The sequence below is a fragment of the Mesocricetus auratus genome, unplaced genomic scaffold (genome assembly GCF_017639785.1).
Source record: "Mesocricetus auratus isolate SY011 unplaced genomic scaffold, BCM_Maur_2.0 Super-Scaffold_100004, whole genome shotgun sequence".
NCBI classification, from domain to species: Eukaryota; Metazoa; Chordata; class Mammalia; order Rodentia; family Cricetidae; genus Mesocricetus; species Mesocricetus auratus.
In genome coordinates, this window is record NW_024429189.1 from 63,034,976 (window position 1) to 63,179,154 (window position 144,179).

The 144,179-nt window shown below is 37.7% G+C and overlaps 1 pseudogene; it reads right to left on the reverse strand.

Annotated features, from left to right (window-relative positions):
* Positions 1 to 5,070: 5,070 nt before the first annotated feature.
* LOC101839952 lies at positions 5,071 to 111,162 on the reverse strand (annotated as a pseudogene).
* Positions 111,163 to 144,179: the final 33,017 nt, after the last annotated feature.

Here is a 144,179-nt window from a genome sequence, read left to right on the forward strand (position 1 = left end):
GGCTGAAAGAGAAATCAGAGAAACATCACCCTTTACAATTGCCACAAACAACATAAAATACCTTGGGGTAACGCTAACCAAACAAGTGAAAGACCTGTATCATAAGAACTTTGAATCTTTAAAGAAAGAAATTAAAGAAGCCCTCAGAAAATGGAAAGATCTCCCATGCTCTTGGATAGGTAAGATCAATGTAGTAAAAATGGCAATCCTGCCAAAAGCAATCTACAGATTCAATGCAATCCCCATTAAAATCCCAGCACAGTTCTTCACAGACCTTGAAAGAACAATAATCAATTTTGTATGGAAAACAAAAGACCCAGGATAGCCAAAACAGCCCTGTTGAACAAGGCAACGTCCGGAGGCATCACCATCCCTGACCTCAAGCTCTATTATAGAGCTATAGTCCTGAAAACAGCTTGGTATTGGCACAAAAATAGACAGGTAGACCAATGGAATTGAATTGAAAATCCGGGTATTAACCCACACACGTACGAACATCTGATCTTTGACAAAGAAGCTAAAAATATACAATGGAATAAAGAAAGCATCTTCAACAAATGGTGCTGCCATAATTGGAGACTCCCATGTAGAAGAATGCAGATCGATCCATGTCTATCGCCATGCACAAAACTTAAGTCCAAATGGATCAAAGACCTCAACATAAATCCAGCCACACTGAACCTCTTAGAAGAGAAAGTGGGTGGTACCCTTGAACGAATTGGTACAGGAGACAGCTTCCTGAACATAACACCAGTAGCACAGGCAGTAAGATCAACAATTAATAAATGGGACCTACTGAAACTGAGAAGCTTCTGTAAGGCAAAGGACACAGTCAGCAAGACAAAAAGGCAGCCCACAGAATGGGAAAAAATATTCACTAATCCCACATCTGACAGAGGGTTGATCTCCAAAATTTACAAAGAACTCAAGAAGCAAGTCTCCAAAACACCAAAGGACCCTATTAAAAAGTGGGCTGCAGAACTAAATAGAGACTTTTCAATAGAGGAGTCTAAAATGGCTGAGAGGCACTTGAGAAAGTGCTCAACATCCTTAGCCATCCGGGAAATGCAAACCAAAACAACTCTGAGATACCATCTCACCCCTGTCAGAATGGCTAAAATCAAAAACACCAATGACAATTTATGCTGGAGAGGATGTGGTGAAAGGGGGACACTCCTCCATTGCTGGTGGGAGTGCCAACTGGTTCAGCCACTTTGGAAATCAGTGTGGAGATTCGTCAGAAAAATGGGAATAAACCTACCACAAGACCCAGCAACTCCACTCTTAGGCATATATCCAAAAGATGCCCATTCATACAACAAAGATGTCTGTTCCACTATGTTCATAGCAGCTTTATTTGTAATTGCCAGAACGTGGAAGCAACCTAGATGTCCTTCACCTGAAGAGTGGATAGAGAAAATGTGGTACATCTACACAATGGAGTACTATTCAGCAGAAAAAAATAATGGAATCATGAGTTTCGCAGGCAAATGGATGACACTAGAAGAAACCATCCTGAGTGAGGTAACCCAGTCACAAAAAGAGAAACATGGCATGTACTCTCTCATATATGGATTTTAGACATAGATCTGGGGAGTGCCAGCCTACAATCCTATGGCCAGAGAGTCTGGGAAACAGAAACTTTATTTAGTGGCTGATCGAAGAAGAGGCAGACTCCCTTGTTTAAGTACTGAGCTGAACTCAAGAAAGCCAGTAACAGAGAGGGAGGACTGATGATCAAAGGGATTAAGACTGGGCTGGTTTAACCCCCAGAAACAGCTGACCAGACAAAGGTTAACTCTTGAATCCCAGGCATTAGCCTGGGAAGCCAGCATGGGACTGATCAAGACCCCCTGAATCTGGGTGTCAGTGAAGAGGCCTAGGGAATCTACTGAGCCTTGGGCAGCAGATCAGTACCCATCCCAAGTATACACACGGACTTTGGACTCCCATAGAACAATGTGAGGTGCACTCTCACCCTGAACTCTTGGGGAAGGGTCTAGGCCCTGCCCTATATGAAATGACACACTATGCACACCCCCATGGAGGGCCTCACCCTCCCTGGAGAAATGAGGGGATAACGGGGTTGTGGGGGAGGGCACGGGAGGAAGGGAGGGAATGGGAGAGGGACCTGGAACTGACTTGTGAAGCAACCTTGTTTCTTATCTAAATTTAAACTGGAAAATAAAATTAAAAAAAATATACTGTAAAGACATACAGGTACCACCTTTATAAAGGCTTAAAACAGTTCTTATACATACTAGTCAATCTTTGTGAGAGGTACTTGTTATAACAGAGAAATCCTAGTCCCAATATCTGACTCCCTGACTATCCAGAACTCTCTTCTTTCCACCATTTTGATAATTTTGATTCCATGATCCATGAGGCTCTGACTGAACCCAGCAGGTGCTAGCACCATGCCCTTGGACTAGGTTTGTTTGTTTTTGGCTTTTTTGGAAAGTTTTTATTAAACAATATAGGCTGTCCTCAAAAAAAAAAAAAAGAAAGAAAGAGGGACAGTAGAAATAAACTAGCCTAGGTATCCTAAGAATGCCTTAACTTTTAAATGGAACTTTAAAAAAATGCATTGCTTTGGAGAAGAGGCTTTGCTTTTATCTCCACAAGAAAGGAGAGACTGTGGGTTCCTTCCTGGTTGGTATGAATCAGGTTTGATTAGGAAAGACCTCCTGGATCTTGGCAAGTGATATACATCAACCAAGGTTATAGCTGGTCTTCCTCAGACTTGGCCATTATCTCAATTTTCTCAGGGACCCTAAAGTTGCTTTCATTCACAGACAACAGGAAGCAGTCTAGTGAAAATGATGCCCTCATTTCCAATAGATGGTATATTTAAGCAGAAAAAAATTATTTTCAAGCACTTTGAAGACCTACAGAATATTGCATTTAAAGTGTTTAATAACTTAAGGATTTTCCTGAAAATGAGACACATCTCCTCCTGGCAGCACCAATTAACTTCATAAAAGGATAATGGACATTGAAGAAACTCCATAAAGAGTTTGCTTTCATTGTGGCAATAGCTAGCCGTTTGGACAAGAAACTACTCTTGGCTGGCAGTATGCTCTAGAAACTGGACAATCAGAGCACAAAGGAAAAAGACTGTCGAAAAAATGGTCTGATGAAAGAAGACTTTTAAAAATTGGTGAAAAGTATTCACATATGTCATAAAATGTGAAATGTAACTAACGTAGAGTCCACCAAAATTATCCTCATTGTAGATGGTAGAACTGGGAGGGCTACAGTAAATTGTTACCTTGATGAAATCTAAACTTTCCTGGAAGTTAGATCTCATATATGATTGGCCTGAGCACATTCATCTGGATTAAGGGAAGCATTACTCCATAGCAAGGGACACTTGGACTGTACAAGGAAAAGGAGGTTGAGAATTCATTTGTTCTGTTTTCTAATATGGATGTGATGTTTCTAGCTGTGTCTGTTGCCATGACTCCCCCATAACAACAGACTGTGCATTCAACTGGGAGATAAAATGAACCCTTTAACCCTTGCTTTTGGCAGAGAATTTTATCGTAACAATAGAAAAAATAAGTGAGACAGGAATCAACTCCATCAATCTTGAGAAAATGTGAACCAAATGGCAGAGGGTTTGTTATTCAAGGTCCAGTGAATTTTATGAGGATGTCTGCTTTAAAATGAATCCCATGGAAACAAAAGTAGCAATAAGTCAGATTAGCTTAAAAGTGCACACTTGACACATGAATTCTTAAAATTTTAAGTGTTTTAAAACTGTAAGTACAATAAATAAATGCACAATACAGAGTTTAGCAAAATCTTACTTCTTCATGTTAATGACATGCATCTCTTTAATTTATTGTCAGTTCTGCTTACTATGTTATGAAATCTCTAAAGGTTCTCTTGCTGGATGCAAACAACAGTGATATGAAAATTTGTACATGCAGTACTATTTGATTGTATGTGAAACCAAGGTGCAATGCAATGAAGCCACCTGGCCAAATTCACATTGCAAGAGAAATAAAATCCTTATTATTTATACCCATGAAGCTAGGATCTCTGACCAACTTCCATCTACTTTTGGTTCTATGTCCACCAGGGCAGATGCAATAAGTTTTGTCAGTAGTATTAGGATTGTTCAGACTGTGTCTAAAGTGAAAAATTAAGGCAGAAGATTAGGGGGCACTTTGAACATGCATGTCATTCAAAATCAACCAAACTTAGCTGCCCAGTGTGATTCTTTTACTGCCTTATTTTGTGCATGCTGTCACTTGATTTGTAGGGTCTTAGCCTACATAATCAACAAACCAGATTTTACAATGCCTATGTGGCACCAGTTTAGGTGGATTAAGCAAGACATTGAGCAAAACATTACAAGTGAAAGTGTCTTGCATAATGTAGTCACTGCTTGACTCCTGCTTTTGTGACTTCAATGAGGTTTAATCCATTGCAAAATGTATTGTAAGGCATTTATTATGAAATTGCCCAATAGGATATGCTGGAAAAATTTGTTTATTTTTTTATAATTTAATAATCTGCAATACTCACTTCCCAGAAGTATGCATCTTTTCCAGTGTTGTTTCTCTACCTGCAACGTTCACTTACTGGTCAATATTATGCCTTGCTATTATCTAATTAATATCTGGATGTGAGAAGTGGGCAGGTACAATTGTTTAAAGATGAGAAAACTATGACGAAGATAGTCTAAGTTACTAATGTAGAGAAAGATCTGGGGCCAAGGTCAAAATATAGCCCTGAAAACTGGAGCTACACTGAAAGACTGGAATTATAAAATGTGAGAGTTGGGGAAAACAGAAGAACATGAACAGTAGAACTCCAAAAGGTGTAGAGTTCTAGGCAATGAAAGGTGATGACAACACACGTTAGTGGAGCACAAGGATTTATGTAATGATGTCTGATAGAGGATGGAAGAATTATACTTAGTGTGACTTTAAGTAAGTTTCACCTAATGCTACCAATGGGACTATACTGAATGATACCTAAAAGGTTAGTAAAGATGACCTCTTAGTGTGTCTACAAGAGTATTTCCACGCAACTAACTTGGTGAGGTGAGGACACAACCTAAATGTGGATGAGAGCATCCAATGGGCTAGAGACCTGAATGGAACAGAAGAGGAAAAAAGATAATTTACTATCATAGGCATTCTGTCTTCCTCTGTCTCACTGCTAGGAGGTGAGCATCTCAAACATACTCCTGGCACCATGGCATTCTGTCTCACTGTAGCCCAGAAACACAGTGGCAGCTGATTTTGAACTGAAAGTCTGAAACCATGAGCCCAAATAAATACTTACTTTCTTTAATTATGTCTCTGGTATTTGTCACAGTGACAGAACACTGACTAATACACTTACCTTGATCCATTGCTGATAGCAATATTTGAACCGTCGAAGAGAAGAAACCTTAAAGTAGCAACAGCAAAGGTGTAGCTGTATGTGTTTCCCAGGATAGGCTTGACTTCCCAACTGCCCTCAACAGCTACCTACAGGCTGCCAACTACATTGAATATAGGGGCCAGCTCTTAGACATTCTGAGTGTACCTGAATCCTTAAGCAGCAATTTGGTAAAACTTGGATCCTGCCCAGAGTATTGCAGCTGCTTTAATTTTTGGTAAAAAGACTTAGGATCTCAGAAATTTTTCCATCTGCTCAGCTATTTTCAAGCTGAGAACCTTCAAAACTGATTCTTGACTAACTAAACACATCTTCCCAAATCCACCAGAATGTCTGAGTAGCCTGGAATGTGAATGGCTCTCTTACTTTTATTATGTTCATTAGAAGGTGGTATGTGTCACTGGGGCATCCAAATTAGGTTTTAATGATTAATAACAATAACTAAATGAAAAGGAGTTGGTGGAAGGAGAAATGGAATGTAACCAGGGAGTCCTGACTGACATGTCCAGATAGTTAGTATTTATTACTCTGTGAAGAAAAGAGGTTATTCAAATGGAGGATGGATGGATAATGGTTATACCTTACCTTGGGAGCACACACATGCAATCAGAAAGATTTGATTTGCATCCTTGTGCACAAGCTATAAAACCCTGGGCCAGTATTTAACTTTTTTGACTCTTTCTTTAGGCAAAAAAGTATTATTTGCAATTTTGTAGAATTTTTGAAACAATCTCTATCATTTAATGTGACCCTCAATGAACTTGGCTTATTTTTGTATTCCTGATTTTTGTTTTAAATTTCCTTATTTCTTATTCACATAAATTCATCTAATTGATCCTCACTTTCTCTAATTAACTTCCCTACTGCAAGCACTGTAAAGTGACAAGAAGGCACTGGATTCTTCTCCATCCTAAGATAACTTCAGTACAATAGGATAAATCAGCACATTGATATAGGTATAAATATTAACTACTAATTCATCAGGTTGATCAATCTCATATTTTGGGACAATGTATGAGGCCAGGAAGTTGGACTTGTATCCATAAAGGCAGTCCATGGCTTTTAACAGTACAAATAATTTGTATGTATCATGCCAGAGACATAATCCTCATTCCTGGAGCTGAATGGATGTTTGGTGATACCCTTTCTCTCTAAAGACCCTCTTTTCAGGGAAAGGAAGGCAAAAAAAGTTAATTAATTTTATCTTCCTTTTTCTTTTATTTTTGAGATTACAATATAATTACATTTTTCCCTTTCTTTTCCTTCATCCAAACCTTCCAATATTCTCCTCTCCTGTTTTCTTCAAATTTATGGCCTCTTTTTTTTCACTGATTGCTATTGCATATATATATATATATATATATACATATATATAATTCCTAAATATAACCTATTCAGTCCATATCCTGTTAATCACATGTATTTTTGTTTTCATTTCATATATTTATTATTTTTTAAGCTTTTCATTGATTCTTTGTGGACTTTACGTCATGCATACCAATCTTATTCATCCTTCTGACCCCTAGATTCTGCCCTCTGCCCTGGCAACCTCCACCTCCAAACAAAATAAATTTAAAAATAAAGACAAAAGCTAGCAAACAAACAAAAATATCTCTGCATAGAAGGTATAACGTGGCCCAGCGAGTCCCACACCATATCCTTTATTCCATACTTCTGTACTTGTAAGCGTTCATTGCAATAAGACATTAGTCTGGTTGGAGGCCTTTTGCTTCTATCACCCTATGAATACTGGGCCTTCACTGCGACTCCTCTTAGAGACCCTATTGTTCTGTTGTCGAGATCCTGTAGCTTTGGATCTGTAAGTCTGGCTCTTTTATATACTCTAGCAGTTCATAGATGAGTTGGATCAGAGGCATAAGTATGGATGAGCTGGCCCTGTCCCCGACTAACTACAGCAATTAGGACAGTAGACCTTAGCCTGGGAAAAAAAAACAGTAGAGCTGGCCACGGTGGTATGATTGTAAGTGAACTGGACCCCAGGGTATGAGAGCAGTCTTGTTCCATGCTGTCCGATGCACTGGGTGAGCTAGCTGGGGCATTACTGGAGAACTTGCCTAGGTGGCAAAGATGAGGGAAAGCCGCAGGCCATCCAACCCAGCTACTGTGAAGAACTGGAACCAGGGCTAAGCATTAGTCCACCTCAATATCCAACTCATCTATTTCATTATTTTTAACATTGCCTTTTGGTCTTCATGAGATTAAATGTGAAAAAGGTAGAGGACATTTTCACAGTTTCCCTCATGATGCAAATAATCTTGTTCATCCTCTTTTCTCTAGTCTTGAAGGAAGAATTTTGGTCTTTGAAGTCATAGAGAAGTAGGTTCTGGTCTGACTACTTAGCTGCCATGGGGTCTGGTACAATTTGTACAAAGCATTATGTGCAAAGTCTTATGTTCATTTATCACCATGAAACAGGTGTGCTGAAAGAGAAGGACCCAGCATGGAACACAATGGTTTTCAATGTCACATAAGCCTACATACTTGCATTTTTAAAATGCAAGCATTTCTAAAATGTGAGCAGCTAGTTCTTTATTTACCCAGGATTAGGAAACCATTTTAGATATAAGTGATACTAGTTCATTTTGTGTTAGCTACATGTGAGGCAATTGAGTCACAATCATATTCCATTCTCATTCGGTATTATTATATTGCATCCAGTCATACTATATTAATATGCCTTAAAAGTTATACGTCATCCTTCTATATACATGATTTGTGATTATGACTTCCCGGCATGTAGTTGCACATGTCTGTTCTGCTTAAATTATTTTTTATTTGCCTCTGCTTTGTAATTTGCTCAGAGCTCTTTTGGGCTATAAGAATAAAGTTATGTCTTATTTCATAGGCTCGCTTTGTATATATGAAGATGGAGATATTGCTCCCTTGAGTTGTTTCTTTACTAAGTCAAAAGCAATTTCCAAACTGGTTGATTGTAAGACCTTTGGGGAATTGTGAAATTCACAGTGCTCCCTCTTTCAGCTGACTTAGAGTCACTCCAGGGAACCTCAGGAGTCAGTACTTTCAAGTTCTCCTGATGATTCTGCTAGTAGAGTAGACTGCTTTTCAGTGGCCCTCAGCAGGAGGCCATTTTGCCCTAAAAGAAAAATTGAAGTTCTTGGTTGTATTTTTGGGTGTGACTACTATAGGAAAGTGCTGCTGGCATCTGGTCCATGGAATTCAGGGTGCTGACAAACATTTAAAATATGCACTTAACACTTTAAAACAATTAGCCAGTAATGTCAGAACGGTGAAGGTGGAAAACAGTAAGCTCCATTATGTGTGATGTTGCTTTGTGTGCCATTCATATTATGTTTCATCACTTGACTGTGGAAATGCCTCCTCAATGATACAAACAGAAAGGATGGAACACGAAAATACCTGGCAGCTTTTATAAAGAAGAAGAGAAGTGCAGACCATTATGGGATGTTTCTTTATTTGCAGTGTTTCAAGTGCTCTTAAAAAGTATGTTGGGAGTCAGTATGCCCCCAGGTGCCTTTAGGTACCACATTATGGCCTTTTAGCAAACATGTCCCATCTTCAGGATGCTCAATGAAACTAGAAGAGATCTTGAATCATCTTGGAAAAAAGTATTTATTTTAGTTTCTCTTCCCTCTCCTCTTCTTCATCGTCTTCCTTCTCTGCCTTCTTCTCATTTTCCCTTTCCTCTTCCTCACCTCTTTTTCTGTATCCTCCTGTTCCTTCTCACTCTGGTCCTGCTTCTTTTCCTTCTCCTCTTCTTCATCCCCCTTCTTCACCATTTTCCTTCTCCTGTTGCACTGTTCTCCTCTTTCACCTTCTCCTGCCTTCCTTATTTTTTCTTTCTTCTTTCCCCACATGGAATAATCTTTGAAACAATATTTCACCAAGAGTCATTCTTAGAAGGGCAGGTATCACAGCTTGAAGATATCAGCCCATGTCTGGCTGGGACAGAGAGTTAAGGAGCAGTCTATTCTGTGACTTGACAGTTACGGGTTTATGATACTTAACTCTTCTATGCTCTCTTTCATATACAATATGTTGAATGTAATCACATAATATGAAGCTTCCTGCTATCAACCCAAGGACTTACACAGTCTAATCTTTCTACTGTGGGGTTGCTCTGGGGATCCACTCTCAAAGTGTTTCTCTAGCTGTTCTCTGCCATCACTCTCATATTAGTTCTCTCTCTCTCTCTCTCTCTCTCTCTCTCTCTCTCTCTCTCTCTCTCTCTCTCTGTTTCTCTCTATCCCAGACTCCCCATCTCCCTTATTCTCACTTTTATTTCAAGGTTTGATAATTTATTTGTTATTCTTAAATACCTTTTTTATTAGACTCAGACATAGAAGTAGAAGATCTCAGCGGGAACAGCCTACGTCTTTTGGCAATCTGTTCCTGGATATTTTTTCTTTGGCTGTCTTCATTCTCTTGGCCAAACATTTAGCACATTTTGCAGCCTCCTGCAGCTTCTTAGTATGTTTTTCTGTCAGAGCAATATATCTCCATTTGTGTTACGGGACAGGTGAAGTAACAAGATGCTGAATCTTTGGTCCTGGGCTTCTTACCTTCTGTTTAAGGCTTTCTGACAACATATAGGCTGGCAATTCTTTAGAGAGGTTGAAAAGTTAGGGGATTGTTCTACCTCTTTAGGTCCCTAGACACCAAGGCAAAGTAGTATATGTCATCCTTTCCTCCCTGTAAGGATTGTGCACTGAGTCATTTTCAGTATATTCTGTCTCCCATCCCAGGGCTCTTTCCAGAGGGAATCATGCATTGGATTGCTTTTTCACGTTGACCATTGCTGCTTTACTATATCTATTCTGTTATTGTATTTAACAAATTTGAGGATTTTTTCATCTGTGTAACTTAGGACTTACATCTACTCTGAGAGGAGCTCATGGGATTAAACATCATGTTTCATTCTCTCTTTAAAAAATAACACTCTGCACATTGTTATCTCTCTGTGGGATTAAAAAATAATAAATTTAAAAACCAATGTTCAGCAATTGTTTTCAATGTTACCCACTAAATCCATGTTCTTTTTGAAACACTGAAGCCATTAACAAGAAATGAAAACCACAGTAGTGGGATACCGAATGTGTAAATGGATTATTTCAAAAGTGTGCATAAAAATAGAATTAAGACCCATAATCTTGGCCCATTTCTTACTTAGCACTAATCCGAAAAGGTTCAACATGCACCTTTAATCCATGCTGTGCACAGCTCCCCCAGGCCAGCAGTTTCAGTGAGGTGTTTCATTCCACACACTATTTTCACAGTTGCCTGTATGTCTTCGAGTGTCTGTCAAGCAAATAATGGGTGCTGCCTTGTGTTGAATCTCTTTCAGTTTGGTTTTGTCTGCACCCATATGGCTTTACTATTGTAAACACCATTCTTTTCCATTTTCTGATTTATCCTTCATCATAATAGAGTTAGATAACACTATAATAAATAGATGGGTTAAGAAGTTTAGTTACTGGGAAAACTACTTTGAATATTATAGTGAATATAGTTGCCTGAATTTGAACCCAGAAATATGACCTTTTCCACTCCCCTTATGTCTGCATCACCCATTTAATTTTTATCCCTAACATCCTTTTGGTGCCATGCTGTATTTTATACTTACTAGTAATATTGAGGCTTTATGTGACTTCACTATCTAAACAATTCTCATCATGCTCTCTTTATTATAGTCTATGCTTACTTTTGGCAACATACTACAGAAATCTTAATATTGGCTGTCTCCTAGAAAAATTGGGATAGAGGTATTTTCTTTAGATGAAAAAAATGAATTTACACATACACACACAGGTACACACATGCATATCAAGATGTGTGTGTGTGTGTGTGTGTGTGCGTGTGTGTTGTCTGCAACGTGGAATAAGAAAGCTTGGCTTGCTCAGTGAAACCTATCCAGCTGTCTGAAGTGATGGCATAAGCTATGCAGAATGCATATATCATGATTTTACTTCAATCTCTCTCCACCCAGCACACTTTTGTTGAGCTAATTTTCCTGTCACATTAAAATTCCAAAATGAAATATGCAACTGGGAAGCTTGTGATGTGACAGAGAACAAATGAGAAGAATCAAGTGTCGCAATGGAAAGATAGAGACCATGGCAGACAGCAGCCAGAGTGATTCAAAGTGCAAGTCAAAATTAAACATTGTCCAGGAATTTCAGGGAAGTGGGCAAAGGGGCACAGGGAGGTGGAAAAGACTTAAAGAGAATGACCCCAAGCTGAAAGTCTTGAGAGGACGTTTTCATCTTCTGTCGTGATGTGTAAATAGATCTTGCTGGGCAAGAGATGGGAAACTCAGAACTTTCTGAAAGAGTAGTTGTCCCTCAGCCCATCAGGTGCCTGAAGGTGCTACCTAAACTCATTACAATGTAGCAACCTTGCCTTTTAAGATGTTTTTCAGTGCTGATGGCTAAACTTGACCTTTTATATAAGTGAAAGGGAAATTGCCAGGACTCTGCTGTTGGTGACTAAAGGAACAACAGAGATATGATTAAAAATAGATGTACCTTTAATCATTTTTGCATTTTACAAGCCCACACAATAAAACCTGTGATCAATATTCAGTGAAAGCATACCATGGAAAGAAGGACTGTATTAAGACTGAATATCACTGATTTTATGGGGCTCAGCTCCTGTCACAGCCCAGTTCTTGATTCAGTCTGAAAGATGAGACATCGCAACGTCCCAGCTAGTTAACGTCTGCAGAAGAAACTCAGCTGCTTGACAGAATTCAGATGCTATGACACTGTAGGGAGGACATTTTCTTTCATACAGAATCTGTAGAGCTGTGTTGGGAAGTCACCTTCATGGCATTTAAAACGGAATTTCAAAAGGCAGGGACTGCCTTACTACTGAAGGACCAATCTCTGACCCCAGCTCCATTTTTCTTACCTTTTAGTGAATAAGTATGTCAAGACTTGTATCTCCATAGAAATATTATAGAGGTGAAGTCTAATCCAGGAGAACATTTTGAGATCAGTGAAAGATCTGAACATCCCAAATACCCATTTTCAAATACAACATTGAAAAGAATCAACTTTAAAGTAATTGAACAAATCATGTTGTTTGGTACTGGCAAGAAATGCCAATTATTTAATGGCAAATGCCTTGTTAATTTATTTTTAATTTAACATTTTACACTTTTTACTCTCAGTTCCTATTCCCTTCCCTCCTACCCCGGGCCCCTAATCCTCCCAACGACCCACCCCACTCCATCCCCCCTCTGATCCCCAAGGAGGATAAGGGCTTTCATGAGGACTTTTCAGAGTCTGTCATATCATCATGGACACGGCCTAGGTTCTCCCGGCCCCCCCCCCCCGTGTGCAGGCTGAGAAACATCCCTCCATGTGGTATGAGCTCTCACAGTCTATTTATATGCCAGGAATTAATACTGATCTACTCTCCAAGGTCCCACGGATCACCGAGGCCTCTTCTCTGACACCCAGGTTTGAGGGGTAAGGGGGTGTCTGGATCAGTCTCATGCGGGCCTTTCAGTCATCAGTCTGGGGTCCATGCATTCCCCCTTGTTTAGCTCAGCTGTTTCTGTGGGTTTTGCCAGTCTGGTCTTGATTCCTTTGCTCATCGTTCCTCTTTGCAACTGGGTTCCAGGAGTTCAGTTTTTATCTGTGGGTGTCTGCCTCTGCTTCTGTCAGCCACTGGATGTGGGTTCAAGGATGGCATATCATGAGAGGGCATTTAAGGTAGCCTTAATGCCAGTTGGTGTCATTCTTGTAGATCTGTGAAGACCTCACTGGTGCCAGATCGCTCCTCCAACTTATAATGGCTCATTCTATTATGGTATCTCTCATTCTTCTCTCATCTATTCTTATACTGGCTCAAACTTCCTGATGCTTCGTGTCTTCCTCTCCCATCCTCTTTTCCCTTTCTCTTTATCCCATCTCCTTCTCCCCCCTCCTCCCTCCTCCCAATCCAATTAGGAGATCTCATCCCATAACCCTTCTCCAGGTTATCATGCATATCTCTCTTAGGGTCCTCCCTGATTTCCAGACTCTCTGGCAGTGGGATTGTAGACTGACAATGCCCTGCTCCATGTCTAAAATCCATGTTTGTCTTTTTGTGACTGGGTAACCTCACTCAGGATGATTTCTTCTAGTGCCATCAATTTGCCTGCAAATTTCAAGATTCCATTTTTTTCTGCTGAGTAGTACTCCATTGTGTAAATGTACCACATTTTCTCTATTTCCTCTTCATTTGAGGGGCATTTAGGTTGCTTCCAGGTTCTGACTATTACAAATAATGCTGCTATGAATATAATTAAACAGATGTCCTTATTGCATGAATATATATCTTTTGGATATATACTGGATCTTGAGGAATCCTGAGGAATCTCTATACTGATCTCCAAAGTGGCTGCAAAGTTGGCTTTCCCACCAGCAGGGGAGGAGTAGTCCTCTTTCTCCACATCTGATCCAGCATAAACTGTCATTAATGTTTACAATTTTAGCCATTCTGATGGAAGTGAGATGGTATCTCAGAGTTGTTTTGATTTGCATTTACCGGATGGCTAAGGATGTTGAGCACTTTCTCAAGTGTCTCTCAGCCATTTTAGACTCCTCTATTGAAATTTCTCTATTTAGTTCTGTACCCCACCCTTTTTTTTTTGGTTTGTTTTTTGAGACAGGGTTTCTCTGTATTGTTTTGGAGGCTGTCCTGGAACTTGCTCTGTAGACCAGGCTGGCCTTGAACTCACAGAGATCTGCCTGCCTCTGCCTCATGAGTGTTTGTACCCCACTTTTTAATTGGATCATTTGGTGTTTTGGAGGCTTGCTTCTTGAGTTCTTTGTGAATTTTGGAGATCAGTCCTCTGTCATATGTGGGCTTTGTGAATATCTTTTCCCATTCTGAGGGCAGTCGTTTTGTCTTGTTGGCTGTCCTTTGCCTTGCAGAAGCTTCTCAGTTTCAGAAAGTTCCATTTATTAATTGCCTATCTCAGTTTCTGTGCTACTGGTGTTATGCTCAGGAAGCAGTCTCCTGTACCAATTAATTCAAGGGTACCACCCACTTTCTCTTCTAACAGGTTCAGTGTGGCTGGAATGATGTTGCGATCTTTGATCCATTTGGATTTAAGTTTTGTGCATACTGATATGATGGGGGAAGTCCTGTACATTTGTTAATAAAGCACTGTTGAGCCAATAGGAATCTAGATAGGTGGGACTAGGAGTCCAGGAGGATTCTGGGAAGGAGAAACACAGAAAGTCGAGATGTAACGCCATGGGGTAGGAAGCCTGGAACTTCTCCAGTAAGAGACATACTTAGATTAACAATTATGGGGTAATTACTTAAGTCAGAGCTAGCCAGTAAGAAACAAGCAAGGCCAACAGCTTCATAATTAATACAGCATCTTGTGTATTATTTGGGGACTACAATGCAGCAGAGCCCAGGCGACTGGCGGGTGATAAACCAAAGCGGCTAGCAAAGAAATAGCTTCTCTTAACAAAATGGTTGTCAGAAGCAGGATTGAATTTCCACATAGAATGACAAAAGCTTTAAAGGAATTTTAGAAACAGAAGAATGGAGAGAAGCACAGATTTTTGGTAGCAGGATTTTCTCAGGCGGGCTCTGTTTTGTTAGCAGCAAGCAGAGACTCATGGCTGGCTTAAGTTAGTCTTCCTGACTCAGCATTAAAAGAAAAAAAAAACACCAAGGTTCTTTTAAGAGACTCTGCTAACGATTAAAAGATGTGTACGTACAGCTGGAAGTGGCAGCTTTTGCGGGATGTCAGCATGGACTGGGGCGGTAAGCTGGAATCATGCTTACGCCCGCCATCTTAGAAAATACGACAGTTTAAACAGCTGCGGTTTTACAGATAAGACACGTGGCCAGAAAAACGTAAAGATTTACAGTAAAGTTAGACTTGGATGAACAAAACCTCTAAAGGTTTACAGTGTGTTTAAAAATATACGTGAGATTGAGAGAGAAAATGAAACGGCAAAGTGGTATATAAATACAAAAGCCGGAGTTTTGGTGGCACACACCAGTAGGATTTACTCCAGAGGCAGAGGCAGAGGCAGGCAGATTTCCAAAGAGAAACCCTGTCTCAAAGAAAAATAAATAAAAAAATAAATAAAGTAATAATAGATAAATAAATAAGCCACGTAAAGATGGAAAATACACAGAGAGTCTGGATACTGTATGCTATTATGTTTTTCAGTTTTTTAATTGCTAAGGAAGGAAATGCTGCTGAATTAATTCAACTTATATCTTTTGAAAATGCCTTAACTTCAAAATTTAACTATAATGGTATGTTACTTGGGAAAGGAGATTTTACTTATGTTTCTACAGAAAATGAAAAGCTGAGGATTCCTTCCAGGCTTCTATGGTTTGATGAACCAAGACCCCCAGAAGCAGTGGGCCAGGTGTTCCAACAATTGAGACAGCAAAGATGATGGAGCTTCACAGACCCTAAAAATAAGGACTTATACAGGTTTCTGAGTTTTGTCATGATCCCCATGGTATAAACAGCACCCCCTTCCAGCATGAACCAGTTGGAATGAGCGACGTCCTAATTCCCATCTTGTTTATAAATCTTTGTTTTCATTTAAATGGGATTGTTTATAATTGGTTAATGATCACAACCAATCTCCTTTTAATGGTAAAAAGGGGAATTATGGTATGGGTATGGTTTTTCATTTATTGATACAAATTCAAGGTCAATTTTGTGATGCTTATATTTCTCCTCTTGATTAAGTATTGTGCTTATACTGTTCTCTTAAAATGTAATGCATAATTAAATTCAGACTATAGATAGTTACTTATAATAGTTAGAACTTGTAGTTAGGTAAGTTATGTTTTCTACATATACAGAAATATATTTGAGATAGATAGACAATCTTCAAACCTTTCAAAGGCCTTCAGAAAATGGCATTTAAAATGGTTTAGGGTTTTTCTTGACAATGAGAAATGTCTGCTCCTGGCAGCACCAATTATGTCTGAGAGGAAGATGGGCATCGAAGAAACTCGTTATGGAGTTTACTTTCAACATGGCAAGATTAGCCATTTGGGCAAGAAACTGCTCTTGCCTAGACTGTTTGACTGTTGCTGTATAAACTGGACATGCAGGACCCACAGGAAAGTGAATGCTGAACTCAGTCTTACAGGGTTCCTGCTTCATGGAAGAGTCTACCAGACTTTCTGCAAGACACAGAAAAATGACTGACAGACTGCCAATGCAGATGGACAGTTTGAAATTTCCTGCTTTGCTGAGAAGTGTTCCAGACACATTGTGGCCTATGGGCTGAAGATGGATGCCCCAGCATTACAGAGGAACTTCGGGTGACTGTCCAGGCAGTAAGATATCTCTGTCAATCCTAGTGTTTATATATTATCCTTCTGTGGTCTTTGATGGAGTTGAAGACAGATAGTTATAGTTACAGTTTTCCTTAGTTATGATAAAAGATAAGCTACATAGAACTTTAGACTCACAAGGATGGGATGGATGATATTGTCTTTAAATCTTGCTAGAATATTGTAACTATGTTCTTACTTGATAACTGCTCCGTTATATATAATTTGACTATGTTGAAGTTAAGACCTTTCTTTTTATTTAAACAGAAAAGAGGAGATGATGGGGGAAGTCCTGTACATTTGCTAATAAAGCACTGTTGAGCCAATAGGAATCTAGATAGGTGGGATTAGGAGTCCAGGAGGATTCTGGGAAGGAGAAACACAGAGTGTCAAGATGTAACGCCATGGGGTAGGAAGCCCGGAACTTCTCCGGTAGGAGACATACTTAGATTAATAATTATGGGGTAATTACTTAAGTCAGAGCTAGCCAGTAAGAAACAAGCAAGGCCAACAGCTTCATAATTAATATAGCCTCCTGTGTGTTTATTTGGTACTGATGCGGCTCTAGAACCAGGCTGGCGGGAAGGCTTCTCTCAAGGAAAAAGCTTCTCTTTACACTGATAGATATGGATCTATCTTCTGTCTTTTACATGCCAGCATCTAGTTCCTCCAGCACCATTTGTTGAAGATGCTTTCTTTTTTCATTGTACAGTTTTAGCTTCTTTTTCAAAGATCAGGTTCTCTAAGGTGTGTCGGTTGATATCAGGGTTTTCGATTCAATTCCATTGGTCTACCTGTCTGTTTTTTTGTGCCAATACCAAGCTGTTTTTAAGACTATATCTCTATAACAGAGCTTGAAGTCAGGGATCACAATGCCTCCTGAGGTTCCTTTATTGTACAGGGTTGTTTTGGCTATTCTGGGTCTTTTGGTTTTCCATATAAAGTTGAGGATTGTCCTTTCGAGGTCTGTGAATAATTTTGTTGGTATTTTGATAGGGATTGCATTGAATCTGTAGATTGCTTTTGGTAAGATTGCCATTTTTACTATGTTGTTCCTACCTATTCAAAAACATGTGATATCTTCCCATTTTCTGGTATCTTCTTTATGTTCTTTCTTTAAAGACTCAAAGTTCTTGCTATACAGGTCTTTCACATGTTTGGTTAGAGTTACCCTACAATATTTTATAGTATTTGTGGCTATTGTAAAGGGTGGTGTTTCTCTGATTTCTTTCTCATTGTTAATTTTTAAATTGGTAAATTCGTGAGAATTTTAGTAAATCAGCATTTAAGAACATTTCACACTGTGTTCTGCACTATTATATTAGAATATTGTACACTGCATAATTTATAGAGATTATCAACTCATTTTCTTAGGTTTGAAGCTTGACTTCAAGATATAATCACCAGCATCTGACCAGGGTCTTATCCTCCCACAAAGAAATTTGGAGGAGTATGAATACAAAGTCACTTTGCCAATCCTTTTTAATACTGGCATGTATCCATTCACTAATGCTCCTCAATTATTACCTAGACACTTCCTATTAGGCCCCATAACCCAACAGTAATGCATTGATCATTAATTTCCAATGAGAACTTTCAGACCATTGGTACAACACTTAAGTTCTAAATACACTCAACTCCCATTAATCACAGTCTACTTAGCTCATCATGTTTATTCTTGAGATTTCACAAAAGATTTACAGATGTATACATAGAAAACTGCTTTGAGGAGTGGACATCTAACTTCATAATAGAGCAATTGCTTGGATGGTATGAAGTCCTGTGTTCAATTCTTAGTACTAAACCAAATGAAAGAAAGGAAGGAAAGAAACAAAAAAGGAAGCAAACCAAACAAAATTTTTAAAAATTTGAAAGCAGAGATGTAAAGGAATATAGAAAAAATATTTGTGTCAGTTAGATATGTATTAGTATAAGCTACATTGTGACTACTCTTTTCTCTCTCCACATCAATTTCTGAGAGGCATATATTTCCAAATATGACCATGCATTCTTTATATTTTTTAGTTTCTATCAATTTTTCTCAATGTGTTTAGAAAACGTATTATTAGTACCTTACTGCTCCTTAACTACTGTGAGCTTGTATTTATTGAACATGAATTTTAATGTTTATAAGTAACTCCATATTAATTCATTTACCTACTATTTTGCTTTAAAATATATACAACACTGGGCTGGTTTAGCCCACAGAAACAGCTGGTCTGAACAAGGGGAAGCTCTTGGACCCCAGACTGCTGGCTCGAGGACAGCATGGGATTCATCCAGACCACCTGAATGTAGGTGTCAGTGAGGAAGCCTAGGCAATCTATGGAGCCTTGGGTAATATTTGTCCCTGGCATACAAATGGACTTTGGGTGTCTATCCCACAATGAGGGATGCACTCTCACACTGGACTCTAGAGGGAGGGCCTAGGCCTTGCCCTGGATGAAATGACAGACTCTGGATATCCCCCATGGAGGGTTTTACCCTCCCCAGGGAATGGAGTGGGTATTGGGAGAGGGCCTGGGGGGGCTGGTAGAGGAGGCAGGGGAGGAGGGGGAGGGAAAGGGAACTGGGATTGGCATGTGAAGCAAGCTTGTTTCTAATTTAAATAAAAATGAATAGGTACACTCTCACCCTGAACTCTTGGGGAAGGATCTAGGCCCTGCCCTATATGAAGTGACAGACTATGGACACCCCCATGGAGGGCCTCACCCTCCCTGGGGGAATGAGGGGATAATGGGGGGGGTTGGGGGGAGGGTACGGGAGGAGGGGAGGGAAAGGGAGAGGGACGTGGAACTGACTTGTGAAGCAACCTTGTTTCTTATCTAAATTTAAACTGGAAAATAAAAGAAAAAACTGAATATATATATACATATATACATATGTATGTATATATCAAAACAACAGAAGTACAGGGGTGGCTGTGTTAGGCAACAACTACAAAATTGAAAGAGTAAAAGGGAAAATTATAGGATCAAATGTAAATCTCTAAATAATTATGTTTGAGACCGTTTAGAATAAAGGTTCCTGGCAAAATTTTGTGTCAAATCCACAGGGAAGACAGGAAGTATGGGTAACAAAATATTTATCATCTTCAGGTTGCTCTTTGTAAGATAAAAAGATTTTCTTGTCCTAGATCAAGTGAAAGATTTTATTGATATAGCTTGTTAACTTCATCATCACAATGAAAGAAAGTAAAGAGATTTTTGATTGACTTCTCCTGGAGTACCACATATGAAAGGAAAATCATAAAATTTTAAAGAAAAATGTTTGTATTAAAAGAAGAATGAGAAATGTAAAAAGTCCCAACTGATAGACTGCTGTAACTCATAAACATAGCTTACCTACCCACAATGATATTTTTACTCAGTAAATCGTACAGAATTCATAAGAAGTAGGGTTTAGGAAGGATAGCTTTGAAACTGTCTTCTAGACATAACAGATCCATTGCACTTAGAAGCTCACAGGAACTGTGTTTGCATGCCTACGACCTGAATGAGACCAAGTCAGTCAAAATTCTATGTACACCTGAACTGTGAGACACTCATGAAGCCCACTTTCTAGCTGAGATGCTATTATAGTTAATAGCTTCTGGTCAAGGGGAAGACAGTTTTCTTCAGGAATGTAGAGTTTGGTGGGTTGATCAAGCTCCAACGGATGCCCCAAAAACCATCTACAGGAGGGACCGTACTAAATGGATTCAAGGCATTATAAAAAGAGGACCTGAAGTTGGAGGAGGGTTTTTATTTAGGGAAGGTTTCCTAAGAGTTGGAAGAAGAGAGTGCGTGAGGCATATAATCAATACATTGCATAGACGTATGAAATTCTCCAAGAATAAGTAAAAAGTTATTTAAAGTAATCTCAACTATAAATTCTAGCTTCCCTTGGTAAAAATAGTAAGAGTAGTAAGGACGAATATTTTTAAATTTTCCATAGATATCTATTTGCATTTGAAGTCACTTCATGTTAACTTTAGATTGTGTATAAGTCCTAAGCATGGTGGCAGATTAAATATGGATACAAATTCATGCTTCATTTTCTATTTGAAGTTGAGTTACTATCCCTTTGGCACTTGTCTGTAGGGCTCGGTTTGCCTAATCAACCTCTTTTCCCAACACAATATCTAAAGAGATATCATAGAGCTTCTGAAGTCAGGTCTAGCATACGTATGGTTTTTAGTCATACAGATCACTTGCTCACAAAGCTTCCATGTGAGAAATTTTTCTTCACTTTCTGCATCCTGCACAGTTTGATCCTGAAAACATGATTGGGTTGCAAAGGAAAGGAAGATGGACCGGAGTCAAAAAAGCTGAGATCAGATTGACTATGCACACTCTGACAGAGTGGCATCAACTGTACAAAACCTACCCAGAACTTGTACAGTACCTGATAACTTCTTACAGGGTGGGTAGTAAACTAGTATCAGTAAGAGGTGTCTGTAGAAGCCGGGCGTTAGTGGTGCATGCCTTTAATACCAGCACTCAGGAGGCAGAGGCAGGTGGATCTCTGTGAGTTTGAGGGCAGCCTGGTCTACAGAGCGAGTTCCAGGATAGCCTCCAAAACAATACAGAGAAACCTTGTCTCAAAAAACAAAAAACAAACAAAAAAAGAAGTGGGCAGTCTCAGGATGTAACTTGATGGCAAGAGGAAGCCATGGTTGCTAGTTTTGCACAGACCAACATTTCACTCAGGCCAGAGGAAGACTTTGCCATCCCCTTGAATTTGGTCTCTATTGGGATAGCTTTCCTATTCCCATAGATCTGAAGCTTCAGACCCTTAACATGTCCCCCTCATGTCAGCAATACACTTTCACTAGGGAGTTCATCAGTTTTCTGCACATTCACTCTAGGCTCCCTCAGCTCCCCACATATAGTAAGGCCAGACCCCAAGAAGCCTGAAGAAAGCATATAGACTATGAGGGTCAAGACAAGATGACTCCCAGCAAGAGGCCACTGCGTGCCTAACACAGGCTTCTAGTTACACTCTTTGGACTGGTGCCTACTGGTACTCAGACACACCCACAGCTAAGCTGTTCCTAAGATCCTTACTCAAAAGCAGAAAAATGATTTGTTCTTTAAACTAATAAACTGTGGAGTAGCTCTGTTCATGACAATAAGTAAACAAAACAAGCACCCAAAAGTTAAGAAAGTATCTGTGCAAGAAAAACTTAAAAATATCAACACATTCAACTCTTAAACCAAGGAGGCTAAATCTTCCAGAAAAAAAAAATGACAACATATTGTGAGTATCTTTATTTTGAGTTCTTGGATCTACAGGATTTTCAAAATTACTTATGGTTATAATAGAACTGAACGAGTGAATGAATAAATACCAAAGGAGGAAAATTTTCCTGCAGCATTTTATCACAGAGATAGAAGTAATAGCCTAGGGTTGAGGGACAGGTTGCCTCAAGATGAGTTTTTACTTCCCCAATGTGGAGAAGCATAATGCAAAGTGCTAATTGAAATAAAAACAAGACAAAACAGAAATTATTTTATATTCAAAGGATGTTTGTTCTCTTTCTAATGATGAATTTCTTCTGAGAAGTGAAAAATAAACTCTACTCCTTAGATCCTGTAAATTAAAGCTTTGCCTGGCCTTCAAACTGGAAGCAATACCTATACAGCTCTGTAGCTACCACTGAATTCAAGTTTAGCTGATAACACAGCTAAAAGTTAAAAGTTAAAATTTATTAAAACAGTAAATAGGAATTACCAGTATACCACCCTCCAAATGAGATACCAACAAATGCTTTGCTCCAAATTGTGGTAACATACAGAGGCTATATATATATGCTCTTTATTAGGCCTTTCAAATGGGACATTTTGAAATAAACAAACAGCCATTGTAAGATTGTGGAGAGAAATTACCATCTTGCTTGAAAGAAATGCCAATTAACAGCGATGACAATGTGATTTATACTAATTGAGATTAAGTCAGACAAAGCGGCAACATTAGTAATCATTTGAAGTGCTGTATTACACATTATCCTGCGCTTGGTAAACATCTCTCTCAAAATTAAGAAGTAATTAGTAGCATTTTAGTCATTTAATTCAGTCTAATTAGGATTTTCAAAAAATCTACAGACCTGCTGGTGAAAGCCTTTTCTCATTTTTGAATCGAGAAAATGCATTTCTTTTCTTTTTTTTCAAATCAACTTTGAGCTACTAACGCTTGCTTTCTTGATCACTCTCTCCATTAAAAAGCAGAAGAAAATGGCATAATTAGAAGCAATAAGTAGAAATTTACTCGAATTGAGCTAAATTAAAAACTTCAATCCATCGTCATTCAAGAAAGGTGCATTTTAATGTAATTTTCTCTTGCTGTCTTTTTGGGAGGGTTTAGAAGTGTAAAACACTTTTCTTGTTAATTACTAAAAGGAAGGACATATTTACTTTATGGGTTTAGACTATCAACATCTTCAGCATGTATTTCTAAAGAAACACAAAGTTCTACACCTGTAGATGTTATTTAGATGGTACTTTGGAATATAGAATATTAAGTTAATTGCAGGGATATCATGACTAGCAATAACATTTTCTCTTAATGGTGTAAGTCCGAACTTTGCTTTTTATTGGATGGTACCTTATAGTTTCAAGTTCTGTGAGGATCAGAGGAGACCTGGCACTTATTCTTCTGAACATTGTTGCAATTGTAACTATGGGGAGACTTAAAGTTGGTCTTGAACTATAAGGCAGAATAAATTCTTCCTCCTATAAACTACATGTTGTGAAGTAATTGACCATCACAATAAGAAGAATCACTGGTTCATAAAACTAAAGAGAGAGCTTCTAATCAAATACTAGATAGCATAAAGCAACACAAATTTATTACCTTATAGCTCTAACAGTCATAAGTTCTACATAGGTCTTAACCATGTTAAAAATTAAAGAGTAAACACAGCTGTGTTCTGTGAGATCTCTAATGGAAATTCAGTTCTCTTGTCTTACCTGGCCCATAGAAATTTCTGGAATTCCTTGGCTTTGTCAAAGAGACTTATTATATCAACCCGATGTCCTCTTCCATTGCCATGTCTCCTCTTAGCCTTTTAATTACCAATGTTGCATGTATACATAGATATAAATATAACTTGTTGAGTTCACTTAGTGTTACTTATATGTGTATGGTTTTGAGGCTGACCTCTTGGATAACAAATTAGTGGGATTGTCCACGGGGAAGACTTATTCTTCTTCTCCTGGCAATTATTGATTGCTGCAGCTCTTCATCTAGGCTTAATGCCTTGGGAGATTTCCCCTTACCCACATTAGCATGCAAATTAGTGTGGTCATAGTTCAGGGCTTTAGGCAACCATTTCATTAAGATTTAATAAATGCAGCTTCTCTGTCCTATAGAGAAGTTACAGTCTTAAAGCAAATGCCCTGGTCCTCTGACTCTTTCAGCTTTTATCCCTGTTCTTTTTTGGTGTTCCCTGAACCTGAGGTACAGGCTTTGTGTTGTAGATTTGTCAGCTGGGACTGGGCATTCCACAGTCAATTGTTCTCAGAAGTTTAGATAATTGTGAGTTTCTGTAATGGTCTCTCCTGGATAAAGAATCTTATTTGATAAGAGGTGAGAGTTACACTTATTGGTGGATGTAAGAATAATTATTTAGCATGCAATTAGAAATGATATTGGTTTAAGAAATTGGCAGTAGTAGTAGGTTTTGAGTCTTCCCAACTGAAGCTGTAAACAATGTGTAAAAAAGATAAGAGTTTCTTTGTGCATGTACACTCTCCAAAATTCCTATATTCACAATCTGTGAGCATAATAAAATTATTCACTAATTTGGGATATCAAAGCAGAAATAGAAATGGTCAGATATAAATGAGAATGACTACTATCTTCTCCAATGTTCACTATAAATTATATAAATTATCTTCTTCAAGCTAAAAATGAATATATAGCACAAATGTGAAGTTCTACACATATAGAGTCCCCAAATAAATTAAAGCTAATATATTGGCTTCAGTTAGTGAATGGTATTAGTGAGAGTCAGAGCAGAGTTACAGAGAATTAATAGGGACGCAATAACACAAAAATGGAGAGGCATAAAATCAAGTTAACCTAGTGGAAGTGAACTTTAAAGACTGTCAATGGAGAGCCTAGGAGGTAGGCTATCAAGAAATTTGGTTACTGTGAATGAAGAACATAGACATTCAAAATGTAGCTAGTTTTAATTACATTGAAGGAAAGGAACCTGATGTGCAACCCTATGGTTGAGTAGTGAGCATGAAACATGCAAGTGAAAGCTCTTTTGGTGCCTATCTGGATTTCCTTGACCATCGTTACCATGGTTTACATTACAAAAAATCATATTTTAATGAATTCCTGTTTGGTTGCAACACTTTAGAAGGCAGGGATATTTCAGATCTGTTTCTATTGTATTTCAAGAGCTTATTTAATGATTGAATAAAATGTATAATAGCAATAAAAATAAACAGAAAAAGCTAGTACACAAATAGGAAAGACATATATAGATGGTAAAAAGTACATATGGAGAGATACTGCCTAGAGGTGAGAAAACTCAGTTAACTCTCACCATGAGTTATACTAATTTTATGTTAAAATCAGTCACAGTTACCTATGAGTCGGCCTTCAGCTCTGAACAACTGGGAGATTCAAATGGATCAGGAAGACTAGGTAATTTGGTGGCACCTTCTGCTCAGTTGCAACTGATTTTAAACCTTTTTATAAGTATTTGGCAGTACTTAACATTCTCATTTGCATTGCAGGTGTGCAGTGCTAGGTTGACATTGTGATTTTGAAAAGGATATTTGTGCCTGGAAAGCAGAGGAATGCCAAGAATTTTCAGTGTCCTGGCCAGTAAACATTGAAACTAGCCTCTCCTTGGTTGTTTACAGTATTCCTTTATCATATGTTATGTTGTTGAATTAGCCCATTAAATAAAAGTCAAGTGACAAAAAAAACTAGAAAAATATAACAAAATGTTATAACATCTTCATAGTAAATTTTCATTGTTAATTTCCAGACTGCAAAAGTAATTCTGATATTCATGTTATTTTACACATCACATTATGCTCACAAATTATAATCTTATTTAATTTTGTTTTATATCATTCATCATGTTTCTCTAAACTTACATGCTTCTAATAAAAATTTCAAACCAAAATAACTCTGGAAATGGAAAATAATAATTCTGCTGTGATTTGTGTCAATGTAAACATTTTCTCTCTCTCTCATACATACACACATACACACACACACGCACGTGTACACACGGATATGTGAAATATACTCAGGAACATACATGTGAATATTTAAAGTAGTAAATTTATATTATTTTTTGAGACTATTATACATACATACAATGTATTTTGACCATATTCCCTCACTCCTCCTCCCAAGCCCTCTCATATCTACTCTTCACCTCCATCTCACTCCTAAATTCATGTACTCATTTTATTGTAATCCACTAAGTCTAATTTGTACTGTCCATATACTCATGGGTACAGGGATATCCACTGGATCATAGTTGACCCATAAGAGCACATACCCTTAAACAAAACTGACTCTCCCTCCCAGCAGCCATCAATAGTCAATAGCCCCCAGTGGAAATGTTTACTGGATTGATAGAGTTTTAAATATAAGATAATCTAGTAGATTTCAATTTGTTTTATTCACATTTCTAGTATTTCATTTATTTCTAGTATTTCTGTATTGTCTGTAATGTTATTATAAATTTTTCAGTTTTTCTTTGACCTATTAAAGGATTTAACAAGTACTAAGATTTTGTGTGTATATTACTTTTATTCAATGTGTATATTTACATACATGGTTCTGTGTTGCACAGGGACTTTTTTAGGTATACATCTTATATTGTTCAGAAGGCAGTATAAAGCAGCTATTGGGTACTTTGTCTGGCTGTTGATTTACATCCCCTGACCTTCCTCAGGCAGTTCAGGGATCACGGTCCAGAGTTTCCTTATCAAGATGGAATGAAATGAGATTGTGGCCTTGGTCTGGTGAAGAGCATAGCTAAGTGGGATTCCTTGTATTCAACAGGGACCATTGATAGAAACAGTAATAGTCTCAGGGGGGAAAGAGAGTATTACCTATGTGGAGAAATTTGGATTAAGAGTTAATGTATTTTAGTTTTTAGAATAACGCTTTATTATAGTATAAATTTTTTCAGAGAACCACTTGAATATGTACTGATACTTTCCTTTTCATTTGAACTAGTTGAAACCGCCCTTCATTTTAGAGGTGGCAGTTTCTTCATGCATGCTTGCAAGGAAGTGGGACAGAAGCTTAAGTGAGTTCTTTCTGGAGCCAGACCCTATCCCTGTCCATTTTGCTGGCTTTCCCCAGTTGTGATTTTCTGTACACTTTTCAGCATCTGAACTGATATTTGTCCCCCTGATCTGCTCAGTAGACTAAGCCTTTAGTGCTTTCTATCTCAAAATCTCATTTGAATCAGTGTCAAGGGCCTTTTATACTCTTGATAGAACCTTGGATGTAGATCGCTAGAGGCACTGAGGAATCAATGACTGTTTTAGCAGTGACTGCTTCATCTCAGTTGCTACTGAATGATTCTTACTTGTGCTTCAAGTTTGCAAACCACTTCAAGATCCCTCTGGGCTGAGAAGGGTTAGTGTAATGTAAAATATCACTGACAATAGTAATAACCTTTTATTTATCAAACACCTTGCTTCCAGGGAGCTCGAAGTACCTTATAGATGTTATCTCATGAATCCTCTTGCTAGCCCTGTGAGGAAAGGAACAAATAGTCTGCCATGCTGGAGATCCAGACAGAGAAAACAGTTTGGAGGGAACAAAGAATACCCAGCAGTCTCCGATGAAGGATGAATGCAATGCATGTTGACATAACAATATGTGAAAGTTCACTTCCTAGCAGCATCATTTCCAGTGATGATGATGGCCAATGGTAAGTGATTGATGAGCAAGTGTTAATTACCATTTTTAGGCACCGTGATTATGTTAACAAATTGAATCTTCGCAACATGCCAATTAGGGTTGCTATCATTTTTATGGCCATTTTATGAATGAGGGATTTTATGTAAGGTCACAGTACTAGGAAGCTGTGAACTAATCACTAATCCAAGGTGGTTTAGCTCTAAATCAGAAGTTTTAGTTGCTCATTATAGTGTGAAAATTTTTCTACTTTCAGATATACAATGCATAGTTCTATGCTGTATGAATCACTAGCTACATGTCTTCTTTCAAAATGTAGGCTAATGACAGTTCATAGGGATTTCTAGTAAGCACAGATCTTTCTAATAAAACCTTGTTCTCCTTTTGAAACCCAAATAGAAGAAAAAATGCCTATAATTTTGATTATCTTCCACATCAATTGGCAGCACAATATTTACAAAATGTTTTCAAGATGGGAACTGTCTTAGTTTCATTCTGTTGTTCTGATAAAAACACTCTGAGGAATGAGACTTGGGAACTAAGGGGTTTATTTGGTTTGTACTTCCATGTTATAGTACAGCCCTGACTGAAATCAAGGAAGGTGCTCAAGTCAGTGACCAGGGAACAGGAGCCATGAAAAACCACTGCTCACTGGCTTGCTTTTTAGGTTCATTCAGACTCATAATCAGCTAGCTTCCTTATGTATAAATACCACCAACTTGGAAAACAGTAAACAGTCCACAGTGTGCTGAGCTGTCCTATCTGAAGTGTCAATCAAGACAACACCTTACAGACATACCTACAGAAAAATCTAATAAGGAAAGTTACTTAATTGAGCCTCGTTTTTTCAAGTAATTATAGGTTGTATAAAGTTGTCAGCTAATGAAATTAACATAGGTATGGACAGGAGAGGAAGCAAACTTATTGAATGTTGGAAGCACAGCCACTGCATGTGAATTTTTCTCTTTGAATGTTGAGGATAAGTTTTAGAGTTAGGTAGTCATGCTGATTTTACTCAAGAAGCAATTAGACCAAAGAAGATTATGTAGTTAAGGTCACACAATGAATCCAGGACTTCCTGTTTCCTTTTTACCAACTTACATGTCACACAAAGAAGAAGAGTATGCAGAAGCAAGGTCAAGGTCAACACTAGGAGAAAAAGGCCAAAGAAGAACTGTGGATGGAGCTTTTGTCAAGATGCAAAGCCCTACAATGTAGAGGTGAGCCCACAAAACTATCCACACCCAAAAGGGCAGGGATAGGGAGATTAGCACAGGTGTTATATTTAAGGAAAAGAAAAGTCTCGCTCTCTCTTTGGAAGCCTGCCATACTTCTGACCTTTCAGCTTGTGTGTAAGTTCATTCTCTGGTAAATTAATATATTATATTCCCTATTGCATTGACCTTCCTCTTCACTACAATGTGTAAGAAAATTTCGGAGGAATATCCATAAGACTAAGGAATGATCTTATTGCCGGTAAGTTGTTATTATGTCCTTAAATAAGTGGAATGGTAGGAAGAAAATCAAAATGAAATAGAGTTTACATAGAACAGAGAGATAAATCCATTCAAGATAAATTATTAAGTTGGAAACCATCGTGTTAAGTAATTCTCAGAATGTCAGAATATCAACTATCACATTTTTTTCTCATATGTGAAATCTAGATTTTAAAAATACATTAAAATAGAAAGGAGTCACTTAGGAAAAGGAAGGGGACTAGTGTGGGAAGTGGGCTGTAAGAAAACAGTGAACACCGAGGAAGGGGATGAATATAGTAAATGTACATCAAACAACAAAAATAACATAATGAAAACAATTCTTTTGTGCAATTAATATGTGCTAATTAAAAAATAAAATAATTGAACCAGTTGTGTTTCTTGACTTTTCTGCTATCTTCACAAGGAATAATCAGTCATTTTCATCATGATCAACAGTGTGAAGAGGCAGAAGTGGAATACATGTATCCTTCATCAAAGCAAGCCTTTGCTGAAAAAATTTCAACTTATAAATGTTTATGCCTACTTAGTGTCACAGACATTTGCAGCCTATAATGAACTAAGATTTTGTTCATAGTTTCAGTTTTTGTGTTTGGTGATTTGCTTTACAATATTAAACTTCGTTAGTTGAGGCTATTAATGAAGGAGGAATTTGTCTTGGGGGGGGTGAACACTAAATCCACCCTTCAACGAGCAGAAAGTGATTGGTTGATTGCAAAGCCTTGCTGACTCTATTATTGGGCATATATTCCATTGGTAGATTTGCCATCCATTTGCACACATTTATCCTTCCTGCTGGTGCTTCAACATTTATCTCAAATGTTTCCATTGACTGTCATTGGCCTCTTGGAAGACTTTTAGCCATAACAAGAAATTCTGTACTCAATAATACTTAACTATAATTATAGTAACACACACACACACACACACACACACACACACACACACACACACACACGTGTGGGGGGGAAGGGGGAAGTAGAAGCAGGAGGATCAGAAGTTTAAGGCCAGACACAATTACGTGGTGAATTCAAAGTTAGCTTGGCTTGCCTGAGATCCTGTCTGGAAAAGTCATTGATAAAAAGTGCACAACAAAAAAGCAGAACAGAGCAGACCCCAGTATAAATCAAGACTCAAAAGAAAAAAGATTACTCTGATGAATAGGAGAGATGCTCACCTCATATTAAGTGTACTATTGAAAATGATTTATTCGCAAAGGAGTAGTCCTTAAGCAGTTTTGATAGTCAATGGAAAATGCATATTTAATGTGCCTGTTTAAAAACAAAAAACAAAAAACTATGCTTGGCAGGAGAATGAACCATAGATCCCAGTTTAGAGACTGGAAAGAAACACTACATTCTGAATAGAAAAAAAGGAATCAAAGAAAAGAGGGGACAAACACAAGTGCATGTATGTAAGCGTGCTTGTACGCCTAGTTACATGTGGTGAGAAATGCTAAGCTTTGTGAGACATTAACTCAGGTGCTGCAATCCCTCTCCTGGTTTTAGTTTTTCCATGCCTTTTTTAAACTAGCTTATTATTTAAAACATGTTTTTTTTCTAGTACCTAGCCACCTCTCCAGAAGATTTTATCACTTTTGTCTTAAATGTATTTGCTGTCTTCTTGGAGTCACTGGTGAAGAGATCTTTGAGGCCATAATAACTTCTAAGTTTTAGCTTGATTTAGATGATATCTATTTTAGTAAAATGCTTTTATACTCATAATTTTAGCTGACGCTCACAGCATTCCTCGCAGGCAGCTAGTGTATTGCACCATTGTGCATTTATCATTCTGAAGTATTGCATATCACCTACTCAAACCACTGTACTGGAGTATTCTCTCAGATATTATTTATTTTCATGCTCAAGTAATTTTCCATTGTTATTTCCTACATCTAAAATCCTTTCTTCCATAAAATGCCTGAACTTTCAGGTCTCAGCAAAGGTTTATTAACCATAAATGCGTGTCTTCACCATTATATTCATTTCTTTTCTTAAATGTATGTTTTGTAAGTCAAGATGGGAATGAATTCTTCTGGGTTTTAACTACTGAATCCCCATTTCTGATATTGAACATATAAAGATATTCTATTATTATTTGTCATATGAGTCTATAACAATTCTTTATCTATAGTTATTATAGATAGAGAAAAATAGGTTCATATAGGAAAAGTAGTTTCTCTGGCTTAATCAATGTTCAGGAAAGGATCTACAGCTTTTGAAAGTCGAGCATACTCACATTCATGTATGAATGCCTCACATGTCAAATACGCATTCATTTCCAAACGTTGTTATTGACACTATGATATAATGACAAGCAGGAATAAAGGGAAGTGGCAAATGCCCCACATCTCCCTTATGATCTATTGCTATAGTCTGATAAGTCATAGTCAAGAAAAAAAATTAATATATACAATCATACTAAGTACTGAAATCAATTGGAATACTATGCAAAAGAATAGTTAGGGAATTGAACTATTCTGCAGAGGGGGAACACATAAAACAACAACAGCAGTGACAACAGCAACAGTTTCCTAGGAAAGGAAAGACGGTGAGCAATTTAAGGTTTACACAGAAAAATAAAGGCATAGCATTCATGGGGGGGGGGGGAAGAGAAGGTGGAAGAGATAATGTTTAAAGCCCAGAGGAATTAGCACAAGGTAAGGGACATCATTGAACACAATAACATAAGCTAAGGTTAGCAAGGTTAATTAGGAGCTGGTTATACACAGTCAGGTAAGTCTCATTAAGAAATAACAGGTAGGGTGGATCTGGGAGATACTGGGAAATGGGAGAGCATGATCAAAATGTAAGGACTCTAATGAAAGGTTTTCAGAAAAGAGATTAGGATGAGTGTCTAAAATAATAGAACATTCTGGCAGCAGAAGACCTGACTGGCAGGTGGCAAGGGTATCCATCTGGACAGCAGCTGGAGCTTAGTGTAACATGATAGTAATTTTGAGTACTGAAAGCAGATAACTCTAAACTTCTGCATCCAAACTGACAAGTGTTTCTGTTTCTTTATACTTCAATTGTACAAATGGGTGTGCTGTTGCTGCTGCTGTTGTCATGACTCCCAATAAATGCATACCTGTCATACCTTCAAAGAAAAGTGGTTCTATTCTTTCTAGGTTTAGTGCCTACAACAATGGCTTTCAAAGTGTATCCTAGGGAACCTGGAATCCCTGCAAGATTTCTGAATGGTAGGAACAAAAGTCCAGAAAATTTGCAAAATATTCAGGCTGTAATTGCCCTTGTTTGCTCGTTCATACACAGGCACACGTGAATTGTTTACAGGACAACGCAATATGTGTTATGGCAACAGAATGCATGGAGGCAAATATGAAACCTGGATTGATGTCAGTGGACCCAGACATTATAAGAGTTTGGAAAATTAAAAAGCACGCCATCATCTTTTCTTTATTTCTTAAATATATTATTTATACTAACTTGCAAATGAACATTATTGATATTTTAATGAATTTATAAATAAATACCTCTACAATTTTCCATGTTTATTTTTTATATATTGATAGATAAAATACAAACAACTGCCTAAGCAATAGTGGAGAGACTACCCTAAATGCCCATTCCTGAATATGAACTTGATGATTAACTTATATGCCTTCCTAGAACCTTCATTCAGTAACTGATGAAAGCAGAGGCAAACACCCACAGCTAAACACTGAACTGAACCCCTGGAATCCAGTAACAGAGAGAATGGAGTGATGAGCAAATGGACAAAGAAAGGGAGGGCAAAGAATGGGCTGGCAAAGCCAGCAGGGATGGTTGACCTGAACAAGGGGGAGCTTTTGGATCCTGGACCGACAGCTGGGAGGCCAGCATGGTACTGATCCGGACCCCCCTGAGTGTGAGAGTGGGTGGGGAGGCTTGGGTAACCTGTGGGTCCTGGGCAGTGGATCAGTGTTTGTCATACAGATGGACTTCGTGTGTCCATGGCACAGGGAGGGATGCTCTCTCAGCCTGGCCCTTGGGGGAGGGCCTGGATCCTGCTCTGAGCAAGGTGACAGACTCTGGATATCCCCTGTGTGGAGGGAGGTGGGAATGGGGTGGGAGGCTGGGGGGGGGATGATGAGAGGTGCAGGAGGAGGGGAGGCGGAGGGAGCTGGGATTGACATGTGAAGCAAGCTCTTTTCTAAAAAAGTGTAATAAAAATTTTGTTTCTTGAAAACAAAATCCAAACAACTAGAAGAGTACTTGTAAAGAACATTAGACTTTCTTAAGAATATGAAGGAGCCTTATTACCACAAAACTTGAAACCTACAGACATAAAATAACCACCTTAGCCGGGCGTTGGTGGCACACGCCTTTAATACCAGCACTCGGGAGGCAGAGGCAGGCAGATCTCTGTGAGTTCCAGGCCAGTCTGGTCTACAGAGCGAGTTCCAGGACAGCCTCCAAAACAATACAGAGAAACCTTGTCTCGAAAAAAAAAATTTCCACCCTGACACAAGACCATGTGCAATGTCAATTTTATGTAGTAATTTAGCTGACAACTAGAATAATGACTATAGTATACAGATTTCTAACACTAAAAACAAATTAAACTATTTATTTGATCAGTGGTTGTGTTCTTGCCAAATTGACCATTTCAGGAACAAATAATACACAACAGACATTAAATAAATATGTTTACTACTTAAAAAGTAAACTGGAGATAACATTGCAGTTTAGGTATATGGAATCATCATGTCAAAGGGTAAATTAATGGCTTGTACGTAAAATGTTGTTAGGACACAATTCTTGAACATATGAAAAAATTCATTAATACTATCAAAGGCATTGTTTGGAAATTATATAATGATTTTCTGCGTAGGGATATGAAGCATGCCAGTGGGGTGGCTCAGACATTTATCTAAGTGGTATTTGGTCTCTCTGTCGTCTCAGTGCAAAGTGGAGAAAGTGAGGACAGAGCTCAGTTTTCAGAAGCAGTGTCTATCTTGACTTGTCTGATACCTGCTCCCCAAAAAAGGCTCATCTATACTCTTTGTCCTCTCCATTTGTTGAGATGCTGTTATGTCATTTTTAATAAGCAGTTTTAGATAGGAATTTTTGGTTAAGATTTTCCTGCTTTTCAAAGCACAGATCGATAAAAGTAATTTAAAATGAAAAAAAGTGATAGAGTTGGGGACAAATATTTAAGGCCAAGAAAAAACAAACTGTAAAGTTATTGACAGTGTCTTAGAGTAAAGAACAACAGGAGCACCTGCAGTGGTTGCCAGGGTGTGCCCTGCCGAGCAGCATTACCTGTGGGTCAGTAAAGGGACAAAAAGAGACAAGCCACATTTTTGGTTTCAGGGAACAGCACCTGCTTTACTGCATGGCAATCACTCTTATAGTGAAAGCCTCTTGCCTGATTGGTTAGCAAATTACCTCGGATTAGATAGTGAGCACTCACACCACCAGGATCTCCTTGCAGAAGAAACATACTAGAGGAGATGAGAGTGCAGACTCATCTGCAGGTCAGCTACCGGCTAGTCACCTTCCTTCAGAATTCAGTGTTCCTACTTCAAGAGCATGGTGTGTCATCTTCTTCTTTAGAAGCACAGTGTGCCAAGTGTTCTGACTGCCAGGAGATGCCTGCATTATCCCCCTCCATTTCATTTTGCTTTTGGGGGAAGCAAAACCTCCTGATCAATAAGTGGAATATACCAATCAATATATAGCAGCTAAAGAGATAATAACACTGGTAACTAGATTGTTAGGGTTATGAACGCAAAGAGAGTTATCTGGGCCCGGGAATGGTGTCATTCAAAATTTTAGAAATTTTTTTTATAGGACCCATATCAGGAAATAGATGGGAGTCCTTAGCAAACAGCTAAAGACCAGGTCCTCTGACCTCCATCCCTGATAACAAAGAATAATCAGCTATCAATTGGTAAACTTTTCAGTATTGGCATTGCTTAGAGCCAGTGCAGCAAGAAGATATGTGAGCAGGATAAGTGCTTGCTGCCATCTCTTGTGGCTGCTCAGTTTTGTCTGCTTCATTGCTGGTCTCCACTGTCCATAGTCTGGTGAGCCTGCCCTGGATCCAGTTGGACTTCATTCTATTTTCTAAAAAGGCAAATACATAAGTGAAACCTTTCCCAGTGGTAATAGGACTGGTGAATGCCATTTACCTGTTATTACATCTTTTCAGGTCACCAGAGATAACCTCATAGGCCCTGACAAAGGTGACTAATGTTTATGTGCTGCAATGTTTCCCTGGTCATCTGTTTTCAAATGTTTAAAGTAAATAATGCCATATTAATAAGATGTTGAAGGTGAGCTTTATTCAGACATATATTCCTCCCCCTGTATTATCAATTTGTTCTTTGTCTTGTTTGTGTGTTCTCTCCATTTCAGCTTGACCTTGGGGATTATAAAGAATTCCATTAACATGTTGAATTTTCCATTGTAGGCAAAATTGTTTCGAGGCACTTCATAATATTCTGTAGAGAAATGTTTCTGAGCTCTTGGATATATATTGCCTTGAGGTAAATTTTAAGAATTAAGAGTAAATAAGGAGAGTGGTGCTTGCCACTTTAATTTTTTAATAGTTGCTGTTTAATAGTCTATATGGGGGCATTAGACTTCAGGGCTGCTACAAGAGCCTCTGCAAAGACATTGGCAACATATGTCTGAGTTACTATTTCTCGACATACCAAGGTCCAATCATCCAGAGGGGCGTTCTTTATCTGACCTAGTGCCCTCTGCTAGTATCTCTGCTGTGGTGCTGTCATAAGCAAGTTGGCACACCATATGGCAGCCATCTCAGCGTGCTGCACTTCTGTTCCCTGGAACTTTGTATTCAAGACAAAAATTAAGTAAAAAGGCTCAGTAGGTTCTTGTCTTCAAACTTTGAAATTTGCTGTGTTCCCTGAAGGAGGCACAGACTAACTTGGTCAAAATACTGAGGTCCAGGAGCTGTTCAGCAGGTGGTGAGAATTCTCCTTCCCCTATAACATTTCCATGCTCACTGTTCCACCTGTGTTTTAATTTCTCCCAGCCTGAATCTCACATTGGTCATAATAGTGACCTTCCAAATCAAAAAGTCCTGAGGGCTCATACACATTCCGACTAGCTGTTTATAATCTATCTGCGTGTTTAAATGGATGCTTATGGATTCTAATGATTGCTTTACATATGGAGACTGATACTCACCTCTACAAACAGTCCACAACTGCAGGATGGCTTTAAGGTCATGTTGATAACATTCTAAAATTTTCTGCGCGATAGGATTTACTGTGAAATCTGAGACTTTTGGTTGCTCATTCGACCAGCAATCATCACGACTAGCACAAAGACTTGAAAAGGGATCTAAATATGTTGGCAGCTGAAAGTCTTCACATTCACAGCTACAGTATTCAAGCAATGCATTTAAGGAAGGGTATGAAGAAGATAACACTGAGAGGCTTTCACCTGGACTATGCTTCTGGTGACTTCTCACTTTCTCCTTCCTGTCAGTTGCATCCTCTTTTCATTTGCTGCAAGAATTTCTACCAGCACCATCTTGATTTCATATTCTTTTTCATTTTCACTGTCCTAATCTCTGACTCCTACTGGAAAAGTTTGTGGTGTTTTAACTATTCCCCGTACCCCCAGGTAAGCACCAGACTGTAGTTATAACAATAGGATAGAAAGATTCCAATATGGAATGTCCAGCCCTAACTACCTCTCAAGCTCTCTGCTACAACCCTAGATCAAAAAAACCCTTTATAGAAAAACCAAGGATTTAGGATTTATCTGTAAGAACTCAGACCAAAATGTTTTTAACTCAAGTATTGGTACTTTAATTAATTCTTTTCTCTTTTTACCAACATCTGCCTTTGAGCTGCTCTTTGATTCCATGGCAAATGGCAAATTACCCATTCTGCCCCCACTCTAACTTTTTTTAATCCAGGTGGTTCCTTTTCCCTATGTACGCAACTGCTCCACATTTGGGTACCAAACTGCCATGTTTCCAGGAGGCCCCCCCGAGAAGACAGCAACAGGTCCGTAATGGACACCGGATGAACCACTCTGCAGACATTTTCAGGGAACAACATGTGCTTGTTTGCACATGAGCAACCAGTTACATAGTGAAGCCTATGGGCTGTTATTGGTTAGCACATTACCTCTGATTGGACAGTGAGCCAGGGCTCACACCAGTGTTGCCATTCAGAGGAAGTACATTAAAGGAGACCTGGAGAGTGCAGACTGGTCTGCGGGCCAGCTGCCATGCTACTTCAGAATTCAGTATTCCGACTCCAGAGCATGGTGTGCCACACTTATTATTTGGAAGCATAGTATGTCTAGTAGACTGGCTTCCAGGTCATGCCTGCATTTTCTCCTACAAACACCATGTCTTTAACACCTCTCAATTATCAAGGAGACCCTGGCACAGCTAGCCTCTCCACCTTCCTCCACCCAATAAGGCACAAATCACACCCAAACAACTATTTTCACAGAGAAATCCTTTTTAAGCCAGGAAGAAAAGTTTAAGTAACAGCTTTCCGACTCAGGCATTAAAACGCCAACAAATGTGACCTTACAGGTGTAATTTTTAAGAAGAGAAAAAAATGGAGGTTTGTGTTAGAATGGGCTAGGATGCAGTGGTATATTTTGATTTGACATGTTAAGGAAGCTTTTGATTGATGAACTTCAATACTTTATTAGCTGGACCTCGATAGTAGCCTCAGGAGGAAATGGCCAAATAAGGGAATAGATGTCGGTGTTTTTTTTAGCAAGGCAGAAGGAATGCGAGAGAAAGGTAAGGCCTGCTCACAACACTTGAACTGCCCGGAGTCCCTTCAACTTGTAATTATCATGAGCCCTAACCTTAGTGTATTGTAGATTCTTCATGAATATGTGATGAATTCATTTGTCATCACCATGGTTTCCTTCACCCTCTTTCCTCTTACCATTAGGTTATGTCACTCACCTGGACATCTTGCCTGGGTGACATGTCGGTCAAAGTCATATCTAGTTCAAATATATCATATATACTAGAAGACTTGTTTGTTTTATTTCATCATATTTTTGTGAGGCTATTTCATGTATGTCGTGCTGGTCTCAAATTACTTTGTAGCTGAGAATGGTCTTGAATTTCTGATTCTCTTACTGTCACCTCCCATGAGATATGATTCCAGGTATGTAACACAGCCCCAGGCATATGTGGTGTTGGGGATTGAACCAGGGCTTTGTGCATGCTGGACAAATATACCCCAAAATAAACTACATCCTCATCCTTGAAGCCTATTGAAAAGTTCAGATTCCCTGAATTCTACAGAGTAGAAATGAACATGGGTCTATTAGGATTTAAGTTCCTCCATGTTGACTAATTTGTTACATATTCATTGCCTCCTTGTATGTGAGTGTATGTCTGAGAATGTGTATGTGTGTGAGTATATGTGAGCGTGTGCTTGTGTATGTTACGGTGTGCAGTATTGTGTGTTAGAATGTACATGAGTGTACACACACACATGTGGCAGGCAGAGGTCAAGAATCTCCAGTCATTTCTCTATCCCCCTTTTTTGAGACAGTCTCTAACTGAGCCTGAAACCTATGATATATGTAGACTGTGTGGGCATCAAATCTCAGAGTTCCTATTGTCTCATTCATACTGTTTTTATTTTTAAAAAATATTTGTCTTACTTTTTGAGATAGAAGAGTAATTGCATCATTTGTCCCCTTTCTGCATCTAAAACCTACTATTTAACCCTCCTTGCTTTGTTTTTCAAAATCATGGCCTTTTTCATATTAATTCTCTCTCTCTTTCTTTCTTTCTTTCTCTCTGTCTCTGTCTCTGTCTCTCTCTCTCTCACACACACACATCCAAGAAGTTTATTGGTATTGAGAAATATAATTTACTATAAATCCTGCAAGAACTAAATAGTTGGTCAGTGGTGGTTTCTTGAGTAAATGGCTACATAGGCATCTCCTGAAAATATAGTTAAACCTGGCTCTGCTACTTAGTTTGTACATGACTTGAGTGAGTAAATATGTCCCATCCATATTTCAGTTTCCACTCACATAAAATGGATACAGAATCTTTTTTTCCTGTCTACCTCTGAGGATAGTTTGAAGTTTAACATTCCCAATGGTCCTTTTAAAATCTGAAAGTATAAAGTGATTGCAAGGCTCTTTTTGTTAGGGGCTCCGTTCTCTTTATTGACATATAAATAGTGAATAAGCAGCTACTTTCCTTTAGGAATTGATCACTAGTTGAACACTTTAAAACAGTATGTACTCTGTAGTGGTAATGGGCTTTTTGAGCTCCTGGGATAGGAAAATAGATTCATTATCCAGAAAATTTCATAGGAAGGGATCTTAGCCAGAAATGCAGCCTTGCTCATCTCACCCCAAGGAAGTCAGCACTAGAGATTAAAGACCCAGGGCTACAGATTTAGTGGCCAAGTGATACCTCAGTGATTCTCTCTAGCCTTGCATGGAAGCAACAGGGCATAGGAGAAGGGGATGATTTCTTTAAATTGCCTCATGGAGTGTTTTAGCAAGCAGACTGATGAAGGATGCACTTGTATTCATGATGTTCCCATTCTCTAGTGCTAATTAAAGTGGCAAGAACAGAGCCATTCACAGCTCTTGCAGACAGGGAATACCCTAGCCTGACAATATGCACAGCACCATCCAGTAAGAGAAATGCTGCCAGCAAATGAGGCAATGCACATCCAGTATTCGTTCACAGGGACCCCTTTCCTCTTTCCTCTCCCTGTCCCCACATCCATTGTCAGACTAGTAAGGATCCTGCTCATCTAGCTTTCCTCAAATTCCATGCTTCCAGGGAAGATGAACAATTCAATTCTTGTTTCTGCTCAAATCCTGTCTTAAATTAGTCTATGTTTTAATGCTGTGAAATATTTTTTTGGTTCCTGTATCCTTTTAGTGTAAGTGGTACTTGTTCTTCTCCTTTATTCTGAGTCCTTCTTTACATACATAGATGCCTGGACTTAGCAGTGCAGCCATGTTAAAGTATTGCTCCTGAGTGCTGTGCTTTCCCTAGGTGGATACAGAGTTTTACAACTTCATGTAATTATTGCTTAATACAGCAAGTTAATGTCCAAATAATGAACGTGGTGCTTGCCCTTACCTTAAAGCTACAATATATCTGTTGCAAGGAATAAAAACATAGTTAAGATTGTACTGAGGATTCATGGGAATTTAGTAGATCACATATCTAGAAAGTCAAGTGGTACATAATTTTCAACTGGATTAAATTCACATACTTAAAAATGATATTATTAAGAACATGTCTAGGTGACATAAGATAGCTAAAAATTAAAGGTTCCCACATGATTTAGAACTATACTTATCTGGAGTAGAAACCCCGTGGGATAAAGTACAATCTCCCTCTCTATCAGTAAACATGTAGGGGTTCCCATTAAGAATATGTTTTATATGGGTTCAACTTTATCCACTAAACCAACTGGGGCCTTGTAGGAGTCTGATCAGGTCTCAGTGTTTGCTCACCTTGTGATATTCACCTCTAGTCTAACATCAGAGATCAATGCTTCCACTCTAAATAAAATATCTAAGAATCATGAAAATAACAGGTATCTCCAATGTATAGTCAGAGCAAAATATGGTGTCAATATGTGTGCTATTGTACTCAAGATTTAAAAATGCTATAAAAGATCTTTAATCATATATTTTCTAAATAGGTCAAAATGGTAGAAGAATAAATTCATAATATAGATTACTGTCTAAGTATATTAAAAATATCACAAACATGTTTTCTATTTAAGAAGTATTTTCTCAGGGAAGATTTGATTTCCACATCTAAGAATAGAATCTGCAAGGGGCAGATTTCAGTCATTATTACAGGAGTACTTGAACTTGTCGCTTTCCAATCTGTCCATTTTTGTGGCCTGTGATTCTTGGAAGATTGAATTGTACCTACATAATTTCTTCTACTCTTGTCCTTTCAGTCAGTAGATGAAATATAAATGCTCAGTCTAGAATGCTCCAGCTGGGTTAATTTCTTGCACTTTGTTTATTTGCCTGCACTAGTACGCTGGATTAAGCTGAGGTGCAGGAAGAAATGATCTAACACAAAATCCCTGGAGACCTACCCTCAGAACCAGTGTACTCATGCTCTGCTTAAATCTTACTGACAAAAGCAAGCCATAAGCCCAACTTATATGTGAGAACAAAGAAATATCATTGATTCTTGTATGGGGAGGTGTTTAAAGGTCATATTTTAAAGGTGAAGATAACAGCAAGTTCAGGCAATTATAACAACTTTACCCCAAATGATACATTAATCATGTGATTTCTTCATGAGTAATTTTACAAACATATCAATATTTAAAATTATAAACATTTTATCTTTGGAACTTTACCAAGGTCGCAATAAAAATGATAGATAAAAGACTAGAGATACTCATGGATGAACTTTATTTTATTTTTTTCCATAACTGGCTTTAGGGAAGAAATCACTTGTTCAATATTTAATCAGTTTACATGTAAGACACAGATTTCATGGGTTTGTTTTATTGACTCCCTCCAGCTATTTATAAAATTATACCAGTTAGAGTTCAGTTCTTCCTTAATCTTGTTACTTTGTGCAACCACATTTGTATTGTATCTCAAACTAACACTTTTGTCCAATATCCTTCCATTGCCTGACAAACAATAAGTAGCCTAAACCAATCAGCCACCCACAACTGCTTGGCGCATATTGATGTAGTGACATGAGCCATGAGGACAGTGACATATTTTGAAGGACTGATAAAGTCTACATTATAACTGGTTACATGGTGTAGGATGACTCATCTGGAAAACACCATGTTGTTTTCATTTTTCAGAATGACTATTTCAACTCCTCTATCTTCCATCATTGTTCTTAGCAGGTAGTTTCTCATATAATACATTGAGGAAAGTAGAAAATAGATGAAAATTATGTCAACTAGTAACTATAAAACTCTCAAATATACCTTTCACACCCTACACTACCTTTGTGGCCAGAAACCAGAGACTGAATATCTCATAAACCTAAGATAGAACCAAGCATGACTAGAAAAAAAAATCAATGACAGAATTCCTAATGATATTCTGCTATGTTCATAGATAAGTACCTTGTCCAGTTGTCACAAGGCACTTCTTCCAGCAACAGATAAGAGTAGGTACATAACCTATAGCCAGACATTTTGTGGGGAGAGAGAGTCTAAACTGGTGGTCTCCATTGGTTTCCTCCCCTTGGAGATCAGTGAACTCCATGGAAAAGGAAATATTGTAGGAATCATAGGGAATGGAGGGCACCAAGAGAATCACCTAAGCAGGGTTCAACTGAAGTGGCAACTGGATGCCTGCAAGGGTGTGTCCCAGATCCTCTGAATATATGTTATAGCTGTTAGATTGGTGTTTTTGTGGGGATCCTAACATTAGTAGTAAGAATGGTTGTGTCTCTGATTCTTTTGCCTGCCTTTGGTACTCTTTTCCTTCTATTGGGTTGCCTTGTTCAGCCTTGATAAGAGGGCTTTTGCCTTGTCTTATTATATCTTGTTTAGTCATATTTGGTTTTTGTCTCTTGAAGGCCTTCTCTTTCCAGAAAGGAAAAGGAGAGGCAGTGGATCTGGAGGAGGAGGGGTGAGGCAGGGAGCTGGGAGAAGTGGACAGAGGCGGGTCTGTGGTTGGTATGTATAATAAGAGAGAAGACTCTATTTCCATATTTCTATTAAATAAATAATAAAAAGAGAGGAAAAAGCTTACCTTTTCTTTTTAATTTCTTTCTTCCTCCTTCCTTCCATCCTTCCTTCCTTCCTCCTTCCCTCCCTCCCTCCCTCTCTCCTTCCTTTCCTTTAATAGGAGCTGTGTGCTTGCATGCGCATGCACAAACACATGCACAGAGAAAGAGCTGACTGTGGAGCTCAGAGAACAGATCAACGAAACTAGTTTTTGCCTTCCACCATGTGGGGACTGAAGATTGCTCTCAGTTCCTCAGGCTCCTTAACAAGCACCATTACCCACTGAGGCCTCTTGACAGTCTAAATTAATTTGTATTTACACTCTGGATCTAAAATATTAATAATAATAATATAATAACAACAATAATAATAAATTTTAAATCTATATCCAATCTCATTTAATTCTCCCTTCTCAATTATATCATTATTTCCTGTTTTTGTTAAATTTAAATGACATGATAAAATTAATTTCAAGAGTTTTATAAAGCATATTACTTTATGTTTGAACTGTGAACTCTGTATTTTAATCTAAAGAGGGTGTGTTTTATGGTCTTTGCTGTAACAGTTTCCTTGATCCCTTTTTGAGCTCCTTTAGATGAGATGTACAACCTTCTTAGATGTTATATTCCAAGCCAAGCATGATTGTGTTTTCTAGCTTTAGATGAATTGTATTATACTGAATTTTATATAAATTAAAGCAGAGAGCAAGTGCTCTTGTTAATTGAATTCTTTTGCCAGGCAGGAGGTTCATCCGTGTCTCTGGGTAAAGCCTTCTACAAGTTTTCATCTGGATCTGTGCTTTTCTGTCCATGGGCAAATATCATGCGTGGCATGGCCAGATTCTGTGGGACTTCTGTGTGCAGTGATTGAGGAAACTGCCAAAACTGCCAAAGTTGCTTTGCCATTTGCTATTACTGTCAGTAATATCTAAGCTCCGATTTCTTTGTATTTCTTTTCAGCATAATTTCTAGGGTGGGTTTTCTTTTTCTTTCTTTCTTCTCTCTTCTTTATGGTTGGATAGTAGTATCTCCTTGTAATTTTAATTTTTGTTATTTGAAGAATTTACTAAAATTTTACATTCTAGTAAAAATTGAAATTCAAAGGTTAATAATTTTGAGTGCTTTTCTTGAGCTTACTCTGTAATTTTATTATTATTGTTATTTGTGTTTGTATGATGTATCTGTGATAGTATTGCCACAGTGTACGTGTGGAGGGAAGAGGACAATTTTGTGGAATCGTGTCCCTCTTTAGAGTTTTACACGGGTTCTTGGCCTGGAACTTAGGTTATCAGGCTTTTTTGCCAATAAACCATCTCACTAACCCAGGAATTCATGTATTACTTGAAGAATTATTCAAATATTTGGGAAATATTTACTAAGTTACTAGATATTCTCTCTTTTCCCAGTCACCCCTTCTTTCTGCCTTTATGTCTCTTTCTTACTTTTCCTGGTACTGGACCAAATGTGAGGTCTGGCACACATGAGAGAAGTAACCCTCGACCCTTATGTAGTTTAGTTTTTTTATTAATTTTTAAATTCTCTTTATATGTTGATCTTTAAGTCTTATATCATTTTTATGATCCGTAGGATTTTCTTATATTCTACGGTTTGCTTTATGATTCTCAGTATGTTTTAATAGCCATGAATTTTTGATTATTTCCTTTGGGATCATGCTTTTGGTATTGCAACATAGGAAACTTTGTTTATTTAAAGCTCATACATGTTTTAAAGCTCACCTGTAGATAGCTTGCCATTTTAGACTTTTTATGAAAGTCCATGATCATAGCTATTTGCATTCATTTTTTCATAAAGTAAGAAATATTTATTGAATATTTTTGTTTGTGCTTGGAGTCATTGTTTCCTCCTCCCTCTCTTTTTCCTCCTTTACTTCTCTTTGTAAAGATAAATTAAACCATCTAAGCACAGTTTAGTAAGAAGACAACCCTCCACCAAATTTTTGACATATTCAATTTGTGATACATGTGCAATATTTAGGGGGCACTGAGAGAGTGGAGGTCTACGGGTGGATGGCCTGTCTGAACTTCTGAAGGCTGGCATGGCCTTTGATCAATCAGGGGTCCTCTGGCCGAGTTTGGAGCTGGAGCACAGTCAAGAGGAGTGGTGTGGGGTTTGGGGACAGTGTGTGTGTGTGAGGGAATACCAAGAATGGAGGAGATTCATGGGCCGGTGGCCTCCTGTTGTTCTGGTGCCTGGCATGGCCTCTAGTTCAGCTGTGAGTCTTCACCTGAGTTCACCTACCTGTTCTTTTTGCTGATGTGGCCTGAATTTGAACAGGGGATGGCTGGCTGAGTTGGGGGTAGGGACATGGCAATGGGCTGGAGGGTGCGGAGGGAAGAGATGGCAGCAGATGGGAATCTCACCTAGGGGAGTAGGAGAGTACCCAGAGAAGAAGGCTTACCTGTTTTGCTGGCTTTGTAGATATATATATATATATATATATATATATATATATATATATATATATTTAAATTGTTGAATCCAAGTTATATATAATGTATATTTTAAGTCACATATATACAAGTTGTAGTAAATTAATATAACCTATGTATATATATGTTATTCCCAAGTCTTTTGTTATAAATTTTAAGCAAAAAATATTTTATAGGGAGCTTGAGAGATGACTCAGCAGTTCAGAGCACTGACTGTTCTTCCAGAGGTCCTGAGATCAATTCCCAGCAACGATATGGTGACTCACAACAACCTTGAATGAGATCTGGTGCCTTCCGCTGGCATGCAGGCAGAAGACTGTATACAATTCCACTCTTAGGAATATATCCAAAGGAGTCAAAATCATACAAGGGCATCTTCTCCACTATGTTCATAGCAGCATTATTTGTAATAGCCAGAACCTGGAAGCAACCTAGATGCCCCTCAACTGAACAGTGGATAGAGAAAATGTGGTACATTTACACAATGGAGTATTACTAAGCAGAAAAAAACAATGGAGTCTTGAAATTCGCAGGTAAATGGATAGCATTGGAAGAAACCATCCTGAGTGAGGTAACCCAGTCGCAAAAAGACAAACATGGTATGTACTCACTCATATATGGATTTTAAACATGGATCAGGAGAGTGCCAGTCTGCACTTCCACTGACAGAGAGTCTGAGAAACAGGAAAGAACCTAAAAGATATACATGGTACCCAAGAGAAGAGAAATGAGGCAAGATCCTCTGAACAGATGGGGAACACGTCGAGGGCTGGGGGGGAGGGGGACCTGGGAAATAGAGAAGGGGAGAAGTGGAAGAGACAGTAGGACATGGAGGAACAGGAAGGTCGACTGGGGGGGATAGGATAGGGGGAAGAGGGAATCATAGGTTAGAAGACAGATCAGGCACCATTGTGACCTCTAGTGATCTAAACGGATGACACCAGTTGGCAAGCTAAGCAATAGTGTAGAGACCACCTCGAATGCCTATTCCTGATAGTGAACTTGATGTCTATAACCATCCTGGAGCCTTCATCCAGTGACTGATGGAAGCAGAGGCAAATATCTACAGTTAAATACTGAACAGAACCCAAGGAACCCAGCGACAGAGAGAGAGGAGCGAAGAGCAAATTGGCAAAGAATGGGCTGGCAAAACCAGCAGAGACAGCTGATCCGAACAGGGGAGAGCTCTTGGACCCCAGACAGATAGCTGGGAGGCCAGCATGGGACCGATCCAGACCCCCTGAATGTGAGAGTCAATGAAGAGGCCTGGGCTACCTATGGGGTCCTGAGGAGTGGATCAGTGTTTATCCCTCCAATACTAACAGATATTGTGTATCCATAAGACAAAGAGGGTTGCTATCTCTGCCTGGACTGTTAGGGAAGTGCCTGGACCCTACCCTGAATGAAATGATAGACTCTAGATATCCCCTATGTGGAAGGAATTGGCAATAGGGTGGGAGGATAGGGGGGATGGTAGGAGGTGCAGGAGGAGGGGAGGGAGAGGGAACTGGGATTGACATGTAAAACAAGCTATTTAAAATTAAAATAAAAAATGAACTCAAAAAACCCTTTTATAGATCTTATAGATATTTTTAACCAAACCCAGTGAACTTACAAATCTTTAGATTTCACTGCATTGTCTTATGAGATTTTCCTTCCTTTTTTTTTCCTTTTTTTTTAAGACCAAAGAAGTCATAGAGATAAAAGATTTTTAAGAGTGCAATAGAGGAAACTTAGAGATAAGAGGCTTTTGAAAGTATGAATCAGGGCAGATTTAGATACAAGGGTTTTCAGGATCATTTGTTTGTGCACTGGCAGATATAGTTAACATATGAGAGAATTTGAAAATCAAGTGTGCCAAAGTTTGGTGAGTGAGGCCAAGTTGTTTGTGTTCTGAGGAGAAGGGAAAGAAAAAGAAAAAAATTCCACCATAGGGAATTCCTATAATCTCCAAGATGGAGCTGAGAGACAGAGAACAGAGTCATAATTGGTCCCAGGATGGATGGCAGTTCCTAGGGGGAGGTGAGAAAAAGTAGCTGAGATTTTTGGGAAAAGGGCGATGATAAGTGTCTTTAGTGAGATGTGCCCATCTGAACATAGAGAGATACTGAGATGGGTGTATCAGGCCAGTGCTGGGAGATAGGAGACAAATGCCTAACCAGGTAGACCTAGGGTATAGAAGGCTCTAGGAGTTGGAGAGACACTTATAAAGTAGAGAAGGAGAGATAAATGATTAGAACAAGTTGGGGGGGGAGAAGTAGCACTCTAAAGATTCTGAATATTCGGACTCCAGAATTTGGAATCAATCTTGGGGGGTTGGCAAAAGCCAGCAGAAACAATTGATCAGTACATATCTTGGGAGAATCAAGTCAACAGTTTGGTTCTGATTGACTGAGTCTCTTAGAAGTGAAACCATTTATGCTACTCCTGTCATTTCAGTACCACATGAATGAAAAAAGAAATAAACAGGACACAACTACTCCTAAAGTATGGAGGTTTATTTTAGATATGTGGAACAGCAAATGAAGAGGAAGTATCTGGGAGAGTTCAGACAGGACCTTGCTGGCAGACTAAGCAGGTGGGCCATGAGAGAAGAAAGAGAAGTGGGGAGGGAGAGCAGAAAGCCCAAGAGTCCAGGAGGCCAAGAGAAGAGCCTGGGACCAAGAGAATAGGGGACCAAAAGAGTGGCATAGCCAAAATGGCTGTGTTATATAGAGATCTGAAGAGCTGAGGAAGGGATCCATCCCAGAGAGTGTATGGTAATGACCCAGGGTATGCCAATTATAGGTGTTACTGAGAGAGTGATGGCCAGTGTCCATTTTGATATGTTAATAAGCACATTAGTTGTCTGTCTGTCCTTGATTTGAGACCTAATGACCACATATTTGATACTTTTCTTTAGAGCTTCAGAGATTTGTAGTAGCACTTTCTGCACAACCATGAGGATCCAAGTTCAAGTTCCACTTCCAACATACTCCCAAGACTAATTTTGCATGGATCTATATTTCCAGTCCTATGGAGGACAGAGAGAAGGGAATTCTTGACTACTAGCCAGGCCAAGTATTTGAGCTCCAAGTTGAGCAGAATATACTATCTCAATGAACAAAACATCATATTCTGCCTCCCATAAGATAAGTAAACTCAACAAATACATATGCACACACACACCATGAATTACAAATGCAATTTCTAATAATTAAAAAAGACTTTTTTACTTTAATGCCACCTACATGAACTTTGGAAAGAAACAGAACACTTCCAATATTCTAAAGATATACTTGCTCTCCTTTAAAAGCTACAGCCACTTTCTCCCATGCTTACATCCTCATTAGCAGAAATCTACATTTCTACATATCCAAATCTACATTTGCTGTTCTTAAACAGAGCACACACTGTGTTATTGGCTTTTCACTCATCATCATTCTCTGAAGGATCTTGCAGTTTGTTGATTGTACCACGTGTTTGTGCTATTTGTTGTATAATCTTCCATGATTGGGGTGCTAGACAGTTGGTTCAGTCATTCACCTACTGAAGGACTGTTAGGTTGCTTCCAGATTTGAGATGTCAAGAATAAATTCATAATAAACATTCATATTTTCATGTTCAGGGTTTTGCATGCACATAAGTCTTTATATCTTCAACAAATCTCCAAGAGTGAATTTTTTGGGTCACATGTTACTTGTGAATTCACTTTTCAAAGAAGTATGAGAACTATGAAGTAATAATAATAATAATAAAGACTATCAAAACTGTCATAAACATTTTCAAATTTTTGTGGATTTGCACTGCATTGCATAAGAAATCATATTTAATCTTAATTTTGATACTATTTGATCACATTCTTAAGTTTAGACAATCCTCAAAACAATAAATTATGCCCTGATTTATAATAACTGTCAGTTTCTGTGACATGAACACTTCTGTTGTCTTATCTCAATTTACTAATTTGCCATAAATGAAATGGAATTGGAAGTGACACCTAGTACAGCACTATGATCTATTAAATGCATTGAGAGTGCACACTATGTCAATGCTTTTATTTAATTGATGTCTGGTGAATTAATAAAGGAATCTTCCCTCTTAGAATCATGACACCAAAACTCAAACTTGATGGCAGAAACTATTGACAACATAAGGACACTTCCCTAACTAACTTTTGAAGAACATTCCTAGCTTTCCCTGTTCCTTTCATTCCATGTCTTCACCTTGGCTAGAATCCTTCCTGTTAAATGTTATACATCTAGACTCTACATGATTACACCAAAAATAATATTATTGGTTTAACTGATGGAAAATACATTGGGATGTTTTTATCTTAGTTATAGATTGATCCAATTTTGTGCTGTGCACATCACCTCTGTGTGTGTGTGTGTGTGTGTGTGTGTGTGTATTTGCATGTGTGTTTGCTTTGCTTTTCAGCTTGACTTATTCGCAAACTCACATTTCCTGGTTTTAAAACTATCTCTTCACTGACCTCTGGGGTACAGCCTTGTAGATGTGTGTTCCACAAACAGGAACATAAGGCACTGCTCTCCCAAGGGAAATTACACTGCATTTCATCCTGTGGCTTTGGGTATTTCCTATTGTTTGGACTCAGCCCATAGGCTTGGGGCACAGAGCTACATGTTTCATCCCATGACTTGGGTTGGGTTAGTGACTGGCAAGGAGGACTATTGAATGACAAAAGCAGGCTGTAAATAGGAGGTGGAACTTACAGCCCCACTGGAATTTAAAACTAAAAAAGTGGGCAAATAGGAGTGATTATACCTGAGTGATGTTGTGAGATGGGTTTTGTTGCCTTCAACTTCTAAGTTGGATCTCAAAGCCCTGGTACCTTAGATTGTGATACCAGGTGGGGTTAAGTATTTTACAGAGCTAACATGGTAAGAGGAGATCATTTCACATCAGCGTGATTGTTGACACGGAAAGAGGCACTTAGGACACAGACACCACAAAACTGAAGAATAGCTCAGGAGACACAGGGAGAAAGGCTTGGTAAGGAATCAACTCTGCTGATACCTTGATCTTAGAAATCTGGCCTGCACTGTTATGAGAAAATCGATTTCTGTAGTTTAAGACACCTAGTGTGCAACACTTCATGGTGGCAGTCCACCTCAACTGGTAACAGCTTTGGAGAGGAAAGTTGGCATGCTTGCTGACTGTAGAATTAATTTTTCTCTGTAGTGTCTGTGAAATGAGGAGGCATTAACAGTGGTTTGGTGGCAAAGGAGGTTATTGCACTGGGATATGTTCTCTCAATTTCTGCTCCAAGGAACTTTCACTGCAAAGATAAATTGACATTTAAAGCCCTTTCTGAGGTGAATTGTTATGATGAATTTTGACACCTCAATCCACTTAAATTGGGTCCCTTAATGCAGTTAGAGAAGTGGAGATTAGTTTTGGTCAGCTCTTCTTTTATAATCCCTTAAAGGTTGAACTTAGTGCTTTGAAGAGTATGTACAACTGCAAGGTTTAAGGGCAAGACCAATAGTCCAATAGCTGAGAAGGGATGAAGGAATTCTCTCCTCCATGAAGCTCACAGTGGACAGAGAATACAGAGCCTTTTATGGGTGTAGAGACTGTCTTTCATGAAGACTTTGTTTATTACACATTTTCAGTTGAAATCTGCGTGTTTAAGCTTCTCTGAGTGTCTGCTCTGGAGAATATGGCTGTTACATAAAGGTGCTTCCTCGGCCTGAGAAAAGCTGGTTTATGACCTCATTTGGCATTGCTCCATTGTTCATTTAGTCTAGTAAGGTGTTTAAGTGCTATATTCCTCTTTGTTCATCTGTAAAATTGAGATCCTAATATGGATCACCTCACAGAACTTCCCTGAGGATTAAATTTGATAATGCTCTGAAAATATTCAGTGTGATTCTTAGTTTACAGGAAGAGTATACTCTGCTTGGGGGCTGTATTATCATTAAATAACAGTTAAACCAGCATAAAATTCCATAGACCATACTAAGTATGTGGTGACAGACATGGCTTGTTAATTTAGCAAGCACCATTCAAGGGGGACCAGGGAGAAGGATGCTCATCAGGCTTCACTTACAGCTAGAAGTATGTCTAATTGCCTTAAGTGTGAAACAGTCAACTGTTGCCACTTCAAAGAATGTGCAGAATGATGCTAAAACAGTCCTGTGCTCGACATATTCTTGGCTGGTCTTGGTTTGTTTGCTTGTTTTATTTGTCAGTGCCTTAAAAAAATCCAGTTTCTTAATTACTTCCCCTGAATTCAGAGGGACTCCATCCAGGCTCTCTGACTGCCTGCCCCCCACATGTTATTTCAAAGGTCTCATCATTTTTCCAGCACAGAGGCCTAAAATAATTTTCTGTTATACTTTCTGAAAATTTCCTTTTTGTATTGCTTACAAAGAACCAACATTTAATGTTAGTCTTTTGGGCTTAGATTAAAAAAATACAGGATTAAAAGTGAAACAAGGAATTATATTGTATCCAATAAAATGATATTGGGTACCAAAGAAAAAAAGGGTAGTCACTTCAGGGAATGTATTAAATATTGTTTACTTGGGAAAATTTTTCTATGATTTTGCATCAATATAAATGCTTTGTGTTGGGTACTTCATTTGGTTCTAACATGTTAGTTTTATATGAGAATACTAAATCAAAGAATTATTCAATATGACATTGATTTCTACAGAGTGCTATATTTATTTTTAATTGAATTGCATATAGACACCAAAATCTCTCTATTTGTATTATATATATAAATTTATAAATTAAATATTTGTAGATTTTATATATATTTTAATTTATATATATTTAGATTTATTGTAAATACTTACATGTATATTTGTAAATCTTTATAATTTATATACAAATATGCAATATACACATATGTATGTAAAATACCAAATATTTAGCAAGTTCGCAATAGAGGTTTAGTAAATGTGATAATATTGTGTTTAGTTACATTTGTGTGACAGGAGGCTACCAGGTTTTCAATGATAGATTATAAGAACTTAAAGAGAATTTTCCAGGGCTAATAGTTCTAGTAAAGAGTGCCCCAAATGATGTGACAGAAGTTGATGATCCACCATGGAAGGCCTCACCCTCCCTGGGGCATGGATGTGGTGTGGTAGTGGGGTGGGATTGTCAGTGTGGGGCATTGGAGGATGGGAGGGAGAGGGAACTTTATTGATATGTAAAACAAAATTGTTCCTAATTTAAATAAAAATTTATAAATAAGGAGTGATCTTGAAAATAGAGAGTCAAAGGATGGCTATGGAAGAATGGAAATGACAGAGAGTTGGGAGTATTTTTCTGGGTTTGATAGCAATGAATTGAAAATACAGTAATAATAAACTACTCATATCATTCATTTGATGAATTGGTCTAAATATTTAATTTGAAACTGAGATGAGAGATTGTAAAAGATACCATGCTTTTCATGCTATGGCTGTTGACTGATATTCTATGTATAGAAATGTGAGTCTGGAATGGTATGGAGAAATTATCCTCCAGCCAATGAATATACATGAATTTGTCAAGTATTCTTTTCTAGATTATAACATCACTGTCTATTGCAGCTGGAGAAGTTTGGATGTAATTGGCATAATAATCTCATAGGGAGTGGCACTATTAGGAAGGGTAGCTTTGTTGGAATGAGTATGGCCTTGTTTGAGGAATTGTGTCACTGTGGGGATTGGTTTTGAGGTTTCTTATGCTCTGGAAGCCACCCACTTGAAGATAGAATTTTCTGTCCTGCCCAGTTCCTCTGCCATATTAATTATATTATTAATTATGTATTAATTATATTATACTAATTATAAACTGTTTGACCAATGACTCAGGCTACTTATTGGCTAGCTCAATCTTAATTATCATCCCATTTCTATTAATCTATGTATTTCCATGTAGTCCTGGCTTACAAGAGACTACCTTCCTGGTAGCTACAAGGTACCTCACTCAAGACTCATTCTCTGAGTTCTTCTTCCCAAAATTCTCCTAGTCTGGTAGCCCTGCCTATACTTTCTTCCTGACTACATCCTACCTGTCCATTGGCTAAAACAATTTTATTCATCAATCAATAAGAGAACCATATATTCACAGCATATTAACAACAACTCCCATCATCTCCCCTTTTCTGTCTAAATAAAAAGGAAAGTTTTAACTTTAACATAGTAAAATTATATATAAAAAGCAGTTTTGTATTGGCAAAGTTTGTCACTTGGTTTCTTTTGTAAAGCGGGAACCCTGAAGGATCATCCTGTGTCTTGGCAAGTTCAGCAGTCACTTTTATTTGTAAGCTGCTTGTCCAGATTGGACAGTGTCCTGTCCAGCAGTGTAGCCAAGAGCAGTTTCTTGTCTAAATGGCTATGCTTACCAAATTGAAGGTAAACCCCATAATTAGATTCTTTGATGCTCATTATCCTCTCTGACATAATTGGTGTTGCCAGAAGCAGATGTATCTTATTGTCATGATAAACCCTAATAAACCATTTTAAATGCGATATTCTGTAGATATTTGAGAGATTTTGAAGGATAAATATCCATTTGAAATCTCTGTATATCTAGAAAACCTAGCTAATATAACTGTAAGTTTTGACTATTATAGGTGATTAACTATAATCTATATTTTATCATACATTGCATTTTAAAAGATCTGTATTTTAAACACAATACCTAAAAAAGAGTAGAAAAATACATATAACAAAATTAAGCTTATATTTGAATCAATAAATCAAAATCCGTACCAATGCAAAGTATTCATTTCTATATCATATTCCTTTCTTTCTTTAAAAAGAGATTGACTGTGGTCATTAACCATTTATAATCAACCCAATTTAAATGAAACAAATATTTAAAATCAATATTTAAGAATGTGAGTGTCATTCTCTCCAAACTCCTTCCTACTGTTTGTGGATACTGCCAATACCAAAGGGATCCTGAGGAAACCCAGAACCCTAGGCAAATCCTGGCTGTGACGGTCTGTGATGCTGCAAGGTTTCAGCTGTTTTGGATGTTGGATCACCTGGTTCATTGCTTCAGGGTTCTTGCTTGAACAAACCAGTTTAGTCTGAAAGGAATCCATAGCTTTTCATCTTTTGTTGAAGCAAAAGCAGAACCTCTTTTCCAAAGTTACAAGTTCTTAGACTTAAATTTGGAAGTCAAGGAATTTTTAATATTTATATATATTGGATTAACCCAGCAGCATTTATAATGAAATGTCTTTTAGTAGCTTTTGCTCTTTGATCAGCAATCATATAATTCAAAGATCATACAATAACATAAAGTACCCATACTATATGTGTATCATTCATTTTTACATGACCTTTTTATTATTCTATTTCTTTTGTTTTTATTTGTTGGCTTTTTGGGACAGGGTTTCTTAGTTTATCTTTGTCTGCCCTGAAACTTACTCTTTAGACCAGGCTGGCCTCGAAATCACAGAGATCCGACTGCTTCTGTCTCTGGAGTGCTGGGATTAAAGGCATGTGCCACCACTCCCAGCTATTCTATTTCTTCTAAGGAGTTTTTCTATCATTTTTCTTTTTTTTCTAGCCTATGTATATTTTTAAACACATGTATGCCATTTAAATGTTTCTTTCCTTCGAATAAGTCTTCATTGTATATCTCCATCTTTTTGTAGCTATGAGTCTGAGTCTTTAATCTGCTAAACAGCATAGTTAAACTGGCTCCAACATGGCTGGGGTTTGTTAACTGACAGGTCTGTGAGCTGTACTCACCACCTGGATTCTGGGCTATGCCTCCATCAAGTAGCTTGTAGCATAGTGCCCATAAATCATTCTTGTCTGTATGGGTAAAAGCTAAATCTGCCATTAAGCATACTGTGTGGCTTAGAGACAGCCTCTGCATACTGTGGCTTAAGCCCAAATGCCACAGTGTCTCTGCACCATGGCCTACGTGAGATTGTGAGACTAGGAAGCCCATTATGGCACTATTTCTATGTGTTCAGCACCTTTTTTTAAGCTTTTGTCAGGTTTTACATGGAAATTCTTGCCAAATGTTCGGGGACCACATGAAGATGGAAGTTTCTGTCCTTCTGGGTCCTTCAGCCATTTAGTCCCAAATAAACACACAGAGGTTTATATTAATTGTAAACTGTTTGGCTAATGGCCCAGGCTTCTTATTGGCTATCTTTCTCTTAATTATTAACTCATTTCTATTAATCCATGCATGTCCATGTAGTCTTGGCTTACCAGAGAATGCCTGGGAATCCTTCCTTCTGGGTAGCTACATGGTGTCTCACTGGCAACTCACTCTTTGAGTTCCTCTTCCCAGAATTCTCCCAGTCTGGTAGCCCCACCTGTACTTCCTCCCTGGCTATATCCCACCTGTCTGATGACCCGAAACAGCTTTATTCATCAACCAATAAGGGAAACATGTATTCACAGCATACAGAAGAACACCCCTACCTTCCAGTGTCTCAGTTAACTTCCTGATGCCTGCAAGATGTAAGATTCTATGTCTGCTTGCATGCTGCCATGATCCCAGCTGTGATGACAATGGACTGAACCTCTAAAACTGTAAGTGAGTCACCCCATTGAATGTTTTCATTTGTAAGAGCTGCCATGCTTTTCATAGCAATAAAATCCCTAACTAAGATACCAGCTAAGACAGAGAACAGAAGTCTTTTGTGTCATAGTGTAGGATCTTATACTGTAGTACTCAATGACTCTGTCTGCTTAGTATAGTGCACATGTCATTTGCAAGGACAGTTCATATGAACTGTAGGACAGAAGAGATTGAACAGACAAAAGAAGCCTTGTGTTTAGATGTGTGAGGCAATTGTTACACTTGAAGCCTAGGATACAAGTAATGATCTTTTATAACTGGATTTGATCCTTAAGTTACCAAATTAAAATCAAATGATTCCCCCAGTTTCATTTTTTTTTAAATCTCAGACTAGCTTTCCTGATTATGGCATCCATCTTCCAGAGTTGAGTCTACTTAGGTACAAGATATGCTTATACAACCCCTAAAATAATCTAGAAGACTTTCATTTTTCCTGAGGAAGATGAAAGGTATAGACTTACACACCTTCCAACACTCTTTGTTCTTTTGGGGGTTGGGTACTATATTTCAGAAAGATTCCATTCCATTTGTTATTATGAACCATGCTATTCAATATTACCTACTCTCCTCTTAAAGCACAAAAGTCCAGATGTATTCCTTATTCATCCAGTTTTCATAAAATGAAGATGCCCAATAAACATATCCATTAGATAAAAATCAGGTAAAGCTGGAATGAATTCCTACTTATTCATGTATTCTTAAACCAGATTAAGGACTGCTTGCTTTCCATTTTTATTTTCTGTGTCAAAAATTAACAAAATCTGTCTTAAGTGGAATATTTTTATTTTTTGAATTCCCCATAATAGACACAATAATTTTAAGCTTCTGTTTTCTACATAGAAAATTTCAAAGTATCTTAATAATAAATCCTGTGAAAGGTTTTGACCATAATGGCTTTTCACAGCTTCCTTACAAAGAAACTCAGTTAAGACCAAGCCATAAATAAGACCTCAGTGCCGAAGCAGGGGAAGGCCCTGTGTATCTAAGCCTATTAAATGCATCATTTGTTTTGCTACTCATCTGTCATGTTCTGAAGGTCACATAACAATGCCTATTTCTTACGGCCCATTGGCAAGCTGTAGAATCAGAGACTGAAGCAAGTCCTTGAGTCAAATACTAGAGGTAGGTAATTGTATTTCCAGCACTAATTCCTGCAGTTCTGTTCACTGGATACAATCGAATCTTATACCTGGGGAAGGCACCACATACCTGTGAAAGCAAGGTACTTACCATTTAGTATCTGAAATGAATAATTTAATTATGTCATATTGGAACATGGTAGGATTTTTTTATCTCCCTAATTATGGTATAGGAAGTTTATCTGTCTCTGTTCATTTAATAAGTTCAGATGCCATGCATAATACTGAAGAAAGGATAATCTGGGTTTGAAATTCTACTTTATTACTTACTTGTTGTCATTAGACAAGTAAATGAAACACCTCTAAGTTTCCTATTTCTTGTCTGTAGAAAAAGCCCACTGATAGCTATTGTGAAAAGTCAGGATGTAGATGTAATGATTTAACATTCTGCTGTGTTTAATACAGAGTAGAAACTTGGTGTGCGTTTCATATTCACCTTCCCACAGCTCTGGAGTCATAGAGGCTCATTGCTCTTTGTAGTCCATTATATGAATATATTCTTCTACTAATGGGTAATAAGAATATTTCACCTATACAGAAGAGGCTCTGGAGATTCAGGTGAGACCAACTTTCTGCACTTGAGCTATGCCCTATTTATTCTTTCACGGTTTTTCAACAGTTATTTATTTATGAGTTACATGTAGTAAAGTATACAAATCATGTACACATAGCTCAATGAAGTTTAACATATACATTACTTGAAGACATGGAATATATCCAAACTCTAGGATGTTCCCATGTGACTATTCCTGTCACTTGTACACTTAGGACCACTGGCATAATTTGTAGGTCATGTTAAAAATGAAGACAATGACCCCTGTTTAAATGATATTAAGAACCTCATGACAGAACAGAGGTTTTAGCCAATCAGAGATTATCTGAGTGTTTATCCACCCTGAAGCCTATTCTTATATTTCTATAACGCTAAAGCTAGCTACCAGCTCAATTTCTTTTGGCATCTATTATATTCTTGCTTTGCATGTCCCCTTCTCTCTCTCTGTATTCATTATCTATCTATCTATCTATCTATCTATCTATCTATCTATCTATCTATGTGTGTAATTTCTTTGGACATATGCTTTTATTTCTCTTGGGCATATATTTTCTCATGCACTTCATATAAATTATTTACTTATTTGGAAAATTTGAATTAAAATCATAATGAGATCTCAATTGCTAAAAGTCAAGGCAGATGATTCCATATATTGGTATGATGTAAAAGAACAACACTCTCACAAATTGGAGAAGTGAAAATTGTTTCTATTATGTTCAGTATGTGTCTACTTTTGAAGAATCATTCCAAGGAAGTATCTAACATACATATGAACCTGATTCTTGATTGGCTAACATTACCTTGGCTATTTGCAACAAAAATCAAGAATCATGCCTAAGTTTCTGGTTAAGGTATCCAGATTTCTGTCACTAAAACAAACATCTGAAATAACCAACTTATATATAGAAAGGAGAAGTTAGCCAATAATTTTACAAATTTCAGGCCAGTAAGAAAGAATCAGACCAAAAAACCCTGCTTATTTCATGGCCAGAGAGCAAGAAGAGAGAATTGAAAGGATCAGGTGGACCAGCTTCCTCAAGTGTCACACAGTTGAAGACCGAAATATCTCTTCTCAAGTTCCATGTGCTAATGGTCATACTACCTCCTAATAGTAGCAAGCTGGGAGTATACTTTGACACATGGGTACAAACTTAAATAACAGAGATGGTTATGATATCTTGCTTGTACAAATGAAGCCTGTCTGAAGGTCAGAGAATGGAGCTTGCCACTAGATAGCCATAGAGTTCTGGAGATCTGTACAGACAGACAGAAAGTGAGGTAGCTGGGCAGAAACAGGATGCAAGCAATGAGAAACAGAAACTGGCTCTCTTTTCTGCTGAGATGCTAAACATTATCCTCTATATCTAACTTTGGGTTTTTATTACTTAGACCAATTGAGAACTCTTTACATTTTGGCACCCAATGTGGGGCACAAACCATGACCCTGAGATTAAGAGTCTCATGTGTAAAGAGAAGCCTTCCCGCCAGCCTGTTCCAGAGCCACATCAGTCCCAAATGAACACACAGGAGGCTATATTAATTATGAAGCTGTTGGCCTTGCTTGCTTTATACTGGCTAGCTCTGACTTAAGTATTTACCTCATAATTGTTAATCTAAGTATTTCTCTTACCGGAGAAGTTTCAGGGCTTCTTATCCCAATGGCGGTTACATCTTGACTCCCTGTTTTTCTCCTACCCAGAGTCCTCCTAGACTCCTAGTCCCACCTATCTTACTTCCCTATTGGCCAACAGTGCTTTATTGACATATACACAGGACTTCCCCAACACTCATGTTCTACCAATTGAGCTAGAAGGCCATGGTATAGCTATGACACTTGCAGCTGTGTATTCTCTGTGCTGTGTCCTTTGACAAGGTCTGCAGCACAGCAAGCCACTTTTGCCAAGTCCAAGGCACTGTCTCTGGCCAGGTTGTGACATGGTTATAAAGTCAGTTATAGATTCCTGTGAATATGTCAGTTCTGATATCAGAGAGTGTGTTATTGCATGGAAGAAGCTCCTCTGGAGACATACAAAGATGTGGATGAGGCCAGATTCCCCGATGATAACTGCTGAACAGAACAATGTGGAAAAAGTGAAAGAACTGATTAAGAAATGGAGCCAACTGCAACCTGGAAGATCTGGATAACTGGACAGCACTTATATCTGCATCTACAAAGGTTCATACCCTCATTTTGGAGGAGCTTCTTAAGATCGGGGCAAATCTGGAGTACCATGATAAGGGATGATTGGGCAACTCTCATGTGGGTGTGCTACAAAGGCAGGACTGATGTTGTCCAGTTATTCTTTCTCACTTGGGTGCCAACCCAAGTGTCAGTGATTTGTGCAGTGTCTACCCAATCATTTAGACAACAGGCAAAGGTCATGCAAACCCTAGTGCATTGTCTGTGCTGAATGGTGCAAAAGTAAATTGCTCTGACAAGTACGGACCAAACCCTTTGGTGTGGGCTGCCTGAAAGGGTCATTTAGGATGTGTGAAGCATTTGTTGGCTATGGGAACTGATGTTAATTCAGAAGGATCATACCACTGACACATCTTACCTCCTTAGCATCACAGCAGACAAGAGAATGAGTTCTTGTTTCTCCCTGCTGATATGCTGCTTCTGCCCAGCTAACGTACTTCCTGTCTATATGTATAGAACTCCAGACATCTATGTTTAGCTAGTGGCAAACTCCATTGTCTGACCTTCACATAGACTTTATTTGTACAAGTAAAATATCATCACAATTGTGAAGTAAAATGTAGGTTTACCAGGCTATCCAACACAAGACTTCCTACACTCCTACTTTCTTTCCCACCATGAGAAGCTGTCTGTTTGCTGCCTTCGTGACATTATTGTTTATTTCTCCCACTTTGAAAAGTCATTAATATTTGGTACCAAAAAAAATCCCAACAAGAAACTAAATGAATCATGAAATACCAAAAGAGTTACTGTTCATTTGAAAAGCTTTTTCTCATCTCATGGAATCAAAACATTAGTATTTGGACCTAGATGTATCATAGACAAGAGATATATTATAGCATAAATGATTGTTTATTAGTAGAGATATTATAAGTAGATGACATATATAGATGAATGAAGAAAAATATGAGGTTGATAGGTGATATATTAATGGATGATAGGTAGATAGATAACAGATGATAGATAAACATAATAGGTACATAGAAAATAGAAGAGAAAAATACTGAACTCCAAAGAGATTAAGGAACACATCCTAAATCAGAGCTAAAACATAAATTCAAATTCATGTTTTATTATCACATGTAGGCTTCAACGGACACCAGAGGAGCCAAGCAGTTCTCAGTTAGCTGCCGGACCGGAAGCTGAACTCCAGGAAAAGAGAACGAGACTTCCTGTGTGCTGTCTTTTATGCCTTCCCCCGTAACGCCCCCTAGCCATTCCCAAAGTGGGCATGGCTAGTGACGTAGTTCCGCCTACGTACATATACGTCTTTTCGTCTAGCCGTATACGTCTTTAGTCCTGCCTAAAGTGGGTGTGGTTAGCGGTGTGGTAAACCGCCCTTTTATTACCTCATCTGTATGCGACTCTAATAAGTCACATGTTTAATGGCGGCATCAGACTTCCTCCTACAATCACAAAACCAAGTTGTGTGATATGTTACTATATGATTCTTTTTGCTGTCTTATAAAGAAAAACTAATAAAAAATGACCTTTGTCTTAGGGTTATATTGCTGTGAAAAGATACAATGACCATAGCAAATCTTACAAACATTTAGTCAGGAGTTACTTGTAGTTCAGATGTTTAGTCCATTATCATCATGACAAGAAACATGTTTGCATACAGGCAGACGTGATTGCGAAGAGGTATCTTAGAGTTCTAGATCTTGATCCACAGGCAGCAGGAAGAGAGAGTGACACTGGGCCAGGCTTGAACATCCAAAAGCTCAAAGCCCACACACATCCAACAAGGCCAGACTTACTCCGACAATGCCATACTTCCTAATAGTGCCCCTTCCTATTAACCTATGGGAACCATTTTTATTCAAACTACCACAACCCCAAAACAGTTTCTTTTTCCTTCCAATAATTTTGACACTTAATTGCCAAGTAAGAAATATGTCTTTATAAATGCCTCATTTTATAGTTTTTGTGCCAGTCTTCATTATTAATCATAAGCAAGGTTTGTTAAATTATTTTACTAAGTTAGATGTAATAATTCATTTGTAGCCCTCTAACATAAGTGATATGCTAAATATTCATTGATACTAATGAAATTCATATCTGGAGAGATGCCTTAGTGATTAAAATTACTGGCTACTCTTCCAGATAACCCCAGTTCAAGTGGATCTGATGCCTTCTTCTAGCCTCTTTGGGTACTGTGTATATATGGTGTACAGATATGTGCAGGCAAAGCACCCATACACATAAACTAAACAATAAATGAATCCTTAAAAGTAAGATATGTGAATTTAGAGTTGAAATTATTTATTCAGTCATTAATGTCTTAAAATCTAAGCACAGTTGTATTCCCAGAGCAGATGCTTCCTCACAGTGCTATATGATGAGCCTAGGTGACTGCAAATAAATTGGAGACACAAGGAAGGAAAGAGATGTTTTGTTTTTCTCTTGTTGGTTCCCATGGAAATATGGCTAAACCATGGAAATCCAGTATTTATGTGGGCATATTATAAGAAACTAAAAACTCTTCTCATGCCACTCGTCTGTGTGTTTTAATTCCTGAAATATTTTCAGGGCCTTTCTGATGGTTTAAAAAATAATGGTTAGATGCATAAGGCAAACAATGTTTGCAAACAAACTGACTTTACAACTCTCTTCCCATGATGTGGTTGATAGAGATCAGTGCATTTAATATTCATTTCAGACTAATTAGCTAAAGCTGGGGTTCCATGAGCACCAAGAGCCAAGAGAAGGGACCATTCAGGATATCTTTATCTAATGCCTCTTTAAATGCTAATAGTTTTGAGATTATTCTATTAACCAGCAGATTCAGAAAAGGCATAGGACCTGTTTCATTTAATAAAGGGATCACCAGATTGGATGATTATAATAGTCTGAGTAGTTATCTGTTTTTTGAGGTCAACCAGCTGTGGGCATCAGGAAAATATAACTAAGGAGAAGTCAATCTATGTATACCCTACAGCCTCACTGGGATACACTGGGCTTCTACATGTCTGGTGACAGCCAGTTCTGCCCTGTAGTAGGTAGCAAAGACTTTCATTTGCATCATGTAACTCTCAAATCAAGAATATCTTGTGATAAATAAAAGTCACTATCTAATATAAGTATTACTTCCTAGGCATTATGTTTGGGAAAGGAGAAAAACAAGCTTGGGAATGAACACTAGCCATTACCTAGAAAATAAAATGACTAGAGCCCAAATTCTGGTTTCCTCCTAGAAATTTCTAACATACTTTTCCTAGGCTAAAAGTATATATCAGTGTTATAACTCCTATTACATTTAAGATCAGATCTCATACTACCCCAGGCTATAGCTGACATTGCTGATATCTACCAGGACCAGCACATCACATTCACTATTATCAAATTTTTATTTACACAGACCACCTAACTATTATGTCTTTGCTTTCTCACTTGTAAAATACATATGATTAAAGAATCAAGCTCATAAACATTATTCTAAAGGTTAAACATGATTATGTATATGTGAAGAGATTATCTTAAAGTAAACACTAAGTACATGTTCTTTATTGTTATCTGCTTCAGCTCTAGAAGTTGGATCTCACAAAAGCATTCAAGGAAGGACAAGGGCATTACAATTATCTTAAGAGTTAGGTTGTTTAGTATACATGATGGAATTATATAAAACAAGAAAGCAAAAAAAAATTAAAAAGTCTAAGTCACTGCTAATACTCTTGCTGGAGCAGTAGTGAAATCAATCCTAAAAGTTCTTAATTTTAAACAAACAAAGGAGAGGCACAGCACGTTGGCTGGGAAAGGAGCTGGTACATAATCACCCTTTAGGAATATTATTAGGAGGGCGCCTCAAGACCCTGAGAGCCATGAGCGGGAAAGCATTATAATGGTACACTACCATCATATGGACAAATAATATAGATGGGGCCCTCAAGGAGAAGGAAAGGCTCCGTTAAAATTCTGGAGAAGAGTTCCATTAGGCAAGATAGCTTAATGTGAGAGTGAGTGGAATGACAGGAGAAGGCCCAGAGAACTTTCAGAGAAATGCCTCCGAAGAAATAGGATACCTGACTTTTATAAGAAGCTAGAGAAAAATGCGAAATGAAAGACAACTCTTAGTCTTTTCCACTTCATCAAGCCACTGTTGTCTTGGCTCATCTCTTGCCTTCAAGTAGCAGGAACTTTTAAGGAGGTAGTCTGCAGTCCTAGGACCTAGCTACCCATGTGCGGTGGTATCTTGCTTGTACAAAGAAAGCCTGTCTGACCGTCAGAAAAGGAACAAGTCACTTCCACACCTTACCTCCTTAACATCTCAGCATACAAGACAGTGAGTTCCTGTTTCTCCTTGCTTAATCCTGTTTCCACCCAACTACCTCACTTCCTGCCTGTCTGTACAGACCTCCAGACCTCTATGGCTAGCTAGTGGCAAACTCCATTCTCTGACCTTCAGATAGGCTTTATTTGTATAAGATATCACCCCACACATGTTATTCTGTAAACTTTATCTTACTCTGACATCCCACTGAGAAGTATTGGGTAGATAACCCTTTATTACTAGGGAGCCTCTAAAAACTACTTTTCAGGGATGATCATCTTTCACATACTCAAAACATGGAAGTCATTCAGAGTCTTTCTCTAACCCTCTGCAGTTCACATGAATTCATGGGGTTCACCTGCCTGGATTTCTTTCAGAATTTGAACCCTAACCTAAAAATTGAAAAGAGTTGATAGTGGAATAAGGAAGAAGTTGGAGCAATATAAACTTTTCTGTGGTTGAGGAGGTTTTCTTTCTGATAACCAATGACAAATTTGAGCTAGGCACCTACATGCAGTCTCTTTAAGCTTCCTGCCAGGCAAACCGACATGGGGGTTCTTTCTAGACAATCTGACTCAGATTCCTGTACTTCGCAGATCCTCCCAATTCTCTGAGTCCTGCTTAGGGCACTGCATGATTCAGAGCCCTCCTGCAGGTTCTGCAGAGCCAGCTACAGGTCCTCTTTAATTCCCCTCATCATTTGACTCACACATGTCTCAGTCACAATAAAGTACCTGTAACAACAGTGCTCTTGTTACCATGACAACAAGCACATGCTGGGGACTAGGCAGTCTGCACAGCAGGAGATCCAGGCTTCCACCACGGTGGTGCTGATAGTCCTTCCTCTGGCCACAGCAGCTGCCTTAGGGGCCTTTCAGCTCTATTCCAGGGATGGAAGTGCAGCTGGGGCTAAAACTAAATTTTAAGAGATCCTCAGATGTCACAGCCATAGTTTCTGAGACTTCAGGGAAGCTGAGGGTAGCATTTCTTTTTCTTTTAGCAATGAGTCGTAAACTTTTAACACAGAAGATGCATTCTTTCTGAGCAGGAAAAGGAAAGAAATTCAATCAGTTGCTTGATTGACACTTCCTGATGTTTAACAGGCACCTGTCTCCTAGGGCCTCCACTCCTCACCCCCTGTCACTGCTATCAAATGAACACATTTGAATAGCAGAGCTCAGTGGGGAATGCAGGAGTACTGGAACAGCAGACAGACTTATCCAAACTCTGCTCTTCCATAAGCTTTGTCAGTGACTGAATTTTTTGATTGAGGTTTTTGAATTAGACTGGTTACTGATCAACAGACTCATCACTGATTTGCTGTGAGGACGAAAGGAAGAAAACAAGTGTAATATGCCACTGTTGTATTACAAGGTAGCAAATCTATGTAATACAGTTATCTGTGATTTCAATAGACATTTCAGCGTTTATTATATTACCATGAACACAAAAGTATCAATAAGTCAAGATTAATCTCTGAATATCTTTGATGTGGAAGCAGTGAGAACTGAGAGAAAATAATTTATTATGATCTGGGAGGAGCTAGGATTCTTAACACTCTGATGGCCCTTGTCTTAAATTTTGCTACCAGGACACAGTGTAGGTTTGCCTAGAAGTATCCTGAAAATATAAATTATTTGACCCCAGGTGAGATTTATGGACTCAAACTTTAGGGATAGAGGCCACAAATCTCTGACTGCTGTTTTTCAATTTACTCTTCCTTCTGTTCTTCATTTTCATTTCTCTCTCTCTCTCTCTCTCTCTCTCTCTTTCCTCTCTGTGTGTGTCTGGCATAGGGGACTCAGAGAACTTCAATTACTAGTCTCTGCTTTATTTAGCTTATACTCCCTTCCCTCATTGCCTATTCTAGAGTAGCTGGCCCAGAAGCTTCTGAGATGCTGCTCTCTCTGCCTCCTATTTTCCCATAAGAGGTCTGGGATTACAGTGTCTGAACAACCACTTCCAGCTTACATATGGCTTCTGGAGATTCAAATTCACACCTTCATGATTGCCTGTCCAGCACTTTTCCTATAGAGTGTAGTGTTTTGTCCCAGCCCCTGTTAGTTTTGAAAAGCACCCGTTCCTATGGAAGATGTCATTATGCCTACCTTTGTGTTTCTGTACTTAGGAAGATGACTAGAAGTCTCAAATACAAATAATTTGAGGGGAAAAAAGGTGGTTATAACAGGGGACAAAAGGGAGAGCTAGGAATATTTCATAGTCTATATCAGTCACACTGCTACATTCCATGTTGTGGAAAGGAATGTGCAGGTCATTGATATCTTGTCACATACACCCTGTTTATAGTTCCTTCTGAGTTAATCCCTAACTCAGCCCACATGCCTCTGAAAGCATATGGATGAATACCAGGTTGATTCTAGTAGAAACTAGATAGACTTGAAATTTCAAAAAATCTTAGCTCAAGAATTTATAGAATGAGGACAAAATTTAGAAGATCATAATCAGAAAATATAGACTTCACATGTCCCCAAAATATGACTGATCACTTGCTCAGGACTAAGCCCCATAAGAGTAGATTGACATTGTTTTTCCCTTCTGTTACTGGAAATTTGGGAAGTCATGAAAAAGTTACTACATGTTACTAGGAAAATAGAGGCTTCTCCTTAGAGTTCTTAGTATAGTTAATAAAAGAATTTATGAACAGATCCAAAGGAATCTGTGGGACAATATTATTTGCTTAAAAATCAATGTAGCAAGTTGTAAATCTTTGCAGCTGCAATGAAGAGGAAGGTGGAGATGGGGACAAGAAAAACCCATGCCATTTGCATTAAGCTGGCATGGAGGGCAAGCAGATGATGGACAAGCAGCCACATGGTAGGAAGGGCAGCTTCAGAAAAAAAATCCCTAAAAATACCAGAGGAAGCATAGCCAGGTTCTAGCCAAAATCAGAAAGATAAAGACAGAAGAGAAGGGAAAAGGAAAAGATTTTTCTGAATCAAAACTCAGTAGAGTAGACAAACCTGACAGACACTCATGAAAGCTCTGGACTGATTGGCTTAGAGGAAAATTCTGGTATTAAAAGTGCATTATCTTAGTAAGGAGATAATTGTTTCTCCTGTCTTGTTAGCATGGTGTAAGATTGCTTCTCCTCCCTGAAGGGTGGTCCCCTAGCCAGGTGATTAACCTTTTCAATTGGATTAACTCAAAAGGGAGGAGACAACAGCAAGTAGATTCTATTCTTCACTCTGACACTTATATCTATATAACCTGCTACCTGGAGATGATATATAAAACAAATTTTTAGCATCTGCTGTCCTTTTAGAATGCAATTGCTATTTCTCTTAAGGGACCAGCAGCAGCGTGATCTGAATTCCCATTTTAGCTCTGTCTTAGGAGGTCCTTAAGAGGATAGATGTGTGTTCAGCCTCATATTGAAAGGTTCAGGCATTACTCTGGCCTGCCCTGTTACCTGGCAGGATGAGCTCAGGCAACACTCTGGCCAGCCCAGAGTTCCATGAGAACCAGGCAGGTGCAAAGGACCCCTTTAAGGGACTGACCCCTGCCCGTTTACTCTCTCTTACTCTCTTCCTCTCTTGCTCTCTTGCTCTTACTCTGTCTCTCTCTCTCATCTCTCTCTCTCTCTCTGCTCTGTACGGGTTGGTTACCTCTCACCCCCCTTCTCCCTCCCCGTCCACCAATAAACTCCACGTGGGATCGTTGAGTCGCTGTCTGTGTCTCCTTACTGGATAAACCTAAACATTTTAACAACACATATCAGGTTTAGTTTTTTTTTTTTGCTGCTATAATAAAATATCTGAGGGTGTGTAATAGATAAAGACAAGAGATATGTTGAGGTAGAATTTTGATTACCAAAAGTGTAAATGGGTTAGTCCCAGTTTATGATAGCCTCACATAAGTTGTATAAACAAATGTCAAAATGGTCATATGCTGACACAGGAGACTAGAGAGACTCAGGAACAAGAACCATTTTCTTTTGCAACAATTAACTCTTATATGAGGTAGCCAAAGTCTCATGAAAACACTTTATCTCTTCAAACGGCAGCATTCTCCTTCATCACTTATCACTCCATACTCAATCCTACCTAGAGAATACCACTTTCCACACTGTAACACCAAGAACCAATCCTCTAATGATGGAAAGTTGGTACTTGAACTTTGGGCCCCTGGAGAAAAACCATATCCAAACTATTCAGCTTTCCCATTCTTACCAGGCTTGAAGAAAATAACCATTGTTTCTTGCCCTATTGACCAATACACACATTAAATATAAAGAGATTGTGACAAGACTTTAGTGAGTATAAAGATCTAACCCTTGGTATAAGGTTATAGATAATCATCATCATAAATATCACCTTCATCATGGTCTTCAATACTGCCACTATAATCATCACCATCAACATTATAATATTTGGCATCGTCACTACAATAATCTCCTACTTACCATCATCATCTAATGCCAATGACAATCTTACAAAACAAAGTAAAATTTCTTGTAGTATTAGATATCAGTATAGCAAGTCTATTGGCAAAAGTAACCCTAGGATAACAAGCTGAAAGAGACACAATTGGGAAAACTAATGGACCCTTCCTATGCCACCTTGAAAGAAGGTTATATAGAACCAGACGTCATTTTCTAAAAATTAAGACATCCTTAGATGTCCCATTTGTGTCAAATACTGATTCAAAATCTCAACTTTAGGGTATACATTTTTGCAATTTATTTAACACCACACATTGCCACAGTATTCATTATCTCTAGTATCTGCTTGATTTTTTCACATTTATTCATCACCTTCCAGTAGACCATTTATTTATGTTTTTGTTTATATCATATTTTCATTAGGCATGGATGTCTTATTACCTTGTTTGTATACCTTTGTTAATGTTACCTTGTTTGTATACTCTTTTTTTATTTTTTCTTATTTTTTATTTTTTTATTTTTAAATTTAAATTAGGAACAAGGTTGCTACACATGTCAATTCCAGGTCCCTCCCCGTTTCCCTCCCATCCTCCCATGTTCTCCCATCAACCCCCACAATATCCCCTCATTTCCCCAGAGAGGGTGAGGCCCTCCATGGGGGTGTCCATAGTCTGTCATTTCATCCAGGGCAGTGCCTAGACCCTCCCCCAAGAGTTCAGGGTGAGAATGCATCTCTTATTGTTGGATGGGAGTCCAAAGTCCATTTGTATACCTGGGATAAATACTGATCTACTACCCAAGGCTCAATAGATTACCTAGGCCTCCTCACTGACACCCACATTCAGGGGGTCTTGATTAGTCCCATACTGGATTCCCAGGCATCAGTCTGGGATTCAAGAGCTAACCCTTGTCAGGTCAGCTGTTTCTGGGGGTTAAACCAGTCCAGTCTTAATGCGTTTGGTCATCCATCTGTCACTGGATTTCTTGAGTTCAGCTCAGTGCTTAGCCTTGGGAGTCTGCCTCTTCTTCCATCAGCCACTGAATGAAGGTTCTGTTCCCCAGACTCTCTGGCTGTGGGATTGTAGGCTGGCACTCCTCAGATCTATGTCTAAAATTCATATATGAGAGAGTACATGCTATGTTTCTCTTTTTGTGACTGGGCTACCTCACTCAGGATGCTTTCTTCTAGTGCCAACCATTTGCATGCAAATTTCAGAATTCCATTGTTTTTTTTTTCTTCTACACATTCCATGTGTAGATGTACCACATTTTCTCTATCCACTCTTCGGTTGAGTGGCATCTAGGTTGCTTCCAAGTTCTGGCTATTACAAATAATGCTGCTATGAACATACTGGAACAGACATCCTTATTGTATGAATGGGCATCTTTTGGATATATGCCTAAGAGTGGAGTTGCTGGGTCTTGTGGTAGGTTTATTCCCATTTTTCTGAGGAATCTCCATACTGATTTCCACAGTGGCTGTACAAGTTGGCACTCCCACCAGCAGTGGAGGAGTGTTTCCCTCTCACTACATCCTCTCCAGCATAAATTGTCATTGGTGTTTTTGATTTTAGCCATTCTGACAGGAGTGAGATGGTATCTCAGAGTTGTTTGATTTGCATTTCCTGGATGGCTAAGGATGTTGAGCACTTTCTCAAGTGCCTCTCAGCCATTTTTAGCCTCCTCTATTGAGAATTCTCTATTTAGCTCTGTACCCCACCTTTTAATTGGATCGTTTGGTGTTTTGGAGCCTTGCTTCTTGAGTTCTTTGTAAATTTTGGAGATCAGCCCTCTGTCAGATGTGGGGCTAGTGAATATTTTTTTCCCATTCTGTGGGCTGCCTTTTTGTCTTGCTGACTGTATCCTTTGCCTTACAGAAACTTCTCAGTTTCAGGAGGTCCCATTTATTAATTGTTGATCTCACTGTCTGTGCTACTGGTGTTATATTCAGGAAGCTGTCTCCTGTACCAATTCGTTCAAGGGTACCACCCATTTTCTCTTCTAAAAGGTTCAGTGTGGCTAGACATGGATCAATCCTCATTATTCTACATGCCAACATCCAGTTATGCCAGCACCATTTGTTGAAGATGCTTTCTTTTTTCCATTGTATATTTTTAGCTTCTTTGTCAAAGATCAGATGTTCATTTATGTGTGGGTTAATATCAGGGTTTTCAATTGATTCCATTGGTCTACGTGTCTATTTTTGTACCAATACCAAGCTGTTTTCACGGCTATAGCTCTATAATAGAGCTTGAAGTCAGGGATGGTGATTCCTCCGGACGTTGCCTTGTTGAACAGGGTTGTTTTGGCTATCCTGGGTCTTTTGTTTTTCCATACAAAATTGATTATTGTTCTTTCAAGGTCTGTGAAGAACTGTGCTGGGATTTTAATGGGGATTGCATTGAATCTGTAGATTGCTTTTGGCAGGATTGCTGTTTTTACTATATTGATCCTACCTATCCAAGAGCATGGGAGATCTTTCCATTTTCTGAGGGCTTCTTTCATTTCTTTCTTTAAAGACTCAAAGTTCTTGTTATAGAGATCTTTCACTTGTTGTTTAGCATTACTCCAAGATATTTATGTTGTGTGTGACAATTGTAAAGGGTGATGTTTCTCTGATTTCTTTCTCAGCCCTTTTATCATCTGTATATAGTAGGGCTACTGATTTTCTTGAGTAGATCTTGTAGCCTGCCACTTTTCTTGAAGGTATTAAGCAGCTGTAAGAGTTCCCTGGTAGAGTTCTTTGGGTCATTTATGTAAACTATCATATCGTCTGCAAACAGTGAAAGTTTGACCTCTTCCTTCCCAATTTGCATCCCCTTGATCTCCTTTTGTTGTCGTATGGCTCTGGCTATAACTTCCTGGATGTTTTGTGTTAAGGATTTGTTGGACTTTAGATTTTCTCTGGTTGATCAATCCATTTCTCCTAGTGGATCTTCAACACCTGAGATTCTCTCTTCCATCTCTTATATTCTGTTGGTAATGCTTTTATCAGTAGTACCTGATCGTTTGCCCAGCTTTTCTATTTCCAGCCTTTCTTCAAATTGTGTTTTTTTTATTGTCTCTATTTCAGTTTTCAACCCTTGCACTGTTTGAATTGTTTCTTGCAATTTTTGGTTTATCTTTTCATCCATTTGTTGCATTTTATGAATTTTTGGTTGTTCTTTCTTCCATTTCTTGCATTTTTGTTTTGTTTTTTCACCCCTTTCTTTGAGGGATTTTCCTATGTCCTCTTTTAGGGCCTCTATCATTTTCATGAAGTTGTTTTTAAGGTCATTCTCTTCTGCTTCATTTGCATTTGAATGTTGGAGTATAGCTGGTGTGGAGTCTCTAGAATCTGGTGGTGTCATATTTGCTTTTCTGTTGGTAAGTGTGTTTTTTATTGTCTCTTTCCCATCTCTTCTTCTAGTGGGTGCAGAAAGAGCCTTTTACTGGTCTGGTGGTTAGGGGACCAGAGTTCCCTTTCGGTGGGTGCTAGGAAGTCCAATAATCTGGTAGTTCTTCTATTCCTAGTCCTCATTTTGGTCCCATGAGTGGAGAAGAAGACAAGGAACCTGGGGTGCTTAGCCTCCCATCTGGTCTCCTGGTCCCTTTGCTGGAAGAGAAGACTTGGGATCTGGGGTGCTCCCACTGGAATGGGAAGCTCCGTGGCTGTCCCCATGCCCGGGATGAGGGGCCTTGTTTACCTGGATCTGCTGGTTTCCTGGTCTCATTGGTGGAAGAGAAGACGTGCAATCTGTGGTGCTTGGCTCCTGACGGCAATCCCCAGGCACTGCAATTGTTTGTACACTCTTGTTTCAATTCACTAGACTAGTACCTGGAACATGGTAGCCATTCAATATATGTTGAATGAATAAGAAAATGAATGAATAAAGCACAGGGTAATAATTCAATGGATTTCATCTAGATATACTTTTGGAATGCTGTCAGTAATTAGTTTGTACAAGTCTGTAAACAGGCTTAGGGGGGAAATCCTTCTTTGAAGATATATCCCTTAGATCTATGGAAAAGATGGGATTCCAGCTCTGAAAATGTCATGTAGTTGCTATCAGTAGTCATTGGCTAGAGGATTCAAACTCACATCTGAATATTCCCTCAATCCTTACCTGGGATTTGAATGGAAAATGGTCCATAAAATTGATCTAATAAAATCATTCCCTAAGAGCTACTATCTGGAGACCATAAGATCTCATTAAGCTGCTCTCTATATAATATGTTTTTAAACTGCTTAGGTCAAGTGACTGCTGAGGGACATCATGAAGGGAAAAGATGAATATATACTTTTTCATTTGAATCTCACCTAATGTCTTTAGTTAGAAAGAGTATCCTCCATACAACACTGACCCAGATGGACAGAGAGGCAATACAAAATGTTCAAAAGAAACTATAATGGTTCCTCTCACTATGGAGTCTTTCTGAGATGTGAATACTGAGGACTTTGGGTCCTTGGAATACTTTGTGATAAAGAAACTGAATTCCTTTCAAGTATGGTTGTATTGAAAAGACTAACAACATTGGGAAGCTATTGTTATGCCCTCCTAGAGCAAATGTGCACACCTCTCAAGTTAAAACTCCATATTCAAAAATCTAAAGGCTGTCTCTATGGATCTTTGTGTTAGATACTTTCTGTAGTCCATACAGCAACAGGAAGCGTTGGATCCTGTGTAGACTCTGCACACATGAAATAGGTCAGACACCACTAGGAGAAAAATGAGTAAACTTCTGTATGTTTGTTGGAGTTGGATAAAAATGGGAAGGGGAAGGGTTAACACTTTCAGAAGACAATGAATGTATGAATGCAAATATAGAGACATAAGACAGGAAGTGATAAAGAGATCATTTGCCAGCTCTTCAGATGTTTTGTCTTCTAGAAAAGCCTGCTTGACATAATTTTTCAGTGTTACTTTTGCAAATATAAACAGACTTGAGAGTCTAATTTTATAAATGCATTTGTGTTGCAACACTTTGTGTACTGCAAAATGCAAAGCTCCTGCAGTATATGGGAAAAATGGACTCATAAATGTATGTTGTCTCAGTAAAGAACCAAGTGGAAACATTTTCATCAGATATATGCTTCACAGCTTATGTCTTTTTATTTCACTTTTTGTTTAGGTATTGTGACATTAAAAACACATTTTACGCAGTGTTTTTGTGACCTGAAGTAACTTGCTGCCAAAATATGGGAGAAAAAATAAATTTTTTTTCTTAAAATCTTTCAATGTGTCAGAATGTTTGCTAAGTGATAAAGCCTTTATTTCATAGACACTCCACACTTATGAGAAAGGATTCTTTCAACATTTTACAAGAGGAAACCAATCTGATGAGCATAAAAATTAGTTGCTCACATGTACCAGAGAGACAGCAGTCATGAATTCAACTCCCTACCTTTGACATACACAAGCTCTCCACTGAGTAAAACAAATTTCCTGGCAATCAACTGTGATAACTAGAAAAATGAGAAAGAAATGAAATTAAACATAGTATTGACTTTATCTACAATGTTTATAACTAACAGGAGCAATCTAAGTGATGTCAAGCAAGCTTTTCTGAAAGAATTAAAGTATCAGAATACATGGCATAATCATAGTTTTTTTTTCTCTCAGTTGCCTCTCATCTTATACTCTATGTTTGCATTTTGAATTCATCTTCTGTAAAAGTTCATCTTCTCTGTTTGCTTGTAATGTTGGGCAAATGGTGAAATATTAGCTTAAGATGTGTTACATTCTTTTATACTGTAGAATATTTGTTTAATGATGCAAAAAGTTCTTACACGCTTTTATGTTGGAATTGTTTAACTCTGTAAAGCTGTGTTACTTTGCCTGTCCAAAACACCTGATTGGTCTAATAAAGAGCTTAGCAGCCAATAACTAGGCAGGAGAGAGAAATAGACACATCTGACAGTCAGAGAGAAGTAGAAAAAGGGGAATGAGTGATAAAAGGAAGAGAAAAGATACCAGGGGATAGCTACCTAGTTACACAATCAGCCACAGAGTAAAAACAGAAAAAAGGAATATGTAATAGATAAAGGTAAAAGTACAGTGGCAAAAGGTAGATGTTAAAATTCAGGTTAGGAAAACCTGGCTTATAGTCAATAAATGAGAACCTCTGATACTGAGACACTGTTCTAAGACAAAAGACACAGTCAATAAAACAAAACCACAGTTTACAGATCTTCACTAACCCTACACATTTGACAAACGGCTGATCTCTAAAATATACAAAGAATTCAAGAAACTAGATATCAATCTATCAAATGATACAGTTGAAAAATGGGGTACTGATCTAAACAGAGAATTCTTAACAGCACAATCTCAAATGGCAGAAAGACACTTAAGGAAATGCTCAACATCCTTAGTCATCAGGGAAATGCAACTAAAAATGACTCTAAGATACCATCTTAAACCTGTCAGGATTGCTAAGACCAAAAACTCTGATGAAAGTTTATGCTGGTGAGAATGTGAAGTAAGGGAAACAATCCTTCACTGTTGGTAGGAGTACAAATTTGTACAGCCATTTTGGAATTCACTATGGTGGTTTCTCAGAAAATTGGGAATCTACCTCAAGATGCAGCAATACCACTCTTGGGCAAATACCCAAATGATGCACAATGCTACCACATGGACATCTGTTCACTATGTTCATAGCAGCATTGTTTGTAATAGCCAGAACCTGGAACCAACCTATCAACTGAAGAATGGAAAAAAAGAAAATGTAGTACACTTATACAATTGAGTATTACTCAGTGATTTACAAAAATGAAATCTTGAAATTTCCAGGCATGTGGAAGGAACTAGAAAAAACTACCCGGAGTGAGGTAACACAGACCCTGAAAGACAAACATGGATGTACTCACTCATAAGTAGATATTAGATGTAAAGCAAAGAATAATCAGGCTGCAATTTATAACCCCAGTGAAGCTAGGTAAAAAAGGGTACCCTAAGAGAGACACACATGGTAGGCCTCAGGAAAGAAAAATAGACAAGATCTCCTAAGTAAACTGGGAGATAGGCATAAAGGAGGGGATGGGGAATGCGAACATGAATGGTCAAGAAGTTGAGGTTGGGGCAGAGAGGGAGACCAATAAAAGAAATCTTGATAGAGGGAGCCATTGGGAGTTAGGGAGAAACCTGGGGTTAGAGAAATTCTCAGAAATCCACAAGGATGACCCCCTAGCTAAGACTCTTAGCAATAAATGAGAGGGTATCTGACTAGGCCTTCCTCTTTAATCAGATTAATGACTGCCCTAATTTTCATCACAGAACCTACATCCAGTAACTGATGGAAGCAGATACAGGGACCTACACCCAAGCACTGGGCTTAGCTCCTGGAGATCAGTTGAAGAGAGGGAGGAAAAATCATATGAACAAGGAGGGCCAATACCATGATGGAGAAAACCACAGAGACTGCTGACCTGAGTTGGTAGGATCTCACAGACTATAGAATGACAGCTGAGGAACCTGTATGGGACCAAACTAGATTCACTAAATGTGGTTGACAGTTATGTGACTCGATCTGTTGGTGGGGATGGGGAGGGGCTGGCACTGGCCCCATGATGTAGCTCAGGGACACGAACTGACTTTTTGGAGCCCATTCACTGTGTTGGGATACCTTACTCAGCCTTCATACAGTGGGAAGGGACTTGGTCCTACCTCAGCTTGGTATGCCAGACTTTGAGTCCCCCAAGGAAGGCCTTATCCCCAATGAGGAGTAGATGCTAGTCGGCAGGGAGAGGATGGGGGGGGTGGGGGGATGGGAACAGGGGAGAGAGGAGGAACTGGAGTTGGTACTTATAATGAAAAAAAATTAATTAAAAAAGAAAAGCTGGCTAGAAAAAAAAGCTAAGGCCAGACATTCATAAGTAAGAATAAGTCTATGTGTATTTATTTGGGAGTTGGGTGATGGACCCCCAAAGAGCAAAGAGTAACTCCCCTCCCGGAAAAAAAAAAAAACAGCTACAGGCAAATGTATTTTTTCAAGTGTTTTCCATAGAAAATAAGGTTTTATAATATGATTTTAAATATTTAATTATTAGTGTTCTATATTTATTTACATACTATTGCAACATATAAAACTTTTATTGTGTGATACCCATGTACAATAGTGCATGTAGTCAGAGGACAGTTTTCAGTAGTTGGTTCTCTCCTTCTGGCATACTGTTCTCTGGGATCTCAGATCATCAGGCTCGGTGGAAAGCCACTATAAATGATGAGACATCTTTTTGATCCCTGTTAAAACATTTTGAAACAATATTTTTCTTCTTTTTACACTGGATTCTGTTAGTGCTGCCAATGTGTTCTATGTCAACCACTGTCAATAGTAACTACCAGTGACAACTTCCCCCCAGGAACCACAAAGTTTTAATATATCTATACCAATGAGCAGTCTTATCACAGTGTGTCAATTTTGTTCTGTTAGTATAGCTAAATGCTTGAGTTTAGACAAAAAAAGCCCTATATAGTTCATGATTTTAGAAGTAAAAATTCCTAAAGTAGGAGCTCTGAGTCTGTCAAGGTCCTGATGACTCAGTCACTTGGCGACTGAAGGCCTATAGTGGCAATGTGTATGAGATCAAGAGATCATGAAAGACAGGAAACAGATGACTAGGAGAGGCTCACTGGTTACAAGAACAAATTCAGGATCCCCTGAGGAACACCATAATCCCTACTTCTTAAGAACTCAGCCATCTGTTATAATTATTTCTTTTATCTTTTGAGATTATAATATAATGTTATTTCCTCCTTCCTTTTTCTTTATGATCTCTTTTTTCATTGTTTCTATACATAAGTATGTATGTATATACACACTTGCACATTCCTAAATACTTCTAAAATCATGAACTATATAGGGCTTTTTTCTTTGTCTAAACTCAAGCATTTAGCTATATTAACAGAACAGGATTGACACACTGTGATAAGACTGCTCAGCATTCTGCAGCTGAGAGTGGGAGAAATGTCTTCCCCAGGGAAGAGCACACCAACTGGTTGTCTAATACCAAACGATGAAAACATACATATAGGTAACATCCTTCCATCTCTTAACATGGTCACACAAAGGGCTATAGAGAGCACACTAAAACCATATCTAAGCAATAGCTCATGTTGAACATTTTATAATTTTGCAGTTTTATTCATTATATTTAAGAATGCAATCAACATTTTAATTGAAAGAAAAACAAGAGCTGGAGCAAATGTCTTCCTCAGAGTAGTTTCTGAGGTTGGCTTAGTGAATTTTCTTTGCTTCTCTACAACATCAATTTATTGCTTTCAAAATGGATCAATCTAAATTGGAATTACACCAGGCTCTGATTTTATAGGTTGCACTGCTACCTCATCAGCAGACGCAACTATGATTTATTCTTAAAAAAAAGTTTTTCTCTGTGGTAGCAATGGAACATAACCTCATTGTTTTAATTTGCATGTATTTGATTATTTGCAAGACTGATCAATTCCCTATGTATTCATTTAGAACTTTCATTTTCTCTTTTACCATGCAAATAAGCAGTATTGCTTAAACAAACTATTTTATCTTTTCTAGTATTCACAAAGGGTATATGCAGATATCGACACATGCCTAATTTACTTCCATTTACATATAAATACACACATATTTTTGAATGTGTATGTATGTTTCATTTTCAGGGCAAATAAAAATTTAAATGTTCATTTCTTTCCAAGAAAGGATACTGAAAAGTATAATGTACAATGGAGAACTCTAATTTTTTATTAAGATAAATGATAATGCCCATTAAACCTGTTTCTTTGAACTCTCAATTATGCAATAACTCAATAGAGCAGTCATTCTAGTCTACCTAAGGCTTTGGAGGACTGGTAATTAGACTTCCACTGCCTTCAGATTGCTGATTCTTTTAGACACACAGCAAGTGTTTCCAGAACACAAAAGTCAGATGTTGTGTATAGTTCATCCAAAGTGCTAGTGCCTTGCATCATGCTTCAGACCCTCAAAGACAGAGTCAGGATCAAATTCAAAATTTTAGTGCTGACTTTTGGCCCAAACTATTACATGTAGAATTAATTCTCAGGCACGATTGCTCAGTGGCTAAGAGTACACACTGCTCTTGCAATAGTACTACAGTTTGGATTACAGAACCCATATTGAGTGGATCACAACCACCTGCAACTCCAGCTCCAGGTGACAAAAAAAATCTTATGGTATCCACAGGCAACTGCAATCATGTGGACATTTGTCTGCGACAGATATACAAACGCACATTAAAATTTAAAAAGAAAATTTAAAAGGTAATAAATTCCAAGTCTGACAGCAGCTGTCATCCATTTAGCTATAGTTATTTAAAAGATTTATACATTTATATGAAAGTGTGGGCAGAGAAAGCATTTATAGTTTGGCACTTTTTAGTGTTTTGGACATAGAAAGCATAATGGGTAAAACCAAAAGAGAGCCTGAACTCAGCTACTGGACGTGCATAGTTCCTCGGTATTGGTGTCATTTTAGAAACTTCTTAAGTGTTACTTTGGTGACTGTGTTTGGTGAAGCACTGAGACTGAGGAAGCACTGAAGAGGAGAAAGTACTGAGAACACGTGGTTCATGTCTGTCTCTCATCATGGCTGACATTAAACAGAATTTTGTATCACCAACTATGTGGCACTATATCTCTCCCTGAAAGTTAGAAAGTCTTAGAACTGGCATCACTGATTTAGAAAAGAATAATGAATGTATCTTTCCATTCACTAATTAGAGTGAAAGTGAATGCAAAATATAGCTTTCTGCCATTTTTTTTGGTTCCTCGTGGGCTCAATATACAGTATAGCTTAATGCAGGCCTCCTATTTATGAAATAAAAAGGTGAGATAAGTCAATAGTTTACCTTTTGATGTCTCATTGCTGACTTCTTCATAAATATTCAAAACCAAGCACCTGCTTTCAGTATAATACCGTTTCAGCTTATGAATAAAAATGTGTTAACCACAGTCTCTGCTCTGGCAAACCTTTCAGTGGTGTAATCTCTTCCCCCCTCACTAGGACACCTCCCTCCCTCCTCTCCTTCCCTCCTTCTGTCTTGTAGCTCTCTGTCTGAGTCTCTCTCTCTCTCTCTCTCTCTCTCTCTCTCTCTCTCTCTCTCTCTCTACACACACACACACATACACACACACACCTATATTCCATACTATCTTTGCAATTGCTCTATGCTGCTTTAGTTAAGTGATTACAGTTATAGGGTTTCATTTGCTTAACTATCAGATGGCAAAAAGGGTGAGTAGCTTGCATGTCTCTCATATATGCTAAATTACTGGGAAAATATACAATGGAAGAAGGTTGAAGACAAGCAGAAATGGGTGCCATGATGTCAAGAGGCCAGTTTAGGAAATTGGAGAATTATTATTTTTGAATATATATTTGAATGAAGGTGTTATTCAAATGTGGCCTATTTATGTGATAATAAATCACAGTGGGAGGAAGAAAAGAATCAATTACATAATTACTGTACAGCTTTTTAAGTGTGGTGTATAGTGGGACATATTGTAAAAGAACTTGGTTTAATCTGATATGTTGGAAGATGATTCTCTAAAGATGTGATTTCTGCTAAAATCAGAAAGACCCTAAGTTGAAGCAGAAAGCACACAAGTTTCCAGGCAGGAAGAAGAACGGAAAGGCTAAGGTAAGTAGAGCAAGAATGAAGTCAGGGACTAGAGAAGTGGCAGAGTCTTCTGCAGCACTTCACAGGTCACAGTATGTATTAAGCTTTATCCCGAGACTGATGGGAAGAAATGTTTGGTTTCAATAGGATCTGGTGTTTCATATGAGATTATTATCTGATGAGACAAGAAATAACTGAATAGTTATTTTATAGACACAGCTGGTACTTGTCAAAATGCAATTCCTTCTAAACTGGGTTGCACTACTATTAACATACGTCATTATGTTCAAAATCACCTCTATGGAAGGTTTTCCATGAATGGTAGACATCTTCCGTGTGTGCCAAACCTTTAAGGATAGTGATGCCATCACATTTAAAGGGCTAATACGTGGATGGGTGTTTGCCTGTCAGATATGTTCTTTCCATTGACAGGTGTGACTGTGTGACACCTTTCCAAGAAATATGTAAGTAATAAACCAGCAGTGTGCATTATGAATCTAGACATGGAGCAATGAAAAAATGAAATGCAAAAGAAAACCCTTGTACTGCATTAAAGGTGCTCTTCCTCTTTGGTTCTTCAGTTCAGTGCTGAATGTAGTTCCTTTTGCTGTTTACTAAGTCCCGTGTCTGCCCTGATGGACTCTGGAGTTTGATTTTTATTTATTTATTCATTTTTGTTTGATGGATCTGTGAAAGCAGAGACAAAAGAAGGCAGAGACTAAGTAAGACTGAAGGTTGTGCTGAGAAACACTAAGGTTTGTACTTGACTCTGCTACTTAGTAACACTTTTTCACTAAGCATTTTATATCTTTTCTTTTCTATTAATGAACACAGTGACTCATTGGAATGATGAGATATAACTAAATTCCTGTCAAAAGAAAGCACACATTAAACAGATTAATACTTACTTAAATATTGAGTCATTTAAATCCAGGATATCAGTATTCTCAAGTTTATCATACACACACACACACACACACACACACACACACACACACACACACCTTTCACATTATGAAGACTCCTTAATAGCTATAAGAGAGTTTGAACTTAACCTGTGTTATTAAAGGTCAAAGAGGTGGAGTTTTTTCCACAAGGTCATACAGCCAGCTTTCAAACATAAGACGCAGTAACTGACAGAGGTCTGTAACTTACTTCAGTAATTATCAAAACTGCTTTCCATTTTCCTGACTCAGAAATTCTGCAAACCTCCAGAGATGGGGCAACTGCTCGGCCTCCAAATACTTTGCCTTATTGAAATCCAGCAAAGGCTCCTGTTGAAAGAGTTGTCTGGCCAGAGAAAACGTTTTCTCTTGTTTCTTAATGGAAAAGCAAGCCTGCTGATTAAAACCCAGTAATAGATTCCAAAGCTTCCTCTTGACAGAACATTTGCTTTCTCATTTCCTAATGAATTACTCCCCAAAGAAATTGATTGGATTTCAAGGCACAAGGCTCCCCAGAGACCTCCCCACCTCCACCATTCACTTCCTAAAGTGTTCATCATTTTGATGCCTATCGGCCTTGCCAGCAGATCCCTTGCAATCCTTCTCTCACCAACAATCCCTTGTTCTCTGTGAACATCAAGGGCAGCTTTGCTGCAGAGGGATAGAGAGGAAAGCCTTCCATTGCCTGCAGATAAGGAACACCTTGCTGATGAAATGGAAAGATACAATAGCTCTTATTACACTATTACTGTTATTGCTATTATAATTACAGTTTACTTTGAGGCCATGGCTTACTGGATTATAAACAAAAAAGTTTTATTCTTCCTATTAAGAAAAATAGTACACAAATGATTTCTTTTTCCTTCAGGGGACCTGGCTCCTTTCATAATAACTCCATCTCCACAGCACTTCTCAATCTCTTTAGGTTACAGTAATTGTTTTATTTTAACTTTTAAGACTCAGCCTTTTAACTTAAAATCCCGAAATGTCTATCTGAAATAAAGCTTTCCTTTTCTCTCTCTACCCTGTAGCAGCTTCGCCACCCATTTACCACATTCACGGGACTTAGGAATACTTTACACATACCCCCTTCACTGCTGCATGCTGTGCTTATGCGGGTGAAAGGAAAGAGCAATGAGAATACACATGATTTTAAACTCCTGAGCTGGCTTGGGTCTGCCTGCTTACCTTGCTGATTATAGGTTTGATAGGGACTGGTAGTTATCTTTTATTAAAGGGTCTCCAAGCAACCTCAGTAGACAATGGGTCCCCTGTGAGTCCCAGCCTTTTAATCTTGCTTATGGTGTTATGTCACTTTGCTCTGCTGTATTCCAGATTCTTCTGGAAGCCTACAGTCCCAGCTCATATATCCCTGTGGACTCTCTCCTTGTAACTAGACAATGATAGGAACTGTCTTTTCTATCCACTCCCCTCTGTTATCTCTCTTCAAGGCTTTTCCCTCTGCTCTGGGAAAGATCACGAAGGCTATTTAGATGTGCAGTTTACTACGATAGGAAGTGCTCTTGGGTTGTCCTCAAAAAGTAATGTACATGTGGCAGCTGAATAACAACTTCTCCCACAGTGCCCAAAGTTAGACATCATGGTTCAGGTCTAGATCTCCCCCTGACTCTTCTTTCTCTGTCCTGCTCTTAGTTTCTGGTGGTGACTGTTGATCTTTGGCGTTCCTCAGCAGCTGCAAATCTTCAGCTCTTGTCTGCTCTTCTCTGCACATGTCTCCTTCTGCCTTGTGAAGACATCCCAGACTCAGCCAAAGCTGGCTTTAGCATTACCTACTATACCCACTATAGCAACCGTTCTCATTACTACATATGATCACATTCTCAGGTTGGCATAACCGCAATATTTTAGATGAAGCATCTACCTTTTTTTTTGAGGTGTTGTCCCACTTGATAATTGGGCCAGTGGCTTTCAGAAACAGCACCAGTCACCTAATTCCATTCTTCCCCAAATAGGATATATGGAGAAATAGAACTTCTTCATGAATATTGTATTAATACATGGTACTTTTTAAATCTCTCCAAGTTCATCCAATATTTATCGTATAAATATCTGAGTCATATTTATGTGTTTGAATGTTTGTTTATATATATGTTTATATATATATATGTGTGTGTGTATATGGTACACATGCATGTGTGTGCACATGTATGTGAAGGCCCGAGACTTAAACATACAATCTTCCTGTCTCTCTCCATATTATTCATTGAGGAAGGAACTCTCAGTTGAACTCAGATTTCCCTGATACAGCTATTTTAGCCAGCTTAGCCAGAGATTTGCTTGCTGTCCCTGTCTTTTGAGTGCTGGAATTACAGGTAGACCAAGATGTCTCCCCAGCCAGAAGATGGTGTCAGACCCACAGACACTGTAGTCAGAGCAGTTGTGAGCCTGTGAACCTTGGTTCTAGGGCCAGAACTCCGGTCCCATGGAAGAAGAGCAGGTGCTTATAACCACTGAGCATCTGTGAAACCATGATAATTTTAAAATAGATTTATGTTTAATTTAAACATTATACTTTGGGACTGGAGATATGGCTTAGTGGGTAAAAAACACTCACTGTGAGCCTACTATGGGAAAAGAGATCCTACCCTTGAAAGTTGTCCTTTCCATGGCACACATACACCAGCAACTCCCAGTTAATGAGAAGATGAAAATAGTATTGAAAAAGAGTGTTTTATGTTTTAACAATGGTCAAGGCCGTCTTAATGCTCATGTTATATCTTGGGAGAAAATATGAAAAGACTTTACAAGAAGGAGTACTGCTTCTGTTCCATTTAAGCTGGACTTTTGAAGCCGTGAAAGTGGGATAACCTGAGTGCAGTTTTATACAAAGGAAATCACAAACTTTCCAGGACTGAGCTTTGGACTTCATATTCCAGTTTAACACATGGGAAATTGAAATGTTGAAAAGAAAAAGGAAATTGATGGTTAGAGAGTAGATGCACTGAAGGAAATACATAGTTAGCTATCTAGACACTATTTGTGATATTTACTAGAGCTGGGTAAATGATAGTTTTTCCTGCTTCCCTTGACTAAATGTAAGGAATTAAATAGAAAGGGAGGTAGGAATGTTGGGAGAGAGAGAGAGAGAGAGAGAGAGAGAGAGAGAGATTCATGATTCTTCTTTCTCCACATGCTCTAATGAACCCATAGATTGCTAATGTGCTTTTAACTCTCTTAGTCCTAAACAATATATTAAATGATCAAACATTAGGTAGTATAAATAACAGAATTTTATTCTCTATAGTTCAAATTATTGATGCAAATGGCATTTAAAGAGATACTGCTTACTGGACTGTACATATGAGTGAGGAACTAGATATGATCTGCCCCTCACACTGGAGGAGCCAAACCATATATCTCATTGGCAGGTAGCTAACCATATATGTTAAAACACAGAGAGATAAAGGAGAAATGGGACAGTAAAGCTGATAGCAAGATTGTCAAAAAGTCTGGATAGTCACATGAAGACCAGATATTGTTGATATTGTCTATCATGGGAGGGCACAAGTGTTCAAGGCCATTTTTTTCCTTTTCTAACATCCCACCTACCATTTATGCTAGAAATATTTCTAGAAGTTTAGTGATGAACAGTTGGTTGGAGTGTGGTTACCAATAATAAGAATAACAATAAGAATATGAATAATAAGTCCAGCACTCTGCAAGCAGAGGCAGGAAGCGGCAGGTGGATCTCTATGAGTCCAAGGTCAGTCTGGTTTAAAGAGCAAGTGCTAGAGTAGGCTCCAAAGCTACCCAGAGAAAACTTGTCCTGAAAAATAAACCAACACAAGAATAATAGCAAAATCTGCAGCTGACTGAATAACTACCTCAAGTGAGATTATTTTAAGAGAAAAGGGAAAGGTTTGAGGCTGCTGTTAGAAGAGAATGGCATTTGATAAAGTGCTCATTTTCCCCCTCATGTGCTCAGATAGCTTGCGTAGAGTGAAATTATATATAAATATACATATAGTTACAACCAAAATGGAAAGTTTTTAAGACAATTATATTTCAACTGCTTTTTTCTTATTATGAAGACAGAAATCCTGCCAACAGGATCTTTGGATCTTTGATTGTAGACGTGACTAAAGGTTGTTCTACCAGCACAGGTTTCCTATGAGAGATGAAAAATGTTTATGGAAATAAGAAAAAGTAAAAATAAAAATATTGCATGCATGTCAAATAGTAGTGAGTTGATAATGAATTATATTCTACAATCACCTCTCAAATTCTCTGTTTAGGGAGGTTTGCAGGCTCCTGTTGGCATCTTCTTTTTGGTTCAGCCCACCTGATTCTAGTTGTTGAGCGGACTGTTGAGAAATCCTCTACATGCAGAAAGGGGTAGGAAATATAAGTTAAATAGCAGTAGATAAAGGTAAAAGTGTATTTAAAAGGTGTTTTTGGCAGAACAAAATAAATGTTTACAGCAATTTAAACCCCCTCCAAAAAACAATCCTACCCATGAAAACAATAGTTTGATTTATTTGATCAGTTTGATCAATATGTTCAATCAATGCAGCAAGAAATAATGTCTGTATTACTGGACTGTTGCTGTGAGACATACTAAAACCAACTTTCTTATTGGTATTGGGCTTTTATTTTGAGAGTAAGAGGTCTTAAACCTGTTTGATATGAGAATACATGTTTGTGGGGTGTGTGTGTGTGTTTGTGTGTGTGTTTGTGTGTGTGTGTGTGTGTTTAGGGCTAACCACTTGAAATAAGCTAATTAATCAGGGTGATTATTTCTGAAAAAAAACAAAATCAACAGACATTGAATAATCCTGAAATTGGAGGAAAAAAACTGTACAGTGAAAAGTTCCAATCTCTGAAGAGGAAATTGAGGAAGACACCAAAACATGGAAGGAACTCTCATGGTCCTGGATTTGTAGAAATAATATATTGATAATCACTATCCTCACAAATGCAATCTACAAATTCAGTGTGATCTCAATGAAGTTTACATGGCATTTTTCACAGAAATAGTCAAGGCACTCTTGAACAAAGAGGTTAGTGCTGGCTGGATTTCAATCTATATCACAAAGCTACAGTAATAAAAACAGCATGGAACTGACACAAAAACAGATATGGAGGTCAATGAAACAAAAGAGAATGCTCTAACATAAATACTTATAATAGCATTCATCTGATATTGACAAAAATGATAAAATTACCCACTGGTTAATAAAAACAACCCCCCAAACAAAACAAAACAAACAAAAAGTCGTCAACAGATGATGCTGGGAAAACTAATTGTCCACACAGAGAAGAAGGAAATTAGACTTGTGTCTTTCACCTTGTGGGAAGAACCAGCCTCAAATGTGAAAGATTTCAATGTAAAGTATGGGGTGTGGCAAGTGCAGGAATAAACATGTATAGCACCCTATGTGACATAGGTGTAATGAAGGACCTTCTCAATAGGGGTCCACTCACTAAGAATTAAAACCAACCATTTACATATATTGACCTCATATAACTAAAATTTGAACTATAAAGACAATAATCAATTGAGTAAAGAGGAAGCTCATATAGTGGGGGACATTCTTTGTCAGCTACATGTCAGATAAAACTTTGATATCCAGAATATCAAAACTCAAACGAAAATAGACAGCTGATCTGAACAAGGGAGACCTGTTGGACCCCAGACCGACAGCTGGGAGGCCAACATGGAACTGATCCAGAACCCCTGAGTGTAAGAGTCAGTGAGGAGGCCTGGGTAACCTATGGGGCCCTGGGCAGTAGATTAGTGTTTATCCCTCGCATACAAACGGACTTTGTGTGCCCATAACACAAAGAGGGATGCTCTTTCAGCTTGGACTCCTAGGGGAGTGCCTGGACCCTGCCCTGAGTGAAATGACAGACACTAGATATCACCTATATGGAAGGAAGTAGGGATAGCGTGGGAGGCTGAGAGGGATGGTGGGAGGGTGCGGGAGGAGGGGAAGGAGAGGGAACTGGAACTGAGATGTGAAACAAGCTATTTACAATTAAAATAATAAAATAAAATAAAAAATAATCAATAAGGCAAGTGGCATGATAAACCTATGCATTTTTGATTGCCATTTTGAGGATGTCAATATATAAAGTTACCATTGAAAGGTATATATTGATAGCTGCCATTTTGCTGTACTTTTGTTTCTAGCACTCTCATTTATATTCTGTTTTTCAGTAATTATAACATCATATTTTTTCTTTCTATACCCTCTTGATTCTCTCTCTCTCTCTCTCTCTCTCTCTCTCTCTCTCTCTCTCTCTCTCTAGTCTGATATATAATTTCCGGTGTTCTTGGCAGGGCTGGTCTAGTGGATGTGAATCATTTTAACCTATTTGTGTTGTGGAAAGTTTCTTCTTTCAACTGTGTCAGATAATTTTGCTTGATAAAGAAGTCTCAGTCGTCATATCCATTCTTTAGAGCATGGATTACATTTCCCCATCCTCTTCTGGCTATAAATATTTCTACCAAAAACTCAGCTTTTGCAACTTAGGAGCACTAAGAGTGGGTGAAAATAGTCTTCCCCTGGGAAGAGCCCTCCATTTATTATTCACGGTCAAGTTATCAGCCCAGAAATCATTTACATACAATATACAAGCAATATTATTTCTCTCTCTCTCTATATATATATATGTGTATGTATGTATGTATGTATATATATATATTCCTTCCTATCCATTATCTATCTATGTATCTATCTATAGACATATATATAACAACAATTTTAAAAATGAAGCAAGAGGGAATGAATTTGGGAAAAAGTAAATAGGAGGATCCTTGTGAGGGCTGGAAGAAGGAAAGGAGAAAATGACTTAACTATGTTTTAATTTCAAAATAAAACATTAAATAAATGAATAATGTAAAAAGAAATTAGCAATTATTTTAATGGGTTTTCCCTATTATATAGGAACAGTGAGGTTAAGGATTTTGGGAATCTTACTCAGATACTATGGGATCAGCATGACTCAAGCTGTGCCCATGTATACTGATAACAACATTTTTTTTAATTTTGGAAAGATAAAGCACATATATGAGTAATAAATCATTTATATCTAGGCTTGTTTTATCCTTTAGTACAGAACAGCTAAAATATTTTGATTGTCTTTCATCTAGGAGCACAGGAGGGACAATTCTACTGAAGACTGCCATTTATTAACTCTCTGTGACCTTGAATGAGTCTCTTAAACTTTCTACACTTCAGTTATCTTTTCCTTATGGAGAGTTAATTCTACTCACTGAGAAAAGTTGATGAGACTCAGCTGCCCATGAGTGCTGAGGATTTTTGTAAAGGAGTGGTCCAGCTGATGGCTAATTTGTCTTCCAATTTTCTACATCATCTTTTCATCTCTTCTTGAAAAATGATTTTTCCCTTGGTCTCCCTTCCCAGCCAATACTCTAGAGTTTAAGTAAATAACCTAAGTTTCTCACAAAATAACTTCATCAAAGCAGTAAGAAATATGTATTTGAAAGCAGAGAAAAATGAGGCCAAAGAGTTGCGCTGGGGAATCTGAGCCAGGAGCAGTTCCACCTCACAGTCTAAATCCATTTTCTTTAGATTATAGTGGTCACTTTATCCTCCCTCTGTGTTTTTCTTTTCATTTCATCATTATAGCATTTTCATTTCAATCCAAGGGTACAGAAGGAAAAAAATGAAAACAAAAATTAATTTAACTCTCAATTCAACCAGACCTTTTCATCAGTTTTCAAGTTCCTTGTTCTGTGTTTAAATAAAAAGATTACAAATTGACGAAGAAAGTATAAACTTCTATAGGTCTCTATTGTTTTCCAACACATGGTCTTCACTATTCAGTATGATTTAAGGTAGATCAAATAGATAAATCATTTCTCTTTTACAGATAAGGAAATATGTTGATAAAGAAGCTTTGAATGATAAACCACTGGATTAAGGGTTGAAGCTGCTTAAGAGGCAGAGTAAAAGGAAAAAGTCTCGATGATACTTTAGAATGCAGTTTTTTTTTCTCATCACAAATCTCACCTTGATCAGTCCTATTCAATAGCTTCTAAACTTCAACTAGAAACATGAAAGCACATGAAGCCCATCTGTCTTTTTCTCATAGTAGACTACATCATGCTCGCTCTTTACCCTGTTGAGCATACCATGGCCAATTTGGAATATCGTCTTGATAGGTGTTAGTTGTGAGCCCTAAGCACTGACTGGAAATGGCCCTGGAAAAGAAGAGATGCTGTAGAAATCGGGCTGTTGTCAGGAATTCCACAAGGACCTTCATCCATGCATTTGGATATTTTCATATATTATTTTTGCAATTACCATTCACAGTTGATACTGTTGCTAAGATTTTTCTCATTTGCTGTGTCTTTGTGTCAGTGTGCAATGCAGTGACAATGTATCTGAGTTTGGATTTATCCAGGGACATTGATTCTCAATGGAAAAAGTCACAAGAAAGTAAAATATGTGCACAAGAGTGAAAAGAAATGTTTTCTTTTTTAAAAATAAGACTTGATGTTTTCTCTTTTGGAAAATAACCCAAGTATGGTTGGTGAGTATAGATTCATATTAATATGCATAGAATTAGATCATTTAAGGTTAAAACCATTTTATATGACATACTTTTTTGATGATCAGATTATAAATTATTATGAGACTCATAAAAACACAGGTCAAATACATATATTATTCACATCACCATCATGTAGATATTTCCTCCAGGATGCAACATTCTCTTCTGCAGGGAAGACAGAAGTTTATAAACTCAAAAATGTACCATTTACAATATTCAAAAAGTCTATTAAACTTACAAAACTCACAAGCTTCTTTGTACAAATGTAAGAATGAGGAAACCTGATGGCTTTCACATACTATTTATAGTCTCTTTCCAGGTACTGGGGAAATGAATCAGAAGAAAAAATTTCTCTTTTCATATAGTCCAGAAGGGAAGATGGACAACAATCAGTAACACCATTTACACACACACACACACACACACACACACACACACACACACACACACACACTGGGGCATTGAGCTTGCTCGGCAGGTACAGACACTTGTTGATGAGTGATACACCTTGAGTTCAGTCTCTCGTTCTCCATAGAAAGAGAGAATTGATGCTTGTGACTTGTTCTCTGATCTATGTATTCTGTACCAAACTGACATGAAATATTCATCTACTAATCACAAGATTCAAAACAGTATAAAACAGAAATTTAGGATTCCATAAGATGGCTTTACAGTAGAACACAGGGGATTGGATTAAGAAAGCCCTTTCTGAAATAATAAAATGATAGATTCATTTGATTATAATTATGAATCTTCAATAATCAGCACCGGATATTAAAATAGCTACTTGTTTATTGTGTACACAACATATCTGAGATACTCTCTTCTAGCTTTATTTAGGTTCTCATATTAATAGTACAAATGAATTCCTTGGGCAAGTATTTCTGATAGCTCATTGAATATTTAGAGTGATAAGGGGACTCTCTGGGATTCCAAACAATATGTATTTGTGAGTGTATTTACTCAATCACTCTGTACATGTCATAAATTCCAATATTTCTACTAAGACAGACTTTTCTACTTTTAGGTGCAGGTATGATGAGACACTGAATACTAGTGAAATGTATCCAGAATAGTAAAATCAAGGAAGACCACACATGGTCTTTATTCATTTATTCTGCAAATTTTCATTCTCCAATTGGTGGCCTCACCCTCTCTGAGGAGTAGATGGAGAGAGGGGTAAATAGACGGTAGGGGAAGACATGGGAGGGATAGGGAAGTGGTATTGGCATGTGAAATAACACTGTTTTTTAATTTCATTAAAAAATTAAAAATGTACAGCTAGTTTTCAATTGGGATATTTGGGAGAGTGGCAATAACAAGTCATGTCCTTTTTTTCCCTGCTGGGAAAATGTTACTTGCTTCATAATAGATGTCTTTAACTTAATGTTAAGTGTATGATTTTTTTCTGTTATCATTATTATCATTATTCACATCTTATTAGCTCTTCACCTTGAAGTAATGTGACATTTTAGTGCTATGGAAAATCAATGAGGCAAAAGTTTCCTGTGTGATCACAAACAATTCAGGTTGATTTAAGTACAAAGGATAAACACCACATGGACAGTATGGATAAAGAGATGAAAATGTACACACATATATACCATCCATTATTGGGAATCTTTTAAGTGGTTTTGAAAATTAGTGTTTTCTGCTGGGAAGAAAAGATTCCCTTATTGAATGACCATAACCTGAACTGAAACTTGCTTTCTGCATAATTAGCTATGTCCTCACTTCTGATAATGATCCCAAACTTTGGATTTAATTAGACTCTAATTGCTGTTTTAAATTGTCTCCTGCCTCAGACTTTGCTTGCTTTGCCATCTCATTTTATTTTTTTTTCCATTTTCTATTTTCATTCTGGTATTGAGACCATAATACCTAACAAGTTAGTTACAAAACTTTTTAGCAAACACTGTGGCCCTAACAAGAAAACATGTCTTCCAGGAAGCTACTTTTAACACTGACTTGGTGGTGCTGTTTTACAAGCACTTTGCAATTTCTTAGGTCAAAAAGATACTCATGATTTCTTTTTTTTGTTTGTTGGTTTTTTTTTTTACGAGACAGGGTTTCTCTGTATTGTTTTGGAGGCTGTTGGTCCAGCCTGGCCTTGAACTCACAGAGACCTGCCTGCCTCTGCCTCCAGAGTGCTGGGATTAAAGGCGTGCGCCACCACTGCCCGGCGATATTCATGATTTCTTCTAGTTAAGTGTAGAGATGTAACTGAGTCCTAAAAAATGGAATTGTGGGTAAAAATATTGTTAAGCCATAAAATCACTTCTGCAATCCTCTATATTTTTGTTCTTCAATTTCTGATACTTCAATGTCATTGTCCAAGTAATTTTGAAAGTCATATAGATTTTCAGTACTCTGTGAAGCAACATTTCTTTTTCATGCCCTTACTTACAAGAATACCATATTTGAGTGACACAAGCCTCCTATCAGATTAATCTGTAGAGATTAAAGTTTAATCTGCCATAATATCTAGTGTTATCAAATGCTTGGCAATACCTTCCAAGAATATTTGCCTATGTTTATATACTGTTGTACCAATGTTTTTCAGAAAAGTGATGTAATCCCCACTGAGGTGTGGGAGTGTGTAGACAGACAGAGAGAGAGAGAGAGGCAGGAAGGCAGAGGGAGAGGAAACAGAGTGAGGGAGAGAAAAGGAGGGAGGAGGGAAGGAGAGAAAAAGGAAGGAAGCAAAGAAGGAAGGAAGGAAGGAAGGAAGGAAAGAAGGAAGGAAGGAAGGAAGAGGACAACACTGCCCACACTACAGGCTGGAGAATCAGGTATACTGTAAGATCTGTTTTGACAGAACTTCCCCTCAAGTTCCTTCTCAAGGAATCCTCAGATGTGTTGATCTGTACAGCCATTTGAACAATTGTACAAGGTCATCCTATGTACAGCCATTTGAACAATTGCACAAGGTCATCCTACATTGATGGTAATCTCCTTTGCTTAAAATTAAATGATTATAGATGCTGTATTTGTCAATAAAATGCATTCCCAGAAACACCTAGACTAATATTTGGGTGTATAAATGCTCACAATAGTTTGGACAGCATAATGCATTAAACAAATTGTGGCATGAATAATAAAAACCCAGAGACAGATATTGGGGTTCAAGTCGAAGATCAGAAAAGCAAAGCAGTCAGCCACTAGAGAGATCTTAACTCTAGGAAATCTTCAGACTGAATAGAGAACATTCTTTTATCATCCCACTTTAAATTCCTCTCTAGTGCTGTTATTAACAACATACACCACCACATCCAGCCTCTATGGCTAGCTAGTGTGGTTGCTGGGATTAAAGGCGTGTTTTAGCACAGCCTGGCCTGCAAAGCTGACTAGTGTGGCCAGCTTTGCCATATAATCTTCAAGCAAGCTTTATTTGCTAGATGATAAACAAAATATCATCATAACAACTGATCATAGTACTATGCTTTTGTAAGTCTTCTTTACTTAAAAGCAGAAATGCGAACTTCCTATGACTATTGGAAATTTTGAAGGTAGTAGACATGACTAAAGACATTTCCAGAATTATTCTTTTTTTCTGTTAGAAATATCTTTACAAATATATATCAGGAGATACTACCTGAAGCCTACAGTGATCAGCCTGACAAAATAAATGTAATATAAACATATAACTAAAACTGAAGAAAATTAAGAATGATGGTGCCTACTTCTAGCATTGTTTAGGAAATAATCACACTGCCTATGAATTATTTATTACATTTTAAAAAATTGTTTGTTTGAGACAGGATTTCTCTGTGTAGCCCTGGTTGCCCTTGAGCTCCCTCTGTAGATTAAGCTAGCTGGCCTTGAACTGAGAGATACTCCTGCCCATGCCACCTGAGTCCTGGGATTAAAAGCCTGTGCCACCAATGCACTGACATTACAACTATTCTTTAAGTTATGAACATTAGTAAGTTTTAAATTTGCCTCCAAAGTATTTACTACTATAATCTAGAACTGTTGTTAGAACTGGTGACTTGGGAGATCTAGCAAAGCCATTGTTTTGGAAACAATGAAATATGAAGACAAGAAGATAGAGGTTGTTCTCTGCATTAAAACTGTTTTTTTGTGGGAATAAAATGCAGTGTGAGGTCATGGTAAATGGGAAGGTGGACTTCCCATAGTCTGAGTCTCATCACTAACAGAAGACAGGGCATTCAGAAAAAGTAAGCTGAGCAAGCAGTTCTTGGAATTGAAACGTTCTAGAACTTGAAATCTGAGGCAATCATAAATCCTTTTGGACTGCAGTTTCCATCTGTAAATTGAAAGGCTGGGATTCATGATCTCTGAAGTGGAATCATATCATATTCTGACCATTTACTTTGAACATTTCCTTATTATATGATATATGTCTAGTGGATAAAGGTGTGTCATACTACTCCCTTCTTGCTTATATATGTTGAAAATTCCTTTGGGGCTTAGATATCTTTTAATCATAAACACTGGCTTCTGCTATTATATGCTGAAGCCTTGGAAGTGCTTTGCAATTTACATTCAATTTCACACTGTCAACAACATAAGCCAATCAGACTTGGAATATTAAACCAAGGATGCAATGTTACACTAATTTTTGATGTCACACAATTAAAATGAGGCAGTGCCAGCATTCACAGCCAGGTGTCAAGGCACTAGGACACTGATGCTGTCATAGTGTCTTGTCAGTTTTTACCCTGGGAACCATGTGCAGCATTGTGACTTCAATTTTTATCTATCCATCACAGTTCCTTTTTCTGGTTGTGCCCACTCCTGCTTCACTTGTCTCATTATTTCCCTGCCCATACCCATGCACATATCTCATCAGTTTTTGTCATCTCCTAATAATGACAGCTGAAATGCTTCCCTTTGCAAATCGCTTTTCACTTTGGCCTCTTCTCACTGGCCAGCATGAAGTTTATAATTTGTACAATCAGCAAAAGGGGCAACACATGGACAGAAGCTATTCTCCCCTTCCTTGAGACTTTGTAATTGGTTAGGCAATTTAGAGAACAGGAGAGGAGTTGAAATGAAACATGTGAAACACAGTAAAATAGAGAAGCAGAGAAATTGCTTCTGAAGGGTGGTTAAATTGCCTGGGTCAGTGTCCTCCATGGAAAAGCTAATGACATCTTCCCTGAGAAAGGCTGCTTCTTTCTTTGCAATAAAAAAGCTCTTTCAGGACCATAAACAGCCCTCTTCTGCTCCACCAGGGTCATCCTTCCTGTGTCCTACCCTTACCCACTGTAAGAGGCTTTCTCTACTAGGGCTCATATAGCTGCCATGCTAACTGATGGAATGATGCCTTCATTAACTTCCTTTTAGCAAATACGCTCACAAATAGACTTCTTAGGCTAGCTCTTTATTATTGTTAAGTCTCTACTCCACTTCAAACTTTAGTTTTATTTGTGATTCCATATATAAAAGATTCTAAATAAAATCCAAACTTAGAGATTTAACTAGCTTTTATGGAAATTCTCATTTTACACAAAGCCATAGTAGTCTAAGCCTAGAGACCATTTCATTGTGAGACATCAGGTATTTTTACCCTTATAGGCAAACATCTCTAAGAATTCTGGAGCACATCTGTTTGTTGCAGAGATCTATCCTGACCATCACCATCCACCTAGGCCTAGGTACCTTACACTAAGACTTCTTGTTACTATTTAGGTATTAAATGTCACCTGCAGGTTTACTTCCCAAAAACTTGTTTCCTGTCTGTGGTGCTATCTTTGAAGGTGGGTCTGGGGTAAGAAAGTAGCTCACCTGAGGAATGACTAGGAAGGTTACATACCTAGTTCCTGGTCTTTCTCATTCCTTCTTGACAGTCATAACTCAGTCTTTCTTCTGACACATACTACCACCGCCATCATGTGTTGTTTCAATACAGGCTCAGAATGAAAGTGGCAAAGAAGTCTGGACTGAAATTATAGAAACCATATGAAAACTAACTAACTAACTAACTAAATATATGTTGCTGATTAAACTTCTCTCCTTCCCTATGTTATTATTATTTGATATTTCTTTACAGAAATGCAACAATAACTAGTTTAAAAGATTGGTGCCATAAGTGGAGACATTATAATAACTACCTAATCATGTGGCTCATAAATAGATTGATTAGTTTGCAGAAATAACTGGAAAAAACTGAAGAGGTGACCACCAGGAGTATGCTTGGAACAGTGTATCCAGAGCTTGATAGAAGAACCTAGTAGAATCTAGTGAATCATCAGACCAGATTACCAACAGGCATGTTGATATTATAAACAAAGTCATAGTACTTCAGATAGAATCAACTACTCAACTGGTAATTGTCCAAAAATACATGGATGTTACACATTTAAAAAATCATATTCATTTCCTAAGACTGTGGAAGTCTGGTTTACATGAAGTGGCCTAATATTTTGGGTAGAGGAATTTTCAAGAGAACACAGCATTTAGACTATATCATAGACTTTTATGACCAATTTTAGCAAAGTTTAGTGTGATTTGTGATCAAACAGAAGAACACAAAGATTAGAAAAGGAAACAAAACATGACATTTGGCCAGGAAAGATTACAGTTTAAAGTTGTAGACAAAGAATTTGTGCCTACTAGGGAGGTTAGTACCTTTTAAAGAATTGACCATTAATGGCAGTTGGTCGGTTGAGGTCACTTTTTTCAGTGGTGTAGCTACTGAGAAATTTCCAATTCTCTCATAAGTGACTTCACACCCAAGTTCATGCAGCAATCCCAGTTAAACTCAGTGAGTCTTTGTGTTCCTGTAGTTCTTGTCTTGTCTCTGTCTCTGTCTCTCTGGTTTTCTCTCTCACCCTCAAACCCCCCCCACATACAAAAGTAGGAGAGCAACCCCTTGGGAAGATGAAATATTCCTGTGATGTCTGTCTGTGTGTTTGTCTGTCTCTATCTCTGTGTCTCTCTGTCTCTGATTCTTTCTCACACACACAGGAATGAAAGTAGGAGGAGAATCCTTTGGGAAGAGGAAATATTTCTGTGGGATAAGGGTGTTGAAAGAAGGTAACTAGAGGCAAAATTGATTAAAATGCATTAATATAATAATGAAACTGTCCAAGAATTGAAAAAGAAAAATGTCATCAATAATAACAAAAGGAATGAGGTGCTGTACATTGGGATAGTAGGAAAGATACCTTGGATCATGTCAGAAATTAAACAGATCTTACCATCAAAGCAGGGTCAAAAGGTTTGAATGAATAAATTCATTTAAAATACCTTCTGTTGAGAAGAGAGTACTCCCCGAGACACACTTCTTGCACAGGCCTATCTAGAAAGCCATTCCTAATGATTTATTTCATCATGCTCAGCTACCCAGTAAGTTAAAGGGGAACTTATTTGTTTCTGAAATGAGAAACAGACTTTTGTATCATCCATGAAATTCTGACGTTGTAGGTACAGAATGAAGAGTAGCTTCAGTTATGCAGTCACTGAAGCTACTGTCCAGAAAGTCAAGCAATATGTAGTAGCATGTCAATATTGTGATACTTGTTTCTATAACTCAATGTAGCCTCAAAAGAGCAATGTGTTAAAATGTGAGGGTAAAAACTAAGGCAGAGTGGAGATGCCAGAATGTTCACTATGCCAAGATAATAAAGTATCTGCTGAAGAAAGCCACTGGAAATGAACAGAGCCATCCCAAGAGGGTGAGCTTATTAGGTACAAACAAGAAAACCATAAGGTCTGTACTTTGTAAGATCATTAGAAGTATGATCTCAGAACTAGATATTCTGGATGCTGAGAATGAAGTTTATGAAATGTAATGTTTGTTCTGGTGGACGTTAGTCTTGTTTTTGTTGTAATTATCCTATTTCTTCCTTTTGGAATGGGAAATTTTACTCTATGAAACTGCATGTTGGAAGTATTTAGATTTCATTTTGACTTTATAGACCTGGCAGCCAAGAGTTTGCTTTGATCTCAGAAGAGATTTTGAACTTAGGTTGTTGAACAATTTTGGAAGCGATAGGCTAGGGAGAAGATGGAATGAAAAAATTGTGCATTATGGGAAGTATTTGATCCAGTTTGAAGAGCAGGCTGGAATATAATGTTTAGGGAGATATCTTTAGGTGCAAAGGTGATAATGGGTGGGCTTGTAATGATTAATTTTAACTGTCAGTTTGATTTAATTAGGAAAGGCTTAGATGATGAGTAATGCTGAGTAGTGGGTGTGTTAGTTTTAATAGGTGATTAAGTCATGAGAGATGTGACACTATGAATCATTTAAGCCATCAATAAGCTCAAAATCTGAATTTATTACTGCCTGGTTGGAGGAAATAAATCATGAGGGGATGCTTTTGGGAATTATGTTTTTCCCTGACCCTTTCTTATTACTGCTCTACCCTACTTCCTGTCTGTTGTGAGATAATAATATACTCCATCAGAGTGATGTTCTGTTCACAGATCTTGGGCCAACTGACTATGAACTGAACCCTGAGACTATGAGCCAAATGAATCATAAGCTTTTACATCGTGGTCTCAGATAATTTGGACACATCTATGAAAAACAATTGATAAACTTGTGCATCTCAACTTTAAAATACCTGAGGTTTGATTTACTAACAAAACTATTCATTCTGTTTTCATTTGGGTACTTATATTCTTCCGAATCATCATAAATTTAAGCTATTTGAATATAATAATAATTAAATATATTAGAAAAAACAACCAGGAGATGGAAATACTTCTGGAAACTTTTATGAGTCCTGGAGTTCATCAAACCACTTCCACAGGGACACTCTGAACAATGTGAGAATGCGGTCTTCTGACCACCTCACAAGAGGAATGGCTTACATCTTGAATGTTGAATGATTGTCACCCTAAGAAATATATTGTTTATTCATCAATTTTCAGATTAATGTTTATCAGAAATGTTGTTATCTAAAGACATAAATCTCAAATTTCACTTATGCAATCAGTTTCACTATTCTAATTAGACTTTGCAGGCTTGCTGTTTATTTGCTTTTGTCTGATTTATTGAATAATTATGATACTTGTTCCTTTATCTTTTTTATTTTCTTTGCTATCATGAGATAAAAACAGGAAATTCAATATTCTCTATTTTGTTTAAAGAAAGTTAAAAAGCAGACAACAAAGATGGGTCTTCTTTGTATATGTCTTGAATGATAATGTAGTAGCTTAAGGAGACATATATATAACTGAGAGATGATGTGGCATCAAGATTTATTTAGTATTGCATCATCTTTTTGTGAATTTCAGTGTTCTTTGAGTCTTTTATGGCATAATTGCAAATAATTTATGCTCAATGGAGTAATGATAAAATCATCACTAGAGAAAAATGAGATAGTAAAATATATTGAGATAGGAAAAGTAAGAATCATTGGAATCTAACACTATACCTTAGATTTATAAGCATTCATTGGATCTATAGCACAATTGCAAGATAATATGAGCTAATTCATTTAGTCTCTTTTCTCCTTAGATTATTTCAAAGAAACCGTTGTTTGAATAAATTCCTGGGTAAACAGTCTTTATGCCTATGTTAATATAACTGCATTTTCTGTGGGGAGACTTGACAGAGATAGGAGAAGATTAAGTTTACTGGACTCCAGTGTCCAGAAAAAGGCTTTTTCATAGATTGTGCATTTGCATTCATATCAAAAGAACTCATTCTGAACCCTGATATTAAATTGTCTGTTTGAAACCCTCCCATCAAATGCCTTTCAAGAAACAACTTCCTTCTTTATTTAAATGATAGATCAAGAGCTCAGGGTTCCTTTCTTTCCATTTAAATGAGGTGGTATAGATCTTCATTTCATAGTGGCCATGTGATATTAATTAGGGAAACAATTATTTAATTTTCTTTATTAAAATATATGTTTCCAAAAATTTAATTTAAGACTAGAGATCTTAATAATTTTTGTCTGAATAAAAGAGGTAGAGTTTAATTTATCAGAATAGCTATTCTCGATTATGTTTGTGTTTAATGGAATGAACTGATTGATAGCAAGTGAGGAAGTGTTTCTAACCCAACAGTCAGTATAGATATATTGGAATAAGAGACCTTAGCAAATTGAATATGAAATTAATTGCAATATTAAAATGAATCCAAGACACATACAACATATAAAGGATAGTCATGTTGGACCAGGAATTGCTTCTGAGATAAACATGTAACAGAAATCTCTTTTTTAATGGACAACATCTTACTGGAGAAGATGTGAGTCATTGATATTTAAACAAGTTCTATAGTACTTTATTATTAAATAAAGTTAAGCCAATCAAGCATAGTTCAGAAAAGAGTTTGTATTTGTGTGGGGAACACCAAGCACAGGAATGCATTTTATAAGAGGCACAGAACAATTATACATACTGTCAGTAGAGGGACAAAATATGTTGAAACGCACCATGGATTTGGGGAAAGAGTTTTTTATAGCATGAGATATGTATAACAGGGGCCATTGAGTTAGATGTGTCTGGTTCTGTACCCATGTCCATATTCCAAATGCTCTGTACCAGTTGATTTTGGGAAACATGGAGATGACAGAATGATAAGTACTATTCTGTTCTGGGGTGAGCAGTGGGGCAGAGGTTCTGAACAGCATCTATCTGGCACTTATTCTATTGCTAAGAAGATAATTTGGTTATTTTGTGTCACACTCAAAATAAAGATTATAAGCCATTCTAAAATGTCACTTGTTTTGCACTAATCAGTCGCCTAACACAGTAATGCAAAGAGACTTCTTAGCTAAGCTTGATGTTTGATAAAACTTGTGGCTTGTTTTACTCTATTCTGTTTCTGTTCTATTTTTCCTTTTTTTAGATAGTTATTCCCTTTTCCTCTTTTAAAAATTAAATTAGAAACAAGCTTGTTTTACATGTCAATCCCAGTTCCTTCTCCCACCCCTCCTCCATTGCTCCCCACCAACCCCCATCCCATGCCCTTTCTGCTCCCCAGGGAGGGTGAGGCCTTCCATGGGGGAGCTTCAAAGTCTGTCATGTCATTTGGAGCAGGGCCTAGACCCTCCCCCATGTGTCTAGGCTGAGAGAGTATCCCTCTATGTGGAGTGGGCTCCCAAATTCCATTCTTGTGCTAGGGAAATGCTGAGGCACTACCAGAGGCCCCACAGATAAACCAGACCTCCAACTGATATCCTTGTTCAGGGGGGCTGGAACAGTTCTATGCTGGTTTCCCAGCTCTCAATCCAGCATCCATGAGCTCTCCCTTGTTCAGGTGAGCTGTTTGTGTGGGTTTCACCATCCTAGTCCTGGCCTCTTTGCTCATCACTCCTCTCTCTCTGTAACTGGATTCCAGAGTTCAGCTCAGTGTTTAGTTGAGGGCATCTGCTTCTGCTTCCATCAGCAACTGGATGAAGTCTATAGGATGGCATAAAAGATAGTAATTAATCTCATTATCAGAGAAAGACATTGAAGGTTGTATCTCCACTACTGCTTAGATGTTTAGTTGGGGTCTATCATGTATCTCTCTGGACATTTCCCTAGTGCCAGATTTCCCTTTAAACCTATAATGGCTCCCTCTATTATGGTATCTCTTTTCTTGCTCTCCTCTATTCTTCCCATGAAATGATCTCCCTGCTCTCTCTTGTCCTCCTCTCCCCTCCCTTTGTCCCCTTGTCTTTATCCTCACTCTCTTTCCCCTTCCCCTATGCTCCCAATTAGCTCAGGAAATCTTGTCCCTTTCTTCTTCTCTGTGAGACCATGTATGTCTCTCTTAGGGTCCTCCTTGGGTCTAGCTTCTTTGGTGGTATGGATTGTAGGCTAGTACTCCTTTGTTCTTTGTATGCAGATGAAGCTGTTCCATTCTTCTACCTTGATGTTTTTCCTCTACATCTTTTCTGGTATTGTCCTTCTTATAACTTTCCTGGTATTTCCCTTCTCTTGCTTATATTTTCCATTATGGGCTATATACCCGAGTAAAAATCTTTCAAACAATATAAATATGAAAATGTAGTTAAATTCTAGTTTTAAATGAATGACTACAATAAATAAAACTAAAAACATGGGTTCCATATCCCTTATATGATTAAACATTTTACACATTACATGTGGAAAGCAAATTATTCCCAAAACATTTGTCTTTTAGGCTTCTCATAGATCAGGAGCCTTTCAGCCAAAAGTCTTTACATCGGCAGTAGTCCAATTAATTATCTTAACTAACTGTCCAATTCTTTGTTTTCTAGTTACATCAATTGTTTAAAGCTTTTTTTCCCAATTTTTTTTGCTATGATGCACACTGAAAGTCCTGAACACTCATTCCAACATAAAAAAGAACTTGAGATAACTCCTGGGACTTTATTGTTTTCCTTAATGGTTAACCCATACCATAGTTTATACAGCTCATCAGGAAAAACTCATAGGTCCTAATTGTGTGACATTTCCTTGTTCCTATTTTCTATCTTCTTCGGCCTTTCCTTTATCAGGGGAAAAGGTAACATTTTAAACAATGCATATTTAGGGGTAACCAAATTCATAATAATTCAGAGGTAAACATGCCCAGTAAAACAGGAAATTTCCATGATAATCACAGTACATGAAAGACAGTAGGTATTCCCCCACACCTGTTCTCACCATGCCAGATACCAGAGGAAAATGGAAGCAGCAAACATGTAAAGACACAGCAGTAACAAGAGACATTCTCAAATTGAAGACCTTGGGGACTTGCCAATCTGAGATTCACCCATAAATGCCTTGTATCCTGGTGGGTCGAACTCCTGAATTCAAGTGTTGCCTGCTGTTACCCTGACATGACCACCAGCACTTGCCCTTTTTATACAGAAGATGAATGAATACAACACTTTATGGGTTCTATGTCTAGATGTCTGATTGCTTGGATGCTTTTTCTATGTATTGTGTGTAACTAACATAGATGTTCATGTCCCTGAAGAGTAATGACCACATGGAGAAAGATAATATGTGAGTCATTCATCTTCCACTACCCAGCTTCAATTTAGTCCCAAACTGTTTCCCATGTGCATTATTTCAGGCAAAATCAGTTGTAAGCTATCCTGTTACATCCAACCTAAATTGCTTGATATATGAGTGGATAAAAAATTGATTGTTTTAAACTGTATAATTTCAGGTGTGGCTTCCTAGATAGCAGTATAAAGCTGTTTTCACCATCTGTATCATTCCTTTTTGTGTATCACTGTTTGTATCATTCCTTGCTTGTCTAGTTAATTACCTGATGCATAATTAGTCATCAATTCTATTCATTCATTCATTTGTTCATTTTTTGATTATTTATTTATTTTCTGGAGTATAGCTTTATTTCTTAAGAGAACTACTTGAGGGAAATACTCTCATTATCTCATTATGTATGAATAAGTTTAGAGAAAGAAAGTAGCTGGTCTATATCAGAATGCCAACAGGAAACAGATGGCATGTACAGATTAGGTTAAATCAAGAAGAATTAGTACAAGGGATACTTTCAAAGATGTGGAGAGACAGTCCATAATATGAAATCTTGTTTCTATATACATGTCTGAGAAGCCAAGAAGAATAAACAACAACAACACACACATACAGAGATGCTGAAAATAAATGGCATTGTCTTATTTTCCTTGTCTCTTTTAATTCCTTGCTAATTTTTCTTGGACACAATTAATGAAAAATCTTAAATCATAAAAACATGCCTATGAATATGATGCCTTTCTCATCTTTACAAAACTCTATCATGATTCTGGAGAACTTCTTTAGAAATCCATCCCCATGGATATTCTTCTAGGCACAGAGTAGGATTGAGAAGTCTGGAGAGGGTCTCCAGAGTTGTGGCAGGCATTTAATTACTTAGGTTTACTTATCAGCATCCTACAAATTTTGAACTGACTCCTGACTCTCCCACCAATGTTTCACAAGAATAAGTGTCTAAAATCAACTTATTGTATTGAAATAGTCCCTTGTACAATAGCAATTTAATTTGTCAAAGAGTGGTGCAGTGTGGGGAATGTTTCTCAAGGTGAGAAAAGCATCTTACACACACACACACACACACACACACACACACACATGCACACATACACACATACACAGAGAGAGAGAGAGAGACATTTCTTTTTTATTTAAATTACAAACAAGCTTGTTTTACAGGTCAATCCCAGTTGCCTCTCCCTCTTCTCCTCCCTTGCCCACCACCTGTCCCTTATCCCATCTCCTTTCTGCTCCCCAGGGAGGGTGAAGCCTCCCATGAGGGATCTTCAAGTCTGTCATATCATTTGGAACAGGGCCTATGCCCTCCCCCAACGCACACACTTCTTTTTTATTTTAAATTTTAAATTTAAATTTAAATTAGAAACAAGATTGCTACACATGTCAATCCCAGGTCCCTCTCTCTTTCCCTCCCCTCTTCCCACACCCTCCCATCAACCCCCCAGTACCCCTTCATTTCCCCAGGGAGGGTGAGGCCTTCCATGGGGATGTCCATAGTTTGTCATTTCATTCACGGCTGTCCAGGGTGAGAGTACTTCTCTCATTGTTGGGTGGGCACCCAAAGTCCATGTGTATGCCAGCGATAAATACTGATCTACTACCTGAGACCCAATAGATTGCCTAGGCCTCCTTACTGACGGGGGTCTTGATCAGTCCCATGCTGGATTCCCAGCCATCAGTCTGGGATTCATGAGCTAACCCTTGTCAGGTCAGCTGTTTCTGGGACCAGTCTTTTGCTTATCAGTCCTCCCTCTCTGTCACTGGGTTCCTTGAGTTCAGCTCAGTGTTTAGCTGTGGGAGTCTGTCTCTGCTTTCATCAGCCATTGGATGAAGGTTCTGTTCCCCAGACTCTCTGGCTGTGGGATTGTAGGCTGGCATTCCCCAGATCTATGTCTAAAGTCCATATATGAGAGTGTACATGCCATGTTTCTCTTTTTGTGACTGGGTTACCTCACTCAGAATGGGTTCTTCTAGTGCCATCCATTTGCCTGCAAATTTCAGGATTCCATTGTTTTTTTCTGCTGAATAGTACTACATTGTGCAAATGTACCACATTTTCTCTACTCTTTAGTTAAGGGGCATCTAGGTTGCTTCCAAGTTCTGGCTATTAAAAATAATGCTGCTATGGACATAGTGGAACAGATGTCCTTGTTGTATTAATGTGTATCTTTTGGATGTATGCCTAAGAGTGGAATTGCTGGGTCTTGTGGTAGGCTTATTCCCATTTTTTTAAGGAATCTCCATGTAGAGTGTTGCCTCCCCCCAGTCTGGTTCCAGAGCCTCATCAGTCCCAAATGAACACACAGGACACTATATTAATTATGAAGCTGTTGGCCATTTGCTTGATCCTTACAGGATAGCCCTGACTTAAGTATTTAACCCATAGTTGTTAATCTAAGTATTTCTCTTGTTGGAGAGAAGGGTCCGGACCTCTTACTCCTGTGGCTGGCTACATTGTTGTCTCCATGTCTCTCTTTCCCAGAATCCCCCTCAACTCCTAGTCCCCCCATCTTGTTTCCCTATTGGCCAACAGTGCTTTATTCAAACCAATCAGACAACTTTTTACAGACTGACATCTCCCACCATCTCCTCTTTTTTGTCTAAAATAAAAAGAAAGGTTTTAACTTTAACATAGTCAAACTATATATATAACAGAACAGTTATCAAGTTAGAACTATAGTTATAATATTTAGTTTATTAATATTTAATAAGATTTAAAGAAAGTATTTTATCATGTATCCTATCTGTGTTAATCTAAAGTCTTATATGTAACTTATTTTTTATCATAACTAAGGAAAACTATGATTATAACTATCTATCTTCAACTCCATCAAAGACCACAAAAGGGTAATACATAAACCCTAGAACTGACAGAGACTTTTCACTACCTGGACAGTCACCCGAAGTTCCTCTGTAATGTTAGGGCATCCATCTTCAGCTCATAGACCACAATGTGTTTGGAAGACTTCTCAGCAAAACAGGAAATTTCAAGCTGTCCATATGTATTGGCAGTCTGTCAGTCATTTTCTGTGTCCTGTGGAATGTCTGGCAGACTCTTCCATGAAGCAGGAAACCTGAAGGACTGTTTGAGTTCATCAGTCATTTTCCTGTGGGTCCTGCATGTACAGTTCATACAGCAACAATCAAGCAGTCCAGGCAAGAGCAGTTTCTTGACCAAATGGCTAATCTTGCCATGTTTAAAGCAAACTCCATAACCAGTTTCTTCAATGCCCATCTATCTCTCAGATGTAATTGATGCTTCCAGGCACAGACATATCTCATTGTCAAGAAAAATCCTAAACCATTTTAAATGAAATTTTCTGAAGGTCTTTGAAAGGTTTGAAGACTTTTTAATCTATTTCAAATGTATCTCTATATCTAGAAATCCTAACCTAACAATAAATTCTGACTATTGTAAGTAACTATCTATAATCTGTATTTAATTATGCATTATGTTTTAAAAGGCCAGTATAAGCTCAATACTCAATCAAGAGGAACAATATACATATCACAAAATTGACCTTGAATTTGTATCAATAAATGAAAAACCATACCAATACAAAGTATTCATTTCTATACCATAATCCCCTTTTACCTTTAAAAACTGATTGGTTTTGTTCATTAACCAATTATAAGCAACCCCATTCAAATGAAAACAAAGATTTATAAAGAATATGGGAATTTGGACGTTGCTCATTCCAAACTGCTTCCTGCTGGATGGGGGCGCTGTTCATATCATGGAGATCATGACAAAACACAGAAACCTGTATAAGTCCTTATTTTCAGGTTCTGTAAGGCTGAATCATCTTATCTGTCTTAATTGTTGGCACATCTGGCCCACTGCTTCCAGGGGTCTTGGTTCATCAAACCACAGAAGCCTGGAAGGAATCCCCAGCTTTCTATTATCTGTGGAAACATAAACAAAAACTCTTTTCCCAAGTAACTGGTCCTTATATTTAAAGTTAGAGGTCAAAGCATTTTTGAAATATATATGTTGAATAAATTCAGCAGCACTTATAATCAAGTATACTTTAGCAGTTTTTTCTTCTTTAGCAATCAAAAAACTGAAAAGCACAATAGCATACAATATCCAGACTCTCTGTGTATTTTCCATCTTTATATGGCTTATTTATTATCTATTATTATTACTCTATTTCTGTTACATTTTTATATTTATTCCTCTGAGATAGGGTTTCTCTGGAAATCTGCCTGCCTCTGCCTCTGGAGCAAATCTTACTGGCATGTGCCACCATAGGCAGTTTCTCTATTTAGAACAGGTAGCTTTACTTGCAGGTAGAAGGTGCTGATTCTCAGCTGTGAGCGGTGGTAGGGGTAGAGGGAATCGTGCCTTGCTGAGCAAAGTGGTGGGGAAGTCAGCGATAGGAGAACCTACATGTGCCCTGGGCTGGCGGTGTTCAGGCCTAGGGGAAGCAGCCACTCCCAGGGTGCCTGGATCTGGGTCCTGAAACATGGCAACACAAATGAGTCAAGTAGCTCTCCCTACCGAACCAGAAGCCAGAGAGAGAGAGAGAGAGAGAGAGAGAGAGAGAGAGAGAGAGAGAGAGCGCAGTTCTGCTGCAGTCTTTTATAAGAACCTCTGTACACGTCTCTAGCCACTCCCAAAAGTGGGCCTGACTAGTGATGTAGTTCACCGTACTTTCATTATCACATCCACATGTGTCTCTAGTTACACCCAAAGTGGGTGTGGTTAGCGGCAGGGTGAACTGCCCTATCATTACCACAGCTGTATGCACCTCTAGCTTGCCACATGGCTAATGGCAGAATGCTAAGTCTCCTTCTATATCTCCATACTAATTTCCAAAGTGGTTATACGAGTAGGTACTCCCACCAGCAGTGGAGGAGTGTTCCCCTTTCTCCACAACCTCTCCAGCATAAACTGTCCCTGGTGTTTTTGATTTTAGCCATTCTGAGAGGAGTAAGATGGTATCTCAGAGTTGTTTTGATTTGCATTTCCCAGATGGCTAGGGATGATGAGCACCTTCTCAAGTGCTTCCCAGCCATTTTAGATTCCTCTCTTGAGAATTCTCTATGTAGTTCTGTAGTCCACTTTTTAATTGGATCCTTTGGTGTTTTGGAGACTTGCTTCTTGAGTACTTTGTATATTTTGGAGATCAGCCCTCTGTCAGATGTGGAGTTAGTCAGATGGGAGATTTTCCCATTCTGTGGGCTGCCTTTTTGTCTTGTTGACTGTGTCTTTTGCCTTACAGAAGCTTCTCAGTTTCAGGAGGTCCCATGTATTAATTGTTGACCTCAGTGTCTGTGGTACTGGTGTTATGTTCAGGAAGTAGTCTCCTGTACCAATTCATTCAAGGGTACCACCCATTTTTCTTCTAAGTGTTTCAGTGTGGCTGGATTTATCTTGAGGTATTTGATCCATTTGGACTTAAGTTGCGTGCATAGCGATAGACATGGATTTATCCACATTATTCTACATGCCAACATCCAGTTATGCCAGCACAACTTGTTAAACATGCTTTCTTTTTTCCATTACATATTTTTACCTTCTTTGTCGAAGCTCAGATGTTCATACATGTATGGGTTAATGTCTGGGTGTTCAATTCGATTCCATTGGTCTACCTTTCTATTTTTGTGCCAATACCAAGCTGTTTTCAGGACTACAGCTCTATAATAGAGCTTGAAGTCAGGGATGGTAATACACCCAGATCTTGCTTTGTTGAATAAGGTTGTTTTGGCTATCCTGAGTCTTTTGTTTTTCCATATAAAATTGATTATTGTTCTTTCAAGTTCTGTGAAGAATTGTGCTGGTATTTTAATGAGGATTGCATTGAATCTGTAAAACCATCATGTCATACTTAGAAAACCTTCACTCCACAAAATTCTAAAATTGAAAGGAAATGGACAATTTTCTGGATAACTATCACTTGCTAAAGTTTCAGCAAGAACAGATAAGTGATGTAAATAGACCCATATCCCCTATGGAAATAGAAGCAGTCATCAAAAGTCTCCCAACCAAAAAAAAGCCTAGGTCCAGATTGCCTCAGTGCAGAATTCTACCAGAAATTCAAAGAACAGCTTATACCAACCCATCAATGTAATCCACTATATAAACAAGCTGAGAAACAAAAACCACGTGAGCATCTCACTAGATGCAGAAAAAGCCTTTGACAAAATCAAACACCCCTTCATGATATATGTCTGGGAGAGATCTGGGATAACAAGAACTTACCTAAACATAATAAAAGCCATATACAGCAAACTAACAGCCAACATAAAACTACTTGGAAAGAAACTCAACATGATTCTGCTAAAATCAGGAACAAGACAAGGCTATCCACTCTCTCCATACCTTTTCAGTATTGTACTTGAAGTTCTATCTAAGGCAATATGATAACAAAAGGAGATCAAGGGAATACAAATTGGAAAGGAAGAGGTCAAACTTTCACTATTTGCAGATGATATGATAGTATACATGAGTAATCCAAAAAACTCTACCAGGGAACTCCTACAGCTGATAAATGCTTTCAGCAAAGTTGCAGGATACAAGATCAACTGAAGAAAATCATTAGCCCTACTGTATACAGATGATAACAGGGCTCAGAAAGAAATAAGAGAAACATCACCCTTTACAATTGCCACAAACAACATAAAATACCTTGGGGTAACGCTAACTAAACAAGTGAAAGACCTGTATCACAAGAACTTTGAGTCTTTAAAGAAAGAAAATAATGAAGACATCAGAAAATGGAAAGATCTCCCATGCTCTTGGATTGGTAGGATCAATGTAGTAAAAATGGCAATCCTGCCAAAAGCAATCTACACACACTTCTTATGATACTTGCATGCTGATTGCCCAAGGTAGACTGGTCCTCCAGCTTAGAGAGTAGTTTCCTTGATGACTGATCTTGTTCTGAATAAGGTCAATGCTATTTCTTTTCATTCTCATGCAAGAAGAAAGGAAAGTTGTTTAGAGAGTACAAAAATATGGTATTGAAACTGCTTAATCTCTTTTAAATGGTCTATTTTATTTCATAAATTGCAAATGGAAGATGAGTGAATTTCTACCAAGGTACAACTTTGTCATAAAAGCAAACACAAACTCTGCATTTCTGGTTTGTCATATGGACAGGGTGGCTCAATGGGAAAAGTGCTGGTGAGTTGATCTGCTGAGAGGCATGCCATTATCATCCAATAATTTTTTGACTGTTCAGAAAGATTTTATTTCCAAATTAAGATTTGTAAAAAGAAAGCCATATGCCCCCTGCTGTCTGGCACAATAAGCCATACTGAACTCATTTAAGAAACAACTGTGAGAACAAAATGCAACCATAAGGACTCTGGGGGGGGGGAGAAGAACCTAGTTCTCTGACAACATTCCATCGGCTACATAAGCACTGGATCACCTAGAATCTCAAGAGGGATTTAAGAATTATTCAGTGGCTTCTCAGATGTTCTCAGGAGCTTTTTCTAAGTTGCTTAACTCCAAATCTGATTCCATGATTTCCATGAACAGGAGAACCCAGAATGTGGCCGATAATCCGTAACACATTCTTATGTGTAAGACAAAGCATCCCTAAAATAGCCTTAAATTGTATGGAGTTAAGCGTTATAGTTTATTATAAATTCTATAGTGCAGGTTATTTTTCCATTTCCACGGGAGGACATTAAATTCAGTCACCACAAGACAGAACAGTCTTTGGTTACAGAGAGACAAGTAAGTGTCAACTGGCAGCATTCTCAACCCTTTTTTGTAGGAATTGAAAAAATAGAATGTGGAAGGACAGGTTATCAACACTGTAGTTGAGGATAAAATTGTCAAAGATTTTTTATATATATATGTATGTGAAAAAAATTTTGTATATACATACACATCTCACTATTGATCAGTATACAAGGAAAAATTTAGAACAACATAGTGTATTAAAATTTACTATAATAATCTAGAATCCAGCTACAAGAATGTGTTCTCATAAAAGTTACTGTTAGAAAAAGTTAATGGGACATACAACATGGGGCCTCCCTCCAGCCCTCATTATCAATACTTAGGAGGGTCAATATAGTTCTAAAGCATTTGTATGGATTATAGGTTAGTCTGGTTCTAAGTAAATAGTTTGCAATACTGGCTAAATTTATTCTAAAAAATAATAAAATGCATAGATCACAGAAGCAGACCCAACAAGCTAAGCAGTTGGCAAAGTAGCGACAGTCTGAGTCAAATTTAGAAAGGAGGGCCTCGGGTAAATCTCAGTGGAAGAGCACTTGCCTAGTATGCACAAGGGCACCCAGATTCAATCCCTAGCACCTTAAAAATATAAGAAAGAAAGAAAAAGAGAAAGAACAGAAACAAGTCACTGTTCATCTCCCCTAGGCTATGAACACAAAGCCCTGGAGTATTCATGGTTCTGTTGCAGAAGTCATTTGCTCTGGCCAAGTTTTTGTTTAAGGTATTATCTGTTCTTATCAAGATTAATTATAATGCAGTATTAAAACCAGCTACTCTGGAGTCATGTATCCTTTTTCTAACCAGTGAAGGACCCAGAAAAAATGTGTGACAAGCTTTCTCAAAGGTTTACCTGGTGAGATTTTGAGGTCCCCACTCAAGTGGGAAAGACCAAGGCAGAACAAGGCTTCTATTAGCAGAATTGTCAGGGTAAAATTCAGGGCAGTAGTCAGCTCTGTTAAAATGGTCTAAGAACACTTGGTAACATTCATTTTCAACAAGTTCAGTTTGGTATAACCAATGCCCTAGTTCTAAACTAGGGAAACATTGCTGTCCATAATCAGCAGTGTGAATTATTGGAGAACATCTGGACTGAGAAAGACAACACAAGCAATGTAACAGCAAAAGGCAACAATGACAGAGAGAGTGAAGGCAGTAAGAAACAGTCAGTCCTGTTACAGGCTTCCTTTAGCAACTTCTCAGTTCAACAATACTTGCCTGTTAATTCTGGCTTGCACCTCAATGCAGTTCTTCAAAATCTTGTAGTCTATTTTTCACTTAATTGCAACTCAGTCTCTGTACTCAGGGACCAGTCCAGTCTGGAATACTATCAGTCACTTACTAGCAGCAGAGATCACAGAATAGCTCCTTCCAATCCCAATGTCTTAAGGAAAGCCAGACTCGAGTCTGAGCTGTTCAACAGTATTATCTGGTGATGGTGTTACACAAGAGCACGCTGCTCTGCTGGTAAGGTTATTATTCGTGGTAAAACAGTCACTGACAAATCCAGTGAGTCTTGCGTTGATGCTGGCACTGCCTGATGACTCTTTACAGTGATGTAGTAGGGTCAGGAAAACCTGGTGGAGTCCTCTTCAGTGGATCCAATGAAGTCTTGAAAGGACCTTTATCTGGATCCAGTCACAAAGGAGTAGCTGACATTGATCATGCAGGATGATCTGGAAATGTGTCACATACAAATTCCAGCCAAGTTTTAAATCATGGAACAGTCAGGAACAGTGGTGACAAGGCTGTTCCTCCTGCTCCACAGTGCTGGTCTGCCTTATCCAATAATTGAAACTGTCAATGATTCTGTTTTCCCATCTATCAAAATAGCAAAAGTCTATCATTTCTGTTCATCTCAGAGAACAGGTCATATTAGAACAACTTCATGATGCTTACATGCTGAAGAACACAAATCCCTATTTTTTGTTCTTTGTAAGCTACATTCCTTTCAGCAAGTTCAAATATTTCACACACACACAGAGAGAGAGAGAGAGAGAGAGAGAGAGAGAGAGAGAGAGAGAGAGAGAGAGAGAGAGAGAGAGAGAGAGAAATGGCTTGGTTTTTTTGAACAAATATTGTTACCTTTGATAGCTTCCACTCTGAACACTTTGAACACAGTGCTATGCAGAAAAACTGAACCAGCTGGTCACAAAGAGCCTTCACCTTGTGTGGTATTCCTTTGTGTTTCCTGCCTACAAAGCAAAGAGTTTCATTGTGTGTATACCTGAGAGACCTGACCCACAGTAAGTCATGTTTGATTCATAAAATCCTGGCTTCAATAATCACTAAGGGCAGGAGGAGACTGGTCTGGGTTACAAGATTTCTAAAACACAAACTTCACTGCCTCTCCTTTGTTGCAGTAGGCTAAAAGCTTCAGTTAGAGGAAATGGATCAAGGAAGGCATGGAAAAGAATGATCTGGCAGTATTCTGGCCTGAATGTGAATGGACCATTAGTTACAACTCAGTGTTCACAGGAAGATGAAAACTACAAGGGAATAAGGAATAAAGGAAACAAAATCATCTAATTGAGGGATTTTGAATCAAATATAATGAGTGAGTTACTCATTTTTAATATTGACTTCTATTTTATGTATATTAGTTTGCCCTATATGTTTATGCACCAGGCATGTAATATATTATTGGATGTTAGAGAAAGGGGTTGGATCCCCTGGAATTGGAGTTACAGATGCTTGTGAGCTGCTAGTTTGTGCTGAGAACTGAACCTGGGTCTTCTGGAAGAGCATCCAGTGCTGTTAATGACTAAACTATCTCTCTCAATTCCCCATTTAAGAAATTCTTTGGTTTAATTTTACTCTGGCTAAATGTACTTCTTAAATGAACTTAATAAGAATTAGAACTTGTAAATACTAATATAAGCAGAATTCAAAATTTATAACCAAAAGAATGTACATGGATATAGTTTATTAGACTATAAAGTACGAGTTTTCATTACAGTATTTTTGAAATGATTGCTTTTTGTTGCTTGCCTCAATTCTCCCTTCCATGATCCTGACCTCTTATATTTCCGAACCCCTCGTTTCTGCTTTCACATCACTGTGTCCTTTGATCTACTTCTGGTTCTCAGTATGTCTCATTTTCCTGTTATTGTCCCCTATCTTCTTTCCTAATCTACCATCAGTCTCAGAATTATTTCCACATGCACAAACATTAAAGCTAAATTTTGAAAATGAGTGTTTTTTTGTTTGTTTGTTTTTGTCGTTTTTGAGTCTGTTTATCTAATATACTTTGAATATCCATCTTTTTTCTAACAGTTTCAGCTTTCTTTTCAACTGAGTAAGATCCTATTGTGTATACACACAGATGATGGGAAAGGGAAACATTAATGTCTGTTGGGAAACTGAGGTCTTTTTAGAATCACTTTGCAACTATAGAGTGAACAGATTCAACTAAATTCTAGATGTCTGGTACTTGCTCATTTTATATACTAATTATTTCTGTTTTTTAAATCATGTACCAATAGTTTTGCTATAATGCCAACTTTTCCTTTTCGATATACATTAATTTAAATTATTGTCATAATGTGAAAGAAACAAGATTAAAAAATGGATGGAGATTTTACTATAGGAAGAGCTACAGCTTGGCAGTGACTGTATGCATCTAAATGATCCATGGATTGATAAAGGCTTTATTGTGTAAGGTGTGTGTGTGTGTGTGTGTGTGTGTGTGTGTTTATACAGTCAAACAAGTTTCTGTGTTGCCAAGCTGTTCCTATGCTTCCTGCCTCATACACACACCTATGTATGCCTTGAATTTAGTTTAATTTTTCTTGTGTGTCAGGGACCAGTCTAGATTTAACTTTTTAAGGCAATTTAATTGTCTTTATACTTTGAAATAAGTTACACAAAATCTAGAAACAATTGAATGTGTCTATTATCTGACAAAATTTCGTTTTTAAAATAAATACAATTTTTATTTGTAATTTAAAATTTAATTACAGCACTCAGTCTCTTCCTTTTCCTTATTCTATTTCCAAAAAGACTCCAGAGTCAGATAATGGAGTGAAAATTTGATAGATCAAAGAAGTAGAAAAGGGGTGACCAGCTAACTTTCTCTCCACACTTTCTAGGTTAAAGAGACCATGAAATCTCCAAGTCTCTTCTTACTCCTACCTGTGCTTCTCGGTCCACATTCTTGGTTTCCCTATGGCCTAATTCTGGCCATCTAGTCACTGACTCCACCCTGTGATTCAAGGTAAACTTTATTAACAGTCTCAGGATGTTACTATGTGATCAATATTCTGCAATGCGACTTAATATGCATATTCACAAGCCAGTCACACCTTATTCTTCCAACCCCTCTAGTTTTGAACACATTCTAGGATGCATTTGGCTACAAAAGTGGAGTGACAATGGGTTTACGGAGAGACACAGGCAGAAGGGATTGGTGGCTTTCTTTAGAGAAGGCTGCTTGATTGTGATCCCAAGGGTTGATGAGGGTTTTATTGTAGAAGGTGTGTGTGTGTCTGTGTGTGTGTGTGTGTGTGTGTCTGTGTGTGTGCTTATACAAGCCAAGCAAGTTTATATGTTGGCAAGTTGGCAAGCCATTCCTATACTTTCTTGCCTCAAACATAAACACATATGTATGCCTATAATCTGGTTTAATTTTTCTTGCATGTCATTTGTCAGGCTAGACTTAGATTTTAGGCAATTTGATTCCCTCATTATAGTTAGAAATCAGTTACACAAAGTATAGAAATAAGTGAATATGTCTATTACCTGATTATACTTGATTTTTTAGATAAATACAATTTTTATTTTTAAATTAAAATTTAATTAAGAACTTTATCCTCTTCCCTTTCTTCCCTCCAATCACTTCTATGTAGCCCTCCTTCACTCCCTCTAAATTCAAGATGCCTTTTCTTTAATTGTTATGGATATCTATGGTCAAATGCACAACTAAAATTACATAAATTTCTGTATCTACTTTGTGTTGCTTGTATATTATAAGTGGTTGGCCAAGTCAAATTAGATAACAAGTTAGGGAACTCATTTCTAGGAAAGACTGTCCTCTTTTCCAATGGAGTCCTTAGTTGCCTATAGTTCTTTGTCTAGGGATTGGGCTACATGAGAATGCCTCCTTCTAAAATAGTGTGTCTGTTGGTGTTGCCGTTGTTCAGGACCTGCTTGGGCAATCATATTGTTGAAGAATCATGATTATAGCTTCCCTATCATTTTCTAGGCAATACGGTCACACAGCAGACTTACTGGTCTTCTTGTTGTTATAATAATCTTTCTGGTCCCTCTTGCACAATAATCACTGAACCTTAGGCACATGTACTGTGTTTTAGATGTATCCATTGGGACTGGGCACTATGCAATCATTTGTTCACTGTATTCTGACTAACTGTGGCTTCCTGTAGTGCTTTACATCTACTCCCAAGAGAAACTTCTTTCATGAGGGGTGAGAGGAGAGATATAGTTATATCTGGGTATAAGGATAGGTATTTAGATTGAAGTTAGGAATTACTATGGTTTGGCAAACTGGCAGTGGAATGTTCTTCTAAGATCCATAATTTTACTAGCCCCAGGAAGTTGGGTAGGTTTCAAATATCAGGCTTTGTTTCCCTTTTGTTGAGTGGATTTTAAATCCAAATTGGTAGATGTTGGCTACCATCAAAATATGAGACCCGCTATTGTACCTTTGGGAATATCTTGTCACTCTGGTCATTGTTGTACTTCACAGGCATACAGTTGAGTAGGAGTATTTGTTGCTTCCCTCCCTTGGCAGCTTGCATAGCAACTCTCCTTGAAAACTTGTCCCCAAAGAGGTTTTCAGATCAGACCCTGTTTGAATCATCCTCATCCTATGTTTCAAGTGTGTGGTGTCTTCAGCAATATGAACTTCCCTTCAACCTCGTGGAGGTAACAAAAGACAATAGCAATAGCCTATTATATTTTGAAGGGATCTTGGATTCCCCTAATGAAATACTCAAAGATGAATTTGTCATGCATAGTACTTTAGTAAAAAGTGTTTGTACATAGAAGTAATAAATCCCCCAAATGATATTACATACTTTGCTGATCCCCCATGGAAGGCCTCACCCACCCTGGGGAGTGGATGGGGGTGGGATGGGGAGGTTGGGGAGGATCATGGGAGGATGGGAAGAAGAGGGAACTGGGATTGATATGTAAAATAAGATTGATACTAAGTTTTTAACAAATCTCAAAAAAAAAGAGTCAGTCAAATAAAAAGGAAACCCACAGAAAGAAATCTTTTCCAGTTACACACTTGACAGAAGCTTAATATCTAGAATATATAAAACAACAAAACAATAGGACAACATATGACCCCATTAAAGGGTAGACTCTGGATATGAACAGAATGCTCTAAGAAGAAGAAATAAAATTTGCCAAGAACTGTCTCAAATCATGTTCATCATTCAAACCAATTAGGGAAATATAAATTAAAGCAAATCTGAGATCTCATCTGATACAGTCAGAATCATGTAGATCAAGAAAACAATGACCAGTAGATGCTAAAAGGGCTGTGGGGAAAAGGGAACCATCATCCACTGTTGCTAAATTAGCAAACTGGTGCAACCACTATGTAAATCAGTGCAGAGAATTCTCAAAAAACTAAAAATAAATCTACTATATGACCCAGTAATTCCATTTCTTGGTATATGCCCAAAGGACTCAACATCCTACTCCGTGTCACTTAACTATGTTCATTCTGCTCTATTTACAATATCTAGGAAATGGAAACAAATGTCTTTCAACCAATGAATGGATAATGAAAATGTGATAATCAGGTAATTCAGACCCAAAGATACAAACATAGCATATTCCTTCTCATCTGTGCATTTAACTTCATGTCTTCTGATGAAAATATAAAATAGGGAACAACCAAAGAAGCCAGAAGAGTTAAAATGAACTGTGGGGAGGGGTAGTGCTAATGAAGTGATTAACAAACTACAAGTGTTATAAATGAGTAAATAGCAAAAAAAAAGTCTGATTAACTGAGAGCAAGATCAATATAAAAGGATAGAGAAGGAGGAGCAGGAAATTACACTAAGGAAATTTGAAAAAAATATTAGCAAGAAATCATTTTTATTTACCTAAACTTATGTATCATCATGTAACACATACCCATATACATATACATATACATATTTATACACATATATATGCGTATATATGCATGTATATGTATCTATATATAATGTCTATACATCTTTACATATACACACATACACACACACACACACACACGCACACACACACGGACAGATAATCCTCTCCCCACAAGCAATAGAATATTTAATGAAACTTAATACAGAAATTGAGTAACTGGCTTATTTGTCCCACAGGCCATTGTTTGATGATTCATGTTATGCATGAGGGATTTGGCCACATTGCACTACTCTACCTCTGGAGGATTATTTGCCTAAGTTGAGGAGACTGAGTCACTGCAGCTCTATTTGTTGGCTGCACTGTAAAGAAATAGAAAGTCAATAGGCTGACCTTGTAGGTAAATTTGGCCAATTTTTTTCATCCCCTGCTCCTCTCTCTCTGAAACAAAGTCTCACTGTGTAGACCTGGGTGGGTGATAACTCACTATGTAGACCAGGCTGGTTTTGTGTTCACATTGATCTCCTGCCTTTGTCTCCTGAGTCTAGGATTAATGCTGTGATCCACAATTCCTAGCTTTGTACTACTACTTTAGTAGTATTTCCTTTATTATAATGAAAGATGTGCCATAAAATTCTTCAGTTATTTTGAAGTTTGCTATAAGACACATCTAGATAGTAGACACTGCTAATGTAAAAGCAGATAAATGTAAAATTTTAGCATTTCCTACTGCACCTTTGCTGCTTATAATACTCTCCTGTTGGGACTATGGAGAACTATCAGCAGCTATGATCACCTCAAAGAGATCCTCAAAGATTGCACCTGGGAGCTTTCCATCAGTGAAGGAAGGAGTGTCAAGAGGCCACACACATCTTTTAGGATTATAAACAATTAAAATAGTTATTGGGACATTGAAAGAAATTTTCCTAAGCAGTATAGCCTCCAATAAGTCACACAGGTTTCTGTAAGTAATGCCTTATCTTCACTTCTATAATTGACTCTACTTAAACTCATTGTTTCACCAATTTGTATTTGAGTAACAACATTTCCCTGGTGTGTCACTGGTGTCATACCTGTGGAAACTAGACCTTTATTTGTTTCTCTAGTAAAAATTTTCAAAACACTGAGATGAAAAATTTAATTTGTCAGTTCCATGTCCCCACATTTAGTGTTGTCTCTAATATGTTTTGTTACTATCCCATATCTAGCAGTACAGTTATGATTGGTGACACAGTTCAGTTATTTTCACACTCTTGGCGGCCTCAATACACCAGTTTTATTTAATTCTTGTCAGAGAATACCCTGAAAATTGGGTAGATCAAGATTCTATGGGAATTCCTAAGCCTTATGGGACTACTTTAGGATAGCTTAACTCTTGCATGGCCACTTAACTGCATATTGCTTCAAGTTTTATCTGTTTATTGGCCGAGCAATTTCAGAGACTTCCACTTCATTCTGTCAACTCATTCATGAAGACAGTTGTGAGGTACAAAAATAGAAGATCCGTGGGTTCCTTGGGCCCACTGTGAGGTAGACCTGAGGTGATCTCATCTTGAATCTACACATCTTCACTCTAAAAGAGACAATTGACATGGTATTTCAGATCTCCTGTTTGTCACTTGCCAGATCAGCTCTGTCTCTGACAAACCTAGCAGGATAAAGCTATTCTGTTCAATCTGAACATATAGGTATTGAAATCAATAGGAATGCTTGGCTAAGGTATAAGAGAAAATTTAAAATGTATACGTATGCTGATTTTGTAATAGTCCTCTGGCCAGGAAACTCATCACTCAGAATAGCCGGGACCTACACTTTGAAATAGCATGTGTCTAGAAGAAGGGAGCAATATCATGATTTCCCTAATTTTGGGATGGATATCAAACTTCTATTCACTAGATCTTGATAGAAACCAACAAGTTTTTGCTGTCTACCCGTGTCTCTCTGGAAGAACATCATAGATTATTAGCTATGTGAACAACCTCTTGAGTCTGGAGAGTCCCTTATTTCCATGTCAACCTTATTGTCTGTCACAGTATAATTATATCCATTTGCCTCCAAAAATTCAGTACCATCATCTTCACTCTGCTCCCCTGGTGACCCATATTCTCCATGAACACTAGTAAATGCAGATCCACAGCAGCATCTTCTATTCCCTCTCAAAGGATAGATGTCATCTCCCTTTATAATGAAGCTCTTATCTGGCTCCTTTACTACATTATTAGTATTTTAATAAACTAATTTATTACTGAATCCCCCTAAGAAGCATAATTAGCTGAAAGTTCTTTTGTTTCATATAAGGTATATATTATTATTAATTTTTTTTGGTTTTACGAGACAGGGTTTCTCTGTATTGTTTTGGAGGCTGTCGGTCCAGCCTGGCCTCGAACTCACAGAGATCCGCCTGCCTCTGCCTCCCGAGTGCTGGGATTAAAGGCGTGCGCCACCACCGCCCGGTGGTATATATTATTTCTAATAATTTCATTAATTATTTTAAAAACTTTAGCTAGCATAACTAAGTAATGGACTCATTTATGACAGTTCCATTCATATATGCCACTGTACTTTGCTCATATTTATCATCAGCCTCCTCTGTCCCTTCTCCCTCCCCTTACTAGTTCCCACCTTTCTCCCAAATAGTCCGGGTTGCTTTCCTGTGATAAATACATATCACGATATGTGTATGTATTTATGAAGCATACTCTAATGCTCTGACTTATGTATCTATTAGGCAACATTTAATTCAGGACAATTAAAATATCCATCACCTCAATGTTTGTCTCTTATTTATGGGTATATAATTAAAGTCTACATTTTTCCCTTAATGTTTTGAGATGTTGACATATAATGAAATATTGTTAAGTATATTCACTCCTCAGTTTTGTCAAACAACAGAAATCATTACTCTTATCAAACTGCAACAATACACACATTGACCAATCTACACAGCAAATTTACTATAATACTCGTTATCTGATATTTTTGATATTTAATAGTAAGTCACCTCTGACATTTACATCCTGTTCACTATAAAACACTTTCCTATCGAAATGATGAGAACCATTGTTTTTTAATATTTGAATCTGCTCCAAAAGCAATTGCCAGGATAATTTAGTATGTTCATAGAGATTACTGCTGAGTCTCTAAACTTTTCCCTCCTGCCTTGTATGCCACATCTCATGGATATATAGCTTGCAGACCCAGTCACATAAATGTCTTGCAAGCTGTGATTGCCAGGTGATACAAACCCTGTATTCTCTGAGTAAGGAAGGTTTTACTACAAAATCAGATTTCAATTCTCTATTTGGGTTATTCTGAGAATTGGTTCTTGTTACTAGTCTGGGAGCAACAAAGGGAAGCATGGATGGCTGCCAAGAGTCCAGCATCATTTCATGACAAGTGAGATTTGTAAAAGTGAGGCTATTACATATTTCTAATAGGACTTCACTTCAGTATGGATAATCTGCCACTGCACTGAATTCTCTTTAGTCCTAATACCCTAGTTTTCCATCCCTGACATGATTCCCTCTTGGTTTCAAAGTGTGCCTGGAGCTAAGAGTTGACTGATCTGTTTTTCTCCTATGTGCCACCAATAAGAGTAGGCTCACCTCTCAGAGCTATTGATTGAAACTTAAAGAATTACATATAAGTTGTACTCAATCCAATCTAGAGGTATGAAGCTGCCCCCATATTTATTTATAGAATCACCAATAGGATAATGCTCCTAAAAGTATTTCCTTTGCCATAAAGGACTCATTTATAGATTCTTCTTGATCATCTCAGCTCCTCTTCCTGGGGGGATTTAGAGTATTCTACTGCACTGTGACTGATAGATTGCCACTCCAGGACAAAGAGGATTACTTTTGCTTCAGGGCAAGCTGAACTCAAACATGGACTTTGGCTCTGGGGTGATTTCTGTGCTCTGCTCTATTCTTTTCTTGATCATTAAATAGCAGTTGGTCCCTGTAGCAAAGCTTCACATTTTCCCACACCCTAATGTACCTTTATTAGTTTAAGCAAGTGTTGTTTTATTATGCCAAGGTTTATGACACACCAGAAGTATTTCTTTTTAATGATGTAGCTCTATTAGGAGATACTGTGTTAAGGAAGCGCTGTGTGTAATAGATGCAGTTATTTTTAGGTAAAAGTTTTCTTGAGCTCTGTGAGTAGTTTCTCTCTTCCATCAATATTTCATCTTACTACCTCTGTTAACCTTTTGTGCTTCAATGTTCTAGGGGAATATCCAGACTCATCAAAGGGAAAACAAATCAGGACAAGTTGTATTTTCATTCCACTTACAAACATGCCAAACATTGTAGGAAATAATAAATCAAATAATAAAGTGATTAGTGTAGCCACTTACAGGAGCACAAAAGCTTGGTAAAGTATGTGTCAGTATATATGGTGTAATAAGCCCAAGTGAGCTAAAGTTTTAATACTTTATTTTTCCATTTATGTGTGTGTATGCCTGTATGTATGTATGTATGTATGTATGTATGTATGTATGTATGTATGTGATTTTCTCATTGTTTTAGATTTTATATTTCACGCTGAGATACTTGACTCAGTTTTTTACAGATGAATTTTGTGGTGTCCATTAAAATTCTTATTGGAAACTAATGGAAGTTAGTTTTCTAGAAGTTTTTTTTTAGAACTTAGCTATAAATGGATTTCATGACTTTACCTTTTGTTTAAAAGGATGGAAAACATGGTCATATACATAAAGGAGTCTATAGACTTCCAATTGACAAAGCCAGGAAAGAAAACATGCTTTGAATCTCTATCAACTTATTGTTCTGCTGCCTTTTTTAATGGAGGAAGAAGAAAGGAGGAGTGAAGAAGGGATAGAAGACGAGGTAGACACACACACAAAAGAGAAAGAGACTGAGACAGAGTAAGACATACATACATATGTACAGACAGACAGGCAAGAGGCAAACTGTTTTCATACTTCTATTCTAAGCCATTTCAGAAAAAATGTACACTGGGAAAATTTTGCAAATATTGACTACTCAACCTGGAGATTCCACAGTGTGCTGTTTTTGTTTGTTTGTTTGTTTTGTTTTTACGAGACAAGGTTTCTCTGTATTGTTTTGGAGGCTGTTGGTCCAGCCCAGCCTCGAACTCACAGAGATCTGCCTGCCTCTGCCTCCCGAGTGCTGGGATTACAGGTTTGAGCCACCACTGCCCGACCAGTGTGCTGTTATTCTCTTCAGATTTCCCTAGACATCTTATCTGATGACACACATTGTCTTTTATAATTGTTTGCTTAGTCCATGTAGTATGTCAACAATCTACTAATGTGCTGAACACCATCAACAATTCCATAGTATGCTAAGTATTAGCTTTAACTATCAGAGAATTAAGCTTAATTGTTTTATGAAGAGGGCATTACAGACATCAGTGAAATAAGAACATAAACAAGTTTAACTGCCATACAACTCTTGATCTGGAATGATGTTCTTGTTCACTATAAAAATTTGTCACTCATATTGGTTTAATAAAATGTTGATTGGCCAGTAGCCAGGTAGAAGGTATAGGTGGGGCTACCAGACAAGCAGAATTCTGGGAAGAGAAAAGGCAGAGATGCAGCTCCTAGTAAGATACAGAGGAAGCAAGATGAGAATGCCATACTGAGAAAAAGTACCAAGCCACATGAATAAACATAGATAAGAATTATGGGTTAATTTAAATTGTGAAAATTTGTTAGTAATAAACCTGAGAAATGGGTCAAACAGTTTATAATTAATATAAACCTTTGTGTGTTTGTTTTTGGAACTGAACGGCTGCAGGACTTGGTGGAATAGACACTTCTGTCAACAACTCCCTATAGGAATGGTGACTAAAATGCTTTTGGAGGATAAGAACTATGTGTATTTGTATGAAAAGTTGTGATTGCATAATCTGACATATCCAGGCTTTCCTGAGGAAATAGCACTGGACTTGAGAACTAAGATGAATGAATTAAATAGGTGGAAAATAGCCATAAGAGGTGAATTTAAAAAATGGGGCAGGATACACATAAAGCCCTGGGGTGACAGAGAATGTGTAGTGTTTGAAGATTAAAAAGAGGGTCAATGTAGGCAGAGCTTAGAAGTGTTCGGGTAGCAGGGAGTATTACAGTATTCATTGAGACTGAAACAGCAGCTAGGGGCCAAAACTTGCTAAGCTGTATAAATTATTTTAATTTTATCATAAGAGCAAATGCAAAGAAAATCAAATGAAAATACAGAATTTTAAGTAGAAGTGATACATCAATATTTTGCATGCATATAAAATGAGAATAAAAATTGGAATGCCAGGAAGAAAATGGGTGAAAGGGGCTAAGTGAGAATGTAGAAACACAAGGATATAGGATAATCCAATGAGATGGGAGACGGTTGAAACCAAGCTGCTGCCACTGAGGGGGAATAGAAGTGGATACATTCAAGGTGGATTATGGAGATCTGACACTCAAGATTTTTTTTTTGGTTTTTCGAGACAAGGTTTCTCTGTGGCTTTGGAGGCTGTCCTGGAACTCACTCTGTAGACCAGGCTGGCCTCGAACTCACAGAGATCCGCCTGCCTCTGCCTCCCAAGTGCTGGGATTAAAGGCGTGCGCCACCAACGCCCGGCTGACACTCAAGATTTCTTAATGATGATGTGAAAGAAAGTTGTCAAACATGACTAACAGCTATCAGGCAAACAGCAAAAGATTCAAAGAAATGTCATTCGTTTAAAACAGGGAACATAGCAAAATGTTGGGAAATGGCCACAAATTCTCCTCCTGGATGCATTCAATTGAAACTATTTGGTAATGTGTGCAGAAAATATCTGGAGATACCCTTATCACATCCTCAGAAGAGAATTGATAATGATCAGTGTTAAGCACAGAGATTGAGGCTCTGGGTGTGAAGGAACTTCAAATTACTTACTACATTTTTATATTTTTATATTTTAAGGGGATTTATATGATGTTGATAAAAGACTGTTAAATGCAAGTTGCAAATACTAGGAGGTGCAAGGCTGCATGAAAGCAGAAGAGAGTGGGAAATACAGCATAGCTGAGTGCCTTGAAGAGTGGGAAGGATAGCTACATGCTTACAAGCAGAAAGACCGGAGAAAGAAGCAGAAAGAGAAAAGTAAGCTTGTGAGGAGAGGAGAGACCTTCAGGAGAGGGTCATAGGTGTGTGGCACCAAGATTGGTTACTCAGGGAAATAATGTTTATTCCTGGAATGGGGAGAGTTTTTCTTAGCTTAAAATCAGAAATTGTAACACTACTTTGCTTATTTATGTGCATTTTTTGGTATTAGTTAGCTTTTATGACTAAAGTAAAAGACAACAACAGTTGGATATATTTAAGGTATCTTGTCAAAATGTGTTTAATAAAAGTAATAGGGAAGGAATTTCTTGGCAAGAAGTTTTGAAGAAATGATGAAGTGAAGAAATAGGAGAAGATAAAATTAGTGAAAGGAATGATTATTGTAATGGGGAAATATAGATTAGAGGTAAAAACATGGCAAAGAACTGCAGTGGCAAGCAACCTGAAATAATGCAAGATGGTTACTCTAGAGTTTAAATAATGAAGAAGGGAGGAATTTCTGCAGTATTAACATGGAAGGAAAATAGGATTTGGACCTGTGTAACAAGGCATAGAGAGCTGCGTGAAACGGATTTTGACCATGGAGTATTTAGGTTATGACAAATTCTAGAGAAAGTTACAGTTCAAAAATGCTGTCTAGAAATAAAGAATAGTTTACAGTTCCAGAATTATAACATAATAAGAAAAAGACAAGAACAGTATGAAAAGTTGAATACAGCAAAAGAGTAGCAAAATGTCATTTACTGAAAACAAGGCAAGTATAAAAAATATTTTAGACCGGGGAATGGTCAACACTACTCCTCTTGGGCACATCTGTGTGAAACTGTTAATGTGTGATAAAATTGGCTAATAATATGATTATCCAGGTTGGCATCCTGGATCTTAGACTAATTATGTGTTATGACAGTCATCATTTGCCATTTACTCGCTATACCTTCTTTGTCAACAGTAGAGTCAGTTGCAAAGATCAACATTGAATATTGTTTTGAACATACTGTTGTTGTGTTAACCCTAAAAAAGAGGCACAAGTTTATTAGATGCAGAAAACTGGGGATCACAAACAGAACTAAGTTTCGAGCTAGAAGTGGTGGTCATAAGGGAATTTGGTATTTTTTTCTTAAAGCAGAATGTGTCCCATTTATGAGGAGGTAAAATGATTATTTGTAGACTAGAACATTAGTGTTCCACCCACCTGGCATCTTAGATTTCAAACTTGTGTTCCATCATGACAATAATCTTTTTTAAAAAATCATTGCTTTATGCCTCATATCCTCTTCCCAGAGCACTAGTTTGTACTTCCAAAATGTGAGTTTACATTGAGGTCCCATGATTGAGTTGTGACTGGTAGTATATAAGAGGTATGCCTTTTGGGGCTCAGGTGACTAACATAAGTGGTTCATGTGCCTTTTGATATTTTTCATTTCTTTGTTGGCTGATTGATGCCAGGATATCTTCATTGCCAACAGATAATGGAGCAACTGCAACGAACAACTAGCTCGAGGAAAATCATAGAACATTCTCATCAGATTATTTTATGAATGAGAAAAAGTTTTGTACCACACTCCAAGATTTCTGAATTTCTTTGGGTGTTTAGTCTGTCTTATCCTCAGTAGTATGTATGTGAGTGTGTAGGAGTAGGCATACTCAACAATGTCAAGGTTCTCTGTCTTCATAACTGTGACCGATAGAAGATCATCATGAAACTTAATCTCAACAGAAAGTGTTTACATCATGACAAAGAAGTAAAAACTAATTCAAGAAGCAAAAATGAACCTGAAAATGAAGGAAGCCAATTTTAGAGCTCTGTTTTTAGATAGATGGGTGAACTGGGCATTGTTATGCATGCCTGAAACAAATTTAGGGGATTGAGCTGGGGGACTGTTGTGAGTTCAAGATTACCCTGGTTTACATATTTTGACAATATTTAAAGCAAAAAATGAAAACACGGTGAGTCAAAATAAAAAGGTGAAAATTTTGGGGAAATAAACATAGTTCATGGCAAGTTAAAGCCAAGAAAATTCTATCAGACACTCATGTCAGACACACTGAGGACCTCAGATCTCTTGGGCTCATATGGACTTCACAGAAGAATATCCTGGGAAGCCCAGTCTTTAAGTTGACCTAAGTAAATTGGGTGGGTACTAGGCCTTATTGCTAGCACTTTCTCTCCAGTGTCCCTGAAGCACACAATGGTAGCAGTCCTAGCAGCAGCCTTGCTTGGGTAGCAGTTGATGACAGTGACAATGATTTTAATTTTTTGCCTTTCTTCCCTTCTAGGAATGACTGTTCCTAATAATTCTCCTCAGGCTGTTCAAGGGACACAGTGTCATGGAGGTGGTCTCTTGATTCTTGAAGCATCTTCAGGCCAGTTACAAACTTCTCTATGATGCCATTAGAAAATTCTGGTTCTGACAGCTGTTTCCTGAAGATGCTGTCTGTGATATTCTCAAGCTGCAGAATTGCTTCCTAAGGCAACATAATTCCTTTCAGCCTTGTTTCACTCTGAAGGCCTTAATTTTATTTTCTTTTAGCCAAAAAAGTCTTCTATTTCTCTAGGCAGCCTTAGAATGGCAGTGATTACTATACCAGTCAGAACTCCTTGTTTGAAGGCTATGTTGAAAGTCTCTCTGATCTTGGTAAAAACAAAACATGCTTTTCCTGGGAGAGAGGATAGTTATACTGCTATAGATAATGCAGACTATACAACTTCTCTGTGTTGGTGGCTAGAGAGTTTTAATGAAAAACAGTGGCTTCTTTTTGCATGAGGAACAATCTTGGAACAAGCTCCACTTCAGTATTAAAGTTTTAAAAAAGTTTATTCTTTCATTTTTTTAAAGATATTACCATATTTATTTCATAGTACTCAAGTAACATGAAACAGCAAGTCATAAGTTATTGACAGGTCCTGAGGTAGAAGTGGAAAAAGATGAGAATGTTATAAAAGCAGAACCAAGAAAAAATAAAAGTCATTTCAGGGTGGTCATGCTTAAGCAATGTCTCATTCTATGGAAGGTTCCTAATAGACTTGCTTCTTGTATACTGCTTGTAGGGGAAAGTGGAGGCTTCTAGGAGGTCAGCAGAAATTATCACACAATGGGACAAACTTAGGAGAAGGTTACTCAAACAATGCAGTACATGGTATTCCAAGATCATTAGGGATAAGCCCACAGTGAACTTGGTACCCATAAACACAGCTCCATGTGGTGAGAAGAGTTGTGTTCTCAGGATCTCAAGCAACCCCTCCACCAAGGCCCTGGCCTCAGACCATTACATTCTCTCTCAAGCAAATTCCTGATTTTAATGGAGGAGCCTTATCTTGTTCTTGATTCCTCAGGACCTTTTCAGGTGGAAAAATCCTAGGGCCAGAACCCCAGGCTATTACTGGGTCTGCCAAGCATGGTCCTGTGTTTGAGATAGAGGTATGATCCTTCTCCAAGAGTGAGGACATAAATAGAGAGTCTTGCTTACTCATTTCAGCCCTCATTACAACAGAGTTTTCATTTTCAAATACTTGTCACCTGGTCTCATCTGGCCCATCTGGCAGAACTATGATTTTCTATAGAAGAAAACTTAACTGTTATGGCACACCACACCCTAATGTTCACTCTGACCCATCAATACCCCCTTGGGCAGCTTGTAAAAGCCCTGTTCTGTGATATGTGAATGACCCTTGGGACTGTTTGCAAATTGGATGTTTCTCCTTTGTCATGATTTGGAGCCAGATGTCTGGATAATCCTGGATAACAAATGTGTAATTTAGCATCCTAATATCTCAAAGGCCTCCTCGGCATACTACTTATCTTTGGGTTATTTTAGAGGCAGCACCTTTCAGATCAATTCTATATTTCAGGACTCACTATTTCATAAGTATCTATATCAACAATTCTACTATGCCACATCACAGCTTAGTAGTGGAGTGTGTCCATACATTGACGTCATTAGTGGACCACACCTTTAATCCCCTCACTGGTCAGGATGAGGAAGACAAATATTTATGAGTTTGGGGCTAGACTGATCCACAGTGAAAGTTCCAGGTCAGGCTCCAAAGCTACACACTTTTAAAGATCTCTTTAGGTTAGGCTATCACTGAAATGCTCCTTGAATATCTCAGCATGAATTTCAAAGTGTTAAATGGTCTTCTGTTAGAAACAATGTAGCAGAGATACAGAAAAAAACTGGAAATAAAGACTTAAAAGAAAGGAAAGAACAATTTTTTAAGTCAGTCTTCTAGTGGCACACCTCCAGAATGTCAAGGTTTGGTGAGATCACACTGACTTTCAGCAACCAATGTACAATCACTACAGTTAATGTATGTAGAAAAGGCCTGGATGCAGGCCTGCATGGAAGAGAAATACAAGAACATTAACTCCTTTTAAGAGTAGAGTACTTGCTTTTGGTAAGATTGCCATTTTTACTATGTTGATCCTAACTATTCAAGAGCATGGGAGATCTTTCCATCTTCTAGTGTCTTCTTTTATTTCTTTGTTTAAAGACTCAAAGTTCTTGCTATACAGGCCTTTCACTTGTTTTTAGTTGTTTGTAGCTATTGTAAAGGGCGATGTTTCTCTGATTTGTTTCTCAGCCCTTTTATCGTCTGTATATAGTAGGGCTACTGATTTTCTTGAGCTTATCTTGTATCCTGCCACTCTGCTGAAAGTATTTATCAGCTGCAGGAGTTCGCCAGTGGAGATTTTTGGGTAACTTATATAAACTATCATATCATCTGCAAATAGTGGAAGTTTGACCTCTTCCTTTCCAATTTGTATTCTGTTGATCTCCATTTGTTGTTCTATTGCTCTAGCTAGAACTTCAAGTACAAAATTGAAGAGGTACGGAAAGAGAGGATAGCCTTGTCTTGTTCCTGATCTTAGAGGAATTGTGTTGAGTTTCTGTCCATTTAGTTTGATGTTGGCTGCTGGTTTGATGTATATAAATTTTATTATGTTGAGGTAAGTTCCTGTTATCCCAGATCTCTCCAAGACCTTTATCATGAAGGGGTGTCAGATTCCTCAAAGTCTTTTTCAGTATCCAGTGAGATGACCGTGTGATTTTTGTTCCTCAGCATGTTTAGATGGTGGATTACATTGATGGATTTTCATATGTTGAACCAAACCTGCATGTCTGGGATGAAGCCTACTTGATCATGGTGGATGAGTTTTCTGATGTGTCCTTGGATCTGATTTGCCAGTATTTTATTGAGTATTTTTACATCAATGTTCATGAGGGGTATTGGTCTAAAGTTCTCTTTCTTAGTTGTATCTTTATGTGGCTTGGGGATCAAGGATATTGAAGCCTCATAGAAAGAGGTTGGCAATGACCCTTCTGCTTCTATTGCATTGAATACTTTGAGAAGAATTGGTATAAGCTGTTCTTTGAATTTCTGGTAGAATTCTGCACTGAGGCCATCTGTCCCTGGGCTTTTTTTAGTTGGGAGACTTTTGATGACTGAGTCTATTTCCTGGGTGTTAAAGGACTATTTAAATCGCTTATATGTTCTTTATTTAATTTTTGCAAGTGATATCTATCCAGACAATTGTCCATTTCCTCTAGATTTTCAAATTGTGTGGAGTAGAGGTTATCAAAGTATGCCCTGATGATTCTCTGGATTTCCTCAGTGTCTGCTGTTATGTCCCTCTTTTCATTTCTGATTTTGGTAATTTGCATGTCCATACTCTGTCATTTGGCAAGTTTGGATAAAGGTTTGTCAATCTTGTTGATTTTCTCAAAGAAACAACTCTTCGTTACATTGATTTTTTTGTATTGTTTACTTAGTCTCTGCTTTATTGATTTCAGCCCTCAATTTGCTTATTTCCTGGTGTCTACTCCTCCTGGGTGAATTTGCTTCTTTGTGTTCTAGAGCTTTCAGTTGTGCTGTTAATTCTCTGGTGTAATATACAGATTTAACGCAATCCCCATTAAAATCCAGGCACAATTCTTCACAGACCTTGAAAGGACAATAATCCACTTGTATGGAAAAACAAAAGATCCAGGAGAGCCAAACCAAGCTCTGTTATAGTGCTGTAGTCCTGAAAACAGCTTGGTATTGGCAGAAAAATAGACAGGTAGACCAATGGAATAGAATTGAACACTCTGGTATTAACCCATATATGTATGAACATCTGATTTTTGACAAAGTATCTAAAACTATACAATAGAAAAAAAAAGCATCTTCAACAAATGGTGCTAGCATATCTGGATGCTATCATGTAGAAGAATGTGGATAGATCCATGTCTATAGCCATGCACAAAACTTAAGTCCAAATGAATCAAAGCTCTCAACATAAATCCAGCCACATAGAACCTGTTAGAAGAGAAAGTGTGAGGCACCTTTGAACTAATTGGTGCAGGAGACTGCTTCCTGAACATAATTCCAATAGCACAGACTCTAAGAGTGACAATTAATAAATGGGACCTCCTGAAACTGAGAAGCTTCTGTAAGGCAAAGGACACAGTCAGCAAGACAAAAATGCAACCCACAGACTGGGTAAAGATATTCACTAACCCCACATCTGACATAGGGCTGATCTCCAAAATTTACAAAGAACTCAAGAAGCAAGTCTCCAAATCAACAAAGGATCCAATCAAAATATGGGGTACAGAATTAAATAGAGAATTCTCACTAGAGGGGACTAAAATGGCTGAGAGACACTTGTGAAAGTGCTCAACATCCCTAGCCATCTGGGAAATGCAAATAAAAACAACTCTGAGATATCATCTCACTCCTGTCAGAATGGCTAAAATCAAAAATTACAACGACAGTTTATGCTGGAGAGGATGTGGAGAAAGGGGAACACTCCTACACTGCTGGTGGGAGTGCCAACTTGTATGCCCACTTTGGAAATCAGTATGGAGATTTCTCAGGAAAATGGGAATCTGTCTACCACAAGACCGAGCAATTCCTCTCTTAGGTGTATACCCAAAAGATTCTCATTCATACAAGAAGGATGTCTGTTTCACTACGTTCATAGCAGCATTATTTGTAATAGCCAGAATCTGGAAGCAACCTAGATGTGCCTCAACTGAAGAGTGGATAGAGAAAATGTGGTACATTTACACAGTGGAGTACTATTCAGCGGAAAAAAAAAACAATGGAATCTTGAAATGTGCAGGCAAATGGCAGGCACTAGAAGAAATTATCCTGAGTGAGGTAACCCAGTCATAAAAAGAGAAACATGGTATGTACTCACCTATTTATGGATTTTAGACATGAATCAAGTGAGTGCCAGCATACAATCCCACTGCCAGAGAGTCTAGGAAACAGAACCTTCATTCAGCGACTTATGAAAGCATAGGCAGATACTCACAGACAAACACTGAACTGAACTCCTAGAACCCATTGTCAGAAAGAGAGAACTGATGGGCAAAGGAATTAAGGGTGGGATGGTTAAACCCACAGAAACAGCTGACCTGATTATGGGGGAGCTTTTGAACTTCAGATTGATGGCTATGTGGAAAGCATGGGACTGACCCAGACCCCCTGAATGTGGGTGTCAGTGAGGAGCCTAGGTATTCTATGGGGCCTTGAATAGTATTTATCCCTGGCATACAAATAGACTTTGAGTGCCCATGCCACAATATGTGAGGCTCTCTCAGCCCGGCCTCTTGGGGGAGGGCCTAGGCCCTGCCCTGGATGAAATGAGTTACTAGAGATCCAACATGGAGTTTCTCACCCTCCTTGGGGATTAAACTGGAGATTTGGTGGGGAACTGGGGGACCTGGTGGGGAGGGCGGGGGAAGAGGGCAGGGAGAGTTTGCTGGGATTGATATATGAAACAAGATTGGTTTTAATTTAAATAAAAAAATAGTAGAGTATTTGTTAGTAAGTATCAGGATTTGAATAGAAAAACATTTTAAGCATGGGCTAGTGTACAGGTCTGGATCCCAGCTTTGGAAAAACTAAGGGAGGAAGTTTACAAGTTCAAAGTAAGGAATAACAACTTTGAGTTGTAGATCTCAATATAAAAGGATTGACTGGGGAGATATGTCAGTCAATGAAGTGCTTCTTGCACAAGTGGGATGATCTAAGTTCGGGGGAGATGGAGTTGGGAAATGCCCTGTAGATAGCTTGCCAAGGAGTCAAAGAGCTCTGGGTTTAATAACAAATCCCATCTCAAAAAAATGTGGCAGAGAGAAAAAACATAAAACTGGGTGGGTAAGGATTTGGAGCATTTGGCTCATAGAGGACATAGCTGAGAAGAATGAATATGATCATGAAATATTTAAAATATAATAAAAACTGTAATTGAAAACTAAAGTTGAAAATAATTGAGGACACCGAATGTCCCTCCAATCTCTTCACACATACACACACACACACACACACACACACACACACACACACACACACACACACACACGCACGCACATATGTGTCACATACCAGTAGACAAAGAACAGTACAAATGGAATTTGGATTATAGCTTAGTACTGGAGTTCATGGATTGGACTCCAGCTTCCTTAGTCTGACTTGGAGTAATTCTATGAACTCTTGTTTTCTGACCTCTCTGACAATGAGATGGCATTCCTTCCATGTGTCACTAATCTATTGTTTTGTCAGTGTTTTTCACTTCCTAACCATGTCCTTCCAAGTGTGTTTTGTACTCAGATCTGCTTGCAGTGATTCACATTTTAAGGAGACAGAAAATCATGTATATTTTAGGAAGATAAGATTTATTTTACTGGTTGTTACTTCTCTTTTCTCAATTGTTGGATTATATATCGCAAATTTCAAAATGATCAGAAGATAAGATTTTGAGTGCTCCCAACTTAAAGAAATTATTTTAGTCTAACACAATACATAGACTAACTATCCTGATATGGTTGCTGCACACTCCGTTCAGCCACTGAATTATCAGCACTTTGCCCCACAGGTAGGGAAATCTATCAAGAATTAAGAGGAATTTATTTTTGAATGCAGATTGAGTTGTTCTCATCCATACTTTTTATCAGAGCTTTAGCTGTATTTAACTTGATACTCTACCCTTCTCTGTATTTTGATAAGCTATTGGCCGGTTTGTGGAGTTCAATAAAAATGTCCTTCATACTTAGGTTTGTATGGGATCCAGGTGCAATTAGAATCCTTTTGCATTTTAAGTATCTGCCTCTGAATTATGAGGAAAAACAACATCTAATTTCATTTTCATTCACATTTTTTATGAACAAAAGCTGATTCCTGATGATATCTTGTCAAATTTGAAATAAATTTAAGAAAAAATTCCCCCCTTTTTTCAGATAGCATGACACTGAATTTCATGCTACGGGAATCATAAACCACATGGTGATATGTGATCACTGGAAATGCATTTCACTTTTGTTACCTAATAACAGAAAGACAGTGCTACTTATGATATCCCCAAATTGGACATCTAAAGAAACGTAAATTACACACAGCATGCTCATGCAATAGTACATAACATAAAGAAAAATTAAATAAAATACAAGTGCATGAAACATTATGAAGAAGACTTTACCAATGTTATTAGAGCCAAACAAAACGTTACCATTTATATAAAGTTTACAAATTGGCAAAGCTATACAGATCAGGAGTGTACATTTCCTTGAGGGAGTAATGACTAAAACCTGAAAATGTAGGAACTGGTTTTTCATACCTGATAATTTTTCCTCCTTTGCCTCCTCCTCTTCCTCCTCTTCCTCTTCCTCCTCCTCCTCCTGTTCATCTCCCTCCTGACCTTCCTTTCCTTACAGTGTTGAGATTGAATGCTGGATGGCATGCTGACTAGGCCTATTATCCCCCTGGCCTATTATCCCACATAATTTTTTTCTCTTTATCTGCATGTTTGCTACATAGGAGTGTGATCACCATGAATGTTTATTTACCAAGATATGCACATCAGATGTATGCAACTTTCCATATATAGACTTAGCTAAGAAAGCTGTGGCATATAATCACATCACTTTTGTCATTTAAAATATTAAAGAACTATAAATGTGATAAAAGTAAATGGTCCTGTACAGACAATGCATCAATATGGTGGAGTTCATCAGATATCAGTATGATAAATAAACGATAATCCTGATGTCACCTCTTAATAATTTCGCATTTAATTTATCGAAGTGAAGTCATATTAGTAGAAATATATATAATTATTCATATAAGAATATCATCAGCATAATCCTATGTAAATTACTCATGTCATGGAGATATGTCTTGTTGTCTACTGTGTCTCATTACTATATAATTACTGGTACATAGAATGAATTTGATCAATTGAATATTTAATTAATAAGTTTGTTTTATCCTCTATTTAATTGAAGTTAAAATATAACTACATAATGTCCTTGTTCTCTCTCCAAACTGTCCTACTGTCTTCTCCCTCTAACTCCTAATATGCCCTCTATGTCACTATCTCTCTAATTGATGACCTTTGATTACTACTGTAATTATATATATATAAACCCTGAGGAGTCTTTCATGTTACTTTTGTTCCTATGGTTTCAGAGTTGTCCATTTTTTTGAGTAACTAATTAGGGAACTCATCCCTGGCAGAGGTTAACTGTCCCTTTCTCCTTTGTCATTGGTTTTCTGCAGTTCTTTGCTTGGGGATGGTGCTGTTGATGATTGCAGCAAGAACAGAAGGCAAATGGTAAGATTAAATGAGTCAAAGGAATGAAAAATACAGAAAATAGGGAAGGTTTGATAGATTTTTTTCTGGTAGTGGTCTCTTTAATATATTGCATACAATTCCTTTTATCAGTCAACGTATTCCCCAAAATGCAGTAGATAAATGATCAAGTCCTACTATAATTGTGACACTATCTGGATTGTCTTACATACTGTACTCAGTTGTTTCCAGGACTGGTGGTTAACCTAAATTTATTTATTTTCAACTCATTTGCCTAGACTCATAAAAGTTAGTATGGGTTAGCAAATAGTATGGAGGTAAAATAACAGTGGATTCATATTTGGATTCTGATATTAAATAAGCTTGGGAAACTTGATTATGTCTAAGCTTTAATAAAATCCCCAGTACAGTGATGATGATACTTGTCTCATAGTCTTATTGAAGAATGAAACAAATATGTGACATTTCTCATATACACTGGCTAATTGGAAACATTTGTTCAAATTTGCTCATAGTGCCACAGGGAATACAAAAAAAATTAAGACACTAACAGTAATTTAATTTCTAACTAGAAAGCACAGTACGCAAAGAATCAAAGCATATTTGTAAAAATTAGAAGTTATATCAACATAAGGCTCTACAAATCATCTCAAGAATAGAATTAATCACAAAGCAAAAATAAAACCTTGAGATCCCTAAGGCACTCAAAATAGTATTAAAAATTCTTGCTTTCTCATCAGAGTCCCTGCTGCTCAGATTTACATGAGAGTCTGATGAATTGCAAAATCAGGGTGAGTACTTTGTTTCACTCAGAGAAGAGTAATCTCATATATGGAACACTTTCACACTAATATATTCTAGGGGTATACACCCCATAGTCTATACATTCCAGAATTGACAGCTATATAGGTGTAATTCTAGATATGTCAGATATACCTAGTTGTAAATATTCACAGTACTTTTGCTAGAAAGATCTTTGTTATGAAATGGATACAAATCAAATAAATTTCTTTCTGTTTTGTTTGTTTTGTTTTACTGTGGTGAACTTATGTTGGAGACTTATTTATGATTCATATTTTCTCAAATATAGTGGTAAATAAAATATAAGGCAAAGAATATAAATTATGAGTGTTTACACATAATGTTCCTTTGTACCCCTTAGTTTATCCTTTGTCAATTTGCTCTCCAAATACAAAGATCTTTCAGAATATATTATGTGACCCTCATTGTATCCTCTAACGTTGTCAGACACTAAAAGAATGCCACTGCTAGCAGAGTCAGAGATTCTTAAGATAATCAACTACACTTCTCTTTAAAGTAGTTAGCAATAGTGAACACATAATAGGCACATATTAAGTGTTCTTGACACAAATGAATGAATTGGATCTAACATGGTGAGAAGTGATGATATAGACTTTGAGAAATTCTAATGGATAGATTTTATATGCTTTCATTAAAATATAATTGCATTTATCTATCACAAGATGTACCAATTAAAAAAATTTCCGATTGAGAAATGTACATGAGATGTCTTTAATATTAAGTTTTAGAAATATGGGAAAGCAAGACCACTGTCAATACTTATTGTTTACTTATCCTACATCTAGAGACATACAAAATATCTCTAACAGAGTCATTTGCTTAACTTGCAAAGAACTAAGAAGTTGCTATTTGTTTTTTAGGGCTTTTGTGAATGAGTACATCAGATGGAGGACAAGGAAAGATAGCCTTTCATAGTTCTAAATAGAAGATAGCTAAAATCTATGGACTGCCTGACAATGCTTCCTAGAAATCATTAAAGGGGTGTGTTTTGTGTCTTTTTCAGTTTTGGCAGCACCACACATCTTCAATTTCAATAGATTAACTCCAATCTCGATGGACTATGTCATAATATGATTTTATTATCCTTTATTTCCCTGTAACAAAATCTTTCATTATATATCTTTCTCAAGGCACACATTTCTGCTTATAATCACTCTAGTCATTTGCATGCAGCCTTTTCTTAATTTTTGTCCAACTGTAAAAAAATGTATTTCCAAAGAAGGTTATTTTTGTAAGACCAAGAGTTAGGTCTGTGAATTCTTTGTCTTTTTGACAATTCAACTACTAACAAGAATTGTACACCTACCTTACTTTTTATTTTTTTGATATTATCATATAATCATATTATTTCCTGCTTCCTTTTCCTTCCTCCAAACCCTCTTTTTCTCTTTTTTTCAAATTTAGGGCCTCTTCTTATCATTAATTATTGTTGACTCTAACTTGAATTATTCAACTAATGTTTATTCTGCTTTTCACAAACTAATGACAAAATCAGAGTTTAGATTATTTGGCTGGAATGTGAATTAAAGCTTATATATATGAACTGACCTCAAGAATTTACATTAACCTCAGATTTTTATGTGGTGTTCCATCAGTGTCGGCTCATCATCCCTTCCTTCTTCACTTTTTCCCCTTGTTTGCCTTCTACTTTTCCTTTAACTATAAATATTGTCAAATAGATGATAAAACCAATGAATTGGTTCTTTGCTGGTGTAAAGAAGGCATTATACTATGATGAAAGGCAATCTATCCAAAAAAGTATGACAAAATGTAGTAAATACAAATCTTTCAACAAGAACCAATATTTGCAAGGCCATTGAGTGAAGAAACATCTGCATAACATCCCTGTGACTTCCAAGGTTTGGGTTGGAGGATCATTTTAGTTCAGGAATTTGAGGTCATTCAGGCAGCAGAAAGACTTTATTTCTTGAAATACTAAATTTTACAGGAAAACCTGTTTGAACTATAAGTATAAATTATATTTGGAGCTACAAGAATAAATTGACAACATATTCACCCTTAAAATTAATGAATTCAGCATCCTTCTTTGTATAATTGAGAGATGAAACAGGTAGGGACTACTAACAACTTGATTTAACTGACATGTAAAAAATATTACTTCCAACATAAGAATGCAATATTAAAAATCACATGCAGTATTCACCAGTTTATACATTCTGGACCTTAGTGTACACCTTAACTAAATTTTAGGCTATTCATAGAAAATGTACACTCAGAATACATGGAAATTTAAATAGAATATGTAAATTATGATAATTAGAATTAAAAACATATTTTAGCTATTAAGTGTCACATCTCTTAGTAACAAATACAACTGCTCTCCAAACACATCAAGGAAATGTAAAAATTGGAAAAATTAAATACGTAATTTCCAAACTTGTAAGACTTAACTGATAGATATGTCAGGTGAAAGCACTTGCATTGATATCTACTAATGCAAGTAAAGATTTAAATTTAATAATCTCAGCACCTACAGGGTGATGGTAGTTTGCTGTTTCTCTTAAGATAGTTCTGATATCTTGTTATTGTTTCCTAAAGAAAGACTATATAACACACACAAAGATGTTTTAGTGTTTGAAAACCTGATTAATGCAACATGGCATAATTAAAAGTTTCCACGTCAACTGCTGTGTGAAAAGTGCTTGATAAAATTCACACCTATTCATTAGAAAACGTTCTGAAAGCTTGGAATACAGGGAAGCATGCTCAATTTAATGAAAAATACCTAGAAGTAAACCAAGAGCTATTACTAAGAGTTAGACAGAGGAAACCTTCTTTTCCACCTTCAAGAAGAGGAGCAATGTGCCACTAGGTGTTTCCAGCATTGTAATGAGGTATGAATAAAGCAACCAGCCAAGCAAGAAAAATAAAAAGAATTTTGTCCAGAATGGAAAAATAGGAACGTGTTTGTAAATGACATGGTTATCCATTTACAAATTTTGAGTGCATTGACAAAAAACTCTAAAATGATTAAGTAATAAAATAATATTACCAGATACAGACTTAATATACCAAGTAAAATTTGCTTTTCTTTGTAAACATGAAAATATGGAGAGTAATGAAGATAGCATATAATTTGTTAGATATTCAAAATAATTATATACTTAGGCTTAAAATATATACAAAGAAAAGTATGAATGGTATCAAAATGATGTAAGTGAATGAAAATGTTTTGTCTTTAATGATTGAAGTTAATGGCTTCCACAGGACCCATATTTTCACTAATTTTACCAAGACCCCAACAACCTATCTTTGTGTATAAATCAACTGAGTCCACAGTTTATACAGAAAACAAGATATGGATAAAATGTCATGGCAGTTCCCAGAAGGCAGTAGGTGAGCGACCTGCAGGCAGGTGGCAACACCATCCCTGCCACCCACTGGACTCTATAAACTCCATGACACACTCCACCACCCAAACCCACTCACGCTATCATCTCCCCTTCATGAACAATCCACCACAACATCAGCAGACCCCCCACAAGCATCACCTACACAAGTTTGAAAAACAGACCCTATAGGCCCACACAACATCGATACCAGTTTGAAGAACAGCATCCTCCTGGGGGACTTCCCTCCCCTGCAGCATCAGCAAACCCTATAGTCACAAGTACCACATGCATTAATTGAAAGAACAGGTGAGTGACTAGTCTCTCTACTAACTACCCGAAACTCTATGCCCTAAGCTCCAGGTCACATCCACTGTCCCTCTCCCTCCTATCTCAGCTTCAGTAAGGCAGCTGAGCCCTATTACCAACTCTTGTGGAACTTCTTTGCTCTGGTTTTATCCCCAGCATCTATCCAGCAGGTGAGAGAACGGAACAACCAGCATTGCCACCCACTGGAATCTGCTCTCCCAAGACCTACTCTGCCTCCCAAACCCACATACCTTAGCATCCTCCCCATGGGACAGCCCTCCCTGCAACTGTAGGAGACCCTCTCGGCATAAGAATCACCTACAACAGGTGGAAGAACAGCAGGCTCTATAGGCACAAGCACACCTATATCAATTGGAAGAACAGGCTTAAGAATAGGCACAGACACAACCCATACAAGTTGGAAGAACAAACTCTATAGGCACAAGTAAAATCCAAGCAGCCAGAAGAACTGGAGGATATGCTGGATTTAGGTACCCAACCCCCACAGATCTCAGTTGAGAAAACCATACTAATGTGATGACTGGTCAATCACCAGAACCTTTGGTCATTCAGGTCAAAAGACAATAACGAAAACAGATAATTATGGATCAAAAGACCCATCCAATAAAGACATCACAAAAATCAACACGTGTGCCTATAATTATTCCAAACTCAAGTGGGTGAATTCCAGTGTAAGATCAGATTCAACAACATAAATGGCAATATGGAATCCTCAGAATCAAGTGGCCCTACAAGAGCAATACCTGAACATTACAATGCTAATGATGTAGAAGAAAAAGACATTAAAATAACATTATGAATATGATAGTTGCCCTTAGGATGGAAATAAAAATTCCATAAAATTCTGAGGAAAAGACAAACAAAAATTGGAAGAAATCAATAAATCCCTTAAAGAAAGTCAAGATAACCAAGAAAAAGCAAACAAACAAACAGTTGAAGGGAACAGTTCAAGTCTTTAAAATTGAAATAGAGGCAATAAAGAAAAGACAGACTAAGGGAATTCTGCAAATAGAAAATCTGGGAATACAAACAGGACCTAAAGATGCAAGTATCACCAACAGAATACAAGATATGAAAGAGAGAGTCTCAGGCATTGAATATATGATAAAATTCAACGACAACTCAAACTTCGGAATGCCTAGAACTCACAGAAACTGAACAACTCTCAACTGAATTACCACTGGGTCAAGGAAGAAACACAGAAATGAAAGATATCTTAGCATTCAAGTAAAATGAATGCACAACATACCCGAACTTGTGGAACACTATGAAAGCAGTGCTAAGAAGAAAGTTGATAGTACTAAGAATTTGGAGAAATCTCACATTAGCAAGTTAACAGTATACTTTAAAGATCTATAACAAAAAGGAGCAAGCTCACCAAGGAGAAATAGATGTCAGAAAATAATGAAAGAGCAGGGCTGAAATCAATAAACTGGACACAAAGAGAACTAGAAAAATTATGAATGATACAAAGAGTTGGTTCTTTAATAAAATTGACAAGATAAACAAACCCCTTTCCAAACTAACCAAACAGCAGAGAGAATATCCAAATTAACAAAATCAGTAATAAAAAGAAGCACATGACAATAGATACTGGATAAGTCCAAAGAATCATCAGGTCATACTTCAAAAACATGTATTTCACAAAATTGGAAAATCTAAAAGAAGTGGGACAATTTTCTTGAAAAGTACCATATACCAAAATTAATCAAGATCGATAAACAATTTCAATAGACCTATAACCCCTGAGAACATAGAGACAGTTATTAAAAGTTCCCTCACCAAAGCTTATGGGGCACTTCAAAGGCAGTGCTAGGAGGAAAGTTCATAGCACTAAGTGTCCATATGAAGAAACTGTAGAATAGTCACACTAGAGAATTAACAGCACAAATGAAACTTGTAGGAACAGATGCCAGGAAATAATCAAATTGAGGACTGAAATTAATAAAGTAGAAACTCGGAGAACAATGCAAAGAATCAAAGTAACAGAGAGTTGGTTCTTTGAGAAAATCAACAAGATATACAAAACTTTACCAAACTAACCAAAAGGCAGAGAGAGAATAGGAAAATTAAGAAAATCAGAAATGAAAGAGGAGATATAACAATGGACATTGAGGAAACCCAGAGATCATCAGGTCATTCTTTGAAAACATCCATAAAATTAGAAATTTAAAGGAAATGAACAATTTTCTGGGTAGATATAACTTACCAAAATTAAATCAATAACAGATAAGCAATTTAAATAGTCCTATAACCCTTACTGAAACAGAAGCAGTCATCGAAATCTCCCAAGCAAAAAAAAAAAAAAAACAAAAAACAAAACAAACAAACAAACAAAAAACCAAAAACCAGAGGCCAGATGTTTTCAGTGCAGAATTATACCAGAAATTCAAAGAACTGCTAAGACCAATACTCCTCATTTTTTTTTCCACACAATAGAAGCAAAAGTTGCCAAATGCGCTTTGTAAGGCTACTATTACCTTGGTACTCAAGCCACACAAAGAAAGAAAACTACAGTCCAATATTCCTCATGAACATTGATGCAAAAATACACAATGAAATACTGGCAAATCAAAGCCAAGAACACATCATAAAATTCATCCCAAGGATGCAGGGATAGTTCAACATATGGAAATCCATCATTGTAATCTGCCATATAAACAAACCGAAAAAGAAAAAAAACTGAAAAAGCCTTTGGCAAAATCCAACACCCTTCATGATAAATGTCTTGGAGATCAAGAATAACAGGAATAAACCTAAACATAATAAAAGCATCATGCAGCAAACCAACAGCCAACTTCAACCTTAATGGAGAGAAACTCAATGCAATTCCTCTAAAATCAGGACCAAGGCAAGGCTGTCTATTCTCTCCATATCTCTTCAATATTGTACTTAAAGTTCTAGCTAGAGCAATAGGACAACAAAAGGAGATCAAGGGTATACAAATTGGAAAATAAGAAGTCAGACTTTTATTATTTACAGATGATAAGATAGTTTACATAAGTGATCCAAAAAATTCTATTGAGTAAATCCTACAGCTGATAATCACCTCCAGTAAAGTGGCAGGATATATACCATATTTTTATGATCCACAATCTATTGGTTAACCTTGATGCTAATTCCATTCCCTTGCATCTGGGAATAGGGCAGCAGTGAATGTGGTTTTCTAGAAACTTCATAGAAGGAAAAATGCCCTCATTAATTTGGATTAAATTTTGTTAATGAATTTCCTTTTACTTATATATTGACACAATACTTAAAGGCCCAACTATTGCCGGGCAGTGGTGGTGCATGCCTTTAATCCTAGCACTCAGGAGGCAGAGGCAGGCAGATCTCTTTGAGTTTGAGGCTAGGCTGGACCGATAGCCTCCAAAACAATACAGAGAAACTCTGTCTCATAAACACCAAAAAAAATGGCCCAACTATTTTGCTCTTTTTCTGAATATGATATTGACATTACTGAAAAGAATATTTTCTGAAGATTTTATCAGCCTTATTTTAACACTGCCTTCCTCCTTCTTGCTCTTCTCTTACATTTTGCATTTTCCTGGAGATATCATTTTGCCAGATAAGAGATTTGTTTTCCCCTCACCAGTGGAAACCAAGGGTGTGGTGTGAGTTCATGGATCTCTTCTCACTGTTTCTGCTGCTATAATTATTACTGTAGGCAGTAAGTATACATGAAGGATTAGATGCTAAACGAATATTGATAAATGAAAACATCAATATATTATCTGCATTTGCATTTGTTTTTCTGGCTACTTGGAAATACACTAATTAAAGTCATGAGAATTAACACAGATTCTAGATCTATGTCATGTCAAAATCAGATGAGATTCTAACAAAGTGATGAGGGAGAGCTCAAACAATTTAGCATCAAGGAGGGGTAAATAATTCAATATGGGAATTTTAATAACATACATTAGGGAGTAATGATGATCAGGCAGCTAGACTTGCTGTGAGAGGATTATGGTAAGTGTAGAAACATAATTTGAGTGTGGAAAATGAACCACATGGTTCTAACATATCATTGATTAAGAGTGAATAGTAGGAAATTAAGCCTGAGCATGCAAAATTTTTCTTATTATCTCATGATTGACTATATATTTAGAAAGCCATGTTGTATATATGATACATTTAAGGATGTTATGGCACACAAAAAATGCTTTTGTTTTTTGAATATATTATAATAATTGCATTGTGATGTCAGTGGTTTGACATTAAGTTAGAAAACCTATGCATTCTTTAATGTTCAAGTAGCCTTGGCGCCCTGTCTAGTCTTAAGCATAATGCTGAGCATAAATCAACCATTTTTTAAAATAAAGATCTGAGCATTGAACATATGAAGACCTTGAGCTTGCTAAGCATGGACCTCATGACTAAGCTACATCCTCAACTCCCCAAAATCAAATGTTTAATGTGTGGTAGTCCCCCCACTTGTTATGTTAATGATTCAGTGTTTCCATTCAGCTTCCCAGAATCCCTCCTAATAGGCCTCCCTTTCTAAAACAAAACAAAGCCCAAGACAAAATGAGTAATTATACTTAGAATATATACAAATAACACAACTTTTAAAAAAGTGTGTGTGTGTGTGTGTGTGTGTGTGTGTATTTATGCTATGTGTCTGTACCACATGTGTGTATATAGTTGAGGAAGCCAGAAGAAAGGAGCAGGTCCCCTGGAGGTGCAGGTGTGTTTGACCTTCTTATATGAGTGCTGGAGACTAAATTCTGCTTCTGGTTTCCCCAGTTCTAGAAATTGAATGTGCATTCACAAGAAAAGGATTTTTAAATTCTACAATGATCGGGAAAGAGTAAACAATAATACTAGACCAATTTTAAATCC